The sequence below is a fragment of the Silene latifolia genome, chromosome 10 (assembly GCF_048544455.1).
Source record: "Silene latifolia isolate original U9 population chromosome 10, ASM4854445v1, whole genome shotgun sequence".
NCBI classification, from domain to species: Eukaryota; Viridiplantae; Streptophyta; class Magnoliopsida; order Caryophyllales; family Caryophyllaceae; genus Silene; species Silene latifolia.
This window is the reverse complement of record NC_133535.1, coordinates 145,166,929-145,311,107: the sequence shown is the minus strand read 5'-3', so window position 1 is coordinate 145,311,107 and position 144,179 is coordinate 145,166,929. Positions and strand designations below refer to the sequence as shown.

The following is a 144,179-nucleotide window of genomic DNA, read 5'->3' as shown; positions in this document are numbered from 1 at the left end:
CGGGTTAAATAATCCCGCATAACATCAAAACCACTTGATCGAGTAACTTTATATCACTCGATCGAGTAAAATTAAGCTCAAACCACTCGATCGAGTAGAAAATATACTCGATCGATTAAATCCTAAAATGCAACTACTCTATCGAGTAGAAAAAGGACTCGATCGAACATAATTGTACTCGATCGAGTACTTTCCAGCGCACAATTTCCTGCTTCGCGCACTGAACTTTAAACGGCTGCCATTTCTTCGTTGCTTGGGAAAACAGGGCGATTCTGGTGGCGTTGGAAAGCTAAGAGGACAAACTTTCATCTTCAATTGGAATCACCTGAATATATGTTGTAGAACTCGAGATATGGCTCTCCAAAGTAGGCACTAACAATTTGAAGTTCTTCCTTTGCTCGCCTAGCTATCTTTCTTCTTTGCGCATCTCAAAATAGCTACATTCCCGCTCCAAATTTACTCTTCCTCCAAATGCATGCTAAACGGACGGTAAAAGGCTCGATTTCACTACTTTCTGGTTCATTCCTGCAAATAAGACAAAACAAACCAAAGTAGCATATTCGAGGCATTTCGTAGCATAAAACTACGATAATAGCATAGAAATACGTGCATAAAAAGGCCTAAAAAGACTATAAAATGCACGTATCAAATCTCCCCAAACCAAACATTTACTCGTCCTCGAGTAAACTAAATGCAAACTAATGGAACGGAAAAGATAACTCAGAGCTAGGTATAACTTGTCTACTTGAACCAATTTAATGCAAAATAAAATCAACAGTTACAGCTACAATGGTCATTACGTAAACGAATTATAAGATGTCCATAGATAAAGCTGACCTATCGACCCTGCAAGACCAACAAAATCGGACTCTCACATGGTCACTCTTCTCTCATGAAGCAAAGGGTGAATATGTATGTAAGAGTGAAAGAGAATACAGTCACTCACCTAGACTGCGACCTACATAACATGCATGCAACAAAAATGATAGACGATTCAAGTACTATACATACATTCCAACCAACAATGTCAGTCACAGCCGAGGGCTTACAAATAGTATGGGAAAGTGAGGTTCAGGTGAGAAAAGGCAAAACAAATTATGGAAATGTGAAGGTAAAACGTCAAGCTAGTTCCTAAACAAGGCCATATAAGACCATCCGAATCTCAACTGACTGAAAAATCAAACACAAGTGCCCTTCTCTGACACACAACTCACCATCCAAAATACACTATCTCCTCAAAAAATGTAAAATAAAACGGAGGAGTGAGACCGTCACAAGATAAAAGTAAGCACATACGGTCTCCAAATACAACCAGACAACAAAATTCTCAATTCTTCTTCCCCTGGTTCACTGTATACGTGATTTCCTTTTCATTTTCAATTTTTTTTCTTTTTTTTTTTGATTTCCTTTTTTCTTTATTCACTTTTTTTTTCTTTTTCAGTTCCTTTTTTTTTTTCATTCTCATTATCCTTTCCTTCATCCTTCACCAACTCCAACAATATACACACGGGCCAAACTGCAGACGGAAAAAGCATACCACAAAAAGACATACTAGACTAGCTTGACTAGGTAGGCTCAGTTTTGGATGTAGCTAATGGGTCAAAAAGGCTAAATTTGGCTTAAGTGGAGCTAAATGGGTGAAAAATGTAAGAAAGGGGATTTGTAAGCACCTTCATGCATGTGACACCGACCACAAACCCGAATGTACGCAAGTGACAAGCAATCAAATTTCATAAAAGTGCAAAAGTGATAAACATGCTATGCAAGGAGTACTACTCTCAATTCCTATGTAAATCGGTCATGGATGTCACCAGTTATTAGGCTCTAAAACTCAGAATTTATGGAGTAGTTTGCCAATTTATCAGGTCAAGTCTAAACAGTCAGCTAAATTTGAACAAAAACTCGTAGATATGCGCAAGACTCAGCTAATAACTGTCAACGAAAGTGCAAGGCTCAAGTAAAAAGACAAGTTAAAATGCAATTTCACCACGGAAATCTACCGTTCCGACTCAACCTATATGCAAAAATAAACGTGAATTTTTTTGATTTTCGTTTTTTTTTAGAGAACAATGCATATGAAAATTAAACGTGATAACAGGAATGCAATAAAAACAACATGCAGACACAGATATGGATGCATAACCTCCCCAAACCAGACCGTACAATGCCCTCATTGTACAAAAACATGGAAAGGAAATGCAAACTAAAAGAGAAAGAGTGTAAATGCGGAAGAACTTACAAGATTACGCGAAAAAGGGACCTCCCCAAACCAGCCAACAACGTGGGAGGTCACTAACAGCTGTAGAACATCGTCACAGGAAGCGAATCAAAGCAAGAAAACTCGATCGAGAAGACCGATTATTAAACAAAATAAAAACTGAAATGTTTGAAAAACAACTAAAAATAAAATCTTCGGGTTGCCTCCCGGGTAGCGCTAGTTTCAGACAGGTCCCAGCTCGACCTTCTTTTCTTCCAGCTGCTCCAATCAGTCACAATCAAAATAGCTCAAAGCTCTTAGCATGAGATCATACATCTGCGCATGTGCTACACAAGAGCATAAGTAGCACCATAATATAAAAATAAAATAGAAAATTGAAATATGCGACCGTTTAAGCCTAACAAATTTCCTATGACAGCTCCTAAATTTGTCAATAAAATAGAGGAGCGTAGGAGCAATTAATAATCTAGGGTTTCGTTTCAAATTAACGATTTTACGACGACAAGTACGATGAAAAACTATTAAATTACTTGTCCAGCTAGGAGGGGGTATAGCATTAAAACACAAAGCAGGAGTTAAATGAGATAATGTACTATGTAAACAAACAATAATAGAATTATCGTCAACTACCTCGGGTTGGTTGCTCTCAATGTCGGAATCATTGACAAAAGAATATATTACCTCATCCGTGTTAGGAGCAATCACTGACTCAGCTGCCTCCTCTGTGGAAACCGTCCCGTAAATCGCAGCCTCAAGCGCATCTAACTCGGCTTTGAAAAAGGGGGACTCACCATAACCGTTGTCATCATCAAAATCGTCATCTAGAACAAACCCACATGACGAATCATTGCTCTCGCTGGCCAAACTACTCGATCGAGCAGAATTATTACTCGATCGGCAACTTTCCTCTTGATAATCACTCGATCGAGCACTTGGAACAGCTCGATCGAGTACTCCCTCTAAACTGTTGTTCGATCGAGTGGAATAAAGTGCTCGATCGAACGATTCTTCAGGTATTTCACTCGATCGACTAAGATATGTCACTCGATCGAGTGATTCATGTTGTACAGTGCTGAAATCCACGTGTAAGGCATCATTATCTGATAGAACTTCGTAATCCGAGTCATCAGAAACAGCTAACTGAGCTATTTGAGACTCGAGCTTATCAAATCGCGCACAAGTGTGTCTATCACCTTCTTGCACTTGGAGTGCAAACGCCTTCATCAAAGATTTCAGCTCCGTAATCTCTTCTTTCTGTTTATCAGGAGGAGGAGCTTGTTGTTGCGACGGCCAGACAAACGGAGGATTCTGATATCCTCGTTGATAGGGTAGATGTGGCGGCGCAATTACAACTGTTTGACTGGCTAGTCTATGCTGCTTGAACGCATAAGCCTCGTCATTATCAGCTGGGCAAACAGCTGCATTGTGCCCAGCAGCACCACATCTCCCACAGTAAATCACCTGTTACGCCATATAATGGAACATAGGTGACAGATCAAAGGTACTCAGCCTTCCCTTTGACGATATTTTACCTAGAACTGTCTAGGTAGGACCTGTAGGGCCTATCAAAACAACACTAGAAAAAAGATGAGAACTGCCTCAAGAAATAAATCCCTTGAGGCTAAAGACAGACAAAAATAAACAAGTAAATAAAATAGTTGCCTCCCCGGCAACGGCGCCAAAATTTGATACGGTCGTTTCTGTACCAAAAATAAATACCTAAGTACAACTAACAGAAGTCAGCGGTAAGTAGGGTCGATCTCCACAGGGAGGCGGTCACTATCCACTTGTCTATTCGGTCCGTCTAGGGTCACGATTGGGGGTTTTGATTTGTTTGAACTAAACTAAACAAGATTTAAGGCAAGAGAGAAGGAATAAGAGAAATTAACAGGAGAAAGAGGGAACTAGGATGTCGGGTCATCAATGAACATCAGTTAATTGCAGCTAAGGTCACAGATTAGTCTATGTGTCGGTCTAAGGGGCAACGAATATCTCCTTTCGGTCTCAATTCGCCCTAAAATGCTATTAGCTTAACTTTCGCCCTCACTAAAGCATCCCATTGTTCACTGCGAGTCTCACCCCTTCCAACCTTTCGGTCTAGGTCAAGGCTTACCAAAATTAAAAGGCTAATTGCATCGATTCAACTAGCAGGATACAATTATAGCAGTAATTAACAACATAGACTAAAACAACAACGACAAATCTGTAAACTAATTAGCAATTAACAACAGTCCATTGAATCACCTAATCCTAGCAGAGAAATTAGCTAGACATAAATAATAAGAGATCAAGAATAAGGGAAAGAAGATTAACAAACATTAAATAAGAAGAATAAAAAGGAATAGAAAGTTACAAAGTAAGGATTCGGAAAAGGGAAGAAAAGCAATAACCAAAGTAACAGTAGGAGAAAGTAACGTATGATAGTGTATATGATGATAAGAGATCCCCCTTAACCTAATTATGAAAGCTTAAATAGGAAAACAAAAGTCTATCCCGAAATTAAGCCCAACACGGGTTAAATAATCCCGCATAACATCAAAACCACTCGATCGAGTAACTTTATATCACTCGACCGAGTAAAATTAAGCTCAAACCACTTGATCGAGTAGAAAATCTACTCGATCGATTAAATCCTAAAATGCAACTACTCGATCGAGTAGAAAAAGGACTCGATCGAACATAATTGTACTCGATCGAGTACTTTCCAGCGCACAATTTCCTGCTTCGCGCACTGAACTTCAAACGGCTGCCATTTCTTCGTTACTTGGGCAAACAGGGCGATTCCGGTGGCGTTGGAAAGCTAAGAGGACAAAATTTCATCTTCAGTTGGAATCACCTGAATATATGTTGTAGAACTCGAGATATGGCTCTCCAAAATAGGCACTAGCAATTTGAAGTTCTTCCTTTGCTCGCCTAGCTATCTTTCTTTTTTGCGCATCTCAAAATAGCTACATTCCCGCTCCAAATTCACTCTTCTTCCAAATGCATGCTAAACGGACGGTAAAAGGCTCGATTTCACTACTTTCTGGTTCATTCCTGCAAATAAGACAAAACAAACCAAAGTAGCATATTCAGGGCATTTCGTAGCATAAAACTACGATAATAGCATAGAAATACGTGCATAAAAAGGCCTAAAAAGACTATATACAATGCACGTATCAACTCTATACCTTCATTTCTCCATCATTTTTCCTCCATTTTCCCTCTAACTCCCTCAAATCTCCATCTATCTTCAATCTAACTTCACCAAACCCCTCTAATCCTCACAATGGCGGGAAGGAGAACAAGAGCCGATGTTGCAAGGAACCAAGCCGAGTTGATTGCACGAGCCGCCAACGACACTAACCCCGATCCAGATTTTCCGACGGTGGAATTTGCCACCCAAACTCAAAAGGGTAAGTTTATTCTATTCAAAAATCGTCCCCTAACTCCCACTAAGTTTCTACATCATCCGTCCTTATCGGCCCTCGGGTTAGCTAGGGAAACGGAAGCTCTCTTTACCGGGGTAGGAATGAGGGGAATGTACACAATGCATGAATATACTTACCCCTGACTCACTTGGGAATTCTTGAGTAGTTTACGGATTATCAAGCATCGACAAACAAATTTGGTGGCTACCCTTAGTTTCCGTCTTATAAACCGGGACCACACAATTTCATTGGGCCAGTTGGCTAATATGTTTGGGTTATAAAATGCCGCATCACATAACCCACCCGCTACTTTTCATTATTCCCGAGTTTGGAAGGTAATTTCCGGTTTAGAGGATAAGGTCGGGGTAAAAAGGGCCGCAATTAGTTGCCACAATCCCGTCATTCGGGTGTGGCATCGATTTATGGGATGCACTATTCTTGCGGTGGATGAGCCGTGGGTGTTTAGGACCAATGAACTTGAAATTTTGGGGTCCTACTTGTTTACAAAACCCACCACCTTCAAAATTAATGTGGCTCACCACCTTGCCATTCATTTATCAAAAATTGCCAATTCTCCGGGGCAAAAAGTCCCAATTCATGTGGGTGGCATCATCACCCGTATTGCTCGAAATTTGGACCGTCCGGTAGACCTTTCTACCATGAATTGAATACCTGGGGAGACCTATTTGACCAAACGCTACTTGGCCAACAACCTTGAGTGGCTTAAGGTCAACCCCGTTGACGACCGCGAGTATTGGCAAATCAACTACAAGAATTCTATCCCGCTTCCCAGTGTCACCGCCGTTAAAATTGAGAAAGACAAGGAAGAATACCTACTCCTGATTGAAGCGGAGGTATCCACCGACCAACCTCATACTTATGTTCCACGTGTGTATTCACGAGATCGTAGAGTGGACACTCCTTCCTCCCTTCAATACACCATGCCACAAACTCACCAACCCCCACCATGGCAATTTCAACCCGGTGAGGGGTCCTCCTCGAGCCAACCTTCCTACCCTCCCTTACCACCTTCCCTTACTGAGTGGATAGAGAGGATGGACATTGCCAGGGCAAAGGCCGCGAGTGAGAGGGATGTATTGGGGCAGAAATTGGATCGCATATATTATGATCAATCCACCGGTTCCTACCCGATCTATGATGACTTTTGTAGACGGGACTACGTCCCCTTTGATGCCCCACACCCTTCCTACTTTACTTGGCCCGACGGGAACTACCCTAAGGACGAGACGATGGTTCACGGAGGCCTTAACCTCCAACCGGACTACTTCTCCGCTCCCATTTTCCCCCTAGGCCCGAGTATCAACCGGAGGGGCGTGACGCCCATTGGGTGGGGGGCATACGCCCTTATTTTATGAGTGACGTGGGTGCTTTGGGGTCCGATGGCGCATTTATGGGAGATGCTTCTACGGGAGGTGATGGCGGTGTGATGATGATGACCGGGGACTTCACGGGAGTTCTCATGGGCGGCGGTAGTGGAGGTGACCTTACCTTCAACCCCGATGACTTGATTCAAGGCTCCGAGTATGGTACCGGAGAGAATGATGATGATGAAGATGATGATGAAATGGACTCCTAGTCCCGAGGGGCCGAGTTGGTGGCCCAACCTCCTCCCTAATCAATCCAAAATGACAAGTATGATCTCTCCCTTAATCTAAATTTTCTCATTCATGTTTAATTTCTCGCATGCATTTAGTTAGAAATTCACATAGTTGTTGCATTCATCTAGGATTGCATTAGCTTTCAAATTTGTAATATATTGTCACATTTAGACATTGCATTCATTTAGTATACCTTGCATTGTAATTTAAATATTGCGTATAGAATAGTCCATGCATTGCATTCTTATTTTTAAAATCACAAAAAAATTGAAAAAATGACAAAAATCAACAAAAACATGTTCTATTATTTCTCTAAATTCCCTCCCATGTCTATAAATAAGTGTGGGGAGGGCCTAAAAAAAAACCAAAAAACATGCATTTCCATTTTTAATTTCCTCCACACATTTATTTCCATTTGGAACTCATGTAAATAAATAAGTGTGGGGAGAAAATTCATATATTGAAAAACACCAAAAATATGTCCTTTTAATTTTCAAAAACAAAAATACCAAAAATATGTTATTTTTATTTTCAAAAAATCAAAAATGCAAAAATATGTTCTTTTCTTTTTCTTATTCACTCCCTATGCTTTTGTCCATTGAGGACAATGTACATCTCAAGTGTGGGGAGGGAAATATCCACTCTTGTGAATATTTGTTTATATTTGTAAATACTTGTAAATTTGATAAAAACTCAAAAAATGCCTAAAAATTGAAAAAATTTCAAAATAATCACAAAAACATTGCATTGTATATATATGTTGTTTGTTGGCTAACCTTTGGCATAGGCATCAACCACTTGAGACAAAAAGGAGACTAGAAGACCGCTTGGTATACACGTTCCTATCTCTTTCTCCTTTTCCATTCTCTCTCTTTTTATATTGTTGTACAATATGGAGGAGGACGGGTTTTTGTGCCTTGGATGTTCCTTTGGGGAACTGTTGGATTATTGGTGATTGATGTGCTGTTTGGTTTAGTTGACTTGTTGCATGTTTATATCCTTGTTATGTTCAATTCTCGCATGCATATGTTCTTGTATATACATGTTTTTCAATTTGAAGTCTTGCATCCGTTTGTAAATAAGTGTTTTGCATGAACATGGTCTAGGAAGGGAACCAAGTACCCCCATTATGAGCTATGTGTCCAATTGTGCCTTTCCCCTCCCCGTGACTCGCACCCGTGACCTCTTAGTTAGCCGAGGGAGGCGGGCTTGACCAATGAGTTTAGACCGATCTTGTGAGACCTAGGGCCGTAGACTAGACCTTAGGCTCGACTTAGCTACTCAAAAGAAAAAGTGGAGCCTCCTAGGGTCGGTACATTCATACCCCGCCCTCATCTAGGTTTGAGAGTAGGTCTCCTCGCGAGGCGTGTCACATCAAGACGCATAAGTGTGTCATTTCGTCCTTAGATTGTGAAATTGCATTATATTTTTGAGCACATGATATGAAGCAAAAATCCGTTTACATATGAACCTCACATAGCCAAATAGCCTTGTTTTTTCCCCTCCATTATCTCCCTTTTTTATTCACCCCTTTGAGCTTTAGCCTTTCCATTTGGCAACCCACCAAAATAGCTACATTCCATAACCACCCTTCCTTAATCAAGAATTGATCGGTTTTGTAGTTGTGTTGTAGGAGGTGATTTGGGTCATGATGGTGGATAGTATACATGTCCACTCGGGTCAGAAGCTTGGTGTTTTCGGCATTGTAAATAAATAAGAGGTTTTGAAAAAGAAATGAAAAAAAAAAAAAATAGAAAAGTGAAAAAAGTCATGAAAAAACCAAAAAAAAAAATGACTCATGCGTGTTGTATATAAGTTGTTAAGAAAAGAAAAAGGCAAGCAACACCCCTCCTCATCATTAAACGGGGTAGAAAAAGCCGCTGCTAAATAAAGGGGCAATTTGATGTTTTTCCAAAATGAGTCGGGTTTACACAGTTTTTGCATGGCTTGGGAAACCGAGCCTTTGTTACGGTGTAGACGTTACCATTTGTTAAAATAAGAGGAGTACTTTTGAGTTTTTCCAATTTGAGTTGGGTTTATGCAATTTTTGCATAGTTTTGGTGATCCATGCTATGTTAGAGCATAGACGTGTCTCATGTGTTGCAATAATAAATGGGTTACGATGTGTCGGCAATTCTTGATTTGAACTCCACATATCCAAATGGTGCTTGCACCAATCCCGTTTCGACCTACTCCCTAGCCCCATTACAACCCTTGTTTCATATTGTGTGCATTTTACCATTGTTTCCATTTCATTGGACGTAGGATGGTCTTACACATTAGATTGCGGGCACGTTTTCGCTAGTCGAGTTAGGAGAGTGATTTCGGTTTATTTATCACAAAAATCACCATATTCTTTCAATGAGTGACGAGTGAAAACCGTGAGGATGTCGTTGCCTAGGTCCCCTTGGTCATGGGTTTTTGGGTTGAATCTCGTGTCGGTTTAGTAATTCTCGGGGGACTTGCCTACTTCCCCTTACCCCGCTCTTGAATTTGTTTCTTGAGCATGGGTCACACTAGGGTTGCTTGAGCCATGCTTAGGGGGTTGGCACCTCCGTTGGAACTTCTGAGACGGTACTCCCGACAAAGACCGTGTTTTGTTGTTTGAAAAATCTGGCCACTTAGATGAGGAAAGTGGACCATTTTGTTAGATACATTCTATTGTTTGATTACGTGCTTTCATGATAGATGCATCACAATTTTGTAGCAAGACCCAACTTGACATGCAATAGGGCACTCTTCCCTCATGGGTGTCGAATTGTGAGTTGAAGGGGCGTTGAGTGCGCTAATACTCATTCGGCTATTATTTTAGAATAATTGAGTGATGCTTATATTGTGCACGCACTCTCAATGGTAACTATGGTTGTCTCTTGTGCATTGCCTTTGGACTTACTCGAGGACGAGTAAGGCTTTAGTGTGGGGAGGTTTGATATGTGATTATCTTACACCTTTTTACTTCCCATTCCCAATGCGTTTCAACCTCCTTAGCAAGGTTTTAGCTCCCTTTCGCTCATCTTTTGCCCTTTTCTTCCATGTACCGCTATATTACGGTTCCCCGTGATATTTTGCATGGAATTAGCCTTGAAAAAGGGAAGACGGAATGAAACCCGAGTGAAAGGCTAACCCGTGTTAGCTTGAGAAGAAAAAGAGGTGAAGAATGCTGAGAAGAGTGTTCTGCCGGCAGACCGGCAGCCGGTCTGGCCACCGGCAGAACACACTCCCCACAATGCCAAGAAAATGGAGGAAAAATGCGGAAGGCTGTGTTCTGTCGGTAGGCCGGTAGCCGGTCCACCGGTAAAACACAGCAGCTAGAGTTGAATTGGAATTAGAGGAGAAAAAGAAGTTTGGCCTCGCTACCGGTAGGAGAACCGGTAGCCGGTCCACCGGTAGAACACAACATTATGAAGGATTTGAAGACTTTGAAGACTGTGTTCTGCCGGCAGGCCGGCAGCCGGTCCACCGGTAGAACACACTTGCCAGGTATTTTCCAAACTTCAAGTTTATTTGACCTTGCTGCCGGTAGGCGCACCGGCAGCCGGTCCACCTGCAGAACGCAACATCTGACGGATTTTGGGCTTTTCTCCTCTTTTCTTCTTAATCTTATGAAAGACTATAAATACCCCCTCCTTTAACGATTTGTACACACAACCCTAGACCTAAATTAATTTCCTCTTCCAAGTTTGAATCTTGTTAATTACATTGCTAATCTTTCCTTAATTAGAACAAGTTCTTCAATTATTTAGTAGTAGAAATTGGGTTGTAAGAAGATTGAAGGTTCCTCCTTCCTTATTGTTCAATCCAAATTCCTTTCTTGCTATTGAGTTGGTATTATTTCTCTTCCTAATTTCATTAGTTTACATTTGCTTTTCTATTAAGTTTTGTTTGATTTTTTATGTTTAATTTCCATCCTTGTTGTTTGATTGTTGTTATTTTCACTCTTGTTCATCTTTCCTTTGTTCATCCTTGTTATTTACACCCAAAGATTGAGTCTTTGATCTCCTTGTGTTAAAGATTGAGTCTTTGAGTTGCTTTTGTTAAAGATTGTGTCTTTTATTTTAATCATCCTCATTATTAGTTTAAATTATCTTTCTTCATAATTGTTGTTGGATTGTTGCATGTTTAGAATTAGAATTTATCCCCCCATTATGTTTATGCTTAAAGCCTCCATCTTTATTGTTTCTCTTGCCTTTAGAAATATGATTAGTGAGTAGTCTTCCACTAGGACTCGGTTTGACCCGGTATGGGTAATTTCACTAATTAATTCTCATTTAGGCTAATTTGTTGGAGGAAATCGGTGAGGGTAGCTTAGAGGAATGGATTGTTTATGGATTGGGTTTGGGTAGTGTCAATTTGTGACCCTTGTCCACCAACGAGAGTTGGTTAGGTTGGAAATTGGGTACCCGGAACTTGACCCTATTGCTAACCTCGGTTGAGACCGAAAGGGAGAACCGGATGAGGGTACCTCTAAGTTAGCGTTTGAAATCGACCCTCGAAAGAGGGAGTGGGATGACCCGGAGTTTGATGGGGGCTTAATGACCTTAGCTAATGCTAGACTACCTTGAGAATTACATGTGTTTTCGGGTTGTTGGGCTTTAGACTTGGGATACCGACTTTCGAACCCGAGAGGGGGGTTAGTTGGGGTAGTTAGTGTCCTATTGCGAACCCGAGAGGGAGGTTCTAGGCGATTTAGAGCCATCTCTCCCTTACCTTTCTACTCCTTAAGATTAGCCGAGGGAATTAGCATGTGGAATTACGTATATTCGTGGGAGAACCGAGTTCTAGCCTTTCCTATTATTTAATCAACTCATAATCCTTTTTAGCTTGTTCTTTGCTTGTTTCTTTGTCTAGTTTATTAGCCTTTCAATTTGCTAGTTTAGTGCTAGATCGTTACCATCTCTCAATTTTAGTTTGACTTAGCTAAGCTCGTGAATTAGAACGATTAGTAGTGTACCTACTCCTTGTAGGATCGACCTCTAAAGTGTGCAACGACAAATCGTGCACTTGCGAGGTATAGCTTGATACCATCAGAAATCATGAGTATTTATACTTGACAAAGTCGGTATCTGGATCAAATTTTGTGATATATAAGATAGATTTTGTGATTAAAATATGGAAAGAGATTGAATTCGAGATGGAGTTTCCATCTCGTTCGTCGTTGGTTGTGTTTCCAGTAGTTTATTTGTTTCTTGTCTCCTGCATCTTTGTTATTGGCTTTTGATTCTCTAGCGTTGCTCATATGTTTTCCGTATTATCCAATTGTCAAGTTGCCCATCTCCCACTTGGGCTTTATTCTGCCCACGTACTTTATTTATATTCGATCCATAAATTGCACAAGAGCTCCGGATTTCCTCGGGTGTTGTTATCTTGTATACCAAAACACACTAAGTGAGCCCATTTACATTTAAAATAATAATAACAGTAATTAAATCTGAAACTAACAAATATATAATAATTTTAGCTAAAATAATGCGAAAGACGACACTACCAATATACGGATATGGGATAAAAACATATATAATTATGGGCTCATCAAATTCCCCCACACTTAGCTTATTGTCGCCCTCGACAATGACAAAACAAGAGCTATGAACAATCATCCACCTCGAATATTTTAGACTTAACCAAACAAGTTTATCGACGACAAACTAAAATATTTTTTAGAAATCATATTGTCCAAGTTAGTGAGTCAATGGAAAAGATTTGTAGTTAGATTAGAAAGTAACATATTCCAAATTTTCCCTCTACTTCAAACTATACAGTCAACTAATTAGCCAACATAAGTATTTTAAACCGCTTCTAAATTATAATGATAAATAAATGCAATTGCAATACACTCGGTCCAACTATCTTCGTGCGCATGTGCAAGTGTATTGACTCGTAGAGGAATGGCTCAGCAATTTAAGGTCCTAGGGAAAGGGGATTTACTTTCTATACATTGTACGAGGATCGTTCTCCCGAGCATTCAAGTGTATCCGTCATACCTCAATTAACTTACCACCATCCACAACTACATCATATTGTCCACGTTTTTTCTTTCATTCATCTTTTTTCTCATTTTTTCATGTTTTCTTCCTTCTGTTTTGACTTTTTTTTCTCTTTTTTTTTTTTCAATTTTTTCTCAATTTTTTTTCTTTCTTTTGAATCTCCACCATGTAGTAAACTAGGGGTCGAACACAAGGAGACGGGAATTGCGTTATGAAATGCTATGAATAGAATTCTATCAAGGTCGATTACGATTGGTTTGTTTGATTGGTTTGAATACTTATAAGTAAAATGATGCAAACTATATATTATAAAAGAGTCCTAGAGAACTCTCGTTATAAAAGATGTTCATGTTAAACTCGGAATAAATAACATTGTTAATTGTTTACGTCTTATGATAACCACCTCGCGGCCTTATTGTCAACCATAGGTCGGGTCCTAGAGAACTCTCGTTATGACTAGGTCGTCCTACTAACACATGCTTAGTCTAATTCGATTCCGTGCCTCTCAACTTATAGAATGAATTAACAAACTTAATCAATGATTATGGTCACTAAACAATGATTAATCAAAACATTTCAAACATATGATAGAGACAATTAAACAATATTATGTCATCCTGATTTAACATTTACAAATATTAATCATGCATGGCTTTCCTATTCCCCAGACAAATGAAACTACTCACTCGTGATGGAGATAAAAAACTAATATTGTATGAAATAATAAACATGATAATAAGAATATAACTAAATGAAATATTATATATTATGAATAAACTAAATATTTAAAACACATGAAATAAGTGAATTTGCTAAGATAGGTAATGTAAATAGAAATGCTAATAATAAACTAGTGATGATAACAACTTGATAATAATATGAAATAACAAACTAATATGAAATGCTAATAATAACTAAAATGTAAATTATAAAACAACGATAATGGAAAATACAAAGACGAAATAAACTAAAATCGAAATTACCGAATAAAGAACTTGGAACTTGAGCAATGAGAACACAATATGAAACCCAAATAAACTTGAAAGGAAAGATTGTATTACTTAGAACCAAATGCTTAACTTGAATTGTTCAACAAATGAAATGCTTGACAAAATGTAAACTAATGAAAACTAGAGAGAATTTGTGCTTAAGGCTATATGAAAGGTGTAAGAGAGTGTAAAAAGATATCCTACAATGACGGATTAAGGCCCCTATTTATAGTGAAATAGAGGCATAACGTAAAGTCCATAGAACAAACTAGCCCCGATCGGGGCCTGGCCACCCCGATCGGGGTCGTGGATATCCGGCTATTTTTCCTTATTCTTGATTAATTGCTCCAAGGAATCCAATGTATGCATCTTAAGTCATCTTTAATACTCCGGTTAAATGTGATATTAGCACCCAAAGAGCATCCTAAGCTTGCTCTAATTGACTTGGTTTTTGGACTTCCTTTTGGGCTTGACTTTCATTTCTTCACTTATTCATCAACCCAAGCTCCATGCTTCTTACTCGGGTTTGGAAATTACCAAAATACCCTTCCGCGGTCATGCTTAGTCTTGTTAGCCTCGTGAACTCGTGCGCTTGCTAATTTGACGGGAAAAGCTACTAAAAGTTTAATTTCCTACCAAACACAATGAAAACAAGCAAACACAACTAGAACACGGAATTAGCTCACATAATCACTAAAATTAGTGCAAGACACATCATTCCTGCTTACACTCCGTCAATTCTCCCTTTAATTGATGCACCCTTGGTGCATTTCCGGCAGAATAGCGATCTTTCAACTCCTCCCATACTTCTAAAACGGTCGATTCAAATGCAATTCTCGGATGTAATTTTGGGTCAATTACATTCCACAACTATGCCTTTAACATGGCGTTACACTGCCGCCAAACTACTGCCTCAACATCTTCTCCGTCAACATCTGATGGTCTTTTAACCTTCCTTCAACAAAGACCAACTTATTCTTTGCGTCCAAACCATTCTTGACTGCGGCGGCCCATAAATCGTAATTGTTGCCATTGAAAATAATTTGTGCAAGTGATAAGTTAGGATTATCAGATGGGTGAAGATAAAGGGGGAACTTGGGGGAATGTTTTTGGGTTTCTTGCTTTTGTCGTCGTCTCGTGGCATTGTATTTCCTGTTTTGATTGTTATTTTTTTTTTTTTTTTTTGTGAAACGTAGCTCACGATACCATGAAGAAACGTGAGAGACAGAAGAATATGTTGAAGATTAATTTTCTGATGTCTTCCAAGAATTACAAGCAAGGTATATATACACATATTACTTCCTCTGGTCTATAATTTTCTTCCCGTTTCTCTAATATGTGAGGAGTATTATAATGAAATGAGAAGAAAACAGCAAGCCGGAGGGAGTACAATCTAAACGTATCTTCTAATAATCAGGCAACTAATCTTGACAAATAAGGCTAACGATATATACAATATATTGCCTACTTACAATACACGATTCACCATATTATACTGAATAATATCGAATATGTGATGATACTATCAATATAATTTCCATATGATCTTAATTACTGTTGATCGAGGTGTTGGAGATCGCTTGAAACGCAGAGAGAGATAGCAAGAAGAATAAAACAATAATATCAAGGGCTAAGCACATTTATCTAGTTGTCAAAAATGGTGTAGAGCTAATCAAACTCCTCGGGTTAAATTAATCACAATTGCTAGCATCCGGCATCCGCATTCTACTTAACATTCAAATCTCTTTTCTCTACAAGAAAGCCAGTAAATATGCTGCGAGACAGGCAAGATCGGTACCGTTTCTCAGGAGTATTTTTTATTGTTATATGTTGAAATGAGGAATGGCATGTTGTTTTGCATTACTTTAGTGTATGCTCATGTTAGGAGTGTATTTTGTGGGTTCATGTTATTATAAAGATTACTAATACTAAGTAAAAGATAAATTGGTCTTTTTTGTTAGAAAAGAAGATCTATACAGAGTAATTTTTATCTCTCGTAAAGTCGTAATGTTGATCTTGTAATCCATTGTATTTGCATATATCTAATGGAAGTCAACAAATGATCAAAACGATTGATTCTAACCACGGCACAAATTCAAAGATATCGTAATTGATCTCTAGTAATGGTGTATTTCTCATGCAAACTACTTGGCCATTAACTCATTTATAAAGTTAAGTAGTCAATCATTTGCAAGTTTTTTTGCAGCTAAATGCATACGTCAAAAAAGTTTGAGGAGTTTTTTGTTTGAGATTATTGATGATCCAAATTAATAATCCAAATGTAAACATAAATTTAGAGGATCTTGATTGCAGTGATAATTACAGATGAATACTTACGTGGAGTAGTCATTAGATCTGATAAGGAGATTCCTTGAAATCAACAAGAAGATAAAAAAAACTCCAATCTTTTGCCTTCTCCTGCCTTCCTTATTCTCTAATTCTCTTCTTGTGTGTTTCTCTTAATGAATATGAATTAGGTTAAAACCACAAACAGTGTAGAAATTTTTTTTTATTATATAGGTGGCAGGAGGGGCATAATTAGATAAGTGGGCCTAATATGTTAATGGCTTGTAAACATTAACCGTAATCCACTTAGTCTATTACTCCGACTAAAAACCCGAAACATCATATTAGCTATTATCTATTAGAGTGACTGACGTCAGTAATTGGGTCCACATAATAGAGAATTAATATGATAATTCTTACACCAAATAGATATTCTCACTTCTTAATTTTTTGTGATACAGTATTTCCACAGCTGTTGAAATTGACAATCACAATTAACAAATAATGGTTTTCCCCCATATTTGTGCAATATACAGAATACCACAAAAACGCAGTTGGAACAATATTTGAAGTGTAACATTTGCTGACTAAAGACGTCAAATGAGACGGAAACCCCCGGAGATGTACTTGGTCATATGCTTGAAAGTCTAGGATTATTGATAAGAAAGACATGAGTTTAATAAGTCGTTGGGTGATGTTGTTATGGGCAATTTAGAATGAGAGGAACGAAATCTTTCATGGAGTAGCCTCAGCTAGAACTCCGGCTGAAATTGTCGACTACGCTACCAGGTGTCACACATTTTTCTTGGAGTGCGCAACCAAGAACTTTGGGACGAGGTGCGAGGAAGGATAAAACGGAAGCTAATACTCGTGCTTGGGCGGGTCCTCTTGAAGGGTCTTGGAAAATTAGTGTAGATGCTGCGATTTTTGAAGGAATTGAGAGCGAGTTAGGCATAGTTATTTGCGCTCATGAAGGGAGTGTTGGTCGAGCTGTTGTCCAGCAAGTCCGATACCAATGGAGTGTTGAGATAGCTGAAGTGGAAGTAGTAGCTTTGGTGTTAGCAATGACGCATCAGATGGGAGCTCGATCGGTCATACTTGAGTCTGACTCCCTGAATATCATATCTATTCTTAAATCCAAGAAAATTCCTTTAAGCTACTTAGGTAATGTCGTTAAATAGGCTTTGGAGTTGAGTAGTAAGTTCGATTGTATTTTCTTTAATTTTGTTAGAAGAAGCGGTAACAAGGCTGCTCATCATGGTATGACCCACTACATGTTCGTTAGTTTCTCAACCCGGGTTTGGGTGGATATGTGCCTTGATGCAATTGTTGATGTAGTTGCTTCCGACTTTGTTTCAGATTACACAAATAAAAAATAAATTCCTTTCTTCCTTAAAAAAAATGTCTAGGAGTATTAACTAATTGCACTTTAACAAGATGACTAAGTGCCTACCAATAACTTACAAATATACTCCCTCTCTTCTTAGTTATAAAGAACTACATTTCCGAGCTCACAATATAATTAACTAATGCGAAGAAACTATAGAACTCTAATAGTTGGAATTTACGACCCTTGAAATTAAGAACAAGAAAAACTTTTTTGATGATCAACATAAACAAACCATCACAAGTGACGCATATGTACCAACCATAAAAAAAACCCGTGAATTTCACGAAGTAGAACTAGTTATAAATGAAGAGGAAGAGAAGTAAACTCCCTGTAGAGTTAATTTAATTTAATTTAATTTAATTTATTTTCTTTTTTTTTAAGAAAAAAATGTTTAGTGTAGATGGTAAATGTCATGTTGGATTACAAATAAGTATAGGAAGTGACGTGACTTTTTCTTAATGTTAGGTGGCATTTAGTTGATGTCTACGTGTCATTTTCTTAAATTCTCCTTTAATAAGATTGTATAGATAGATAGATTAGAAAAATAAAACATCTTTGTTAAAAATGTGGAAAATCATAAAAAATAGAAAACAACTAGTTATTTTTATTTCTTATTTTTTATAAAGACGATAAATATGTAACATAATACAAAGAGAAGTGAAATTCGGACCTACAATCATCGAATATTGTTAAATAAAATTTTATACTAACTGGTTTTAAATTATCGAGTCAAGTTAATTGATATTGACTAATACTCCATACGGTAGCCATGATTGGTGAGGGATTATTATTTTGAGTTTCCAGCCATAGTCACTAAACATTGCTGACCAGCCGATGATTCCTTTCTGGATGTCATCTTTTATTCTATTCACTTGTTTATTACAGAGTAATTAGTTATTAACGTGCTATACTTTTAAAATACTACTCCATAAATATACAATTACAGTTCCAGGCCATAAACTAGTCAAACACTCCAACTATTTATCAAACATGCATTTTTATAAACTTGATTGTAGTATATATATAGTAGTCAACTAGCCAATTTAATTAACTACTCTAACTAACTCTACTGTTAAGTGTTAACTATAGTTAGGCCATAACTAACTCAGCCTAACTATACCTTAATTAACAAACTACTCCATATTAAGTTTAGGGGTATCTAATTCTGTCGAGTTAAAAGGTCTAAAAGAAAGGAGACTAACTTGATCAAGTTCAATGACTATTATTATTCCATCTTTCAAGAAACTCCGTGTTTCAGTTTTAGTTAGTTCCGCTTGTAATTTTAGCTCGGTTAGTTGGATTTCTAGTAGTTTAAGGGTATCTAATTCCCCTATGTTTGTATTGTAATTTTTTTTTTTTAATGTAATCAAATACTATGTATCTCGCTCCTTTTTATAGGTTTTGACTTTAGACCTAGTTTTTCTTCAAAAGAGGCCAAATAATGGGAAGGGAGATTCAAATATGCAACCTATTCCCCACGGTACATATATCTTGATTATTAGGCAAAAAACTTTCAATAGGTTTAATTAGGCCATATTGAGTAAATATTACACGATAAATCGAGGTTTGAGTAGTAGTAAGCCCGGTCAAGTCAACTACGATTATTAATGTAATTAATAATATGGATTCAATGATTATCAATCTACAATCTTGGGATCGGGAATATGAAATACTTTTTTTTTTAAACACGGGGAGACTCGTAGTCGCTAAATTTGATATGCAGGTATAAGTAATAGCATGCAAACCACATATACCAATATGAAACGTTAATGCATGATATTATTCATATGCATGTGATTATCCTTACTCTATTCACTTGCTTATTAGTGTGACACCCCCAAAGAAGCTATTAATATTCATACAAGTACATTCCCAAACCATAAACTAATCACACACTCAATCTATAAAGTCAAGTATTCAACCTTGTAATTAACATCAAACAAAACAAACACATTAAAAAAAAACAAGGTCACCCACAAACAATCAATCTTAACAATGGCACTACATTTTAATCAAGCATTCATGCTAAGAAAACCAACAATGGCATCAAGTGAAGAAGTTAGGAACAAACAAGTAGTGTTGAAGAAGTACGTTGTCGGGTTTCCGAAAGAGTCCGATATGGAATTTCGAAATTCCAAAATTAGCCTCAAACTTCCTAATGATTCAAATGAAAGTAGCATTCTTCTTAAGAATCTCTACTTGTCTTGTGACCCGTACATGAGAAATCGCATGTCCGAGCCTGATCGTCCCTCTTATATTGAATCATTTACCCCTGGAGCGGTATATATTTATTACTCCGTATATTTTTCGTATGTTATACATACTTGTTCATATTATTTAGTTAAGGAACTCGATCATACGTACTTAATTATTTTAGAGCTAACGGATAAATAATCGGAATTATTGTTGAATACTTGCAGACAATTACGGGTTATGGAGTGTCGAAAGTTGTGGAATCGGTTAATCCAAATTACAAGAAGGGTGACTTGATATGGGGACTTACGGGATGGGAAGAGTACTCTCTAATCACCTCAAAGCAGGACACAGAAACGTTTATCAAAATTGAGGATACAGATGTTCCACTTTCCTACTATACTGGAATTCTTGGTAAACTTCTTTATTTTTTAATTATCTCGGGATATAATAAGTAATCTGTATTATCCGAGTGGTGACATGTAACAAATGATATGTAGCCATGTAGGGTTTAATGGCCTTTTATATCGGAACTTGTTAGAGGTGGCAATCAGTTAATCGGGTCGTATCAAGGTTTGGTCATAGCGGGTCAACATACCCTTTCTAGTCTAGTCGGGTTTGATTAAAGTTGTATGGGGTTGTGTCATTTCAAGTCAACTGGTGTGATGGGTTGGATTTGAGGTTGGGTTCGGTCATTATTGTACCTAGTTACTTTACCGCATAACTTTTTTTTTTAACCAATAAGTTTAGTTTTTGACCATTAGTTGATTTAGTTACTTTATTATTAAGTTACGTATCAAGCTAACACTTAATAGATTATACCAACAGGTGTATTATAACTGATGGTTTAAAATCCGAGCTCTATACTAAAATTTTCGAGTTTTGTTTTAAAGAATTTGAGCGATGTTGTAAAGTTTCTGAACTCACACATTTAACCATAAAAAAACAAACTTTTAAAAGATCAGAAAAGTTAGACATAAGCTCGGATAAATGTATAGTGGTTGTACAATGCTCATTATACAACTAGAGGCATAGTAGTATTTGTGTCAAGCTAAACACAAAAAGTCGCTTTTATTTGGATCAATATTAAACTAAATAATTGTCCGATCATCAATTTTAACGGATCAATATCGGAGTTGGTTCATATCGAATCATGCTGGGTTCGGGTTATTGATCATCAAATCGTATTGGGTTTCCGGGTCACAAACGGGTCGGGCCGGGTTGGTATTGGGTTGCTACATTGTTGTAGGGGTGAGCAAGTTTAGGTCCGGACCGGCAAAATAGACAGGACCAGACCATTTGGTTTGGACCGAATCCGGATTGAATTCTTTTAGGACCGATCCCGATCCTTATTTTTTGAAGTTTCTGTTTTTGGTCCGGTCCAACACCGGTTATTTTAGGTCCGAACCGATCCGGATGGACCAAAATATATGGTCCATGGTTCAACTTAATTAATAGTTCAAATACCTATTTTATAACAATTATTTAAATTAATCAATAGTTCAAATACCTATTTTATATGATTTCGGGAATTTTAAATTCAACAATCACATACTGATCCTTATATATCAAACTTTTCAGTCCATTTCGGTCAAAAACCGGACTGAACTGAAAAATTCGGATTTGGCCAGGTTCAGTACCGAAACTTTTAGGTCCGGTCTTCGCTCCACTAAATTTATTTTTTCGGTTTTTGATTCGATCCGGCATTGGACCGATGTTGCCATTTTTGTAGGCATGCATGGTTTGACTGCCTATGCTGGGTTGTATGAGATTGGGCTGCCCAAAAAGGGAGAGCGTGTGTTTGTATCGGCACAAATTCTTATTGAAGACATGACATATCCGTCACAAGCTGAAGACGGATACCATTTTACCTCACAATGTACCCACTTTTTCTCTCTCTGCAACACTATTCGTGTGGTCCCCTTTCTCCACTAACCCATTTTGTTACCATTTTATCTCACAAAATATCCGTCACAAATGGTAACCCGTCACAAGGGAGACCAATTGTTGTATCGGCTGCATCCGGGGCAGTCGGTCAACTTGTTGGACAATTTGCTAAACAGGCTGGTTGCTATGTTGTGGGAAGCGCAGGTACCCAAGAAAAGGTACGCTACTTTACATTTCTCATCTTTCACTCTATGGTAGTATGGTATGGTTTGACTTCTCATAAGAAATTTGAGATGGTTTTGGCCATGTTTGGTAAATAGCGGATTATTTTCAGTATAAGTAAATTGTAACGGCAGATTATAAATGATAGATTTTAACAGAAGGTTTGACTAGTATATTATAATCGGAATTACTTTTTCACACACGGATTTTACTCTTTCACATACATTTTGTCATTAGTTTTCCATTTAGTGCCCCTCTAATCTCAAACATAGCCAAATTAACCTTTTCTTCAATCTTTTTTCCTAAAAAATGAAATCTAATTACTCAGAAACATTAATAATGGATCTTAATCCCATACAAGCTTTCATCAATTCTGAATTGTTCAACTATCTAAACCTTAAAATACCTTTTTCTTAAGTAACAAAATTTGAAAGCAAAATTATTTAGAGTGCCACGATGAAGACGGCAAGGAGATGTAAAGATTATTGATATTGTTGTTGAATAATCTGAAAAATTCAAGTATGTTTGAGAAATACAAGCCTTATTATGTGCGACAAATGAATGGCGGCTGACAAATGAGAAACAAATGCTAACATATGTTTTACGATTTCATCAATAATCCTCATTGAAATACGGTCTCAGGTCTGAACGGGTTTTTCCGGGTTTGAACGGTGCCCTGGTGGTCTGGTGGGTTGGCAGGAGCAAGGGAGGGGATGTCAGTGGGTGGGTACGGCGGAGGAGTGAGAGGACTGTGGAGGGAGGGGGAGGGTGGTTGTTGATGGTTGGGTGGGTGAGTCGTATTGGGTTTTTTGGGAGAAAAAAATGACAAGGATAAAATCGTAAAAATCGTATGTGAAAGAGTAAAATTCGTATGTGAAAAAGCACGTTCCATTATAATTAGCAAAATTAATTTGAGTGTTTGGTACCTGACAGATTGCGATTAGTAGATTGTTAGTTTTCTTTGTAAAAAATTTCCTAGTTTAGAATGTGCTAACCAATATGCTGGGGTAAGTAGCATATTGTAAAACAGCATATTGACCAAATATGTTGTTTCAATATGTTGTTTACCAAACACTAAAATTAGCATATTGACTGGTCAAATATGCTAAAACTCTTGAATATGCTAAAACTTGGCCAATATGCCATTTACCAAACCCATATTGACCCAAATTGACTTCTATCCATTAGTATGTCTTCGGTTTTTCGGAGAAGGTTATCTTAACTGTCGACAGGTGATACTTTTGGTCAACACCAAATAATAATACAATTCAACTTACTTTTATTTATACATAAACAACGTAGTAATTTGAAGACCGTAGTTTCTCTATTTATGTTTATTCTTCCCATTTAACATTTTGAAAGTTAAAATTTTATAACTTTGATCATGAATAAACTATAAAAATATATTCTCTCCGTCCTAGTAATTTGTTTACTTTTTATATTTTTTTTTTGAGAGTATTTTAATCAAAGGAAAACAAATAATTGAGACGTAAAAATAACATTTTATAACATGATATTTACATAGTTTACATTTGTTATAAACATTACATATGCCAAAACTATTTTCAACCAAGACTAATAGCTCCGTAATATATAACTGAATTAAATGATGCAAAGTGTTGTTTAGAAAATTGTCCATAAAGTAAATAGATGAACAATGTTAAATGAAGGGAGAAATTAAAAAAAACAATAGTAGTTGTAGTTGTTCGTCATTGTCTAAGAAAACAAAGTCAAGATCGGTCATTTAATTTTTATTTCGGGTTATAATTAGACAAGGTTGATCAATTGAAAAAAAAATGGATTCCCAAAAATGAACATAAGAGACCTTAAATAAAGGAATTGAAGAGTTTAAGTCAATTGGTAAGCGTTTAAATTGTTAATTGAAAATCGGATTTTCATTTCGGCTCACAATTGCCCTAGGTTGATCTATTGAAAAACAAATTTGGATTTGACGAGGCTTTCAATTACAAAGAAGAGGAAGATTTGGATGCGACATTAAGAAGGTGAGATTTTGTGTATCTTGCTCGCAACATTGGTGCTTATCATTGCTCTTTTTGGTTGAATATTACATATTGGCTCCTCAATCTACACAATAAAACCATTTGACACGGTATATAACGTTTTGAAAAGGTTCAGTGTAAGTATGTCATTTGTCTCGCATAGAAGTGTAATTGCCGATTCCAGCTCGAGCTTGGATGAGCTCGGTTTATCTTATATCCTTTTCATTTTCTCAATTGATATAAAAATAAAATAAAATACTACCTTAAAAGAAGATATAAAAATAATACTAAAATATATTCTTTATTCTTTGTACGTATATCATTTGAGTATAATAATTCTCACAATATTCAATCAATGGTGTGAATCAAGATAATGAGAGTAACACATATTATATATAAACACCACAATAAATATATTTTTAAATAAATGTGATTAAGAAAATATTAAAATTATGAGTAATAAGAGAAAAAAAATTAAAATTTAGGTCAAACAAGCTTCTGTTTCAAGTTATGTTAAGCTCGGGATTTGTATGGATTTGGTGAAGCTTGGGTTCAACAATGGTTAACCAAGCTTTGACTTAATCGTTTTCTTGAGCTCGATGAGCCAACTTAGATCATGTACAACCTTAGTCCGGCTTAGATCATAGTAATATTATTGAGAACTTATTTTCATGTGTTTGAACTCTTTTTTTCCCGGTTCTAGCAACTTGATTAGATTTGGTTGTGTAGGTATTTCCCTGAGGGTATTGACATTTATTTTGAGAATGTTGGAGGGAAGATGCTTGATTCTGTTTTGGTGAATATGAGAGATCACGGCCGCATTCCTCTGTGCGGATTGATCTCACTATATAATCTCGTCGAGGGTGAGGGTGTCCACAATCTATTTCAAGTGGTTACGAAACGGATTCGCATGGAAGGATTCTTGGTTTTCGATAACTTTCATCTTTATGAGAAGTACATGGAAATGATCTTGCCACACATTAAGGAGGGCAAAATTACTTATGTGGAAGACATTGTGGAAGGTTTAGAAAGTGCACCAGCTGCTTTGATTGGTCTTTTTTCTGGGAATAATGTTGGAAAAAAACTTGTTCTTGTTTCTCGTGAGTGACTTCTTAGGAAGTTTGTACTCTCCTGTCTCCATCATTTATGTGTTTTAACTAAAATACTTCTCACAAAAAATAAAAAAAGGCAAACAAATAATTGGGATAGAGAGAATAATCTTTGCACCGCATTTTCTTTTCTTATTTTTGTTTGTTTGGATTGCTGAATACTTTAAAATTCTTGTATGATAAAATTTAATGCTTTTGAATATGTTTTGAATACATTTTCATGTCTATGTATACCTCTTTTTAAAATTTCCTAAGAGACGGTCTTATGATACAATTATCATGAAATCATTGTACAATTCAAAGTAAAAGAGGTATCACAAGTAATAAAATAGCTACTAATCATAGATAAAATATAAAATGAAAATAGACACGAAACTAAACAACCTCTTTATGGACCATCAACTATAAAATGGTAACATAAAAATACATAAAAGAATACAAAAAATACGGAGTAATCTCATAATAACTTAGTGAAAAAAACTTCATTGATCACATTTTCTATCAAAGTCAAAGGTGATGTAACTTGTCAAAAAAAAAAAAAGGTGATGTAAAGAATATCATGGATCAGACCATGATATTTGGGCCACATTATCTTTGGATTAAAGTAGGGTTGAGCAAAAAAATCCGAACCGCTTTTAAAAACCGAAACCGAACCGTAAACCGTTTTAAGGAGCCCGAAAAAGCGGGTTTTTTTCGGTTCCGGTGCCCGAACCGAATTTTTAAGTGGAAAAGCGGTCCGGGTCCGGGTTGGGAAAATTCAAAGCGGAGACCGGTTTTTGAACCGGTTTAATTCCTTGAACATACATCAACTAAACAACCAATGTCATTCCTCAACCCTTATTTCCTCTCTGCCGCCTCTCATAACTCCTTTACTCTCCCAACAACAAAACAAAGTGAAGCTCTAGATCTACCATATTTCTTCAAGCTTTCATGTAGTCAGATTTGTATATTTGATTCTTTATATACCTTTATTCATTTATATTGTTTTATATATTTGATTCTTTATATACCTTTTACCTTTCATGTAGTCAGATTTGTATATCTGATTCTTTCATGTATTTATAAATTACTTTTTTATCACGTTTTTTCAATTTTTTGTCTTTTTATTGCATTTAGTTTGTTTTTAGTTGATGTGCATAGTTCATTTGGACTTGGTTTGTTTTTTTTAATTTCAACTTTTCATCTTTTTTATTGAATTTAAAATATAATTCGTTTTTAGCAATTCCTCATTATGCTCATTATAAAAGTGTCAGTACTTAGCTACTTGCAACTTCCAAAGACGAGATTTCGATTTTGGTTGTCCTCGCGTTTGAAGATGCATGAAGTCCTAAAAAATTTGCAGGGAAACAAACAGTGTGGAGAACACATTCAAGATTCTGAGTTTTTAGTATTTTTGAAACAGGAAAACAAAATGGAAAATAACCTTTGAAAACCGGGTTCAGAAAACCGGTTCGGTTAACCGGTTTTCATAACCGGTTTAAAAAATACTAAAAAACCGGGTCGGTTTCGGTTTGAAAAAATCAAGGTTTTTAAAATCGGGTACCGAACCGGTTTGTAAAACCGGATCGGGTACCCGGTTTTGCTCAACCCTAGATTAAAGGATGCCCATGCCCAGGAAAAACCGTGTTGGGTCATGTAGACTAAAGGACTTGGGGTTTGAACTTTCTACTTTCTAGATAAGACTATTATATTAGTTTAAAAATGGTTCTATAGAACAATTTGTGTTAATTGAGTGACGCTGACTTGGGTCATAACTAGATCAGACAAAAGCAACCCGACCTGATTGATCAAATTGAAAAGACTCATTCGAGATTTGAAATTGACCCGAATTACATTATCAGAATGTCACCCGAATCCTGAATTGACTCGATCCGACCCGACCGAAACCTGACCCGAACTTTCTTGACACATAACTGACCCGATCTGATCCGAAACCACCAAACCCGAAAATGAGCCGATAAAACATAACTCTATTGAACTGAAAAGACTTGAAATGACTTTTTCTCTCTTACTCATTTACCCGAAAATGATCCGCCCAAAACAACCCGACCCGCTTGACACGAAACAAACCCGACTAACAAACTCGAAACAGACCCGAAACGACTCTATCTGACCCGAATTAACCCGAAATCAATGAGAGACACGAATAGACCCGGCCCAACCCGACCTGGCCCTATCCAACCCTGACCTAATTGACCCGTTTACCAGGTCTAGACTCACAATTCACAGGTCTCATGTTTTCTTTCCTTCCTTTATTTCTACAAAGAAGATAGGTGTCACGACAATATACATGTAAAGACGATATAATTTAATAAGTAGAATGAGGATACGAAATTACAACTTAATGATTTGTACATAATAAAATAATGCATTATTGAATAACAGCAATACGTTGGATCAAGATTTGAATTATTAATCAGGTTAATTGTTACTCCTTTTTATTTATTTATTTCATTTTAGGTGTTTTAGACAACTATTTACCTTTTTATTTCGGGTTAACTTTTATGAACAATATGTTAATTCATACTCAATTTGGTCCACTTATCAATTATCATCCAATAATTAAATCCGCCACACCAAAAAATAAATAACCGCTAAAAGGGAGTATTCATAAATCATACAGCCAGTCTTGCTTGTGATGGGCTAATCACAAAAAGGGAGAGGGGACAAGGTGGGGCATCCCGTATCCCCATGTGTTTCCCACTCACCTCTCAATGAGAATTTTGTGAGAGAAAACGGTATTCGTCACAAGCTTGTGACGGATATCGTTCGTCTTCAATGAGATTTTGTGTAAATCATAAGTGATCCGTGAATATGATATAATACCTAATTTATATTATCCGACTTGTTTAATCATTGGATTGATCATATCAATTAGTCTTGCTGAAGACGGATCGGAGCAAGTGACGGGTAATGTCACTCACAAAATGGATAGGGGGACAAGGTGGGGGCACCCCCATGTGCTTCCCTCTCTCCTCTATTTGGATCATTTGTGAGAGGAAATGATATCCGTCACTCCAAAATAACGGATACGTACCGTCTTCAATGAGATTTTGGGTTGACCATATAATGCATTGTGAGAATTTGTGTTTGTAATAATGGACTAATTAATGGTGACTTGACAGGAATAACCAATCAAGCACTAGTGCTGAGCCTGACCAACAAATATTTCCTTTAATTATGTCACGTATTACACGTTGCTTACAATACTCCCTTCCATCCAGATCATAGGTTACGCTTGACTTTTTTGGGTACTATTCATGATTTTAGAGAATACTGTATTTGGTATTATTAGTAATGTATAAGAGAAAACATAGTCATGCGAGATCTTGTTTGATTCATCGTTATGAATGCTATAAGAATATCAAGTTTTATAATTTTTAATAATGTGTAAGAGTGTAACTAAAGATATTCACATTGCAAAACACGTTTCGACAAGCGTAATAAAGTCAAATGTAACCTTTATAGGGAATATTATTAGAAGCCGGCAATAGAAAAAAAGATGGATAGCATTCGTCTCTTCGAAAAAGCTATATTCAACAGTATATAATTAGGTCCCTTGCCATAAGCAATTAAGCATAGAACATTATAAACATACTTTGACCAAAACACCCTAACAATCTCAACAATCATACACATCAAAGCAACAATGGCTGCAGAACAACAAGTGAGGAACAAGCAAGTAGTGTTGAAGAACCACGTTGTCGGGTTTCCGAAAGAATCCGATTTGGAGATTAAAGATTCCACAATTAGCCTCAAACTTCCTGAAGATGCCAACGATTCTAGCATTCTTCTTAAGAATCTCTACTTGTCTTGTGACCCCTACATGAGAAGTCGTATGAGTACGCATGATCCTGCCGCTTATGCCGCGGCTTTTGCCCCTGGATCGGTAATTTATTCCCTTTTTTTTTACGATCATTTATCAAAATAAAATTAGGAGCTAGAGCAGTCCAGAACAAACAGAGCAATAACAATAGAAGAACTTTATATAAAATTTTGTTGCTGATTTTGTGCGATGAATGAATTTTGGCAGCCAATTACAGGTTATGGAGTGTCCGAAGTTGTGGAATCGAGTCATCCGAAGTTCAAGACAGGCGACCTAGTATGGGGATTTACGGGTTGGGAAGAGTACTCTCTTCTAACATCACCACATCAATCACAAGGTTTATTTAAAATCCAACATACTGACGTTCCTCTGTCTTACTACACCGGGATTCTTGGTATGTTTCTACTCACAGGAGTATTTATTAGGAGCGTTTATAGATGATATGCTTTTATATCCCGTGCTTATGTCGTTCTGTAGGCATGACTGGTATGACAGCCTATGCGGGTTTTTATGAGGTTGGGTCCCCTAAAGAGGGAGAAAATGTATATGTCTCTGCTGCATCCGGGGCAGTTGGCCAGCTTGTTGGACAATTTGCGAAATTAGCTGGTTGTTATGTCGTTGGAAGCGCAGGTAGCAAAGAGAAGGTATGTAAGACCCTCGTTAAGAAGTTTCCAACAGCACGAGTTAACCCAAATTCTGGTTCTTATTTCCGTTTGCAACTTGACATTATTAGGTTGATCTATTGACAAATAAATTTGGATATGACGCGGCCTTCAACTACAAGGAAGAGAAAGATTTGGACGCCGCATTAAAAAGGTGAGTTTCTTGTCGCGTAGAAGTTGGTTGGTGTGAGTGGTAATGACTCTCATCTTTTAAACAAGTGGTCAGGAGTATGATTACTTACTCCTGGTCAACACCCAAAAAATAAAAAAAATAAAAAAAATAATAATTCAGAGCATATCCCCAAAATTGTTTTATGTTAAGGCAATTGATTAGATGTGTTTTTGCATAGGTATTTTCCTGAAGGAATCGACATTTACTACGAGAATGTTGGAGGAAAGATGCTTGATGCTGTTCTACTTAATATGAGGCTGAATGGTCGTATTCCAGCATGTGGAATGATATCACAATATAATCTAACGGAGTCTGATGGTATCCGCAATCTATCCAGCGTGGTCACTAAAGGACTTCGTATGCAAGGTTTTATCGTTACCCATTACTATCATCTATATGAAAAGTTCCTAGACTTGATAATACCACACATCAAGGATGGGAAGATTTCATATGTGGAAGACGTTGCTCAAGGTTTAGAAAGTGCTCCCTCGGCTTTGATTGGTCTTTTCTCTGGCAAAAATGTCGGCAAACAAGTTATCGCTGTTGCTCACAAGTAACTTTGTCGAAGTGTGATCAATGTTTTAATTTCTGTTTTTCTTCAGTTGTATTTATTTAGATAAAACTGTAAATCTGTGATGCATTGAAGCGTGTGTTGATGAATAAATTTCGTCTGTTATTTTTGTCTTTTTCATTCGATGATCCAACTCTTTTTGCGTGTTCATCATATGTGAGAGCCTTTTATACGATGGGCAAGTGTGGTCACCCAATCGCTCCAGACACGGCTGATTTGTATTGAATGACTAGAGGCGCAGATCGCAGTCTTGAAGACAAGGCTGTTGTTGTGCTGGGTAGAGACCGACCGCTCAATGCTCTTGGCCCCTTTATATAGAAATTTCTATATAAAGACGATAAAATTTACCAAGTAGAATGAGAATTCGAAATTACAACTTAATGTTGCATTTGTACATTATAAAATAATGCCTTATTGAATAACATCACACGTTGGATCAAGATTTGAATTATCTGATGCCTTGTTTGGTAAACAACGGATTAATATTAGCAGAAGCAAATTTAGAAAGCAGATTTGACTAGCATAATGATTTAGCGGGTTTGACTAGCAGATTTATTTAGCAGAATTGTTTTAGAGGTGTTTGGTAATTGACAGTTTTAGATTAGTGTTATGAAATAATACATACTTCTGTCTCTCTTTTCTTCTCTCTACTTTCCCTCTATAATTATCTATTGTCTTTATTTCACAACACGTTATCAGCACGAATCTAACCGACTGAGTAGGAGAAATCAATTACATGCGTAAGTATCCGAACTCATAATCATACATGTCTTTCGTCAAATATATACACGTCTTTCGTCAAATATTGATCATTGAGGTATGTTTATTGAACTCGGTTTGGAAATCAATTTAATTGTGTACGTTTCCTAACCATTGTTAAATTCTCGCATCCAAACATACATTAATTTGGTAATCACTTTCCTTTTGTCGTTTGTTGTTGATAATCATTGTTTATTATAGCCGCTTGATTTGTGTTCCACCTTTTCAGTATAAATGAATTCTCTTATTTTGCTTTAGCCTCTTATGTTATTCTGTCATGCAATTTGTCTTTCTTGGCTAGATGACCATCATTATATTCGTATAATCACGAGTGATAAATAGCACGAAACACTCATTAATTTAAAAAAAAAAAGAATTGATAGAAGGAAAGTGGGGGAAGACATAATCATTAAGATGGTCATACAACAAAGATAATAGCTCGTGTTTATCATAGTTAATCATACCAGGTAAATTTTTCTAGTACAATTTTCTTCCATATACGTATAAGTACTTAACACGTCTATGAGTATATGAATCGCTGTTCAATTTAAAGCGATCTTTATAAAAGGCAAATTTAATTGCGAATTGATTCTTGTTCACCTGTAGTTGAACAATATAATGAGATATGAAATTTGATCCACTCTTTGAAGTGAATGTGACATCTCATAAAGACTCTGTCTTTAGCAGAGATCGAGAATATGGCGTTATGACAAGCCTAATATTGCGGCCTTAATTGAGCTTAATGGTGTGGCCTTATTGAGCCATATTCGTTCATCAAAAGAAATTTCTCTTAAAAGTCATGTGAGACTCATATATGCTCGAAATTTCGATAAGAGAAAGAAGGAAAAAATATTTACGGTTAAAAATTTGACATTCACACTATGGCCTGAAGTTCATAGTGTTTGCGAGATAATGAAACTATGACCTAAAGTCCATAGAGTTTACAAATACTGAAATTATGACCGATTTAACCGACTGAGCATAGGGAAATAATTTATTAATCTGTTATTAAGAATTTGAAACTATGTACAAAGTAGTATATTATATTAATTCTTGACTATTGCACGTTGATGAATGATTTAACCATTACACGTACCAATGTTGATTTCTTTGTTTACAAATAACCATGTTTCCAGTAGGCATCATCTTCTCTTATAAACAAATCTAAGATCTACATTCATGCGCCTTTGTATTAATTAGTTATTAATGGTTATGTGGATGTACGTATTTCAACGTTTATTGTTTTGTGGTTTAAGTCGGAGTTTCAAACTTTTAATTAATTCATTTGTTTATGTTTTCATGGTTATGTCTTGCTTAGTTTTAAGTTTTGAATACGTAAATTTAATTAGTTTTACCTTAATTTTTATTTTTGAATTATGAGTGACGATTATCATGTTTTCATATTACAAACTTAATGGCTATAAATACTTTTGTGGGTCAACCACTGTAATCATGAAATAAATCTGAGTTTATATTAATTTTAAAATATCCAAATCTCCAAATACTTTCGGAAAAACTTATATGCTCACTAAAGTTATAGTACTCTTGTAATATTATCTTGTATAATTATTAAAAATTATATTGAATCTTGCGAAACGTGGATTTATAATTATTGATCTTTTGATATATTTATGTTTTCTATAGTAACATTGATGAGTCTTGCCAATGTCACATCATTTATCTGGCCGGATTCTTAAAAAGTTTACATGAAATAATTCAGATGTGACATAGTAAAGCCATCCGGGTTTTTACTATACCCGTTTTGATAAACCTGAAGTTTATCCCAAGGAAAATATAAGTGCTGAAACTCTCGTGTAAATTTATTAAAGGCAAGACATTACACGAAGACTGAGTATATTTAATATTGGAGATCACAGTTTGATTATTATATGGAATTGTTAGTCTCCGAAAAGGGCATTGTAATTCAGCACATTTAAAATCCAATTGCATTATATTGTTACTCCCCAAAAGATTTTGTTAATGTACAAAAATGCCCATATAAATTCTTATCGGTGATATGAGAAATTACGGTCTAAGGTGGTTATGGTTTTTACCACCTTAAGGGGAGAATGACAAGGAAAAGCTGGTAAAAACAAACAAGTATATTATCCCCAACTGGACCTAAAGTTCAGTAGTTTGTTTTCAATATGAAATACATCAAGTAGAGGTTCATGAAATTATAAATGATGGCATTCATTTGGTTATGAAGATGTATTATGATACCACTTTTATCACCTTATCAAAATGTGATATGTTACATTAAAATTTATGATTTAATTATAGACAGTTTAGCCCTATATGTGGTATAGTGAGCTATGCATTAGTCATAAAAAAATATATGTAATGAAAAATTAGATTCTTGCCAAATTGAACAGTAAAGCACACGTGAAATATAGTGTGAGAGTCATATCGGTTCACATATTTCTAGTAATAAGAAAATGACAAGTTTGGGCAGTTGGTACTCCTATGGAGTAAAGAAATTGGGATGTCCCGGAAGTGACATAGATATCTGAATGATAATAAATGGCCTATATAGAAAAGGAATTGCACCAAATATATTCAGATATCACTGATTCTGTAACACCCCCATACTCCAAGTGCCTTACCAGGACCACTCAGGTATAAGGATACTACCATCTCGGTTGCCCGAGGTACTGAATATCATAAGACAATAAAGAAACGTACTTTTAAAGTAATTATAGATTAAGTGATTACATGTTCAAACCAAAACTAATAAAAGGAATTACAAGGTTCTCATACGGTCTACAGCTAAAACTATCAAAGCTACTAGACTTCGTCTGACACAGCGGAAGACTTCTAACTGCCACGTGATGACTCATCCCAGCTATCCCATACGCGTCATATCACACCGCTCAATAATCGCTCACCACCCCGAATGGATCACCACAGTTTTTAAAACATTTAAACGGGGTCAAGTACTAATCACACAATTCAATATATATCAACAATAAGATAAACAGACACAATTTGAATCACACACACACACACACACACACCACCAACTCCCATCGTCTCAATCGATCGTCCTTTGGACCACCCGCCGATGGGGGACCGCAGCCGTTCCCACCTAAGCCCCGCTCATCGTACGAGCGATAACTCTGTCCCATTAATGTGCACATCCCCTTTCGTGGCGGGTTCCACGAAGGGCGAAACTAGGGCGTGAGATCACTCCCGCAAGTGACCCCACTCAGCCGAGAACGCATCTCGAGAACCATCAACAAACACAACCACAATCACAAACACAATTACAATTACAATCATCATATCAATCACTAACTACAGCACATCACCAATATCCCATTATGGGACTAATACTGAGTAGGAAATCATACCTGGATAGCACAACACGCAGACGGTATCTACAGCTGTCTCAAAACGCCTCTTCTATGAACTCTCCTCCTACCATACAACACATAGATACTACTATTCAATTACTATTCATAAAAATCCCCAATTCCTAAATTGGGGTTTCACTAATCTTAACAAAACATTATATAAATTACATTAAAAGCTTACCCTCGACGCAAGGAATCCAACGACACAAACTACGATGCAAACCGACCGTCGAACTCCGGAATTGTCAAGAACGCGATTAGGAAGAAGACAAGTTGTTTTCTCTCTTAAACAGGTTTTAGGTTTTGTAAAAAGTGATTTAGAACAAAGACGAATTGGTTTAAATACCTTAATCGCGTAATTAACAAAACCCGAGAAAACTCCCCCGTAAAACCGGACACTCGATCGAGTACCCAAGGTACTCGATCGAGTACCCCCCTACTCGATCGAGTACCCCAGCTACTCGATCGAGTACCCAACAGGTCAGAAACTATTTTATTTCGCAACTTGCCCTTACTCGACAGAGTAAGGGCTACTCGATAGAGTACCCCAAGACTTATAAATACGGAGTATTACGGTCTTCCCTCCTTAAAAGGAACTTCGTCCCCGAAGTTCAACCCATACATAAAAACAACCATACCGACTCGACCAAGACACAACAACTTAGCTAAGGACTCGAGAACTCGACCGAACATAGAACATGAACTCTTAACCCCTATTCTACCAGCTATGTTTACTTCCACAACATGACTCACTATATCGTATCTACCACATATATATCTTTCACGACACCAACTCCATACATAACCAACTACCATCCTCTAATGCTGCTAGCTCCATAATATCATCAACTATCAAATCCAATACCAAGACACTCATAGACATCAAACGGAATGTTACATTCCACCACCCTTAAAAGGAACTTCGTCCTCGAAGTTTACTCACACTCATAACATCATCCTCCAACTGTTAACATTATATAAAATATTCCCCCACTCTGAAGCATCACACTACTACGAGCACGGCCATGGCCCTTTTATAAGTATTGTCCACAAAACAAATCCCTCCTTTACGCTACGCTAACACTCTACTTCCAATTATATTACCGCATGCACCACCATGAAACTCTCTTTTATTGCATCCTACTCCTCTTAAGACAAACGTTACGTCCTCGTAACTCGCTAATACTAAACCCTTAGCTATATTATCTCATTATCCTCATCACCACCCTATGTCAAAGATAACTGCCTATAACCTCATTTCCATAATCACTCCTATTTCTCAAGGCTCTCTTACTTCAACAGTTCTCATACTTCAAATCAATCGCACACCCCTAACCTATACCATAAGGCTCGTAGCAAAATCACCATACTAACTCTCCATTATCACCGCAAACCAAAGATACCTCGCTATGTAAAGCACTTATCTTCCGAAGCATAACTCACGATCCGCACTCGTTACGTACACGCACACTAGATCCTCAAGTTCTTTCTTTCATTACCGCAAAATTCATACACCACTTAACATGACACTAATTTCCCCAACACCCCACACTCACTGTCTCAACAACAGATTATGAACTACCTGCCGCTTTCAGCTCATTACAACACATGATCCACGAATCATTTCCCATTACCATGTCTACCGATGTCTCATCTGAAAACAAGATCAACATTACCGTAACAACCTCTCACAACCGCGTCCCATCAACAGATTATCACTATCCCATGACAACGACGAAACATATACAACTCTATTTCACATCATACTCTACCTCATTCCCAACTTAACCTAGTAACGAAAACATAAATAAGCAAGACAACTGTCTATCAAAGACAAACCGAAACTCGTAGAGAGCAACATCAAACAAAACAACAATCCATGTATAATCGGTATGTACTTTCGAAACTCGAATCATAATCACCCCGCCTACTCCACCACAACCGGTGACGGCATCACAACGCCGCCACCAACAGCCACACCGTAGTGCGAAAATACCCGCATCACAACACTAAATATCGAGTCCGGATCACCACCCGAGGCACCACAACCACATCGATAGACATCACAACTACATACGATTCCATAAATACTGCCTCGGAAATAACCTTTCGGACAAGGAAACTTACTCCAATCCACTTTACTCTATCACAACGCAACATATTATATGAAATAACAGATAAGCATCTCATGAACATCATCTCTACCATTTCACGGAATACACGTGTGTTATTAATACACATAAAATTATAACTAGCCATGTCAAATTAATCAAATTATTACCTTTTTGGATATCATTCAATTAAACTACCGTGTCCAACATATATATATTGAGAACATTCATAAAATAGCTTTATAATTATCACACCGTACCACTTCTTGTGAGGTCAGAACCTCACACAAACATTTACACATATCATAGACCCGTAATCACAACCAACTAGTCAATCCTGACCACGTAAGTTACCACTCAACAAAGGTTACCTGCTGTCCGAGCTTAACTCGCATGCCCCTCATCACATTCTTCCATTCGCATCACCAGCACCTTCTGCCATACATAACCATACAGCTAACACTCATTATGAGAAACCACCTCCTAAGACTATGTCTTATACTTCCTGAAACCATACTTTTATCAATTCGGTCTTTACAAAATCGGCCTCTTTAGAATTGCCACTTTTCTAATATACACTTTTCCTTAACCACTAGTCAAAGACCATAACACTACCTTTGTCCAGGACATCAAACCTCTTCACTCATCTCTAAATATCATGATTTCTTTTCTATCTTTGGTTAACATCCCAAACAACGAACATCGAATCCATGAACAAAATTATCTCAACATTCTTCCCAATATTTTCCTTAATTGAATCATCATCCATTTCTCCACCAAAATCTCATATCATGCGGATATTCTTCTAACTTCTTACTTTCCTTAATTCCTCGAAACTCATTATCAATCATGTTGTCTTGAAACTCCTATATAACCTTGACTAACATCTTCGTGATACTATCACACATTTCGATGATTCCTTACCTTTACATCACATAACTCCGGTGAACATTTTCCTCATCTTACTTTTATCCTTCTTTTCTCTTTACACTCAATAATACCAATTTAATAGCTCAACTCCTTATTACTTCTATCTAACCCTTTTGTGCACCAATTACCTTCTCATCGCTCCAAAACTCAAATCCCATTATTTTATATCGATATCATCTCCCTCTTTCTTACCACAAATATTCTCTTATTATGTCATCAATCACCCTTGCCACTAATACATCCATAGAATCAACGTTCTTGTTCAACAATTGCATCTCCTTCTTACATCTCTAGAAATCAAAATTCCTTTCATACCGCCAATTACCCAAGGAACTCACACAGTAGTTTCATCTTTTAATAAACCTCCCAAACTCACTCACACTGTCTATAAATACACCTCGCGACATGTCTCCACAAAGTTCACTATATATTACTCTTCTCAACCCCTTTAAACGAACTTTCACTACCTAAATCCATAACCCACACGACTCCTAACCATTTCCCTCCTTAACTCTTTACACATCTCAAGCTGCCACTATCCACATTCTTACTTTCAATCTTTTCATTCTCACGTTCATTATACTCACATCATCCCTTGTCTATATTCACTTATTTCTACATTACTCAACACACAATCATATCACTCATCCCGTCTCGCAAAACGTGCGCCTTGCCTCAATAAACTATACCAATCTTCCTTTTCTTTTTCCACCATCTATCATAATCACTCATAATTCATGTCCTCCCCACCGAACTCATACTCATCATAGTGCCACTCTTTACAACATAAGATTGGGTAACTTACGCTTCAGGACCAACACATACGTAAAACAATGCATAAAGAAGTAATACAACACCTTTGAATTAAACGTAATATGCAACGAATGTCAAAAGACAAACATACGACCCGAAATACGCATATGACCTGTACAGACCCCACTCGATCGAGTACCAGAACCTACTCGATCGAGTTGAGGCTACTCGATCGAGTGCCCAACATGCTCGATCGAGTGCCCCGACTCCAGAACCCAAATAGACCTTCTGATCTCTGACTTACTCGACCGAGTAGCCCGGCTACTCGATCGAGTGACCCCATACTCGATCGAGTGCCCGAGGTACTCGATCGAGTGCCCAGAAACACGATTCTGGTCAAAATAACGACAAGTACCCACTCGATCGAATCAAACCCACTCGATCGAGTCATGCAGACTCGTGAATACTACCCGCATGTTATCTCCCATACCCTAACGTACTATGCATTCATTATTATTTCAACATTATGATTACAACTACGCATTCAAATCTGCGCGACTCCTCATACAATCAACAAAATAATCTACTTCGTGTTATTAAGTGCCACGTTTATAAATGACCATCATGCTTTTCATCCAATTCGTTATACAAAACACATATCATTGAACCTCTATTCTTCATGTTACTACTTACCAAAAGTCAAACATTACCACCTATCATGCTCATATAACATTCAACTTTCAATCATGTATTACTCGCATGTTTTAAATTTTCATATCTTTTCATAACACAAACCACACCCATACACTACAAATCCTATTTCCATGTTGCTAATACAACAACATTACAAATCCACTTCATCACACATCATCATATACGAACTACATTCTTTTTCTACCATATCATTCATCATTCTCATATACTTTTTCAACGATTCCAACCAACATGTCAACCAACTATCATGCAACATACTTTCAACAAACCATATACAACACAATTAACATACACGTCACACATATACCCACGGACTCCACGTTCCCATACCATGTGATCGGCTTAAGTATCATGGGGCCAAGATTTTGAAGTGAGGGCGCCTACTCACCCAAAACCTAGCATCAGGTGGGGCTCCCATTACACATACACCAGGTTCATTTTATTAGACTCCCTATGTTCATTATGTTCATTTGTTACGAGTTCCAAGATCGTCGCTCGATACCATTTGTAACACCCCCATACTCCAAGTGCCTTACCAGGACCACTCAGGTATAAGGATACTACCATCTCGGTTGCCCGAGGTACTGAATATCATAAGACAATAAAGAAACGTACTTTTAAAGTAATTATAGATTAAGTGATTACATGTTCAAACCAAAACTAATAAAAGGAATTACAAGGTTCTCATACGGTCTACAACTAAAACTATCAAAGCTACTAGACTTCGTCGACACGGCGGAAGACTTCTAAGCGCCACGTGATGACTCATCCGGCCTATCCCATACGCGTCATATCACACTGCTCAATAATCGCTCACCACCCCGAATGGATCACCACAGTTTTTAAAACATTTAAACGGGGTCAGTACTAATCACACAATTCAATACATATATCAACAATAAGATAAACAGACCAGTTTGAATGTCACACACACACACACACACACCACCAACTCCCATCGTCTCAATATCGACCGTCCACTTTGGACCAGCCCCCCGATGGGGGACCGCAGCCGTTCCCACCTAAGCCCCGCTCATCGTACGAGCGATAACCCTGTCCCATTAATGTGCACATCCCCTTTCGTGGCGGGTTCCACGAAGGGCGAAACTAGGGCGTGAGATCACTCCCGCAAGTGACCCCACTCAGCCGAGAACGCATCTCGAGAACCATCAACAAACACAACCACAATCACAAACACAATTACAATTACAATCATCATATCAATCACTAACTACAGCACATCACCAATATCCCATTATGGGACTAATACTGAGTAGGAAATCCTACCCGGATAGCACAACACGAGACGGTATCTACAAATTTTGTCTCAAAACGCCTCTTCTATGAACTCTCCTCCTACCATACAACACATAGATACTACTATTCAATTACTATTCATAAAAACCCCAAATTCCTAAATTAGGGTTTCACTAATCTTAACAAAACATTATATAAATTACATTAAAAGCTTACCCTCGACGCAAGGAATCCAACGACACAAACTACGATGCAAACCGACCGTCCGAACTCGGAATTGTCAAGAACGCGATTAGGAAGAAGACAAGTTGCTTTCTCTCTTAAACAGGTTTTAGGTTTTGTAAAAAGTGATTTAGAACAAAGACGAATTGGTTTAAATACCTTAATCGCGTAATTAACAAAACCCGAGAAAACTCCCCCGTAAAACCGGACACTCGATCGAGTACCCAAGGTACTCGATCGAGTACCCCCCTACTCGATCGAGTACCCCAGCTACTCGATCGAGTACCCAACAGGTCAGAAACTATTTTATTTCGCAACTTGCCCTTACTCGACAGAGTAAGGGCTACTCGATAGAGTACCCCAAGACTTATAAATACGGAGTATTACTGAATTGGGGGTTTCACTAATCTTAACAAAACATTATATAAATTACATTAAAAGCTTACCCTCGACGCAAGGAATCCAACGACACAAACTACGATGCAAACCGACCGTCTGAACTCCGGGAATTGTCAAGAACGCGATTAGGAAGAAGACAAGTTGCTTTCTCTCTTAAACAGGTTTTAGGTTTTGTAAAAAGTGATTTAGAACAAAGACGAATTGGTTTAAATACCTTAATCGCGTAATTAACAAAACCCGAGAAAACTCCCCCGTAAAACCGGACACTCGATCGAGTACCCAAGGTACTCGATCGAGTACCCCCCTACTCGATCGAGTACCCCAGCTACTCGATCGAGTACCCAACAGGTCAGAAACTATTTTATTTCGCAACTTGCCCTTACTCGACAGAGTAAGGGCTACTCGATAGAGTACCCCAAGACTTATAAATACGGAGTATTACAGTCTTCCCTCCTTAAAAGGAACTTCGTCCCCGAAGTTCAACCCATACATAAAAACAACCATACTGACTCGACCAAGACACAACAACTTAGCTAAGGACTCGAGAACTCGACCGAACATAGAACATGAACTCTTAACCCCCATTCTACCAGCTATGTTTACTTCCACAACATGACTCACTATATCGTATCTACCACATATATATCTTTCACGACACCAACTCCATACATAACCAACTACCATCCTCTAATGCTGCTAGCTCCATAATATCATCAACTATCAAATCCAATACCAAGACACTCATAGACATCAAACGGAATGTTACAGATTCAGTACTGATAATATCACGAGATGTTGAAATTATATATCGATATATTTAAAAAACCGATATGCATTTGCACGCGGAATTTAATGGACCAGATAATGGGGATCTTATAAATAAGTCCAATTTTATTGTTGACACATAATCAATGATTATGAATGAGCTCATGGACATGAAGTCCATCCATTGACTTGAAGTTAATTGCAATTATGAATATTGGAAAAGAAACTGTACAGTTTGCATTATCGAGTCATTATCATGTGTATTTAGAGATTAAGTTCATTTGCATATTAATTAGTTTTATTTTATACTATAAGTTATTGCATTGTTTTGGAATGTTGTTTAGAATTAGTTACATATCATATGCATGCACATGATTAATTATATTGTTATATTTTGATAAATATTTTAAAAGGAGAACTCTTATCTTATGAGATACTCCAACGAGGATTACTCCTTATAGGAGCTTTTTATAAACGATTATCAAATGATAATGTTTGATTAATTGAGTTTTGGGAACTCATGATTATATATGAACCTCTATGACATGATTGAAAAGTTCGTGATTATTTCCAAAATGGAATACTTAAACTCCTGTAGAGTTTACTTGATGTCTCAACCTGAAGTTTGAGTATATTGGAATTTAGATTTGAATGAGTTTCTTGCTAATTAAACACGTGAAATGAGTTTATGGTCCAGAAGTACCATGACGATTAGAATAATGTAGTGAAAATCTACAATGAAAATGTCAATCCATACATATATGGTTTAGCAAACAAAATGGCTCAAAGGTATTGGATGATTATTCAATAATTATCGGATCGATTCTCCCTAAGACAAGGAATTAAGGAATGATGACTACACTCTTTTTCCCTTCGACTAGATTTTTTATCCCAATGGATTTTTCCTAGCAAGGTTTTTAATGAGTTAGCACAATAAGCTCATTGATACGCTATGATTATTAAGACGAGTTATTCTTGACTTATAATATTATGTCATCAATCGAGAAATTCTCTATCACTATTGTGGAAGTATTATTTGAAATAAAGGTCAAAGAGTCATCACAAATGACTACACCCAGATTGTGAGTTCTAGTGAAATATGAAGAAAGAAATTATCAAGGATTTGAAGATATCAAGTTTATTAACTACAATGGGTTTTATTCAATTATCGAGACGAGAAGTTACGTTAAAGCATGATTCATTTCAAGATACATCAAGTTATGTAATCATTAGGGGGAGTAAACACGCGTTGTACTCTTTTTCCTTATCCATGTTTTTGTCCCACTGGGTTTTCCATGAAAAAGTTTTAACGAGCCAACTATTATTATGCGTGTTTGAAGATTAGTGTACTCTTTTCTTTCGCTAGTGTTTTTCCCAAGGGGTTTTCTAGTGAGGTTTTTAACGAGACATCTTCTTCAGTAATGGACATCCAAGGGGGAGTGTTATGAAATATTATTATGTAATATTATATGGATGTCCATATGTTAGGATATTCTAGCGATATTATACTATGGAAACTCTACCCTATTGTATGTGTATATATAAACTCCCTCATAATGCAATAATACATAGTTCTGTCTCTCTTTTCTTCTCTCTACTTTCCCTCTATAATTATCTCTTGTCTTTATTTAACAACAATTAGCAGATTGTTTAGATGATTAGAGGGGAAAGTAGTAATTAGACCCCTTTACTTTAGTCAATTGTGAAATCTAACCCTTAACTTTTAATTGGAGTAATTAACCCCCTTAACTTTTGCAAAATGTGAAATTAAACCCTTCTTTAATTTTCTGGCCAATATCTCACCGGAATTTCATTTTATCATCCTTGGTTATATGGAGAAACAAATTTTATAAGAATCGTCAATTCATCATGATTCATAAATTGTACGGTTCAATCAATTCCATTTTTGCGAATTAAACAGAAGGATTATTATCTACTATTGAATACATACATATTCTATCATCATTCTCAATCAAATATTTACAGATTTGTTATCCTAGAAGAATAATTGCAGGTTTTCTATATGAGGGGAATAATGCATTACCATCTTATTCTGTTATGGCTAATCAATACTATATATTAACAATTAGTCTTGCTGAAGACGGGTCGGAGCAAGTGACGGATAATGTCACTCACAAAACGGATAGGGGGACAAGGTGGAGACACCCCCATGTGCTTCCTTCTCTCCTCTATTTGGGTCATTTGTGAGGGAAAATGGTATCCGTCACTCCAAAGTGACGGATACGTGCCGTCACAAATGAGATTTTGTGATATATTAATTCCAGAAACCAAGGGACTTCAATGTAATTAAAGAAATTTATACAAATTAAATATACTATATAGTTTTAAATCGATAGCACCATGTGATGGACCTGATAAAGGGACCTCAATGTAAATATTATATAGTTTTGGTTAAAAGTATAATATAAACATGTCTTGATGAAGAATATTTATGGAAACTACATTAAATTAAAGTAATTAAATTTAGAAAACACAATAATATAGTGATTTTCCTTAAAATTAACATGCCTCACTTATGGAATTAATTAGTATCATCATAGAATTATAAATTAAGTTAAATGTAGTAAAAGTAATAGTAGCAGCAACGAGATTAATAAAATTAAATTAACGGTATTAATGTGGGAGTAGTGACAATTATAATAATGACAGTGGGAGTAGTGAATGTAACAACGAATGTAGTGAAAGTAACAGTGGTAACAATGAGAAAAAGTATGAACAATTAAATAACCAATCGACTCAAGGAAATATTTTATTTATTTAAATATAGGCCGGATAAAATTAACGGGAATAATGAATTTAACAAAAAAATAGAGGAATTAGTAAAAGAAACAATAGTAACCACGGGAGTAGTAAACGTAATGATATTAACAAAAAAATGTCGTGAAAGTAATAATATTAAATATTAATAGCGGGATAGTGAACGTGTCTCATAATTTGAAAATAAATTTTACATTTCATTATAATTACAAGATATGTCATAGAAAAATATATTACTAATAGTAAACGTGTGAGTTAGACAGCTCCAACATAGTTTATTTCATTGAAAATAAAATTTAACGGTAAATAGAGGTAGCCCGGGCGAAGCCGGGCACCAAACCTAGTAATATATAACATAGAATGAAACACAAGTTCATATCCATACATTTGCATTAACCTGCTCCGAATAAATTGTTGCCTCCAAGAGATTTAACAAATAAAAGGGTATTTTGTGTATAGATGAATCTATAAATCCACGGAAAAAATACATATTATGAAAGACTACATCCATTGTTATCAGAATCCCGATTCAATTCTAAAATTTCACGATTTTACGATTCCACAATGGAGGATGATAGAATTTTAATGAAATTCCGGTGAGGTATTGGCCGGAAAATTAAAGAAGGGTTTAATTTCACATTTTGGAAAAGATAAGGGGTCAATTACTCCAATTAAAAGTCAAGGGGTTAGATTTCACAATTTACTAAAGTAAAGGGGTCTAATTACCACTTTCCCGGATGATTAGATCCTTTGTAAAATGATAAGTAAGGATATAAATAAATTATTTATTACATATATAAGAGGAAGGTTAGTATTTCTTAAAGGGATAAATAAGACAATTTTTTTTCTTTCTAATCCGCTAACCCAATATGCTGGTAGGAGCAGCATATTGCAAAATAGCATATTGGACCCCAATAGGCCAATATGCTATTTCAATATGGCATTAACCAAACGCTTTAAATAGCATATTCGTAAGTCAAACATGCTAAACCTTTCCAATATGCTGAAATTTGGCCAATATGTCATTTACCAAACATAGCCCATGTTAATTGTTACTCCTCCCATTTTAATATTTGTTTATCTATTTCATTTTAGGTGTTTTAGGCAATTATTTATCTTTTTATTTCCGGATGACTTTTATGAACAATTTGATACTTCATTCTCAATTTGGTATACTTGTCATCCAATAATTGACTTCTCCTCTTTTCCTAGTCTTTACTAGAGCTGGCAAAAGCTGACCCGATCCGACCCGCCCGAAACCCGACCCGATACAGCCCGAAAACTGGGTGAACCGAAACCGAACTGAACCGACCCAACGCGACCCGATAACCGATAACGCCCTTATTTTTTCCAACCCGAACCCGACCCGACCCGACCCGACCCGACCCGACCCGACCCGACCCATGACCCGATATTGATTCAATCAAATAGATGACCCGATAATGAATTAGCTTAATAATGGTGTAAATAATACAAAATTGACATTAATCTTAATTATTTTCAATTAAAAACTTCAATTAATACACAACACGTTGTTTAAACATAAAATTACCTATCTAAAACTAAAAACATATGAGAAATTATATGTTGATAACCTGACCCGATACTGACTCGTTAACGACCCGACCCGCCTTGCCACCCGCTGATGACCCGACCCGAAGATGACCCGACATGAACTGCAACCGACCCGAACCGATTCTGACCCGACACAACCCGAACCCGATATGACCCGACTCGCTTTGACCCGACCTGTAACCGACCCGAGTGACCCGATTGCCACCTCTAGTCTTTACCGCCATACCAAAAAATAAATAAATAATACTCCCTCTCATCCAAACCAAATGTTACATTTGACTTTTTGGCACTATTCATGATTGTAGAGAATCTTTGGTATTATTATTAATGTATAAGAGAAAACATAGTCATGCGAGATCTTGTTTAATTCATCGTCACGAATGCTATAAGAATATTAAGTTTTTATAATTTTCAATAATGTGTAACTAAAGATATTTATGTTGCAAAATGCGCATCGACAAGCGTAATAAAGTCAAATGTAACATTTGTTTGGATGGGTGGGAGTAGTTACTAAGAGAGAATCCATAAATCATAAGTGATCCGTGAATACGATATCATAAATTATTATCCGACTTCTTTAATCATTGAATTGACCATATAATGCATTTTTTTTTTTTTTTTTTTTTTTTTTTTTTTTTTTTTGGCAGCAGTAAAGAAAGAGTTTTACATTATAGTGGTACGGTTCAGTAAACCATACCTATAAACTACAACATAAAACACCATAGATCTACTAATAACATAAACTAAAGGTTGGTAACAATTGCATCGGTAAACAACATCGTGTTGATGGCGTACGACGGAAGTCGGAACACGCTCTTCAAACTCACAATCCACCCCATTCTCTAATGGATGAGCAACGCTCGTCAAAGGAAAACACCCATCTTTGCTTGTCTTGATTGATGTAGCTTCAGAGAAATACCTGCAACAAGACCCGAAAAAGGGTCTCGGAGATTCATCTCCTTGGCTGTGAAAGTCTTCCTTAGAAAACCAACGAGCATCCACAAACTCATTTTTACTCGTCTTAAACAAAACAGCTTCAGAGAAATACCTACAACAAGACCCAAGAATGCGTCTCGGAGATTCATCTCCTTGGCTGTGATACACCGTATCTGGACTCCAACAAGCTCCTATACCCAACGAGAGAAAACAAAGTGCACTTACGCCCCAAGGACGTAGAAAGAAAAGACGGAAAGCAGACCACAAAAATCTGACTCCAGAGGAGAGAAAACTCCTACACTTTGTAACACAAACCCCGTTGACCAGGACCCCATAGCCAGGTAAATCGAGTAAATAGGTGGGAACAAAAGGAGGAAACCACTTGAAATTCCCCCTAATCAAAACCTTCTCTGCCGACCGCAGAGAGTTATGCTCAACACATACCCAATGCAAAGTACCAGTCGTCCTAATTAACCCGTGGATAAGAGGACAGGACACCCCAAACCACCAGGAATTTATTAAATAATAAAGCAGAAAATACACAAACCACAAATTAGACATGAGTTAAAGATGGAATCCACCGCATCCGACCCGCACCAACGACACAGCCAACACCCGACTCCACTTCACCATACCCCACACATCTTAATCGAAAAAATCCCCAACCACAACCTCAGACACAAAAACAATTGACGGAAACGACGGAGCACCACCGACCTTGACCGATGAAACGGAACAAGCCGAAACCAAGACCCAACAACAACAACACCCGACACCAAACAATACTCCCCAGGACCATCGGCCAGCATGCAACTAGATCAACCTTACAAGACACATAAACAGACAACAACCGGACTCGGACTCGGACATGGACCCAAACAGGAGGACGGGAAAGGGAAGACCTGACCGACCCAAAACCGCGACCACAGAAACCTAGCAAACAGAGCTAAGCTCATACACACCAACAAAACACAAGGAAGATTTCTACCAGGGGTGGGGGGAGGGGCGAGGGAAGGGGAGACACCCCTAGGTTGCATGCGAAGCTTTCAATGACAGGACAGAGCATTGAAAGAGCGGAAAAGACAGGAAAACAAACCAGGCCACCGAAACGATCATCGGCCGGTCAAAACCAAGCTCCGAACGCCGTCAATAGTCGAGGTCAATCGGAGGACAGAGGAGCGATGCGATGAATCGCCGGAGATAGGCCTTTGGATGACCTCATCTCCGGCGATTGGGAAGGGGAGACGGGAATGGCAGTGCGTGGGCGGAGGATGCGGCGGAGCAGATTAGGGGATTTTGGGGTTTTTTTGGGATTTTTTTGGGAAAGTTAGAGAGAGAGAGAGTAGACGACTCCATATAATGCATTACTATTTGTATTTGTAATGGACTAATGGTGACTTGACAGCCAAAACCAATCAAGCAATAGTGCTGACCAGTAAATGTTTTCTTTAATTATGTCATCTATTACACGCTGTTCTACTTGGTTGCTTTACTAACGTGTTTCCTCGAAAAAGCTATATTCATATTTAAGTAGGTGCCTTACCATAAGCATACAACATTGTAATTTTTGTAAACACCCTAACAATCTCAACAATTATTCATTTAATCATTTTAATCATACACATAAAAAAGCAAAGCAACAATAATGGCTGCAGAACAACAAGTGAAGAACAAGCAAGTAGTGTTGAAGAACCACGTTGTCGGGTTTCCGAAAGAATCCGATTTGGAGATTCAGGATTCCACAATTAGCCTCAAACTTCCTGAAGATTCGAATGACTCCAGCATCATCCTTAAGAATCTGTACTTGTCATGTGACCCTTACATGAGAAGTCGTATGAGCACGCATGATCGTCCTACTTATATCGCGTCTTTTTCCCCTGGATCGGTAATTTATTCGCTTTTTTTTACGATCATTTATCAAAATAAAATTAGGAGCTAGAGCAGTCCAGAACAAACAGAGCAATAACAATAGAAGAACTTTATATAAAATTTTGTTGCTGATTTTGTGCGATGAATGAATTTTGGCAGCCAATTACAGGTTATGGAGTGTCCGAAGTTGTGGAATCGAGTCATCCGAAGTTCAAGACAGGCGACCTAGTATGGGGATTTACGGGTTGGGAAGAGTACTCTCTTCTAACATCACCACATCAATCACAAGGTTTATTTAAAATCCAACATACTGACGTTCCTCTGTCTTACTACACCGGGATTCTTGGTATGTTACATGGCTCCTGTTTTAAAATCAAACATACTAATCGCCTTTTGATGATATGCTTTTATATATCGTACTTATGTCGTTCTGTAGGCATGACTGGTATGACAGCCTATGCGGGTTTTTATGAGGTTGGCTCGCCTAAGAAGGGAGAAAATGTATATGTCTCTGCTGCATCCGGGGCAGTTGGCCAGCTTGTTGGACAATTTGCAAAATTAGCTGGTTGTTATGTTGTTGGAAGCGCTGGTAGCAAAGAGAAGGTATGTAAGACCCTCGTTAAGACGTTCCCAACAGCATAATAATTACATTAATACGAGACCTTTTGGATGTTAGAGTATAAAACCGATCTTGGAACTCCAACCATCAGCTTAAGCTTTTGGAGTTTTGGTTGAGATGGTTTTTTGACATGGTATCAGAGCCAGTGTGACCTTTGGTCACGGGTTCGAATCCCACCCCCCTCAATTCTAAAGTGGAATTAGAACTCGGTATGGGGAGACATTCGTGTGAGGGGCATGTTAGTAAAATGTAGGCGGTATGACTATAAGACGAACAATAAACAAATAAACTTGCATAAATTGAAGAGAAAGATGTCGTGGCGTGATAGAATCATTGCCCACGGCCTCTTAGCAACCAACTTCCCAGGGTTACAAGACTTCCGAGTCTAAGGTGTACGACAAAGACCCAGATTGAAGGAGTAGATTTAGAGGAGTAGATGTGAGATTGTGGTATTTATAGGAGAAGGAGTAGATTTAGAGGAGTAGATGTGAGAATATGTTGTGTGTCAAGATGTTGAAATCAGTGATAGAAGACTGAGATCCAAAAGAGCCCTTTTACTACTACACATATTACTCTAGCTTTTTCTACCAATGTGGGATAAAAAGAGCTTCTTTTGAAGCAACATTTCCACATAAAACCGATCTTAGGACTTTAACCAACGAAAAACAGTATGAGTTAACCCAAATTCTGGTTCTTATTTCCGTTTGCAACTTGACATTATTAGGTTGATCTATTGACAAATAAATTTGGATATGACGCGGCCTTCAACTACAAGGAAGAGAAAGATTTAGACGCGGCATTAAAAAGGTGAGTTTCTTATCGCGAAGAAGTTTACTCACTTCTTATAATTCAGAGCTTATGCCCAAAATTGTTCTATGTTTAGGTAATTGATTAGATGTGTTGTGTATAGGTATTTTCCTGAGGGAATCGACATTTACTTCGAGAATGTTGGAGGAAAGATGCTTGATGCGGTTCTACTTAATATGAGACTGAATGGTCGTATTCCAGTATGTGGATTGATCTCACAATATAATCTGACGGAGTCTGAGGGTATCCACAATCTATCCAGCGTGGTCACTAAAGGACTTCGTATGCAAGGTTTTATCGTTACCCATTACTATCATCTATATGAAAAGTACCTAGACTTGATAATACCACACATCAAGGAAGGGACGATTTCATATGTTGAAGACGTTGCTCAAGGTTTAGAAAGTGCTCCTTCGGCTTTGATTGGTCTTTTCTCTGGCAAAAATGTCGGCAAACAAGTTATCGCTGTTGCTCACAAGTAACTTTGTGGAATTGATCAATGTTTTAATTTCTGTTTTTCTTCAGTTTTATTTAGATTGAAGCCGCGCCTTTAAACTGTGACTCTGTGATGCATTGCAGTGTGTGTTGAATAAATTTCGTCTGTTATTTTTGTCTTTTTCATTCAATGATCCGACTCTTTTTGCGTGTTCATCATATGTGAGAGCCTTTTATACGACAGGAGTATTTTAATCAAATATAAATAATCTGAGAAAGTAATAAATTTTACACTATAACAATTTCAAAGTTCATCAACAAATCCGAACAAAAAGAATAACATTAACAACAGCAGAATTCACTAAGTCGTCTCTAAGAAGTCACTCACGAGCAACTACAAGAAGTTGCTTTCCAATGTTTTTGCCGGAGAAAAGACCGATTAAAGCCGCAGGTGCGTTTTCTAAACCTTCAACAATGTCTTCCACATATGAAATCGTACCCTCCTTAATGTGTGGTAAGATCATTTCCATGTACTTTCCGTAAAGATGAGGATAATAGTCGAAAACCAGAAATCCTTCCATACGGATACGTTTTGAAACCAGGTGAAATAGATTGTGGACACCCTCCGGCTCAATGAGATTATACTGTGAGATTAATCCACAGACAGGAATACGGCCATGGAGTCTCATATTTGGCAATACAGCATCAAGCATCTTTCCTCCCACATTCTCGAAATAAATGTCAATACCCTCAGGGAAATACCTATACAAATCAAATCATTGAATCTAATTAAATTGAATAGAATACGAAAATGATAATATTCATTTATAGACATAAATTAAACAAGATATTCTCACCTTTTTAATGTTGCGTCCAAATCTTCCTCTTCTTTGTAGTTGAAGGCCTCGTCAAATCCAAATTTGTTTTTTAATAGATCAACCTATTGTCCAGTTGTCAGCCGGGATGAGAAACAAATGACTAAATTTGAAAATCGACTTAGGAGAATCATATGGAGTAACGAATTTCAGAAGTAACGTACCTTCTCTTGGCTACCAGCGCTTCCAACCACGTAACAGCCAGCCCATTTGGCAAATTGTCCTACAAGTTGCCCAACTGCCCCGGATGCAGCCGAGACAAACACATGATCCCCCTTTTTAGGCAATCCAACCTCATACAACCCCGCATAGGCTGTCAAACCAGGCAAGCCTACATAACGACATATGACAGAATGTAAACTATTTGCTTTATATTTTTACAAGGCAAAGAGACAAATACAACATCTGTCATCGCGCATATGTACATTATGAAAGCCGGTCTAAAATCTTAGATATAGGTAAGACGGTCTTACATAAGTCATGACGTCTTGGTATTTGAATCTGTTTTAAATGTTTTTTTTGTGTAAAACTGCCTTTCCAAAGACTAATTATAACGAAATAAAGAAGATTACCAAGAATGCCAGTGTAGTAGGAAAGTGGAACGTCTATATCCTCGATTTTGAAAAACATTTGTGCCTCTTCTGGGGACGTGATAAGAGTATACTCTTCCCATCCGGTAAGTCCCCATACCAAGTCACCCGTCTTGTAATTAGAATGACTTGATTCCACAACTTTTGACACTCCATAACCTGTAATAGGCTGCACAATATTCAACAATCACTATTGTTAAACAAATTCATTATACTATGTAGGTAGCGAAACTGCGAAAGGAAATGAAGACAATATAAAGTAGTCTAAAAAGGTAATTACTATCGTCTTAAAGAAAAACACGTAAAATAAGGAAAATAAATCGAGAAATGGACAAGATAAAAGATTAAGAAGAATATACCGATCCAGGGATGAAAGAATCAACATAAGTAGGACGCTCAAATTGTTTTGGTTTTTAGACAACATAAGAAATGGACAACCTGGTACGCTCTCGATATAATCTACGCGAGAACTATCGAAATGACAATATAAAGTAGTCTAAAAAGGTAATTACTATCGAAATGAAGACAATATTGTATGAAATATGTCTGAATTTATAGCAACAACTTTTTTGGTTTTTTTTTGGCCCGTTTTTTTTTTCGAGTTTACACATTGATAAAAGAGTCAAAGACGTGTTCTTTTATACGTGTGATATACATTTTTTCTTTTCTTTGTTTATGAGTTCACAAGGTGAGAGACGGTCTCGTGTCCTGTATTAATGAGAGATAATCAATAAATAAACTAAAAACTACGTTCTCTGTTATTTGTTGTCCTTTCTATTTTAAGAATGAACTTAATTAACAATTTAATCATTCACACATAATTTGTTCCACTTTTCATTGTAGTTGGTTGATTGGCTCCCTCCACTTTTCTTGTTCTTTGTGCCAAAATCAAAGAAAAACAATTGATCGAGAAGGAGGGAGTCATTAAAGAAAAAAGATAAAAATTAAATAAAAATAACTACATATTAAGAGAAGGCCTCTCGCTAATATTAATAAAGACCGTCTCTCCTAAAAATTTGTAATATCCTAAAATGGATCTTCCGTATATATATATCGACACTATATAGATAACGCAATGTCAACGCTAGTGTAAACGTACCTCGACCGTATCTCAACTCATGCTATAGAATTACGCAATGTCATATACTCAGATGTGGACGTGGTCCTAGTCTCAAACTACTCTCACCAACACATGCATGTAAGTAAGAGGTGATACGAGTTGGGTCGAGCACGAACTTTGCCTCATTTGCCTTGTATTCAAGAAGAAAAAAATTTGAAGTTAAGCTAATCTCAAGCTCACCTAAATTTGAAAAATTATATTTATTAGAGAGAATTATCAATTACACCCACGCATAATCCACTTTTTTACATTTACTCTCACGTCAATTTTTTTTTTTAAATTACACCCAAATTATTTGCTCAGGTTACATTTTGCACCCAATACCATTTTCAGGCCAATTTTCCATCAAAATTCAATTTTTTTGTTTAAAATATTAAATTTATGACAATTTTACCCTTGTTCTTTTATTAAATACTTTGTTTGACTTGTTTCCCCTCTTTTCCATCTCTTTCATTCTCTTCTCTACTCCGTCTGAAATTCCCCAACCAGCGTCAACAAACCAGGCTATGTCCCACTACTCCCACTCACAGCCCCAACCGCAGCATTTTAATCCATGAATAAAGAGTTTTATCCATATCTGCTAACTTGCGTACAACATCCAAATGTTAGATACACAAATACAGTAGGCAAATACATAGCCGTTGATTAATTTTTCTTCAGTGATTAGTTGTATCTACCGCTAACTTCATTGCGTGCTTCCCGAACCATCATGATTAATTGTTCTTTAGTGAATAGTTTAATTAGGTTTTCATCTGGTTCTTCATCTTCTTCAATTGCTTGATTATTATGACGGATATTGAGGGAAATATTTGGGGAAAATTGAGGAAAACTTAGGGAGAAATTAGGTTGAGAAGAGGAAATAGGGGAAGTAACTCAAAGTCACAAAATCAGACTAATAGACTCGGGGGCAAATTTGTCATTTCATATTTTTTTTCGCCGGAAAATGGGGTTGGGTGCAATTTATAACCTGAGCTATTAATTTGGGTGTAATTAAAAAAAAAATTGACGTGAGAGTAAATGTAAAATAGCGGATTAAGCGTCGATGAAGTTTGCGAGCTTAAATTTAAACATGAGTTTAGCTCAAGTCTATATATACTTGTTATATATTTTTTTTAATATTTTCAATAACAAGATTTAAAGATTATATATATAAAAAAAAGGAATTAGTGAAACCATACCACTTCATTTCCCTGTTTTTTTCGTTGCTTAAATCATGAAGTATTAAAAAAGTCATGTATATGTGAAAAAAAAATACGATCTAAGTATTAAAAAAGTCTTATACCCTCACCTCAAATACTTTTTTACATAAAGAGAACAAGAATCCAAATATCGAAATTTTTCACATGATGTTCGAAGACACTTATTTTTGCTTTGCAATAATTTGAACAAATAAAATTAAAGACTACAGAAATGTTCTAACGAATATTTACATGCATCAAGAGGTTACTCTCGAGCAACTTGGACAAGCTGCTTTCCAACATTTTTGCCATAGAAAAGACCAATCAAAGCAGGTGGTGTATTTTCTAAGCCTTCGGCAATGTCTTCCAAATATGAAATCTTTGCTTCCTTGATAAGTGGTAAGAACATGTCCAAGAACTTTTGGTAACGATGAGGATAGTAATCGGAAACAAGAAATCCTTCCATAATGCGTTTTGAAACAACGTGAAATAGATTGTGAATACCCTCCGTTTCAACGAGATTATATTGTGAGATCATCCCACACGCTAGAATGCGGCCATGGAGTCTCATATTTGGCAAAATAGCATCAAGCATTTTCCCACCAACATTCTCGAAATATATATCAATGCCCTCGGGGAAATACCTAGAAAATCAAATATATATCAATCGGTCCTTTTTACTTTATCACTTTTGTCTATATGTGTCGTCTTTTAGCCTGGTTGGGTTGCATGTGTGACGGTGGTCCTGGGAGGTGTCGTTTGGTGATACGGGTGTCATTTTCGGTCTTGCATCCCTTTGCGTGTGTCTTTTCCTATGTCTGATTATCCTTTTTCTTGGTCTTGGTCGACTTTGTAGGGTGTTGGTTTGTTTGGGTTTGGTTTGGGCTTTGACAGTTGGTCTTTTTCGGTTCAATTTGTTGTTGGGTGCATTTTTTGCAGCTGTTGTTTTCTACTTTTCTGGTTATAGTTTTGTTGGAAGGCGGCTCCCATCCCTTCTCTGTTCTTCTTGAACTTAAATTGGTCATCTGTGTTAATCAGTATGAAGATGGCGGGTTTGGTTGTGTCGATATGGGGTAGCTTGTGGTTTTGGGTGTGTCTGTTGCGGTGGTCTCCTCCAAATTTAATGTCGTTGTTTAGCTTTATTTTCGTCATGTTTTTACAAATAATCTTCCTTTATGGGAGACTCTCTAATAGGCTTAGTTATGTTCTATGGACTAATGGCCTTTCTATGGTGTCTTTGGTAGTAATTGGTGTATGGTTGGCCGGGGGGACCTTCTTGGTCTTTTTTATCACTTTACTTGCTTCCTTGGGTTGTTGGTCTTTGGACTGTTTGAGTCGCTCACCACGGTGTAGGGGATTCTTCCCCACTGAAGACAAGCTGCTTCAACTTGTTCTTCCTCCTTTCTTTCTACGTTCTTGTGGCGTAAGTGCACCTGGCTCGTCTCGTTGGCTTATGGAAGTTGACAGTATTGCTGATGATTTGGCCGAAGTTATTCGTGGCCTTCCTACCTCATCTTACCAGCTTTGCACCGATCGTCTCTTTTGTCATGAGACGGTTTTAGTTTTATTAGATGTATCGTTAAATTTTCTTTTTCTCTTAGCTACTGTTGAATGTAATATTATAAGGATGGCTGATGCTATAGTTACGTCTATGGCCTAAGCGATCTTTTTCACTCTGACAAAAAAAAAAAAAAAATTAATACCATTATGATTATAATTAATCCAATATCGAATTACTCCGTTTTTAATTTAAAACTAGTTTTTATACCCGTGCAATGCACGGGTTAGAATTAGATTTCTCACGTCTGTATTTATCAATTATTTTTCTTTATAACTAATATAGATATTTTCCAATATTACAGAAAAATTAGTGTTAATCTAATAATGACGGCTTTGTAGGTAATATTCAAAATTTAGTCGTATGCGGTTGTACTTTGTAGAACTTATAACCTTTTTATACCCAACGTTTTAGGAATTGTATAGTCCATATATCATATTGGAAAATTATATTTTAAGCCTATCATTTATTGATGAGACCGTATTTCTCTATATAAATTAGATATTGTTCCTGGTGTAATTCCAGAGCGAGTATTGTTACCACCCGTGGCTTGTAGAATGATGTCTTGAGTTGGATTCCTCGTCCCTATCGTTCCTCCCGGCCTCTCCTGCAACACTGAACGAACTGAGGGCTTGGCTTTGTGCCAAGCGTACTCACTCCGACGCTCAAGTCAGTAAACTTAGAGGGATAAGTTGTTGTTATTTGGCTAAGAATGTATTGTAGAGAGATAAGGAAGATATTACCAGATGAATAGTGATTCTTAGGTTCATTTATGGATCCTTTCCTCAATGAAGGTTGAGGAGTATTTATAGGCTTTCACCTTTTGTCACGTAGTGGCCAAGTGGCCAAGTGGCTAGCAGGTGGAAAGACCGTTCTACTCTCGGCCGATGGACCTATGGCAGGCCGGCCGAGGGTCTTGGATATGAGTACGTGGATATGTGTCCCGACCGGGTGGTGGTTGCGTGCCGAGACCCAGTGTGACAGCCGATGGGTTGCATCGGCTAGACTGTCTAAGTCGTTGACTTTGCTGTGGATATCCTTGACCTTGCTCAATATGTTGACTTTGGTCAGCGGTGCAGAATATGCCCCATCAATTTGCCCCCAGCGTAGTCTATGCCGTGGTATGGGCTCCGATGTATGCCGAGCGTATATTCTGCGGAAGTAATTTCTGAAACTTTTTCTGTATCGGCTTCTTCTATCTCGGCCTGGTTCTTATTAGGCCGTACCATATATATCCCCCCTCCGCATGGATGTGTAAAGGGCATCCGATGTGGAAGAGAAAGTGACGCTGGCCGAGACCAGGGTTGAGAGTGTCGGTTGTTTTTGATTGCCCCCAGGCCGGTGCTCCCTAGCATGGTTGATCACGTGGCCGGCGGAGAGCAGATACCTAGGAATTTGTTGAGGAAGATGAATAGGCAGAGATATGAAGGGGCGTGTTGAAGACGCTTGGTCACTGTTGCATTGATTGACGTTTGACTGTTGCGACGATTGACTTTCCATGGTTGCATGTCTGACACGTGTTTGTTTGATTTTTGGCGCTTCATGGGCTGTTCTCTGATTGGTCCTTCTTCATGGGCTTTTCCCTATAAATATGACAGTTATTCCGTGAAATTGGCCACCAAATTCACACTCCAAAATTTTCTTCTCTCTAAACTTTCAAGGGTTTCTTTGTCTTCTAATTTTCAGAGTTGTTACTCCGGCGAGTGTTTTTCTTCAAGGTAAACAAGCAAATTTCCTCACTTCTTATTTTTGTTAAATAATCACTGCTATCATGTCTTCTGCTGACGCTGGGACTAACGCTTCTGCGCCGGGGGGTTCCCCGTCGCGTCTTGATGGGGAGGGGATAGTAGATGCCATCCCGATAAGGTTTGGGGGTCCTAGGTCTCCCTCTCCCGAAGTTGATCCTCAAATTTTGGAGGAATGGGAGGATGACGATGATGTTGATGATGACGCAGACGATTTTGGTGATGGTGCTGAAAGGGCTCGTCCTAATGAGGGGAGGCGGTACGTTATGGATCACGGCGACGCCTGTAAGGTCCGCCTTGACCGTGCTTGGACCCATAAGTTCGCCAGCTGTTCCGGCGAGAAATTTTTCGAGGGCCATTTTTCCTTTGGCAGGGGATACAAAATTGTTATCCCTGAGGAGGATCAGGCCGTCTGTTGCCCTCCACCGGGCTACACCGGCGTATACATGCGGCACTTGGAGTACGGGCTCCGGTTCCCGCTGAATGAGTACGTTATGGCCATCATTAGGGCCATGAACGTTGTTGTTGCCCAACTGCATCCGTTGGCTATTAGGACCATAGTCGGCTTTGTCTGGCTTTGTCTCTTCAAGGGAGAGGCCCCAACGGTGAATTTATTCCGCCGGCTTCATCATCTCCGGCCATCAATCTCTGGCCGCGTCGGATGGTATAGTGTGCAAACGGAGCAAGGTTATGTCTCTGTTGACAAACTTACTTCTTGCAAGGACTGGAAAGATCGGTGGGTGTATGTTAAGGTGCCGGATGACTATCCGCTGCCCCGCTCCTTTCAGCACCAAGTTAATTTGCGGTGTGAGACTAAGGCGGAGCACGACGGATGGGTCACCGGAAAAAGCTCAAGATGGATTCGGCAAGGTCCCTCTTAAGGAGGATGAGAAGCTGGCGATGAGGCTCTTTGAGGCGGACAAGAGTGGGGTGCCGAAAAGATGGATTTCCCCAACGCAGATCATCCTCCAGGATGAGCCGCTCTGCCATGTCGGTCTCATACCGGCCCTAGCACAGGGTGAGTGGGGTCGGTGTGAGGCCCATCACCGCTCTCAATGTTTCTGTTTCTCGAACTTCGATTTATTTCTTCTACTTAACTCTTGCTTTGTTTCCTTTCAGACCACTTTTTGGACCGGACTGCTCGAGGATATCCTCCGGAGAATGGGGCCGCACAAAGATAAAACTGTTGCTAACTTGCATCCCAAGGCTCTAACCCATGACCGCAGGACGTCGCCGAATGATCTCATGGATCAGCAGCTGAAGAGCTTGAATGTGGTGGAGGCCCAGGCGTAGGTTGTTAGCAACGTGCCGCGCCACACGCGAAAAACAAAGTCTTCGGCGGCGATGGCGTCGACCTCAGTTCCACCTCCCATTCCCCCTGTTCAGAAGGCAACGGTGGAGATCGTTGATATCACCAATGGGGAGGACTCTGATGAGGAGGGGTCTCCCCTTGTCCGTAAGAGAAAGGGGACAGCCCCTACCGCTGTTGTTGCTTCTGCTGCTGGCGAGGAAACGCGTTCTCCGGCCAAGAAGGCCAAGCATGGTACTGATCTATTCTGTGGCTCAGATTTAGCCGGTTCATTAGGCGCTGCTGATGACGGGCTCTCTGGCATGTCCACGCATGTTGACACTGATGCTTTCGTTAAATTTTGCAGATCAGCCGCTGCCGGCCGTCGCTCTTAATGAGCAGCAAGTGGAGGAGAAACCCGCGCAGGCTGGTGATCATAACGTCACCACCGACTCTTCATCCCAGAAGGCTTCCCCCTCCCGGCTGCAAGCTGGTGATCGAAACGTCACCACTGACTCTTCATCCCAGAAGGCTTCCCCCTCCCGGCTGCAAGCTGGTGATCGAAACGTCACCACTGACCCTTCATCCCAGAAGGCTTCCCCCTCCCAGCTTGCAGCGGAAAGCGCGAGGTTGATCGAGGAGCTGGCGAGATGGAACGAGCTGACCGGTGCTCGTATTATAGAGCAGGAGAAGGCCGTGGCTCAGTCCGCTCTTGAGCTTAATGCCACTAAGAAGGTGGCCGCGAAGGCGAGGCTGGATCTCCTCAATGAGCAGAGGCTTAGGGGGGATGCTGAGAGAGCGCTCTTGGCTGAGAGAAAACTTAGGGAGGACGCTGAAAAGGAGGTCCTTGCTGAGAAAGGCAAGGCCGAGGCTGCTGCGGCCGAAGTTGCAACGCTGCTGGAGAAGTGTGACCTTGTTCAGAGGCACGCCGACCTTTATCTCCAGCAGAGGAATGAATTTAGGGGCAAATTTCAGATCCAGGGGAAGGTGATTCGGAGCAAGGAGGCCATTATTAGACAAAAGGAGGAGGACATTGAGATGCTCCAAACCGTCATGCTCCCTAACATGTGCACCGAATTCCGGGATCTGGCCGAAGAAGCTGCCAGGGAAGTGATCGAGGAGCTCTTCCCTCTTGCTGGTTCCTTTCCGTGGGGCAAATTTGACGAGTTGTTTGACGATAAGCTCGAAGCTAAAGAGAAAGCCGTGGAGGAGAAGGCCAAGGAGGCGGTGAGGGTGAAGATAGAGAAAGAGGCGGCCGCGGAGAGTGCAGCCCTTGCTGAGAAGGCTAAGGCGGCCAAGGAAGAAGCCGAGAGGGCAAGGGCGGCTGAGACTGCCGAGGCTAAGGCTGAGGTTGCTGAAGCTGAGGCTGCTAAGAACGCCGCTGGGTTGCCCATCGAAGAAGATGCTGCTACCGCTGCTGATGGCAAGCAGCAACAGGCATAGGGAGACGGGCGGTCGTCACCAGGATCATCCGGCGTCTCGGATAGCTTCAGCTGTTCGGGGGCTAATTATTAAGCCTTCCCTCCCTGCCATTTTTAGCGCTTCAAATGATACCTGTAATCTTTTGTTTTTCTTTTCCTTGTTTTGTTAGTAAAACTCTTGGTAGGTTGTGTTTAGGCTTATCCCTATAGGGACGGCCGTCGTCTGTATTCTCCTCACTTGTAACTTATCATTTTTAATAAGAGTTCGTTTCTTTTGTCTTCGGCTTGGCCGAGGTCTTTACCTCACTTTGAGTTTCCTTGCGCTAATAGTTGAGCGTATCAACTGTACTTAGCGTCTTCACTTTGCCTCTGGCTTGGCCGAGGTCTTTTTCTTCTTCGTCTGAGTTGCCTTTTTGTTTCCGCCTCGGCCTGGCCGAGGCAGTCTAGAGTCCGCATCCCAACTGTGTTTAAACGCTTTTAAGGCGTTTTGATCGTTTCTACGAGTATCAACTGGGCTGGCCGTAACTGCCGCGGCGTCTGCTTCCTGGGGGTGATTGCCGCTCTTGTCGGTGTGACAGTGTGAGCCAGCGTCCGCTTATTGATAATGACGGCCGCTCTTGTCGATGTGACAGTGTGAGCTGGCGTCTTATTTCTTGATGACGGCCGTGGCGTCTACCACTTGGAGTGACTGCGACGGCGTCAAACCTCTTGGGGTGACTGCCGTGGCGTCTACTACTTGGGGTGACCGCGACGGAGCTCTTCTTTATGGAGACTACCGCTCTTGTCGGTGTGAGTGTGAGTGGCGCCTATTTCTTGATGACGGCCGTGGCGTCTACCACTTGGAGTGACTGCGACGGCGTCAAACCTCTTGGGGGGCTCGCCGTGGCGTCTACTACTTGGGGTGACTGCGACGGTGCCCGCTTCTTTATGGAGACTACCGCTCTTGTCGGTGTGACAGTGTGAGCTGGCGCCTATTTCTTGATGACGGCCGTGGCGTCTACCACTTGGAGTGACTGCGACGGCGTCAAACCTCTTGGGGTGACTGTCGTGGCATCTACTACTTGGGGTGACTGCGACGGAGCCTGCTTCTTTATGGAGGCTACCGCTCTTGTCGGTGTGACAGTGTGAGCTGGCGCCTATTTCTTGATGACGGCCGTGGCGTCTACCACTTGGAGTGACTGCGACGGCGTCAAACCTCTTGGGGTGACTGCCGTGGCGTCTACTACTTGGGGTGACTGCGACGGAGCTCGCTTCTTTATGGAGGCTACCGCTCTTGTCGGTGTGACAAAGTGTGAGCGGCGCCTTCTTCCGTTAATGACTCATGGGGAAAAATGGACACTTTGATGGAAGACTTGGACAATTTTTCATTAGGTATAAACATGCGTTGGGGTGCCCCTGACTATCTTGGACACCTCCGCCGCTATACAAAGTTTTCCCGAGATCACCAGCGTCCTAATGACTCATCAAAGGCACACCTTCCCAGTCAGCCGCTAGTTGCATCCATGAGGTCGCCCTCCTCTTGTAAGGATGGACTTTTTCCTTTCTCCGACTTCTTTGCCACTTTGACGGATTGCATGTTGCATCCTCTGGCAGCTATCTGGACGTTGACCACCTCGTCCTTCTCGTCCTTGGAGACGAGCTTATGCGCTTCCCCCCGGTCCGAGACATACATCAGTGTTAGGGCCCGGATGGATATCACTGCATCGGCCTCGCTCAGAGTGACTCGGCCTATAAGAACGTTGTAGGCGGACGAACCGTCAATGACCACGAACTCAGCTAGGACATTCTTAGCCGCGTTCCCTTCGCCGAACCTCATCGGTAGTCTGATTGATTGAGTGGTACCAGGCCGGCCCCAGAGAAGCTGTACAGTGGATTGGTGCAGGGGCTTAAGTCCTTGACTTTCAGACCGAGGCTGAGGAAGCACTCCCTGAACATGATGTTCGTGTAGGCGCCTGTGTCAATCAGGCACCTCTTGACCAGGTGGTTGGATATGTCCAAATTGACTACAAGCGGGTCGCTGTGAGGAGCGATGACTCCTTCGTAGTCCTTCCTTCCAATAGTCATGTCGGGGATGTTGGAAGCGGGGATCATTTGTGTTGGGCACAAAGTTGATGGCCCGATATAGCTCGTTCAGGTGCCGTTTGTGCCCATGAGCGGACCCTCCGTTCTCGTTGCCCCCGATGACAACATGGATCACTCCTATCCGTTCGAAGACGGATTTCTTATCTGAACTGCTGGCGTCAGTCTTTTGGCCTTTGGCAACGTACTTGCCGAGGCTCCCCTTCCGGATCAGTTCTTCAATGGCATTCTTCAGATGCCGGCAGTTGTCAGTAAGGTGACCGGTGTGGCCGTGGTACTCACAGTACTGGCTCGTGTTACCGTCTCCCTTCGGCTTGAGGGGCCTTTCCCACTTCTGGCCTTCGTGCTTGCTCAGGGCGAAGACCTCGGCGGCCGATACGACGAGGGGGGTTTTATCATTATACCGCCCGCGTACGATCCCGAACTCCACCCGCGCCCGTCGAGTCCCGTTTCCTCGCCAGATTTATCGACCGTGACTGTTATTGTCACGGCGTCTTTCACCGCACCGTGACCGATCATTGCCACGGCGTCCTTCATCCGGGTTGTCCTCCCGGCGCTCTTTTTTCGAGGGTTTGGCCTCGCTAGGGCCTACCCAGGTTTTGTGATAGTCCTCCACTTTAATGGCTCGATCGCCCAATTGTCCGGCGGCGTCGAAGGTCGCCGCCGCATTTGATGAGCTCGTTTTTTAGGTCTCCCCTTGGGAGGCCTTTCATCAGCGCGAAGGCTGCCAGTTCGCTGTTCAGCTCACGAATTTGCTGAACCTTGGCGTCGAACCTCTTCACATAACTTCGGAGAGACTCGCCTCCCTCCTGTCTGATAGTCAGGAGGTCCGATGTCTCCACGGCCCTCCTCTTGTTGCAGGAATACTGGGCTAGGAACGCGTCCTTTAGGTCGGCGTAACAAAGATACCGACCCGTCGGGTAGCCCCTTGTACCAACTCGTGCCATCCCATGCAAAGTGTCGTTGGGAAGATTCGGCACCAAACCTCATCAGGTTGTTCCCATACCGACATGTGAGACTCGTAAGCCTCGACGTGGTCGGTCGGGTCACCTTCCCCTTTGTATGCTATAGGTGGTAACTTCAGCTTAGTCGGCACCGGGGTATCTAGGACGTAGGCGCCGAGGGGGCGTGTCGACCACATGTCGGACGACACGCGGCGATCGGCTCCTCGCATTCCTAGTCCGGCTTCTCTCCTCGTAGCGAGAAGGACTTCTCCTCCGACTCGGTGAATCGGGCTTCTTCTCCAACTCGACGAGTTGGGCTTCTTTCGCTCCTCGGGGTGTGCCTCGTTCGTGCCGGGCGGCGACGCAGTCTTCTCACGAGTGCGAGAAGGACTTAGGTCTACCACGACCACTTTGGGCTCCCCGGTGTCTTGACAGGTCAGCCTTCTCCTAATGCTCCGTTCAAGTTTCTTGGGGTCACGTTTTGGGCCCTGGCCTCCTGGACGGTTTCCGCCGCTCTTGTCGGCGTGACAGTGTGAGCAGACGTACTCCCAAGTAGGTCCAGGAGCATCTTCAGTTTTGCTGCGTCAACCATATGCCCCATGATGGTGACCTGGTCGGCAGGCAGCGGAGTGTCTGGTATTATTGGCATCCCGTACTCCGGTTGAATCACTTGACCGGCGGAGGGTTGCACAACTCCAGATTTGTGGACGGTATCATCTTGGTAGAATTCGGTTTCGTCAGTCACGAATGCCTCTTGTTGTTTCGACATCTTCTTGGCTTTTTAGAGTGGGTTTTTTGTGTGTATTTTTGTTTGGGAATGAATGTGACTAGCTTCTAGTGTCTTTTCCCACAGACAGCGCCAATTGTTCCGGGTGTAATTCCAGAGCGAGTATTGTTACCACCCGTGGCTTGTAGAATGATGTCTTGAGTTGGATTCCTCGTCCCTATCGTTCCTCCCGGCCTCTCCGCAACACCGAACGAGGCGAGGGCTTGGCTTTGTGCCAAGCGTACTCACTCCGACGCTCAAGTCAGTAAACTTAGAGGGATAAGTTGTTGTTACTTGGCTAAGAATGTATTGTAGAGAGATAAGGAAGATATTACCAGATGAATAGTGATTCTTAGGTTCATTTATGGATCCTTTCCTCAATGAAGGTTGAGGAGTATTTATAGGCTTTCACCTTTTGTCACGTAGTGGCCAAGTGGCCAAGTGGCTAGCAGGTGGAAAGACCGTTTTACCCTCGGCCGATGGACCTATGGCAGGCCGGCCGAGGGTCTTGGATATGAGTACGTGGATATGTGTCCCGGTGGTGGTTGCCAGCCGAGACCCCAGGTGACAGGCCGATGGGTTGCATCGGCTAGACTGTCTAAGTCGTTGACTTTGCTGTGGATATCCTTGACCTTGCTCAATATGTTGACTTTGGTCAGCGGTGCAGAATATGCCCCATCAGATATATTAGAGAATAAACAAATTCATTCGAATAAGAATGATAATTGTAAGATTAACTAATTTTAAATAGATGTACTAATTAATAAATTACCATGAGGTGCACTAATTAATAAATTACCATGAAGTGCACTTTATAGACTTGGACCAATTTTGTGAGTGACTTAGCGAAAGAAAAAATGAGTTTTTTTTATTTATCTAGCCATTTTCCTACTTAAGAATTATATAAATATATATTGACAATAATAACGATGCAAAATAATTATATATTATTAGGTATAGAGCTATTATTTATATTACCAAATTTATTTATTATATCGAGGTTATACTTCAGTTGATTAGTCCAATCTTCAAAGTAAATTTATGCTCATATATAATTTGTACTTGATTTACACATTTTTTATGAAAATAATTTTTTCCATAGTATCAATTGTCGGAAGTTTTAGTTATATTGAATAAACTAACATTTGTCGCTAAAACATAAACTAAACATAAATGTACAACTAAATATCTTGACAAATCATTATACAAACAAAAAAACACTATAGGTAAATGTAATCATAGTCGCTATTACATAAACAATTATATGAATTTATAGCCAAAAATAAAGTTAGCGTAAAAAATGGTTGATATGCACGATTAATCAATTATATTATTAGTATCAAAAGTCAAGTCTTATATGTAGTTCCGTTTGTTATTTATACCACGATCATTGAACATGATTTTGCTTTCCAAATGTCATTTGAAAATGAAATCATAAACGAAATTAATAGAGATTCAATTTTTAAAAATATTGTGTACAATTCAAAAAAATCATATTCATATGAGGAAAAAGGTTTAATAGAAATCATTATGTACCGAAAAAAACTATTATTTACCAATATTATCTTCCATCTTGCTCAGGATTAAAAACCCCTTCTCGTTCTAAATTTGTGTAGTTCCTCCATTACTAATTCACCTGCCAAATAATTTATATTTAAGTCAATAACCTTTTTAAATCATTTTTCTGAAATATCCGTAAAAAAAAAAATCTACACTAATAAACTACCAAAGATGAAAATTTGCAACGAAATCAAATAAATAGGAGTATTAGAAAATAAAATTAGTGACCACTTTTGTATATGTGAATATTATTACCATTTAACACTATTTATACATAATTTTTTTCACTTATGATTAAGGAGTAAATTAGTTTCTTTTGGAATTCCTTAATAGCTTTAATGTTGAAGATAAAATATTGGAATATTAAAAGTTACAATTTACGGGGATAAATTCTAAATATTACTATTGAGAGAAAAAAAGGTCAAAAGTATGCTAGAACCTATTAAATTCACCAATTAACTTCCCCCCTTTAATATCCCCTTTAATATTTTTTAGATGACTTGTAAAATATAATAATAAATTTTTATTTTTTATTTTTTAGCTAGATATTTTGTAAATAATTTATCTTGGCACGTGGCGATTAAAAATCACTAAGTTAGCCTTTTAATTATATTTTATATGTGTACTATTTACACAATATATTTTTCCACTTATGATTAAGGAATAAATTAGTTATTTATAATATTCATAAGAACTTTAATGTCGAAAATAAGATATTGGATAAATTCTAAAAATTATTATTGAGAGAAGAAAGGTTAAAAGTGTATTAGAAGCTATTAACTTCGTCTGTTAATCTTCCCCTTTAATATTTTTGTAGATAACTTGTGAGATATAATAATATGTTTTTATTTTTTAGATAAATACTTTATGAGTAGCCTATCTTGGCATGTGATGCCAAAAAAATGCTCAAGTTAGTCTTTAAATTATATTGTATATATAGATGTATATAATAATTTAATGAAATTGAAGAAGTTTATAACAAAAAAATTGCATTTATGAACGTTAAAAATTAGAGTGATGTGATTTTTATTTGTAATTCAACATATTATAATAATAAACACTGGAATTTTAAATTTAGTATGTATTTTGATTTGTTAACTGTTTAATTTTTAAAAAAATTAAAAGATCGAACTTTATTCTTTATCATGCTATTTAAAAGTACACATTTAATGTTTGTAAATTTTTTAATTTTTTGTTTTTTCTTTTCTAAATTATGGTGATGAAGTGACTTGCTAGAATTGTGTCAAAAGTGAATTTGTGTAGTTTGGTGGTTTTGGATTGTCTTTTTATATTATTTATAGATTAAATAAATAATTTAAATGTATAGAAAGTAAATTGATTCCTAATCCTATGTGGAATTAAATTAATTGCTAGTGACATGTGGAATAAAATTAATTGCTTTTGCCTAGCCTTTTAATTATATAGTATAGATGTCATCTCTAAAGAGAGCGAACTAAAAAGGCATTTTAGATATTAACGAGTCAGTGACAATATTAACTGCGCTAGTTCACATACATACAACAAAAAAGCTTTTATTCTAACAAGACAAAATGAAGCATAATTTACACATAATTATTTTTTCAAATTTTGAACCAATAAAATTAAGAATTATTTCATAACAATAATCCATCCTATTGATGGTCTGCAATAATCACATCATCCTATCAATAATCCCAATTAAATCCAACCTAAACACCATACATTCTAGCTAATAACGAATCATCTGATATTTTGTGATGTTTATGTGTATCAAATAAATCAAGTTCTTGATTCATCACTTGAAAATATTACCCATAAACTTCACATATACCAACTAGATTGTCCAAAAACTATCAAATATTCCAACATAAACTTCAAAACATATCAGTTGGTTCGTTATTAGAAGATATGATGCTTAGATTGGATTTAGTTAGTATTATTGATAAGATGGAGTGATTATTGCAGACCACTAATAGGATGGATTATTGTTATGAAATAACCCTAAAATTAATAATCACTCTTAGAGATAATAAAGAGAATCCGACCTTCTTAGGGTTGCATCCAAGTCTTCTTGTTCTTTGTAGTTGAAAGCCTCATCAAATCCAAATTTGTTTTTCAATAGATCAACCTATTGTCCAATTATGACCCGAAACGAGAACCAAGAGAACAATTTTAATTAGCAAATTACATGCATGACCATTAACCAATCGACTCACAAAAAGTTAACAACTACTGTATTTATACAGGTTCAAGCCACACTAACGTTGTCACAGTATTTCTAGACTATAAAAGCACGCTATTTTAAAAATCTGTGGTTGGTCTGAATTTTTAACTCATGTGGGCCATTAGTTCACATATATTTATCAATAAGTCTTGTCTCACACGGTCTGAAATAAGACGGACCAAATATCACCATTTTTTTAATAGAATGTAACCATTTAATAACAATAGGTTATAACTAAAGTTGTCACTTTTTACCCTGAAAAGAATGGTAACATTTTATCAGAAAATAATAACATTTTATCGTAAAATGGCTATATTTTGTCCGTCTTATTTCAGACGAGAAATAACCCGTCTCAAATAAGAATTTGCGCTTATACAAAGATGAGAAAGTTTCGTATGTACCTTCATTTTGCTACCCGCACTTCCAACCACATAGCAACCACTCAACTTCGCAAATTGTCCAACCAACTGCCCACCGCCCCGGACGCTGCAGAGACAAACACACGCTCTCCCGCTTTAGGCAACGACCCAAGCTCATGTAACCCAACATAGATTGTTAAACCAGGCATTCCTCAAAACGGTATAAGACACCATATGCTGTTAAACCCGATTCCTATTTTGTAAACAGTGTTAGTGATAGAGTCAAATAATGTCGGCTTAATTAGGTAATTTTAGTTGAATAAATGTGTTGTGAAGCCGATTTTGAGTGATAATCGTTATATTTCCCGGCCAATTCACTTTGGTTGTAACTTGGGTCAATTGAACTTGTTTTTGGCATTTGCATCTCAAGGGTAGTTCAAGTGTTTCATGATGATAAGTTGAGATGAAGAAACCATTATGTAGAAACCGAATTAGAAGTCAAACCCGAGCCACGGTCAACCAAGGCGAAGAAGGAGAGCAAAGGGTAAGCCAAAGGAATAAGTGCAAAGTCAAGAGAAGCAAGCAAAAGGAAGAACTGAAGCCTTGACATGCACAAACAATAGCCAAAATGAAGAATTGACAACTCGGTTTCACAAAGGTCAACTTCAAACGAGTATATCTCGAGTTCTAGACCTTGTATCTATGCTAGGCCAATGGGAAGTGAAAGATTGTGATCTTAGCTTTCCAACGGTAGGTCACACGCCTTATTTGTCCAAGAAACGAAGGAGATATGGCTCTCACAAAAACGGGCTGCAATGTGCAGGCTGCGCTTTGTACTGTTTCAAGTCTCGTGATTCTCTAATTTGAAGACCCAATTTTGCCTTAACCTAAAGCCAAGAGCTAAGGGTATAAATACCCACATTATGAGATCTTAGAGACAAGCTCCTTACCATCTTAGATCTAAAATATCTTGTGCTTCGTTTTTAATCTTGTAATAATTAGAACTTAATCATCTCATTTCCCTTTTCATTTTAATTTTTCTACAAAAATTGGGTTGTAAGATGACTATGGTTGGCTAAGCTTCTTCTTACTTGGTGTAATTTCATTCAAAGTGTCCACCTTTGATATTGTAAGGCCTTTAATCTCTCTTAATTTATCTAATACTCTTTCCTTGTGCTTACTTTCTTATGTTAAGTAAATGAATGTGTGGTTTGATCAACCTTGCATATTGTTTAATTGATTAGTGCAAATTCTAGAGAAATGGTTTAATCTATCTAGGATTGTTTGAAGCAAATTTGTTGTTTGTTGATTGGTTTAAAGGATTCATATAACAAATAGGAAACTTTATATCTTTGTCTCATTTGTATGGTTTAATCTTATGAGAAATTAATCATAGCTTTATCTTTTGGTTAAATCTTAATGCTCATGCTTAGTCTCTTTTCATGGTTTAATGACTTGTTGTCTAAGCTGGAGTGGTGTATGTAGATGGTTTAATTTACATGTATCAACCATCTTGAGATGATAGTATTGGGTGGATAATTATTAAGAGAGTAAAAAGGGTCAAGCTTTGCTAATTGTTGGTTACTAAGAAGAAGTTACACCAAGTTCTCTTTAATATTTAATTTTCTTGCATACCAAGTGTTTGTCATATTGCCTTGTTAGAAAAGATTGCAACTTTCTTTTACATTCATGTTACAAATCAACTCAACTCCTCTTTTGTCCTATGTTCATCTATTTTTTGCCATTGTTAATAATCATTGTGTGTTTATAAAGTCAATTAGTGAGTCTTAATTAGTAGTTAGAGTCTTAATTAGTGTTCAATAGTTTAAAAGTCGAGTCTTAGTTCAACATCCTTCTCTTGGGTTCGACCCTTACTTGCACTATATTACTTTGTCAATTAGGGTAGTCTAGAGTTTAGTTTGGCTTATAGATTGTTAATTTGGTAGTTTAGTTCTAGTATTTACGACAACCGGTATTATCCTATCAGTTACCCCTATATATAAGAGCATCCACAACAACAAAAACTTTTTGTTGTTTTTTGTGGGTCCTCAACGATCCACTTCATCTTTATCATAAGATGATTTTTTTCCCAAAAACTTCCCACAACAACAATTAGTTTAAGGTGATCTTTTAACCCTCCCCTCAACAACAAAATTACATTAAAATAAATAAAAAAAGAATAAAATATTCACCGACACTTACAACTCTCATCGTCAAACTCACCATATATGAATGAGAGTGACAAAAAAATCATCTTTTCATAGAATATTTTTGTTGTTGTGTTGTGATGAGTGCAAAAATATCATGTTTATGAAGAGATATTTTTATTGTTGTGGATGGTCTAATGTCTTTTTGCTACAAGGGAGTCACCCTACAATATCACGTAGCTAGAATTCTCGCTCGCTAGTAGATAAAAGTGATTACCGAGAATTCCTGTATAGTACGAAAGAGGAACGTCTTTATCCTCGATTTTGAAGAGCATTTGTGCCTCCTGCTGTGAGGTTATAAGAGTGTATTCTTCCCACCCAATAAATCCCCAAACTACTTCTTGTAATTTGGATGATTGGATTCTACAACTTTGGACACTCCTTGACTCGTAATGGGCTGCAAATAATCAACAATCAAGATTATGAGACAAGTACACCATTTTATGTCACAACAAATATAACATTTTTCATCTTTTACTTGTTCTCTAAATATCATGATTATATATCAAATGCATTTTAAAGTAAAAGTGTTGTTATAGCAAATGTAAAAAAGTTAAAAAGAAAAACGTAAGGAATAAACAACAGATTCACGCAATCACGCAGTTCACTATCGATGTGATAGCTACTTATAGATATGATAGGTACGTCCAATGGCAGGAGGCAGAGATATAGTATTAATACTCAGGAGTGAGGATTATAAATTTTGGATTTAGAATACAAAAGTTATGAAGTGCATAACTACTAGGGTAAGTTAGAGAATGTATATATAGGAAACTGCCTTAAACCTAATCAGAATTATGAGAAACCCATAAGCGGAACCCTAGCTCATCATACAGAATATTAACGAGACCTCATTGTGCTTATAGTTCGAAATGGCAACTAATAGGTTTAAGGTGTTGTTCAACAAGTGTTATCACAAGTAATATATAATTAAAACAAGTATGAATCATACTTAAACATAAAATGGATACATTTATTATGAAAATGAATACGAAATGAAAGGGTCAATTGGGACATGAAAATAATAAAAGATCGCGATAAACACATACTCCATCCTAGTCGCTCTTTTCTTTCTCCTTCCATTTTGCACAAGAAATAAGGAAATGAGTTTGAACCACACAAAACACTCTACCCCACATACTAATGAATTTGGACCACGCAAACATTTCCAAAAAAGGAAAGAGAGAAGAAAATCCGACTATCGTGAAAAAGGAAAGAGGGAAGACATGAGCGACTTGGAGGGAGTATAAGAGTACAGAAGAATGGTCTCTTATTAAGAGAGCGTCTCTTTAAAGTCTTTGTGTTGATTTTATTTATTGTAATTTATAGTAATTAGTCCTTTTACTTGTTAAGTTATCGATAAAAGTGAAATTTGACTCACTAATTAGAGTAATAGCAAGAGTGGTTCTTATTTTTGGGGTTAACAATAAGAACCCAAAATAAAAAGTTCATCTAGTATAACTACAAGTTGGTTCTTAATTTTAAGAATTAAGTTCTAAAATAAGAACTTGGTTTGTTCATACATGAGAATTTGGAGACCAATAAACATGACTTTGAAAATTGTGAATACTAATTACTTATTTACTATTTTCCATTTAAGAACTTTATAAAAATGTCATCTATTGTGGATAAAAGTTCTTAAACATTGGAATTAATGAAATGTGACATGGCAAAAGAGAAATTTTATATAAAGTTCTTCTATTGTTATTACTCTTATATTGTTTCAACCAAAGTCTCACTAAAACATTTATTTGTTATTCATTTATATTCCCTTCGTCTCAATCATTTGTTTACCTATTTTGTTTAGAGTATTTCATTCATTTGTTTACATTTCTATATTAGGAAGGTTTTTTATGAGTAACTTGATCATTCAATTAAGCAAGAGTCCACTTGTCATCCATTAACTACAATCGATAAATGGTTCCTTCGTCCTTCGTCAAAACCAAAGGTAAATATATAATCGAGACATAGGGCGTATTATTTAGTGTGTACTACTCAACAATAGACCTAGGAAAATAAACATAAACTCAAAAAATCGATTGAAAATATCTGATTTGGTAATCGATCAAACACTCGATAATCGATATGAGTAGCACCAATAGTACTCGATATCCGATTCAATCCGAATCGAATAGAAATTTATCTGACTTCAATATAACCAAATGATACCCAAAGTTGAACAAATCTGAACTAGACTTGACAAAATTGACCCCACTCGAATGACCCGACCCGACGCTCGAACTCAAGACCCGAGCATAACCAGAACCGAATTGACCCGAGCCAATATAACCCGACCAGAATGTTTATTATATTGTTGCCCACTGATTGTTATCCATAAATAACTTGATAATAGTTAATCTGAACACGAAATGACCAACCAGACCCATTGCTTGCAAACCCGAAATTGCCCTATCCCGAACTAACCTGGCCCGAACGCGACCCAATTGACCCGTTTGGCAGGTCTAATCTGAACTGATAGTAACTTAACCATTGACCTGATTTTAAAATACTTATTTCTCATAAAAGTACTCTAATTTATGAGTTTTTTTATTGATTCTTTATTTATTAGTGGTACACTAAATTATTACATCCAAATTAAAATGTATACGGAATATTCAGGGTCGGCCCTGGGGCCATGCAAGCGGTGCGGCCGCACAGGGCCCCCAACTTGAAGGGGCCCCAATCGTAAGAAATATCCGCGTTAGTTAATAATTAATTTAGCGCGTATTTTTAGCATAGTAATTAGCTTGACTCAGTTGTAAGATTAATGGCATATATTGCCAATGATCTTGTGTTCGATTCCCACTTCAAGTTTATTTTTGTTAAATTTTTAAACAACGTGTTGTTCAATTTTCACAAAAATAAGGTCATGGGGAATCGAACTCGGGTTGCATCTCTTCTTTTATCATCAAACCCGGGTTGAAGAATGGAAAAGAAATTTATTTATGTACTATATTGCTTCTAGAATTGAGAAATAAACTAGCCATATAAAAATTACTCAAAATAGTTAACATACGTTTTTTCAATTATTCTTTTAATAAAAATGATAGCGGAGCCCCTCTATAAGATTTCGCACAGGGCCCTCAAAGCAACCGGGACGGCCCTGGGAATATTGAAACATGTTTTTACCCTGAGCTCAAGAAAACTAAGACCCCAAACTTACATGAACTGATATTGGACCGATTCGAACTGTACCAGATTTAAAATATCACAAACCGATTAAAGTGGCTAATTATAATGGACCCGACTGACCGAAATCGAATTAAAACCAAAATAATTAACGTCAACTCGATTAAAACTGAACTAATTAAATCTGATCCAAAACTAAAGTGAATAATCTGTTTCTCTGGTCTACTTGATAATACGGAGTACGTACTTGTTATATTTTACCAACTTTTATAGTACATTTTGGGATCAATTCATTAAAACACCCTTTAATATTGCACTTTTTAAAATTTAATACCTTATCAACTTTTTTTAAAAAATAAAAAACCTTAATGTAAATTTCGTTTACATGGTAACTTAATGGATTCAAGCTAAAAAAAAAAAGGTAAAATACCCAGTTTACCCTTGACTTTATAAACACTCTTAGGTGAAATACCCAGTTTATCCTTAGCTTTATAAACACTCTTACACACACAACTCACACAACAATCATTCCTCTTAGGGCATTAGCAATAGAGTTTTGTCAAAGAGGTTTGTCTACTATTTGAGAGGTTCATAGACAAACCTCCCTATTGTTGAACAAAGGTTTATGGGTTTATGGATGAAAAAGGTTACAATTTTGTATACATGCTTGTGTTTTTGGTTGTAAATGATAATGGACCCCATGTAGTATACTTTTATGAGGTTTGTCTATATTTAAGAGGTTTGTTTATTGTTGTATTGAGGTTTGTTGTTAGAGAGGTTTGTGTGTTGAGTGATGTGGCATTAGACAAACCTCACTTGGGTTTGTTTATTGCTAATGCCCTTAGTAAAAACACCCTGGCCTACCTACCACTTTTCTCCCAAATTTATGAACCCTAATTATATATTAACACCAACATTTAAAATTACCAAAAATTAAATTTAAAATTGAAACGAAATAGATAGAAAATAAAATAGTAGAATGAAGGAAACATTATTACCTTAAGGAGAAGAAGATATAAAGGAATAGGCTTGTAGTTGAAATGGTGAGAGATTGGGGATAGAATGTAGTTATAAGAGGCTTGTAGTTTATAAGAGGGAAGGGAAGAGGCTGAACATAAGGGAACAATGGGGATAAAATATGGAGTTTGGGGAAAATTTAAAAAATGGTCGGAATATTCCAATTTTTTTGCCTGAATCCAATTAAGGTACCAAAATGAAAACGTAGTGCACATTAAGGTATTAAGTTTTTAAAAAAAAATTGATAAGGTATTAAATTTTAAAAAGTGCAATATTAAAGGGTGTTTTTATCAATTGATCCTACATTTTATTACACTTTAAAGGTAATTTTACATGATAGTCTATATGAAATTTGTAAAATTTTATGTAATTCTCATCCCCCTATAACTAAAAGAATAAGAAATCTTATGTTTTTTCCCGCTCAATTGTCTTCACCTTCTTAAAGGGCCTAATTTTTCAACGTATCAAATCAGCCCATATACTTATTGTAATAATGGCCCAAATTTCAAATCTGCCCAACTGATATTTTTCCTTCCAAATGAACTCTTCATACGTTACATACAAATCTTTCAAATCCTTAATAAAATCAAATTTAAAATCAAAATATTGGCTCAATCTTTGCCATAAATAAAATATTTGGCAAGAAAGATTCCACAACTTTATCCCATATTTAATAAAATATTTTGCATTCAATTAACTTCCTATTTATTAACGCATTCACACTCCAATCTTCATAAAAAAAACCTGAAAATAAATTAAAAAATATATTAATGTAAAATAAGAAATTAAATTATATATAATTTTCATATTGTGAATATATGCTACGTGATATTATAATTATTTTGTGATATTATAATTATCTCAATTAATAATATATGCACGTGATATATTGATTTATGAATATCCTATAATATATATACTTATTTATTATGACTATATGCTACGTGATATTATATAGTATGATAATATATATCCTATATATACTACGAGATTATACTTATATTTTGTTTTTAACTCAATGATCATATCCCTTATTAGTAGTGACCCTATATAGAGTACGTTTTTGAATAATAATCGGTTTTCATTATATGTAATAATAAAAAAAGGCTTGCACAAAAATAATTTAATCTAAAAGTCTTTTAAATAATACACTTTTTTTTTTCTAAATATGTCACGAACATTATAACGTACATTAGAACTTATAATAAGTACAACTCATTTATACAAATATCTTAAATGGCCACTATATAAAAAAAACTCACAAATATCATTCTTTAGCTCTCAAATACCGTGCTTTAGCACGGGATCTCAACTAGTATGATATAAAAATTGCAATAAACTGGTCAAAAAATTATTCTAAAATTCTTATGTCATTTATGTACTTTTACTTAATATTCTTGAAAAAGACAAATGCGTATTATCAACAACATAAAGCCGTTTGTTTCATAGAAAATTATATTCCGATCCCTTTTTTTCTTTTTATTTGTCGTTTTAGAACAAATTAAAAATTGGTTTTTATTTGTTGTTTTAGATTTTTTTCATCCCCCTATAACTAAAAGAATAAGAAATCTTATGTTTTTTCCCGCTCAATTGTCTTCACCTTCTTAAAGGGCCTAATTTTTCAACGTATCAAATCAGCCCATATACTTATTCTAATAATGGCCCAAATTTCAAATCTGCCCAACTGATATTTTTTCTTCCAAATGAACTCTTCATACGTTACATACAAATCTTTCGAATCCATAATAAAATCAAATTTAAAATCAAAATATTGGATCAATATTTGCCATAAATAAAATATTTAGCAAGAAAGATTCCACAACTTTATCCCATATTTAATAAAATATTTTGCATTCAATTAACTTCCTATTTATTAACGCATTCACACTCCAATCTTCATAAAAAAAAACCTGAAAATAAATTAAAAAATATATTAATGTAAAATAAGAAATTAAATTATATATAATTTTCATATTGTGAATATATGCTACGTGATATTATAATTATCCTGTGATATTATAATTATCTCAATTAATAATATATGCACGTGATATATTGATTTATGAATATCCTATAATATATATACTTATTTATTATGACTATATGCTACGTGATATTATATAGTATGATAATATATATCCTATATATACTACGAGATTATACTTATATTTTGTTTTTAACTCAATGATCATATCCCTTATTAGTAGTGACCCTATATAGAGTACGTTTTTGAATAATAATCGGTTTTCATTATATGTAATAATAAAAAAAGGCTTGCACAAAAATAATTTAATCTAAAAGTCTTTTAAATAATACACTTTTTTTTTCTAAATATGTCACGAACATTATAACGTACATTAGAACTTATAATAAGTACAACTCATTTATACAAATATCTTAAATGGCCACTATATAAAAAAAACTCACAAATATCATTCTTTAGCTCTCAAATACCGTGCTTTAGCACGGGATCTCAACTAGTATGATATAAAAATTGCAATAAACTGGTCAAAAAATTATTCTAAAATTCTTATGTCATTTATGTACTTTTACTTAATATTCTTGAAAAAGACAAATGCGTATTATCAACAACATAAAGCCGTTTGTTTCATAGAAAATTATATTCCGATCCCTTTTTTTCTTTTTATTTGTCGTTTTAGAACAAATTAAAAATTGGTTTTTATTTGTTGTTTTAGATTTTTTTTTCATTTAATACATCTTCTGTGCAATTTTCAAGGCTAGTAGATATTATAAAGAATGTATTTGATTTATAATATGTCAGTATAAATTACATGTATATATAGGTACATAGAAGAATAAAATATCCTAAAGACTAGGAGATAAACTAGGTAACAACTACACAATAATAGGAACAAATAAAACAGAAAAGATATGTACAATTGTTTCCTAAACAATCAAGATATGCAAGATAACAATAGAAGATTGTGTCTGACTTTTTTGAGGAAGGAATATCTTCAATATTCCCGTTCAAGATGGACGGTCGTGGACGAAGGCCAATCTTGGATGTTAATTCAAGAAAGAGCGGTTTATGTAGTGGCTTTGTGAGTGTATCTGCCAATTGATCACTGCCATTAATGTGTTGCACGCAGATATGACCAAGACGAACTTGCTCTTTAACAAAATGAAACGATAGTGCTAAATGCTTCATCCTCGAGTGAAATACAGGATTTGCAGAATAATGAGTGGCAGATAAGTTGTCATAATAAATAGCTGGGGGCTAAGGGACACGAACATCGAGCTCCTGTAAAAGGGAAATAAGCCATAAAAGTTCGGAGGTCGTGGCAGCCATGAAGGAAATGTAGATTCATATACATACTAACATACTCTTATATGTCAAAATTAATTTGTCATAAAATTAAATGTGGATTTTATGCATGCAAACAATATAATAAAAGAGAAGAAATCATATCCTTACATTGAAATTTCGGTTCAAATGGGCACAAAAGAAATCTCCTTTTCTTTTGTTCTTGAGCTTTCCAAATGGAAGAACAAGGATTCAAGTGTAGAATCCCTCCCAAAAGCATATACCCAAGGAATACATCTTAATAAACCAATACTATTTAGATCTAGTAATAATAATGGTTTTACAATAAAATTGATACAATATAAATTGTATTTTCACTCTTGAAATTTCGGTCAAGAGGTGGTGTTTTTGTGAGATTTTATTTCTCTAGAATTATCATAAATTGTAGAGAGTTTTCAAGGATTTTCTTACACTAGGAAAAATAAGATGGGAGGAATGAATGATGTAAAAGAGAAGAGCTTTCCTCTCTTTCTTGTTGGTGGCCGAAAAAGGGGCATTGGGTAGTATGCCCAATGCCTTTTGTTTTTGCTCTTCACAAGAGACTAGGGCACGGGGTAGCCGATGAAACCCTTATCAATATAACTCGGTGGATTAACTCTTTAATCGATTCTACTTTTAGAACTCTCGGTCGATAAAATTACTCTAATATTTATCTATAGCCCAAAACACATCAACAAGGGCACGGGGTAGCCGATGAAACCCTTATCAATTACTTTTGTTGAGTTCAATCCAAATTTCGAATAAATGTGTCCATTATCCAAACCCACATTAACTTAGGTACGGTGTAGCCGATGAAACCCTCATCAACATGAATTCGGTGGATTAACATTTATCACCCACTTCCCCTACGTAACAAGGTTTGTACCCCGGGGTAGCCGAGTGCACTCCCTCGCGAAATAGGTTTTCATGGTTTCTATTATTTAGTAAGGCTATGTCTCAATTGTTTATTTTAGCGAGAGGTCATGTCAATTTATTATCTATCACGTTTTAAGTGAACTAAAGCGGTGAACTACGATAATTATAATTGACACGGTCGATAAACTCGATAAAATGATAATGCATGTTTAGTTATGGCGATTTAGCAATGCATGTGACATAAAATAAAATGCAAGCATAAAGATAAATAAATCCTAGTATGACCTTTCCTAAAATAGAAAACTATTTATCTATTACATATTCGGAAACCAACTCCATTGGTCCCTTGAACTTCGGTTTGTGGCACGCATCTCGAGGTAACACCGTCTTTATGTATCGCCATTCTTGAAGAAATCCGTCTTTGGGAACTCCGGAATGAATAAAATTACATAATAAATTACATAATTTCCTATTATACATTTGTAACTAAAATAAAATAAATCTATTAAATTACAAAACGGTGAAACGAGATCACAATAAAAATACAACCGAATCGATATTCCCATACATTTCGGGAAATACCAATTAAAATCTAAGGCCATACTAAGTAAAATTACATAATTCAAAAATTACATAAATTAAAATTATGACAATCATAAAAAAAATGCAGCATTATAATATGTATGAACATGCTCAATTTTATGCTAAATCGCCTTTTAATTAGCCAATATCGTATATTACTCGGTTTTTACGGATTTGCGTGATTTCAACATTTTATAATCACAAAAATACATAAACTCATATTTATGCATAAGTTAATTACCCTAACCTCTTAGGACTCAAAACTTAGTCTTCACTAATAATTTGACCATAATTAACTTTTATTTACAAATTTGTTCATAAATGGACCAAAATTACAAAATAAGCTATTAAACTTCAAATAAATCACAAAATTTCAAATAAATTCAAAATCCAAAATTTAAACTCATGAACATTCTGGAAAAATTCCATGACACTCATAATGTTCAAAAACCTTAGGTTAAAAATTTCGAAAATTTACCGGAAAAACAATGTTGCGGTTTATCGATTTTTAATAAAATAATCATAAAAACATGGAAAAATTATTTTCATTAACTTTTCAATTTTATATCTGAAAAAGATAATAAAATGCAACATTAGACGTTTTTCCTAAGTCATAGATTATGTTTTATTAATTTTCCACTAATAATGTCACTATTTATGCTATTTTTCTTCAAAAATCCATAAATCATGCAAAAAGACTTCTTTATAGCCAATTATTTTACACACATCTTGTAAAATTGCATGTGACAACATATTAATTTTCTATGACCAGATTCGAAATTTAACTCATATTAACCTATTTTTCACCTAAATCCGAATTTAATAATGAAAAATTCATTTTTCGAGCATAACAAGTCCAAAAATTATGAAAATTTACAGGTTATCTCAAAATAATATATGTAACAACATATCCAAAAACCAACTTAAAATTCGAAGTATAGCTAATTTTAGACCAAAAATGACATTTTTACTCATAAAATCATATTTAAATGCCATTATTGTAAAATATGAACAATAAAATCCGTAAAATTAACCAAAAAATCCTAAAACATTTTAGGACCAAAAATATTAACATGCATGGATTAATTTCGTGATATATCATAATAACACAAATTTTACAAGTTTTATTCGTTATTCTTATAACTCGGAAAAACTTTTAACCGATTTGCATGCAAACAACCGTGGCTCTTGATACCGATTGAAGGAAATGTAGATTCATATACATACTAACATACTCTTATATGTCAAAATTAATTTGTCTAAAATTAAATGTGGATTTTATGCATGCAAACAATATAATAAAAGAGAAGAAATCATATCCTTACATTGAAATTTCGGTTCAAATGGGCACAAAAGAAATCTCCTTTTCTTTTGTTCTTGAGCTTTCCAAATGGAAGAACAAGGATTCAAGTGTAGAATCCCTCCCAAAAGCATATACCCAAGGAATACATCTTAATAAACCAATACTATTTAGATCTAGTAATAATAATGGTTTTACAATAAAATTGATACAATATAAATTGTATTTTCACTCTTGAAATTTCGGTCAAGAGGTGGTGTTTTTGTGAGATTTTATTTCTCTAGAATTATCATAAATTGTAGAGAGTTTTCAAGGATTTTCTTACACTAGGAAAAATAAGATGGGAGGAATGAATGATGTAAAAGAGAAGAGCTTTCCTCTCTTTCTTGTTGGTGGCCGAAAAAGGGGCATTGGGTAGTATGCCCAATGCCTTTTGTTTTTGCTCTTCACAAGAGACTAGGCATGCAAGCCTACTACCTAGTGTCATGATTGTGTTTTTATTTAAAAATAAATAACACAATATTTACTAAACACACACCCATATTTCGGTTTTAAGTATAAAATGGAGAATCCATTTTATTTTGTCATTTGTCAAATTTGTCACATGTAACATGTTACATGACATGTTACGATGCAATGTATTTTTATCATATTAAAAATCAACATACTCATAAAATATGTCATTTACAAAATCGACTAGTAATTCGTAATTACTTGTACCAAATATTTCACCAATTTATAAATCGTATTTATAATAATTCATTCAAATTTAATTGTTTCTTTAAACAATAATTTCATCCGAGTAATGATACAATTCGATTACTCGGACCGTATCTCATTTAATTACATTTCAATTTGATACGTAAATTATACTCACAAAATCATCCGTCAATTTTAAGCAATTTAATTAACTCGATCGGTATACGATTAATTAAATAATCAATTAAGAGTATTTCCCTATAGGTATGACCTAAGGGGATCAATAGATCACCACCGTCGCACGACAATAATGTCAAACTCTAGTCACCAATCATTACCGATATGTGTGGACCAGTTGACTTGTAAAATATTACATCCCACATGTATTCTTAAAATGAGATTTAATAATGATATTTAAATCATGTGATCGCACTATTGTTGAGGACACATTTCCCAACAATCTCCCACTTGTCCTCGACAAGTGTGCGTCACCAATTCTCTTGTCCTATTACTATCTCCCACTCAATGCAAGGTGTCTTTCGGTCGTACTTGCAAGTGATCATATCGAGAGTGGTTTCCTCGATCTGGAGAATAACCGATTGACCGGATTTATCTATCATAGATACCTTCCGAGCGTGGCCACGCATTTCGAGTTCATTACTCCTCGAGTGGCCCTGAGATATTGTTTTAAACCCCGACAAGGGGATGGACAATTCCTATCGCACTCATTCCCTTCGACTAGCCACAGCCATCATAACCCAAAATATGCCCATTTGACCCCATTTACGAAGATCGTAGTAACACAAATCAAAGTTAATCTGAAACTGTGCCATCTTAGGTGAATAGTCTTTAGTCAAAAGAATCGACTCATTTGAATACTATAGTATCTCTCGCCACGACCAGGCTATATAAATTTGCCAGAACTCTATAAGCGGTCATTAGGCCCGACAAAATGTTCCTAACAATCTGCCTATGTGATCGACTAGTCATCTCACATGACTCTATGGCACTTGAACTTGCCATCAATCGCATCACACTCTAGTCACTTCGAGACGTCACCTCATACAAGTGACTATGGGCGAATACTATGTTAATCTGTGTTCACTTTAACGGGGTTCAATTGTCTCTACAACCCGTTTGGATGTAACAAAGTATAATAACAGAGTTTTAAAGTAAAACTCGAACGACAAATGCGATTATCACATATGAATAGTCAATGCCTGATTACTATTTCATGTTCTATAATCTAATTTGATCTTGTACGTAGTTGTTCATTTCAATTCAATTGAAATGACATGACTCATCATGTTTAGCCTTTGAGAAGGCTTTGGTTAGTAGGTTTTATCAATTTCTTGTACCTTACTCAACCTTACTACATACTCGTTTTCCTTTGTAATGTATACATTTCCATCACAAAACTTTCTGAGTATGTGTCGAGATCCAATCAAGACATAGGTCCTCTAGCCTAAGAATAGCTCCCACTGTTTTCACAGTGTGCGAGACTCATCCTCTTGCACATCTCATGATTGCAAATGTACTCAATTTCCGTTATAAATATCTCTCATTGTTCTTTATTGCCTAGAACGATTCTAGAAAATCTACTTCTTAATTAACATAGCCGCAATGGTATCTTAACCATCCTAATGTGTTTTGATTATGGTTTTGTCGGAAACCATGCGCAATCTCAATTGTCAATTGTCACTTGTGTAACATCCTTACACAAAATTGCATCATAAACACTTTGCTTTACTTCCTTAATGCTTCTGCAAGCACTTAAGGGTAATCTTTACATACTAGGTAAAGATTACTTAAATTCGATTTTGAAAACAATTCATCATACTCAAAGTATATGAAGTGTTATACATCATTACTCATTTAATTGATCCGGCAGCGGAAACAAATGGAATCAATCAAGTACGTTCAATTTAATTTAACTAGTCATGAATCTTATCAACATAAGACTTCTTACTGACGCTAATATCATGTGGATTTATCTTCATAAATCCGGATATTCCAGATGTATTATAATACTCCAAAAGTCTCAAATCATTCCTAATGATCAATATGTCATCCACATATCGGACTAATTAAAATTTCCGTAACTCCCACTAAACTTCATGTATAAACACAACTTCTCGACTTATCGAGAAATGTTTTATCACATGATCAAAATGTTGATTCTAACTCATTGATGTCCTACTTAAGACCCTCTCTTAAGTTTCACATTATCTTAGGATTGCAAAAATCTACTAAACTCAAGACATGTATTGAATACATTCCTTCTATTGAAGAAGTGGGTTTTAGATTCACTCGCTATGTATTTCATAACCTCATAATGAAACACAATCCCTAAGAAGATCCAAATAGACTTAAGCATTTTAATTAGTGCAAGACCCTTTGTCACTAATCAACCAATCTTGCTTTGAAATATCTCTTTATTAGTGCAAAACCCTTTGTCACTAATCAAGCCTTTTATTTTGGATTTTCATGGCTCTAAGCCTTGTATTGAGTTGTGACTTAAACACTCTTATGTAAGTCATATATTCATTATTTTCTAGAAGTAATCAATTTGAATCAAACGATTTCTCTTGTAATTTATAAGCTCTTTGCTTTCTTAAAAGTAGCATGAATCATTTTCAACAAGTGACGAACTTTAACCTCCTAGGTTTTAAAGAAACAATGTCTTACACAAAACATCTCATGTAGCCAAGAAAGACCAGTTTCTTGCGACATAACATCTTTGTGGCTCTTTGAATAATTTCTCCCACTCTGTCTTCTAGAAATAAACTTGTATTTTAGAAAGACTGACTTCATGAGCCGCAAACCCGTCGTATTTCGTGATAATTGAAAGGGAAAAAATGAGCATTTGTTTCTTGTGATAACTTACAAATATGGCACATTACCATTTCATATCTCATATGATTTAGTGGAAAATAAATTAGACAAAATGATAAATTCCCCAAAAGGATCAAGTAACTCAAAGTAACTTGATTGAAGTCCAAACCATATCGAATAGTGTTTGAATTCACATCCAACCACACATTATTCCATAATGCGTGTTAAGAGAGATTAATTTGTGATACTATATCACATTTCCTTTGGCTTATGTCAAAGTCTTGACTTTGATAATCCCATCACGACTAAATCGTGATTCCTTGAACTCTTTAAACTTCTTCAAAGATTTCTCTATTTACCTTATTAAGTGAACACATTAGCCTCAACTTAAATCGTTGGTAAAAGAAAATGATCAACCTATTATGGATCAATGATTTACAACCTCGATCTCCTTTTCAACCAAAAGGCACGAGACATCTTGCTTTGAATACAAGATACGCATATACCATTAACAATCTAATGGTTTCAAGAGTACTCGATAACTCTTTGCGTTTATCATTCCAAAATTTAGGGTTTAATCTTGGGTTACCAATTTGAGTCTTACATCATCTTCATGATATATCATTCTAGTTTGGTTTAGAATATAATCACCTTGATGATGGGCTAGCCATACATCAAATCATGGTGTAAAGTGTCACAAAGGTGAAAATCTCTTTTGTATCTTAACAAGTTTATATTCTTATTTAGAGTTTATGCACTTAATAGTCATAATTAAGTACAACTTTAAATCCAAAAACTAGATTGAGTACACAATTACTCTATCTCTCGACATTATTGTTGCTTGTCGTCATATTCTAATCATCCTATGTATCAAGTACAATGATGAAAACCTCCATTGGTTTCTAATATTGACGAAGTAGTACTAGCAAAATTTTATGTTTAATCAAATAAACATTTTAAAGAAGAAGGTCCCATTAGATGTCCCACAACTAACTTGATAATTCTTCAATAATTTGGGGTTGTTTCCTTTCTCGTGTCCAACATTTAAGACAATGGAAACTTCATCGGTCGGGATTGATAGGTTTAGTATCGTCATTCTCAACAACTTTACCTTTAACGTTACCTAGTATCAATTCCATTATAATCTTTACTTCTTGAACCTCGTCTTCATCTTACCGGTTTAAGAGAATGCTCCCACTCATTTCAATGAGTCTTTGCTTTGAGAAGCAAAATTGAATTCATGAAGATTACTCTTCATTTGTTCGTTTTAGTCTTAAAACTTTCATTGAAGTGGTTGCGTTATTTTGGTCAATTACGAATTCTGACAAAACTAATTACCAAAATAATTTATCGCTTCAAAGTACTTAATTCACTTAAGTATATGAAAAATAATCCATTGTAAGTAGATGTGTTAGTCAAGAATCAAAAACCTGTTTGATAATGAATAACTTTAATCTATACTCTTTACAAGAGATCCTTAGCAATGGTTCATACGAGGTCTTTAGAAGAAAATTCATATTTTGTCTTTAGTTACGATGTTTTAATGGAGATTTGAATCAAAATCGAAATGATATCGTATATGAATTGTGGTAAAGAAATAGAACAATATGATAACGGAATAGTGGAAAACAAAACATTCATCGTTATATTAATACTTGTAAACAAGTATAGCATTTACATAGTGACCTCTACCCAACTATGATAAATGATTCCAAGATCCAAATTCATATTAACTTGGGCACGGGGTAGCCGATGAAACCCTTATCAATATAACTCGGTGGATTAACTCTTTAATCGATTCTACTTTTAGAACTCTCGGTCGATAAAATTACTCTAATATTTATCTATAGCCCAAAACACATCAACAAGGGCACGGGGTAGCCGATGAAACCCTTATCAATTACTTTTGTTGAGTTCAATCCAAATTTCGAATAAATGTGTCCATTATCCAAACCCACATTAACTTAGGTACGGTGTAGCCGATGAAACCCTCATCAACATGAATTCGGTGGATTAACATTTATCACCCACTTCCCCTACGTAACAAGGTTTGTACCCCGGGGTAGCCGAGTGCACTCCCTCGCGAAATAGGTTTTCATGGTTTCTATTATTTAGTAAGGCTATGTCTCAATTGTTTATTTTAGCGAGAGGTCATGTCAATTTATTATCTATCACGTTTTAAGTGAACTAAAGCGGTGAACTACGATAATTATAATTGACACGGTCGATAAACTCGATAAAATGATAATGCATGTTTAGTTATGGCGATTTAGCAATGCATGTGACATAAAATAAAATGCAAGCATAAAGATAAATAAATCCTAGTATGACCTTTCCTAAAATAGAAAACTATTTATCTATTACATATTCGGAAACCAACTCCATTGGTCCCTTGAACTTCGGTTGTGGCACGCATCTCGAAGTAACACCGTCTTTATGTATCGCCATTCTTGAAGAAATCCGTCTTTGGGAACTCCGGAATGAATAAAATTACATAATAAATTACATAATTTCCTATTATACATTTGTAACTAAAATAAAATAAATCTATTAAATTACAAAACGGTGAAACGAGATCACAATAAAAATACAACCGAATCGATATTCCCATACATTTCGGGAAATACCAATTAAAATCTAAGGCCATACTAAGTAAAATTACATAATTCAAAAATTACATAAATTAAAATTATGACAATCATAAAGAAAATGCAGCATTATAATATGTATGAACATGCTCAATTTTATGCTAAATCGCCTTTTAATTAGCCAATATCGTATATTACTCGGTTTTTACGGATTTGCGTGATTTCAACATTTTATAATCACAAAAATACATAAACTCATATTTATGCATAAGTTAATTACCCTAACCTCTTAGGACTCAAAACTTAGTCTTCACTAATAATTTGACCATAATTAACTTTTATTTACAAATTTGTTGATAAATGGACCAAAATTACAAAATAAGCTATTAAACTTCAAATAAATCACAAAATTTCAAATAAATTCAAAATCCAAAATTTAAACTCATGAACATTCTGGAAAAATTCCATGACACTCATAATGTTCAAAAACCTTAGGTTAAAAATTTCGAAAATTTACCGGAAAAACAATGTTGCGGTTTATCGATTTTTAATAAAATAATCATAAAAACATGGAAAAATTATTTTCATTAACTTTTCAATTTTATATCTGAAAAAGATAATAAAATGCAACATTAGACGTTTTTCCTAAGTCATAGATTATGTTTTATTAATTTTCCACTAATAATGTCACTATTTATGCTATTTTTCTTCAAAAATCCATAAATCATGCAAAAAGACTTCTTTATAGCCAATTATTTTACACACATCTTGTAAAATTGCATGTGACAACATATTAATTTTCTATGACCAGATTCGAAATTTAACTCATATTAACCTATTTTTCACCTAAATCCGAATTTAATAATGAAAAATTCATTTTTCGAGCATAACAAGTCCAAAAATTATGAAAATTTACAGGTTATCTCAAAATAATATATGTAACAACATATCCAAAAACCAACTTAAAATTCGAAGTATAGCTAATTTTAGACCAAAAATGACATTTTTACTCATAAAATCATATTTAAATGCCATTATTGTAAAATATGAACAATAAAATCCGTAAAATTAACCAAAAAATCCTAAAACATTTTAGGACCAAAAATATTAACATGCATGGATTAATTTCGTGATATATCATAATAACACAAATTTTACAAGTTTTATTCGTTATTCTTATAACTCGGAAAAACTTTTAACCGATTTGCATGCAAACAACCGTGGCTCTTGATACCGATTGAAGGAAATGTAGATTCATATACATACTAACATACTCTTATATGTCAAAATTAATTTGTCTAAAATTAAATGTGGATTTTATGCATGCAAACAATATAATAAAAGAGAAGAAATCATATCCTTACATTGAAATTTCGGTTCAAATGGGCACAAAAGAAATCTCCTTTTCTTTTGTTCTTGAGCTTTCCAAATGGAAGAACAAGGATTCAAGTGTAGAATCCCTCCCAAAAGCATATACCCAAGGAATACATCTTAATAAACCAATACTATTTAGATCTAGTAATAATAATGGTTTTACAATAAAATTGATACAATATAAATTGTATTTTCACTCTTGAAATTTCGGTCAAGAGGTGGTGTTTTTGTGAGATTTTATTTCTCTAGAATTATCATAAATTGTAGAGAGTTTTCAAGGATTTTCTTACACTAGGAAAAATAAGATGGGAGGAATGAATGATGTAAAAGAGAAGAGCTTTCCTCTCTTTCTTGTTGGTGGCCGAAAAAGGGGCATTGGGTAGTATGCCCAATGCCTTTTGTTTTTGCTCTTCACAAGAGACTAGGCATGCAAGCCTACTACCTAGTGTCATGATTGTGTTTTTATTTAAAAATAAATAACACAATATTTACTAAACACACACCCATATTTCGGTTTTAAGTATAAAATGGAGAATCCATTTTATTTTGTCATTTGTCAAATTTGTCACATGTAACATGTTACATGACATGTTACGATGCAATGTATTTTTATCATATTAAAAATCAACATACTCATAAAATATGTCATTTACAAAATCGACTAGTAATTCGTAATTACTTGTACCAAATATTTCACCAATTTATAAATCGTATTTATAATAATTCATTCAAATTTAATTGTTTCTTTAAACAATAATTTCATCCGAGTAATGATACAATTCGATTACTCAGACCGTATCTCATTTAATTACATTTCAATTTGATACGTAAATTATACTCACAAAATCATCCGTCAATTTTAAGCAATTTAATTAACTCGTATCGGTATACGATTAATTAAATAATCAATTAAGAGTATTTCCCTATAGGTATGACCTAAGGGGATCAACTGATCACCACCGTCGCACGACAGTAATGTCAAACTCTAGTCAGCCAATCATTACCGATATGTGTGGACCAGTTGACTTGTAAAATATTACATCCCACATGTATTCTTAAAATGAGATTTAATAATGATATTTAAATCATGTGATCGCACTATTGTTGAGGACACATTTCCCAACAAGCCACGGCTCTGAATTCAGCTTTAGTGGACGAGAGCTAAAGGGCACGTTGCTTGCGGGAGGACCAACTGATAGGATTAGAGCCAAGATAAACTAGATAACCGGAGGTAGAGACATAGTCCGATGTATCACCACCCCAGTCCGCATCGCAGTAGGCATGATGACGAAGGGGTGTGGATTTAGTGAGGTGGACGCCAAGATGGAGGGTACCACGAAGATAGCGAAGTAACCTCTTTAGAGCAGTCCAATTAAGGGTGGTCGGGTGGGTTAAGAATTGGGCAAGTTTATTGACAGAATAGGCAATGTTAGGTCGTGTAAGAGAAAGGTATTGTAGATTTCCAATGATAGCTTGATAGTTGGTCTTATCGTGAATTGGTTGAGCCGGTTGTAGAGGCAGGATTACAATCCTGGTAGTTAAATTTATGTAGTAAATCAGAGAGATATTTGGTTTGGTTTAGACTTCATCTAGTCGTGATTGGAGTGACTTCAATACTAAGGAAGAAGGAGAGGGGGCCTAAGTCTTTGAGTGAAAATTTGGTAGCAATGTGGTTTATAAAGGATTGGATGTGGGTTTGGTTGGGTCCGGTGACAATTATATCGTCAACGTAAACTAGAACGAGAAGTTTAATGTGGGCCGTGTTATAAATGAAGAGAGATGGGTCGGATACGGAGTTTTTGAATCCATAACGAATTAAATAAGATTTGAGTTCGGTGTACCATGCTCTCGGAGCTTGTTTAAGGCCGTAAAGAGCTTTGTTTAATTTACAGACATGATCGGGTTTTCCTGTGTCAATGAAACCTGATGGTTGGGTCATAAACACGGTATCATTGAGGTTACCTTGGAGAAATGGATTGTTGACATCAATTTGGCGGAGATGCCAACCCTGCGTAACGACAAAGGTTAGGACAAGACGTATTTAATCACGGGACTGAAGGTTTCCTAGTAATCAATACCTGGTCTTTGATGGAATCCTTTGGCAACTAACCTAGCTTTATGTTGTTTGAGGCTCCCATCCGGGTTGTACTTGACGCGGTATACCCATTTACATCCAATAATGTTGTGGGCGTGAGAACGAGGGACGAGTGTCCAAGTTTGGTTTCGAATAAGGGTTTGGTATTCATCGATCATGGCAACTCGCCAACGGAGATAGATGAGGGCTTGTTTGGTTGTGGTGGGCGTGGTATAAGTTATAGGAGAGACGACTGTTTTGGCATATCGTGGATTGGGTTTAACAATATTATGAGAGAAACGGGTTTCAACACGTCATGGAGGGGGAGGTGGAGGTGGTGGGGTTGGTGGAGATGGTGAGGGAAACGAGGCAGGAGTAGTGGGAGTCGTGGTTGAGGAGGAATTTGGTGGAAGAGGAGTAGGCGAAGGAGTTTGTTGGCGAGGGGAGGTGGGTGGTGGGGATGGCAAGGGAGTGGGTTGTCTAGGAGAGGTGGGTGTCGGGTTCGGGTCAGGGGGCGTGGGTGTTGTTTGTGGGATGGTGAGGTCGAGAATGGGAAGAGAAAGAGTGCACCATTGACCGGGAGTGGGAGGAGTCGATTGGGTTGTGTTGGTGAGGGTAAGATAGGGGAAGTCGGATTCAACGAAACGAACATGGCGAGATGTAAATAATTTGCACGAAGATGAGTCGTAACAAATATAGGCAATTTGGGTGGTCGAATAGCCCACAAAAATACATGGTTTGGTTCGATGCTCCAGTTTGTGAGCGGTATAGGGTCGAAGTCACGGGAAGCAAAAGTAGCCAAAAGAACGGAGTTTGTGGTAGTTGGGTGGTTTGTGGTGAAGAATTTCATAGGGTGATTTATTTTGGAGAGTTGATGTAGGTAATCGATTAATAAGATAAGTTGTAGTGGAGAAGGCATATGGCCAGAAGGTGGTTGGAAGATGGATTTGAGTGAGGAGAGCGAGTCCGGTTTCGACAACGTGTCTATGACGCCGCTCTGCAAACCCATTATGTTCGGGTGTTTGTGGAGGCGAGGTTAAGTGAGTGATACCGTTATTTAGAAGAGCAGGAGTTAATTTCTTATACTCACCGCCATTGTCGAAATAAAATTGCATATGGGTTTATTAAAGTATTTTTTGACAATTGATTTAAATTGATGAAAAGTAACGAATGTATCAGATTTGTTTTTAATAGGGTAAAGCCAAAAATAGTGACTAAAATGATCTACAAAAATAATGTAGTACTTGAATTTGTCGTGAGAAAGAACAGGGGCGGTCCAGACATCCGAATAGATGATGTCGAGGGGTGCAGTCGATGTGAGAGTCGAGACAGAAAAAGGTAATTTTTGACATTTTTTTTATTAAGCATGGGGTACAATGAGTGAAATTTGAAATACGGAAATTAAATTGAGAATTCAGTAATTTAAGGGTTGCATTTGAGGGGTTGTCGAGACGGTGGTGCCAAGAGCTTGAGGTTGCGGAATAGGCGTGGATTGGAGGTGATGGGTGCCATTCGTAGGTTCCTTCACGGAAGTGTCCCTGGAGAAGTGTTGCTCCCGTCGAGATGGCCTTAAAACAAAAAGAGGTAGGTGAGAAGCACCACTATCAATTAGGTAGGAAGAGGAGGGGTTGGAGAAGGCAGTGGGCGTGTGAGCATAAGCACAGTTCTGTCACGGTGGTGGAGGAGGAAATGCAACATTAGGATAGTCTCGCTTAAAATCGGGACAATCGCTAATAACATGACCCTTGCTTCGACAATATTGGCAACGACCTAAGAAGGGTTTTGGAGCTTGGTTTGTGGTCTGGTTTTGGAGAGGATAGCGAGGCTGGGGTTGGGTTTGGTATTGAGGCCGGGGCTGGTAGGGTTGTGGTTGGTAGCGCGACGTGGAGGTTGTGTAGGGACGGGTAGAGGCAGCATGAGCCGAGGGGGTGAAGGGGGTGGTAGGGGTTTGTTTGTTTACAATGAGTTCATGGTTGATAAGTTTTTCATGTAAATCTTTGAAAAGTGATGGGTACGTCACGAGCACGAACGGCATCAATGACGGGTTAGTATAGTTTTTCGTCGAGGCCATCAAGGATTTGGCTTATGACGTCCTCATTGTCGACTGGTTTTCCTAATTGGGCAAGGTTGGCGGCGCAAGTTTTGATGGCGAGCATATAATCTGTGATGGATTTGTCGCCAAGGGTGATATGTTTGAGACGGTCTTTTAATTGGAGAATGTGGCCATAGGAGGGGTTGGAATAGGTTGTGGCAAGGAGGTTCCAAGCCTCATGAGATGTGGTACAATCAAGGATTAATGGTGCAACGGTCTTATGGAGCGTGCCAGCGAGCGCACCAAGAATAAGTTGGTCTTGTTTAAACCACGTGTTGTAGGCAGGGTTCGGTATTGGGTCAGGGTTGGGTTTGGTGGTGGTGGCGGCGAGTGTGGTTGTTTTTGGTGGAGGGTTTGACGATCCATCAAGGAAACAGAAAAGACCGAAACCTTGAAGGAGACGGGTGATCTGAAAACGCCAATAGCGATAGGTTGTCGGGGTGAGTTTGGTACAAGTGGGAAAGGAGATGGAGAGTAATGGTTTGGTGGGTTCGTCGGCATTGGGGATAAGGGTATTGGATGGGTTTGCCATGGGTGATCGAACGCCGAGTACAACAAGGATGAGAAGAGAGGTTAGGATCGATATAGGGAATGATACCATATCTTGGATGGGTTATTGAAGATATTGCTTCCTCAAAATAGTCGGACACAATCTTCTATTGTTATCTTGGATATCTTGGTTGTTTAGGAAACAATTGTACATATCTTTTCTGTTTATTTGTTCCTATTATTATGTAGTTGTTACCTAGTTTATCTCCTAGTCTTTAGGATATTTTATTCTTCTATGTACCTATATATACATGTAATTCATATGACATATTATCAATCAAATATATTCTTTATAGATATTTGATAGGCGAAAAATAACAGGTTTTTTTATTTTCAAAAATAATTTAATATACATAACTGGTAAAAAACAATTTGCAATTATTTCATAATTTATGTGTACCATTCTAAAAAGACAAATAAAAAAATAGAGGAAGGACAAAGTCACAAAGTAATTGGATATGAAATACCGATCCAGGAGTGAAGGATTCAATATAAGAAGGACGATCATGGGTAGACATACGACTTCTCATGTACGGGTCACATGACAAGTAGAGATTCTTAAGAAGAATACTACTTCTACTAGTATCATCATTGTCGTCTTTTGGAAGTTTAAGGGTAATCTTGGCTTCCCGAATCTCCATGTCGGACTCTTTCGGAAACCCGACGACGTAGTTCTTCAACACTACTTGCTTGTTCCTCACTTCTGCCATTGTTTTTATTTTCAAAGGGTAAATGTGTGTGAATAATATTAGTGTTGCTTGGATAATAATGTACTCCGTAGATGTTTTGAAATGATAATGGCATGGGGTCTGCTTTTTCATGCATGTCTCTTTCTTAGCACAAATCGGGTCCCGTACGTAACATATTTTTGGGATAAATATTACACAAGTACGATGAAGATGACATTTGTGAACACAATTTTTATAAGACTTAAAAGATGATGTAGCTAAGAAGGATTCGAGTTTATGTGTGGATGGAGGTACTTACTACTAGACCGGTAAAATGGGTCAAATCCGAATGACCGGACCCGGAAAAGCGGGATTCGAGATCTGAAAGTGACCTGAACTTGTTTGATCCGAATATGACCCGAAATCCGAATTGGCCTGACTCGATTCAGACCTGACCCGAACTTTGATTGACCCGACCCAAAAAAACCCGACTTATAATTGACCCGGTCCAAAATGATTCGAAATGACCCAAAATGATCCGAATCGACAAGTACTAAGTCATCCCCCTTATTACTAAGAGAATAAAAGATTCTCTTAATTTTCCACTTTTTCCGCCTAAGCAATATCTCTCCCAGTTGGGCCCTTTTTTAGATTATAAACTACGTATAAATAATGAGCTAGAAATTAATGATCCCACTTCCACTAACCCAGTTTTTTAGACAATACAAGTAACATTTTTTAGTAGGGAAACAATCTCTTATTGATTTTATAAACCTTTTCAAAATTGTGATTGGATATCTATAATGGAAACTTATCAAACTAATTTCTCCGGGATTCTCCCCAAAGCAATTTACCCATCCTTTGTAATTGAGGCAAGTCTTCACTTATGTGATCTTCTAATTTGCTCTCCAAGTCTTCAATTAATCCGAATATAAAAAAGGTTTTTGTAAGACCCTATTTTATATCATATCCAAAATTATGACATTTGTAAATTCCTAAATTTCATGCGCCATAAAATAAAATAATCCTACCATATTCTATTATCCATAGTGTATAATTATTTAAATTCGTTTTAAATTGTATCACTTTTGGTGTAGATCGGAGGGAGTAATATGGAAAACTAACTTTTTCATTAGTGTTTATCAACCGCTTGTATAAAAATCTAGACTTATACCGTCACCTCAAATACTTTTACATTAAAGAGGAGTCCAAATATCGAAATTTTTCAGAACAAGTTCGAAAATGTTATAGAATAAGAATTAGAGAATGAAGTGTAGAGAGAAAACAAGCAAATAGATTGAGAGAGGGAAGAGGGTTGGATATTATTCATCTTTTATGGGGTATATATAGTACATAGATAGAGGGTGACTTACAACCTAGTTATACATATATATGGACTATACTGGATAGAAGCCAAATGGACATCCATACTAATTAATGTTTCATAACACTCTACCTTGGATGTACATTACTGAAGAACACGCCTCGTTAAAATCTTAATAGAAAAACCCTGTGGGAAAAACACTAGTAAGGAAAAAGAGTACAATATTCTTCTAACATACAAACAAATAAGATGCCTAGTTAAAACCTTTCTATGGAAAACCCAGTGGGACAAAACCATAGGTAAGGAAAAAGAGTACAACGAGTGCACACTCCCCTGATGGTTACATCATTTGTAAAACGTCAATGCAACTCATGATGTGACGAAGTTCTCGATCTTTGAAATAGTTATCATCGTACTTGATCAACTTAATAGATGCCTTCAATTTAACAAGAATATTTATTATAGAATTGATGATCGCTTCAAATTTCATAATATGACGATAGTCATTCATAACGATTTTGCAGCTTTACTAGCTCCAAATGATCTTGTCACTTTTGTAGATTGAAATCACCTGAACTTTTCTTTGCAAAACATATTATAACAATCTTTCATATGATAAGTGACTAATTTCTAAACTATATGAAGGAAAAATGTAATGATGTGATAGGAAACTAATTCAAAGATGATATACTTAGTCTTTGTATGCACATGATGATGATGATGATGATGATGATGATGATGATGACTCGATAATGCAAACTATACAGTATTATTTTCAATATCCATGATTTGGATGGATTTCAGGTTTATGAGTTCGTTAATAGCCATATATATATATATGTCGACTGTCAAATGGACTTATAAAGTCTTAATTCCATTGGAAATTGAATATGGCGCGCAAATGTGTATCCGTTTCATATGGATATACTTTTATGATCATATACTAGAATTTCTAGAATCGGTATTTTACATATATTACACTGTATGTGTAATTTAATATGATAAAAATTCTTTTGTTTTACCAACTTTTCACTTACTTTATTCCCCCTAAGGTGGTAAAAACTATATTCAAGATAGATTGCAATCATTTATATAACCACCTTAGAATTTGATTTCTCATATCATATACTAATGAGATTCATTAGTGGGCATTATCGTAAGATTTTATAAGATATATGGGAAGTATGTAGTGTATAATGCAATTGACTATCAATTTGCCGAATAAAAAGCCCAATTAGGAAGATCAACTTGTTCACATAATAATAATCAAATTGTGAATTTTAATAGCACAAAGTACTCATATTTGTGTTATGTGCTTTCAAACCATTGAAGATAATATCAATTTGTACAATTGAATTTGCAAGGTCTTTTCAATCTCGAGTACTGTTGTGGAACACCAATGTTTAGATCTTCAAATATGAAATCATACTCAAATTTAGTGTAGTTTCCTGTTGTAATACAGAGTAATATTTATATTCTATACATAAGAGTTTCAACACATTATAAGCTTTATGTTTATAATAAATGGGTATAGTAAAAACCCAAATGAACTCAATGTTACATCAAAGTTCTTTAAGCACGTGTTGATCATATATGACATTCCATGTCAACTTTTGATAGTAGTTCGCAAGCAATTTATTATAATCCTTCATATTTGGGGTTGAATATGCCTTAATATGTGCAATTGTGCACTACTGAGTTGCCAAACTAAAGTTGGATGCTAACTTATGTTTAGCTATTATATAGCATGTGCTCAAAATAATTTATCGTCATCTCGCCAAATAAATGAATTGTTACATGACACATTTAGGTTTTAGGTAAATTGGCAAGAATTAATATCCCTTTGGGAAATACGACGAATAATAAATAATTAAGTCATAAGAAATTAAAAAATATGATTTCCCGTTGAGGAATGAAAAAAATATGGTTTGATGTAAGGTTGTTTTGATAGAAGTTCATCCCACATTATTATACTAATAAAAGACTATTTCACATTAATGTGATGGGATATTGTATCCCTTATAATGACACGAGACTCCTTGACATAGATTGATAAAAGACCGTCTTAAATTATAATGACTGATAAGAGATTGTCTCATGTTAAATAGATACGAGATGTTTCACATGAAATAGATAGGAGCTCGTCTCAAAACTCTCAATTAAATAAATATGAGATCGTCTTGAATTAAATAGATATAAGATCGTAAATTATGATGGCAGGAGACCGCCCCACATTAAATAGATAGGAGACAGTCTCACATGACCGAAGATTATGTCAGATAGGAGAATGTCTCATATTATATTGATAGAACATCTTGAATTAAAATGACTCGTTTCATGTTAAATAGATATGAGTTCGTCTCAATTAAATAGATATGAGACAATCTCACTTGAATAGATATGAGACCGTTTCACATTATAAAGAAAGGAAACTATACCATCCAAATAACTTTCAGATTCCAACCGTTGAAGAAAAATATTTCTGTCTAATAATATCAAGGGCTACAAAAAGATTTTACAAGATTCCACGTACATAAGTTTGGTCATATAATGTACCATAAACAAATCTAATTACTATGTGGAAAAAATAGGAAATCATATCACAATTCTCGCATAATATACCATATACAAAGACTAGGTGGAAAAATTGAACTTGAACATCAGACAATGAAATCAAGAGTATTGTTGATGTCTATATGCTTATTGCTATGTGTTCGAGCCTTTATACGGATTAGGAATATAAATCTTAAATTCGATTTTCATCAAAGTGGTTATAATTAACAAATGGATGAGCCATGAGCGATTAAAAATGATCTTTGGCTAGAGATTCACCTGATTAAAACTGGCCTCTTACAAAATAGGTAAAGTTTTATAAAAATGTAATGCAAATAAAACATTACGATTAACTACTTACCTCATTGTGTTATGTGCTTGGGGACAATGTAAATTGAAGAAATATACTGTATGGAGCATGAATAAACACCTACTAATACAAAAACAAGAAGTAAACATGTTTAGAAAATTGTTACCGAGTTTTTGATGTAGCATTACCTTTTCTTGGCGTTTAAGAGTTTAGTGGAGGCATTGATATTGATTATACATTTACGGAGTAATTGTATATCAACTTTTTTTTTAATTTAATTGTTGCTAAATTTGGTAGATTTCGTGCTGATAACGTGTTATACGATAAGAATTATAGAAGGAAGTGTAGAGAGAAAACAAGCAAATAGATTGAGAGAGAGAAGAGGGTTGGATATTATTCATCTCATATGGGGTATATATAGTACATAGATGAAGGGTGAATTACAACCTAGTTACATATATATGGCCTATACTGGATAGAAGCCCAATAGAAATCCATACTAATTAATGTTTCATAACAGAAACACTTATTTAAATTTTGCAATAATTTGAACAAATAAAGTTAAGCACAAATTCTCTTTTGTAACAGGCATATCCGTCGCAAGCTTACGACTAATCAAGTACTATCCATGTGGGATAGATAAGATAAAAGTAGAGTGCCTAGGGATCGGAGTATCAAACTGCTTTATCTTATCTATCCATATGAGTAATATTTGACCTGTCGCAAGCTTGTGACGAATATACTATAGAAATGCTCTAAAGAGTATTTCCATGTACCAAGAAGTTACTCTCGAGCAACTTGAACAAGTTGTTTTCCAACGTTTTTGCCATAGAAAAGACCAATCAAAGCAACTGGTGCATTTTCTAAGCCTTCGGCAATGTCTTCCAAATATGAAATCTTTCCTTCCTTGATAAGTGGTAAGATCATGTCCAGGAACATTTGGTAACGATGAGGATAGTAATCGAAAGTAAGAAATCCTTCCATATGGATGCGTTTTGAAACAACGTGAAACAAATTGTGAATACCCTCCGGTTCAACGAGATTATATTGTGAGATCATCCCACACACTGGAATGCGGCCATGGAGTCTCATATTTGGCAAAACAGCATCAAGCATTTTCCCTCCAACATTCTCGAAATATATATCAATGCCCTCGGGGAAATACCTAGAAAATCAAATATATTCAAGTTTCTAGAAACCAATTAATACTATTCTGATTATAATTAATCCAATACCGCATCACTCAGTTTTTAATTTAAAATATCATCTCTAAAGAGAATTTAAAAGGCATTTTAGATATTAATGAGTCAATGACATTATCAACTATGCTAGTTCACATACATATAACAAAATTTTGAAATTCTTAGAGATAATAAAGAGAATGTCACCTTCTTAGGGTTGCATCCAAGTCTTCTTGTTCTTTGTAATTGAAAGCCTCGTCAAATCCAAATTTGTTTTTCAATAAATCAACCTATTCTTCATTTATGATCAGAAATGAGAACCAAATGAACAATTTTAATTAGCAAATTACATACATGACCATTAACCAATCGACTCACAAAAATAAACAACTATTGATACGTTCAAGCCACACTGTCGCTGTCACATTATTTTTATATACTATAAAAGCACACTCTTTTAAAGAGCTGTGATTGGTCTGAATTTTAAACTCATGTACTCCGTAAGTCATTAGTTCACATATACAAAGATGAGAAAGTTTCGTATGCACCTTCATTTTGCTACCAGCACTTCCAACCACATAGCAACCACTCAGCTTCGCAAATTGTCCAACCAACTGCCCAACCGCCCCGGACGCTGCTGAGACAAACACACGTTCTCCCTCTTTAGGCAACCCAAGCTCATATAACCCAACATAGGCTGTCAAACCCTGCATTCCTGCAAAACGGCATAACACACCATACGCTGTTAAACCGGATTCCCATTTTGTAAACGGTGTTACCCCCATATATAATGTGTTTTTGCTACAAGGGAGTCACCCTACGATACCACGTAGCTAGAATTCTCGCTCGCTAGTAGATAAAAACGATTACCGAGAATTCCTGCATAGTACGAAAGAGGAATGTCTTTATCGTCGATTTTGAAGAGCATTTGTGCCTCCTGCTGTGAGGTTATAAGAGTGTATTCTTCCCATCCAATAAATCCCCATACTAAGTCACCCGTCTTGTAATTTGGATGATTGGATTCCACAACTTTGGACACTCCTAGGCTCGTAATGGGCTGCAAATAATCAACAATCAAGATTACGAGACAAGTACACCATTTTTTGTTATAATAGCCAACAAAGAGCCGTTGGACACTGCTCAATCCAAGGCATAAATCAACACAAAATATCGCTGCAAATTTTCCCTTGTTAATATTGCAAATATTTAGCTTCCATAAATACTATATTCTTTTCGGTATATATAGTGTTAATCAATGTAATTACAAACACAATTTTGGATGAATATAATTCTATTATGAAACCAATCTCATTATCTTATTCAATCTTGTTATTCTACCAATTATAATATGGTATCAGTGTTTTAGGTTTATTTGTTTCACCAATCTCACGCGTCTTTTTCCTTTCTCCTTTGCCTCTCCTCTGCTTCTTCATTTTTTTTCCAGAAAATGACGAATTCAGAGGTCTCACAAGTCGTTAATTCCGCACAAACATCTACTTACTCAATGATTCATGTTGAACATACAGGGCACATCATCACCCCTGTAGTTTTCAACGGAACAAATTATGACGAAAGGGCTAGATCTTTTCACCTTACTCTTATGGCTAAGGGAAAACTTGAGTATATTGACGAAACCGTCATAAAACCTTCTTCTACATCCACAACTTTTAAACAATGGCAGGTCACTAATGCCCTTGTAACTAGATATGTCAATTTCACCCGCATCCATCAAAATCCGATCCACCCGATCCTAAAAGATGGATGAAAACCCGACTTAAATGGATGATGGATGGATGACGGATGAAATGGATGATGGATGACGGATGGGTTGGATGAAGAAATTCCACCCGCTATCCACCCGACATCCATCCATCACCCGATTTTATTACTTTTTATTTAATTTTTTTACATATAACACATTATTAAGATATAAAATATTTAAATTTTCATATTTATCTACTCTCAATATAGATATTTTGTGAACTTACCAACTACAAAGTTAAACTAAGTAATTATCTAACTTCATTTTTGTAGAGAAAAAAAATCATTATTTTTTTTAAACTTGAAATATAAATATACACAACACCCATTTATCACCCGATCCAACCGTTTCATCCACGGATGATGGATGGATGGATGACGGATGATATGTTTCATGGATGACGGACGGGTTGGATGAAATTTTAAAAGAACGGATGGATGACGGATAAGGCTTCACCCGACCCGAACCCGATCCATTGACATCCCTACTTGTAACCATGTGGATTTTTAACACAATCGAACCCTCCTTGAAGAAACAAATTTCTCTTCGTCCGGAGGCCAAACTCGTCTGGAATGATATCAAAAATCGGTTTTGTCAAGCCAATGAGGCTCGAGTATACCAATTGCAGGCCGACCTTCTCGCATGTCGGCAAGGGCCGACGGAATCGTTGATAAATTACTATGACCGGATGACCGCAATTTGGGATGCACTTACAGATCAGGACCCGCTTTCCACATGCTCTTGCTCTCCTTGTGCGTGTCATTGGCTGCTTCTCATGAACAACAGACGGGAAAAGAAGCGAGTTCGTGATTTCTTAATGATTCTTAATGATCGCTTTGCTACTACTCGATCTCAAATCCTTGGTATATCTCCTCTCCCATCTTTAGATTTAATTTATAATCGCCTTTTACAGGATGAAGGCATTCGCAATATATCATCTGTTAAAACTGATAACACACCCAACGCTATGGCATTTGTAGCTCGTGTCTCACATGGGCCACGACCTCCCGGGGGGAACGGGGAACGCTCGGACAAACGTAATCCCAATGAACCCTCCAAGTACTACTACTGCATTGCCGGTAAGAAATTAGGCCATAGTTTAAAATTTTGCTATCAGGTTACCGGGAAATATCCCGAATGGTCGGGTGATCGTCCCTGTCTTCGCATCTATATAGACCCAAATGCAACAGATCTTAGCTCAGCCGTGTTTGTCCCGGACCCTCGGAGTAAGGGGCAGGAAGAACGCTCTCATAATCAGACTCCTAGACCTCCTCCTAAGATAAACATGGCGTCTGGACAACCCTCATCTGCAAAATGCTTCCTAACTCTTGAGGTGTTAAATTGTTGAGTGCAAGCTTTTTAAAGAGAGCAAGAGGAGGACGAGTTAGGAAGCATTTTGCAGCCTCACAAAGCCGACCCTGCCACTGATCGCCTCAACGGTAATGCCTCTAATTTACCTTGGATTATTGATACAGGGGCATCCCATCATATGTCGGGTTGCCTTTCGCATTTTTCAAATCTTAAAACTATTAATCCGTTATCTGTTGGTTTACCCAACGGAGATATTACCATCGCAACTCAAAGCGGCGATATACATTTATCGTCTCGTCTTGTTTTACGAGACGTCTTATACGCTGCCAATTTAAATTGTAATCTTCTATCCATTTCTAGTTTATTAATGGATACAACTCTAACTATTCAATTTTCCCATAATTTATGTCTTATTTAGGACCGTACCTCGAATACAGTGATTGGTGCGGGTGAATAACGCGAGGGGCTCTACCATTTAAAAGGTGTCAGACACGCTAAAATTCACACCTATTTAGCTGAGACGAGCGACTCTTTTGAGCTTTGGCACCAAAGGTTGGGACCCCCCTCCTCAAATATCTCTTGTTTTTTTTTACCATTTCTTAATAAAGCTTCTAAAACTTGTGGTCATTTTCATAGCAAAACTTGTGATATCTGTTTACGCGGTAAGAAAACTCGTGCGCCGTTTTCTTTAAGCTCGAATTGAGTCACTACATCTTTTGATCTTATACATTGTGATCTCTGGGGGGCCATATTCCGAGAATGCCTCTTGCGGTTCCAAATTTTTCCTTACAATAGTCGATGATTTTTCCCGTTCCACATGGGTTTATCTTTTACGTAACAAAAGTGATACAAAACAAACTTTGTTAAATTTCTTTAAAATGATAGAAAGATAATTTGAAAAGAAAATTAAAATTTTACGTACAGATAATGGGACAGAATTTCGTCCTCTTATTTCGTTTTTTAAGGAAAACGGCATTTTATTTTAAACTTCGATGGTTGACACTCCTCAACAAAACGGGCGAGTCGAACGCAAACATCGACACATTTTAAATGTCGCGCGAGCCCTTCTTTTTCAAGCAGGCTTACCACTCTATTTTTGGGGTGAATGTGTCTTAAATGCCGTTTACCTAATAAATCGCACACCGTCAATTAACTATATTAAATGGAAAAAACCCCATATGAAACACTTTTCTCTCAACCTCCTCCTTTCGAAAATATAAGGATTTTTTGGGTGCCTCGCTTACGCTAAAACTCTAAATCTCTCTCACGATAAATTTGCGTCTCGAAGTCGTAAATGTGTTTTTATTGGTTACCCATTTGGAAAGAAAGGATGGAAACTTTATGATTTGGATACCGGTAATTTCTTTGAGTCTAAGGACGCTGTTTTCATCGAAACTGAATTTCCGTATCAAAATCTTAATCTCAATGAATTAGACAACGACCCTACCTCATGCTGTTTTGATACCTTATCCCCTGTTTCCGACCCATTAATTGTTCAAACAACTTCTCCATCTACCAACTTGTCCTCACCATCGAACACCGCTTCCGCAACCGAACGCCACACCACGGCCACCCCATCTCCTTCGACACAATCTGACAACACCCAACCCACGGACACTTCTCCTACTTCTTCCAACTCGCCATCTCCACCACCAAAATCTACTTCCATGCATGGGCCGTGGGCATCGCACCAAAATACCCAACTCCAACTTAAAGGACTTCATATTATCCAAACCTCGCCCCTCGGTTAATTCACTCACAGCTCAATCCACGTCTTCAGGTACCGTCTACCCAATTTCTCATTATTTGAATTATGCAAAAATTTCCCCTAACCATCACATTTTTATATCGGACGTGACCAAACACCACGAGCCCAATTTTTCTAAAGAAGCCGTGGAGGTATCAGAATGGTGTGAGGCTATGAAACACAAAATTGAGGCTCTCGAAAAGAACCACACTTGGACTCTCCAAACTCTACCGCCGAACAAAAAGGCCATCGGATCAAAATAGATTTACAAAATTAAATACAATGCCGACGGGTCTATTGAACGCTATAAAGCTCGTTTGGTGGTTATGGATAATCGACAAATTGAGGGAGTTGATTACAATAAAACTTTCGCTCCTACTATCAAAATGGTCACCGTCCGTACTTTGCTCGCAATTGCTGCCGCCAAGCGTTGGGTTATTCCTCAAATGGACGTTAATAACGTCTTTCTCCATGGCGACTTACATGAGGAAGTTTATATGGAACCCCCACCCGGTTTTCATCCGTCTAATGATAGCAAGGTATGTCGTTTACGCAAGTCTCTCTATGAGCTAAAACAAGCCCATTGATGTTGGTATGCCAAGTTAGCTTCGACTCTTATCAAATACGGTTTCTAACAATGCCCGTTCGATCACTCATTATTTTTAATCTCTAAAGCCGGGACCGAAATACATGTCCTCGTCTACGTTGATGACTTAGTCATTTGCGGGGATGATCCGAAGTTTATTGCACAATTCAAGGAATATTTAAGCTACTGTTTTTTTTATGAAGGATCTCGGCCAACTCAAGTACTTTCTCGACCTCGAGATTGCCCATCATTCTTCTGGCATCTTTATTTCACAACGCAAGTACGCTCTCAACAGCTTAACAGAAACCGGTCTCCTCGGTACCAAACCGGCAACAATTCCCATGGAACAAAATCATCGCCTCGCCCTTTCTAAAGTCGAATTGATGCCTGACCCGCAGCCATACCGCCAAATTGTGGGTCGTCTCATATATCTAACAATTACTCGACCCGAGTTAACTTATTCGGTACACACCCTTGCCCAGTTTATGCATGCTCCGACGATAGAACACTGGAATGCTGCTCTAACAGTTGTTCGGTATTTAAAGATTTCTCCGGAACAAGGGATACTTCTTCAGTCTCACAGTGACTTAAGACTCAACGCCTATTATGACTCGGACTACGCTACTTGTCCCAATAGCCGTCGATCGCTTTCCGCATACCTCGTCTTCTTAGGATCTTCACTGATATCTTGGAAAACCAAGAAACAAGCTACGATCTCGCGTTCCTCTTCCGAGGCCGAATACCGAGCTATTGCCTCTACTATTTGTGAATTGAAGTGGTTAAAAGGCTTACTGCAAACTCTCGGAATACATCACAAACAGCCCATTCAGCTTCAATGTGACAATAAGTCGGCTCTCCACATTGCCAAAAATCTGGTCTTCCACGAACGTACGAAGCACATTGAAGTCGATTGTCATTTCATCCGCGATGAAATTCTAAAAGGAGTTATCGCTCTAAGCTACATACACACAAAAGCTCAATTCGCGGACATTTTCACTAAGGCTCTCGGACACGCTTCATTTGATGATTTACTATCCAAGCTGGGTGTCTCAACCCTCCACACTCCAGCTTGCGGGGGGTAATAGCCAACAAAGAGTCGTTGCAAGAAGGCTCCAAAGAGTCGTTGGACACAACTCAATCCAAGGCATAAATCAACACAAAATATCGCTGCAAATCTTCCCTTGTTAATATTGCTGATGGGGCATATTCTGCACCGCTGACCAAGTCAACATATCGAGCAAGGTCAAGGGTATCCATAGCAAAGTCAACGACTTAGACAGCCTAGCCGACACAATCCATCGGCCTGTCACCTGGGTCTCGGCCAGACAACTAGCCAGCCGGGACGCATATCCGCGTACTCATATCCAAGACCCTCGGCTAGCCTCCTCAGGTCCATCGGCCGAGGGTAAAACGGTCTTTCCACCTAATGAGCCACTTGGCCACTTGGCCACTACGTGACAAAAGGTGAATGCCTATAAATACTCCTCAACCTTCATTGAGGAAAGGATCCACAAATTGACCTAATAACCACTATTCATCTGGTAATATCTTCCTTATCTCTCTACGATACACTCTTAGCCAAGTAACAACGACTTACCTCTCTAAGTTTACTGACTTGAGCGTCGGAGTGAGTACGCTCGGCCAAAGCCGAGCCCTCAGTTTGTTCATCGTTTCAGGAGACCGCAGGAAGGATTCTAGCAAGGACATCATTCTACTAGCTACGAGTGGTATCAAACATCTGCTCCGGATTTACACCCGGAACAATTGGCGCCGTCTGTGGGAAAAAAATAGACACTAAAAGCTAGTCACATTCATTCCCAAAACAACAAAAACAAAAACACAAGAAAAACCCACCCCAAAAGCTAAGATGTCAAAGCAACAAGTAGTCGTGACCGACGAAACCGAGCTACACCAAGATGATACATTTCACCATTCTGGAGTAGTGCAAACCTCCACCGGCGGAATAATCCAACCGGAATTCGGAATGCCGACATTACGGACACCGCCGCCCATCAACCAGGTCACCATCATGGGACGGGTGGTTGACATAGCGAAACCGAAGACACTCCTAGACCTGATTGGGAGTACACCAGCTCACACAGGTACGCCAACACAAGCGGCAGAAGCCGTCCAGGAGAACAGGGCCCAGAGCGTGACTCCAAGAAACTTGAACGGAGCACTGGAAGAAGACAAACAGCAACATCCAATCTACTTTGTCAGCCACACACTGTTGCCAGCCGAAAGGAATTACCCGCTGATTGAAAAAGCGGCTTTCGCCGTCGTCATTGCCGCAAGAAAGTTAAAACCCTACTTCGATGCCCATCCCGTGACGGTCCTAACCGACCAGCCATTAGAGAAAGCACTGGAAAAATTCGAACAATCAAGCGGACTCGTCAAGTGGGCGGTGGAGCTATCCGGCCGGCATTGAATACAAACCAAGGCCTTCGATAAAGGGGCAAGCACTTGCAGATTTCCTGGCCGAGTGCACATATCAAGAGGAGATACACCCTGGTGTATGGGAGGTATTCACCGACGGGTCCTCCACAACCAACAACAAGCAGCGCCAAGCATCCTTATCATCAGCCCAAACGGGGACGAGTTTGAGTACGCTTTGAAGTTCACCTTCCCGGCCTCAAACAACGAATCCGAATACGGCGATAATAACGGGGGTGGAACTAGCCAGGGTCACGGAGCGGTAACACATTGTGTTAAAGACAGACTCACTATTGGTTACCAACCAAATCAGAGGAGAGTTCGAGGCGCGAGACGATGGGATGGTAAGATACCTGGAAAGGGTAAAAGCCGACACAGCAAAATTGAAGTTCTTCAAAATTCAGTGCATCCCCAGGTCCGAGAACAACCGGGCCGACGCTCTCTCCAAACTTGCCAGCTCAACCATCAAGAACATCAGCCGAACCGTGCTGGTAGATATCAGGAATACGAAGAGTATCATCGAGGACGTCGGCATGATGGGCAACGTAGAAACCGAGACAACGTGGATGACTCCGATAATGAAATACAAGCTCACAAGTGAGTTCTTGGGATAACCGCAATCTCTCGGCTAAGCTCAAAAGGATTGCCGCTGTGTACTTGGTATTCGAAGGGGAATCGTACGGAAGGTCCGTAATAAGACCACTCTTGAAATGTGTCGGTCCAACCGACGCAGAGCTAATACTGACAGAGATTCATGAGGGCATTTGCGGACACCACATGGGGGCAAGAACGCTAGCCCACAAAGCTCTCCGAGCCGGCTACTTCTGGCCCACCATGCTTCAGGACTCCAGAACGAAGACCAAGAAATGCGCAAACGCGCGGATGCACGCCCCGTAACACACGCTCCTTCCCGAGACTCGCAACCGGTGCTTAGCCCCTCCCTTTTGCACAATGGGGGATGGACATGCTAGGGCCATTTCCAACGGCCTCCGGAGGAAGGAAGTTCTTGATCGTCGCCGTTGATTACTTCACCAAATGGGTTGAAGCCGTAGCGGTACCGGCGAAGACCACGCGCCGTCGAAAGGTAATGGGAAAATGTTATAACCCGTTTCGGATTGCCCCAAGTCATGGTGTTCGACCACGGCCGAGAATTTTGGAGTGACTCGATAATGAATCGGTTAGAAGAGCTTGGCATCAAGTACGCATACTCCTCCGTCTCGCCACCCACGAGCAACGGACAAAGTGAGGCGACCAATAAAACGATCCTCACGGTTTGAAGAAGACAGTGGAAGACCTTAAAGGAAGGTGGGCCGACGAACTACCCGGCGTCCTATGGTCCCTACGAACCACGGAGAAAGAAGCAACGGGGTACTCCCCTTTCCACTTAGTCTATGGATCCGGCGAGTCCTACCAACCGAGGCGACGGTGCCAACATTCGAACGGCTACCTTTAACCTTGTCGAAAATGAGGAAGGCCTTAAAGCCTCCCTAGATCCGGTCGAAGAAAGCCGGGATACAAAGACGCCTCAATTTGGCAAGATACCAAAATCGTATGAGAAGAGCCTACAACCGAAGAGTCCACAAAAGGGACTTAAAAGTAGGAGACCTAGTCCTAAGAAAGTCGGCCGCCACCAACAAAGGAAATATTCACGAAACCGACGGCCAATCGGGAGGGTCCCTACAAGGTGGTTGAAGAAATGAGGCCGGTACATACCGGTGACGAGATATGGAGGGTGTGCCTTTGATGAGCCATTGGAACACCGACAACTTGAGAAAGTACTTTGTGTAGCGGCGGAGGTGTCAAAACCCAATGTGGACACCCCAACGCGTGATCTCAAATAAAGAAACAACCAAGTTTTTCCATCCAACTGCTTGTCCCCTCCGTAGTTTGCCACCCAAATAGAAGAATTGCCGCCGAGCCATAACCCCGTTACCTTGGCAATTGGCCGAGAGCGACGGGGACACAATGACCAAGACGCTAGAAGAATTGCGCCGAGCCATAACCCCGTTACCTTGGCATTGGCCGAGAGCGACGGGGACACAATGACCAGTACGCTAGAAGAATTGCCGCCGAGCCATAACCCCGTTACCTTGGCAATTGGCCGAGAGCGACGGGGACACAATGACCGGACGCTAGAAGAATTCCGCCGAGCCATAACCCCGTTACCTTGGCATTGGCCGAGAGCGACGGGGACACAATGACCAGAGACGCTAGAAGAATTCTTCGCCGAGCCATAACCCCGTTACCTTGGCATTGGCCGAGAGCGACGGGGACACAATGACCGGACGCTAGAAGAATTGCCGCCGAGCCATAACCCCGTTACCTTGGCAATTGGCCGAGAGCGACGGGGACACAATGACCAGACGCTAGAAGAATTCTTCGCCGAGCCATAACCCCGTTACCTTGGCATTGGCCGAGAGCGACGGGGACACAATGACCGTGACGCTAGAAGAATTGCTGCGAGCCATAACCCCGTTACCTTGGCAATTGGCCGAGAGCGACGGGGACACAATGACCGGGACGCTAGAAGAATTGCTGCCGAGCCATAACCCCGTTACCTTGGCAATTGGCCGAGAGCGACGGGGACACAATGACCGGACGCTAGAAGAATTTCGCCGAGCCATAACCCCGTTACCTTGGCAATTGGCCGAGAGCGACGGGGACACAATGACCGTTACGCTAGAAGAATCTGCGCCGAGCCATAACCCCGTTACCTTGGCATTGGCCGAGAGCGACGGGGACACAATGACCGGACGCTAGAAGAATTCGCGAGCCATAACCCCGTTACCTTGGCAATTGGCCGAGAGCGACGGGGACACAATGACCGGTACGCTAGAAGAATTGCTGCCGAGCCATAACCCCGTTACCTTGGCAATTGGCCGAGAGCGACGGGGACACAATGACCGGTACGCTAGAAGAATTGCTGCCGAGCCAGAGGCCGAAAGGATAAACTTTGTTAAAAAAAAAAAAAAAAAAAAAAAAAAAAAAAAAAAAAAAAAAAAAAAGTTAAGAGAAGAATACGGACGACGCCAGTAGTCCCCATAAGGGCAAGCCTAAACACAACCTACCAAGAAAGTTGTTTTGTTTACAAACAAGGAAAAAGAAAAGCAAAAGATTACAAGCATATCAATTGAAGCGCCAAAAGATGGCAGGGAGGAAAGGCTCAATAGTTGGCCCCCGAACAGCTAAGGCTATCCGAGACGCCGGGTGAGTCTGGTGACGACCGCCCGTCTCCCTATGCCTCATGCTGCCCTCCATCAGAGGTAGCAGCGTCTACGGTGACCGGCCCAAAGGAGGGCCCGACATTCTCAGTCTCCTTCTCGGCCTCCTTTGCCTCACAGGCCGCCTTAGCCGACGCTATCTGAGCCGCCTTCGCCAGCTCCTCCTTCTCAGCAGCCGCTGTTTCCGCAGCCTCAGCCATCTCATCGAGGAGCTGGTCATACTTATCCCACGGGAAGCCATCAGGGATAGAGCCTGCCTCCACGAGCTTTCTTATTGCCTCCTTCGCCGCCTCCTCGGCCCGGTCCCGGAGTGGGCGCACATTTTAGGGAGGAGATCACCTTGAAGCATGTCAATATCCTTCTCCTTTTGAGCAAGGATAGCCCTGTGTGTCCCCGAGCACCTCCGCCCGCTTCCGAGCAGATCCTCCCACTCATCCCTCTTGGCAACCACAACGTCGTAGGTTTCCTTATACCTATCCCGCTCCGCCATCATCTTGGCCGTGGCACCATCGGCCTCCTCAACTTTGGCCCTCTCGGCCTTGGCAGACCTCTCAACCTCCTCCACACGCTTCTCGGCAAAGACCGAGATCGCGCTTAGCCTTCCCGGCTTCCCCTTTCGCAGCAGAGATATCAAGCTTGAGCTTTGCAATCAGTGGCCCAGATTGCTCCGCGGCTTTTTCCTGCTCCATGATGAGGGAGGCGGCTAGACGGCTCCATTTCCCCAAACTCTTGTATATTCTCTCACCCTCCGCCACGAGTTCGGAGGGAGTAGCCTTCTGGGGTGTGGAGTCAACGGTGACATTCCTGTCACCCGCCTTCTCAGTCGCCTTCTCAGGCTGCTTCCCTGCTTGACGTTCAGTGAGAACGCCGGCTGCCGATGATGGATCTACAAAAAATTTACACAGAGCATCCATGTCACCGTGCATGGACACATCAGACAGTCTGTCATCAGGAACGTCCAATGAACCGGCTAAATCCGAACTGCAGGTTAGATCCGTACCAGTTTGGACCCTCTTTTTTGGAGGGCTGTTGGTGGCAGGTTTCTCCCCGGCAGCGGTGGAGGCAGACGGTGGGTCTTTCCTTTTCTTCGGAGAAGGGACCTTAGCAACGGTCGCCTCCTCCTCGGTAATGTTGATCACCTCCACATGATCCTTTTGGACCACCGGGGTAGAAGAGGGAGTTGGCGTTGATACCGCCGCCGATTTGGACGCTGCCTTCTTCGATCTCTTCGGCACGCCCCCAAGAACCCGTGACCTGGCCGTCTCCCGATCTAACCCCCTCGTCTGTTTCTCCATGATTTCGTTGGGAGCTAGCCTGCGATCTTTCGAATCAGCCGTAGGATGCCGGGTAACAACCTTCCCGTCTTTATCAAGCCCTAGCCTCTTCAAGACCTTCTCAGACAGATCCCGCCCAAACCGATCTGCAAGAAATCAAAACAAGGGTTACATAAAGGAAAGAAAACAAAGCTCTGAAGAAAGAGGCACAACAAGCAAAGGTGGGCCTCACACCGACCCCACTCACCCCACCGAGGGCCAGATGAGGCCGACGCGGCATAGCAGCTCATCCTCGAAGAATAACCGAGCCTGGGGCAGCCAACCCTCCTCAAAGATCAAATAGCCGCATTGCCCGCTCCTCATCCGAGGTAAGAGGGACGAATGAAGCGTCCATCTTAACCTTGCTACCCTGGGTGACGTGTCTCTCGTACTCCTCCCGGGTCTCACACCGTAAGTAAACGGGGTTCTGGAAAGACCGAGGCAATGGGTAGTCCTCAAGACTCGGACGTACACCCATCGCCCCCGCCGGTCCTTGCAAGAGGTAAGCTTGTTCACGGTGACATAGCCTGGTTCCGTCGTACGCTTTGTACCACCCCACTTTGCCGATTTTTGACGGCCGAAGGCTATGGAGGCGACGAAACAAGTTAAGCGATGGAACCTCCCCGAAACAGACAGTCCATACAAAGCCGACTATCGTCCTCATGCCCAACGGATGCGGTTGGGCCACGGCGACGTTCATAGCTTTGACAATGGCCATGACGTGTTCATTCAAAGGGAACCGGAGCCCAAACTCCAGATGCCTAATATGTACGCCGATATGACCTTGGGGAGGACAAAGCAGACCGCCTTTGACCCTCCTTAGGGATAACAATTTTATACCCCTCACCGAAGAAGAAATGATCTCCGAAAAGAGTCTCTCCGGAGTCGCTTGCGAATTTATTTGTAAACACACGGTCGAGGCCGAGGTCGTGCAAGCCTCGCCATGATCCGAGATGGTCGTCCTTCCACCACCAACAGGAGCCCTCTCATCACCGTCATCATTAACAACATCAACATCATCCTCATCCTCCAACTCCTCCACGAGGGGCAAATCGGCCCTACGGGAGAAGGGGACCTAGGGGCCCAGTGTCTTAACGGGACGGCATCTAGTATCCCCTCCTCCTCAAAACGCGGCGAGGAACCCCGGCGTGAAGCACGGGTCCCAAAGATCGGCAGAAGACATGTTCACAACAAATTACTAACGAAATAAAAGAAAATTTGTTTGTTTACCTCAGAGAAAAACACTCACGGATCGAAGATCGAGAATTTGAAGAAAAGAAAGCCCCCGAAAGTTTAGAGATGAAGATTTTGGGAGAAAATTTTCGAAAATTTGAGGAAATGAAAGTAATGGCCAAAATCACGGAATAACCGCCCTATTTATAGGGAAAAGCCCATGAAGAAGGACCAATCAGGGCATGACCCATGAAGCGTCAACCAACCGGCGAGCAAACACGTGTCGGACATGCAACCATGGAATGTCAATCGTTGCAACGATTGAATGTCAATCAATACTACGATTACAAGCGTATTCAACACGCCCATTCACATCTCTCCGCCTGTTCATCTCCCTCAGAAAATTCCTAAGTTCCCGCTCTCCGCCGGCCACACGATCGACCAAGCCATGAAGCACGGCCGGGGCAATCGAAATAACCAAGCACTCACACCCTGGTCTCGCCAAGCATCATCATTCTTTCCCACATCGGATACCCTTTACGCATCCATATGGAGGGGGGATATAGTAGGCCTACGAATGATCAAGCCGATGCATCAGAAGAAGCCGACGCAAAAATTTTTGCAAAATACTTGCGCAGAATATACGCTCAACATACATCGGAGCCCATGCCACGGCATAGACTACGCTGGGGGCAAATTGATGGGGCATATTCCCGCACCGCACGACCAAGTCAACATATCGAGCAAGGTCAAGGGTATCCATAGCAAAGTCAACGACTTAGACGACCCTAGCCGACACAATCCATCTACTGTCACACGGGTCTCGGCAGACAACTAGCTAGCAGTAGGGACGCATATCCGCGTACTCATATCCAAGACCCTCGGCTAGCCTCCTCAGGTCCATCGGCCGAGGGTAAAACGGTCTTTCCACCTAATGAGCCACTTGGCCACTTGGCCACTACGTGACAAAAGGTGAATGCCTATAAATACTCCTCAACCTTCATTGAGGAAAGGATCCACAAATTGACCTAATAACCACTATTCATCTGGTAATATCTTCCTTATCTCTCTACGATACACTCTTAGCCAAGTAACAACGACTTACCTCTCTAAGTTTACTGACTTGAGCGTCGGAGTGAGTACGCTCGGCCAAAGCCGAGCCCTCAGTTTGTTCATCGTTTCAGGAGACCGCAGGAAGGATTCTAGCAAGGACATCATTCTACTAGCTACGAGTGGTATCAAACATCTGCTCCGGATTTACACCCGGAACAATTGCCAATATTTAGCTTCTGTAAATACGTTATTCTTTTCGGTATATATAGTGTTAGTCAATGTAATTACAAACACAATTTTGGATGAATATAATTCTATTATGAAACCAATCTCATTATCTTATTCAATCTTATTATTCTACCAATTATAATATGTCACAACAAATACCATTTTCAACTTTTACTTGTTTTCTCTCTCTCTCTCTCTCTCTCTCTCTCTCTCTCTCTCTCTCTCTCTCTCTCTCTCTCTCTCTCTCTCTCTCTCTATATATATATATATATATATATATATATATATATATATATATATATATATATATATATATATATATGTATATATCAATGGAGGACAATTTCAATAAATGTTACCATGACCATATCAACTTTAACGTACGAACCGTACGAACTAGCCCAGTTATACAACTTTTTTTTTTTCAGATACATTTTATTCTCTTAATAGATACACTTTTTACTCAGATACATTTTATAACATAAATAGATACACTTTTTTCACACTAGAATCTAGATGCACTTTTTGTGGATACATTTTATATTTTTTGCGGATATACTCATCATCAAACCTAGATACACACCTTATCAAACCCAGATACACATGTCATTAAAGTCGGATACGCATTTCTAGATACACTAGTTAGTACCTCTGAATACACATGATATTGATATGGGATACATATGTATCTCGTACTAATACGAAGTGTATCTCGCATCAATACCATGTGTATCTGAGTGGTATTTCTGTATCCACTTCCACGTCGTCAGCACAGCAAAGCGCCCCACCACCACCACCATCATCGCCACCGCCACCGCCACCATTGCACTGATCCGACTAACACCACCATCCCACAAAAAACATTGCCCCCACCACCACCGCCACCACAACCCCCAACACCACCGACGTCATCGGAGATCAACATAAATCAACCAGCGACATCTCCGAGCATACCATATATCGCCGACGAGCCAATCACCACAACCAAAAGACCATCAGCAGCCCGCCATCGACTAATACCACACAACCACAACCCCCGCTCACTTCCACGACCACCACCAAACATAGCCACCCTGCTGCACCACCTGAAATCGACAAGCTCACCACGCACATCCACCACGTAAGATCGACCCCAACAAATCAATCCGTTTGACACACCGAAACCACGACATACCACATCTCAATATCTCGAAAACAGCGCACGATTGTGGGACATCGAACCCCACCAGATGAACCTATTCGACACATCGGAGCGCCACTTACCACTTGATCCATCACCCATTAGCGCCAGCGCCAAATTTTATTCATTAAATTTTGTTTTTAATTGTTAGATCTATTCAAATTAACAAGAAATTTCAAAAAAATAATTATGGAAATGCATTTGTAGTGAGATTTCGAATTAAACTATGATAACACTCTCCGAAAAAGTAGTTGTCGGTGCCAACGTAGTTATCGATTGGCGATTGGCGGTGGAAAAAGCAGAAAATGGTGTTTTTCGACATTTTAAACGGTTTAATTTTAAAAATGGTGTTTTGGGAAGTGGAAAAGCAAGGTTGTCGGCAAAGGAATGAACGGCGCCGGAGCAGAAACGACGTCGGAGCAGAAAATGGTGTTTTGGGAAGATGGAGGGAAAGTAGGTAGGAAGAGGACAGTGAAGGGTTAAGGGATAGGGTTGTGTAGAAATGTCTGTTTGTATACCCTTTATTTTGTTTTGTTTGTCTCTTATTATGGTAGTTCGTACGGTTCACACCGTAATTCAGTTCGTACGGGATCCCGATTCTATATATATATATGGAGGACAATTTCAATAAATGTTACCATGACCATATCTTCCTGATACTCGGAATTCCTTCGAGAGACGGACTTATAATAATTTTTTTGTAAAACTATTTTGCAATTTAAAGTAAAAGTGTTGTTATAGCAAATGCAAGAAAGATAAAAGAAAAACATAAGGAATTAACACCAGATTAACGCGGATCACAATCGTTGTGTTAGTTACGTGGAGTTACAAATTTTGGATTAAGAATACAAAAGTTATGATGTGCATTACTGGTAGGGTGAGTTAAAGTTTTAAAGAGTGCGTGTATATATAAAAACTGCTTTAAACTTAATCAGAATTATGAGAAATCCATAAGTAGAACCCTAATCCATAAAGAATATTAACAAGATCTTGTGCTTATAGTTCGAAATGGCAACTAACAGATTTAAAGCAGTATTCAACCAGTGTTATCACAAGTAATATATAAATTGAAACAGTACGAATCATAGTTAATCATAATATGAGTACACTTATTATGAAAATGAGTACGAAATAAAAGATTAATTGGGACACAAACAATAATAAAAGTCACAAAAAGCGTTTCTCTAAAGTTTTTGTTTCTACCAATGTCTCACTAAAACATTTATTTGTAACTCGTTATACTTCTTTCAGGCCGGTCATTTGTTTACTTATTCTATTTTAGAGTGTTTTATACATTTGTTTACATTTCTATATTTGCAATATTTTTGATGAGTAATTTGATCCTTCAATTGCTCTAATGTCCACTTGTGATCCATTAATTACAATCACAAATGGTTCATTCCTCCTTTCTTAGTCTTTGTACAAAAACTAAAGGTAACTATATGCTCCGGAAGGAGGGAGTATAATTTAGTGAGCACTCAACAATAAAACTAACAAAATAAACCTGAACCCGAAAAATTGATCAAAAATATCATATTTGATAACCGATCGAACACCTGATATGAATAACACGAATAGTACCGATATCTAATTAAATCTGAATTGAACGGAAATTGATTTGATTTCAAAATAACTGACCTGAATACATCTGAACTAGATCTGAGAAAATTAATCCGACCCATACCCGACCCGAATAACCCAAAAAGGCCCGAGCTTGACCCGAATCTAAACTGACCCAACCCGAATGTTTATTCTTGCACACTGATGATTATTATCCATAAATAACTTGATAGTAATTAATCTGAATCTGAAATTACACAGTCAACCCGACATGTCCCGAACTCTTGCAAAACCGAAATTGACCGACCCCACCTGACCCGACCGAAACCGACCCAGTTGACCCGTTTATCAGGTCTAATCTAAACCGATAGTAACTGAAATGATTGACCTGGTTTAAAAATACTTATTTTGTCATAAAAACACTTTTATTTTATGAGTTTTTTCATTGCGTTTTTATTTATTAATGAAACACCGAATTATTATCTCCAAATTTAAATGTATACGGAATATTAAGACACTTTGTTTTTTACCTTGATCTCAAGAAAATTAAGACTCGAAAGTCACTTGAACTGACATTTACTCGATCCAAATCGTACCCGACTAGAAATAACACAAACCGATTAATGTGGCTTACTAAAATGGCACCGACCGAAAGCAGACTAAAACTGAATTAAAGTAAACCCGATAAAAACTGAACAGATTAAAATATTATTCAAAATTGAAGTGAATAACGCGTTTGCTAGGTCTACTGAACAATATGTAGTGCTTGTTATATTTTACCAACTTCTATAAATTTTATTACACATTTCAAGATAATTTTACATGATAGTCTATATGAAATTTGTAAAATTTTATGAAATTCTCGTATAATATTAAAATTGCATTGAAACTGGTTAAAACAAATATTCTAAAATTCTTAGTTATTTTTTTTGACGCGAAAATTCTTAGTTATTTATGTACTTTTTACTTAATATTTTTGATAAAGTCAAATGAATATTATCAACAACATAAAGCCGTGTGCTTTATAAAAAATTATATTCCCTTTTCTTTTTATTCGTCGTTTTAGAACAAACTAAAAATTTGTTTTTATTTGTCGTTTTTAAGGTATTTTGGACCCTTAAATTTTACTCGGTTTTTAAATCTTTATTCTCAATTTAAATTTTAAGTTTTTATAAAAGAAATCCTGACTTTGATTTTTAAAACATATTTCCTCCGTTCTCATATGATCTACCCATTTTATTAAAATACTACACTCATATATTCAACAAATGGGTAGATCATATAAAAACGGAGGAAGTATAAGTTTACCTTGACTTTTGTATTATGTTTCACTCTTCCTTTTGTTTTTTATTTTTCCTTTGCTTTTATATGTTCGTATTTTGAGGTGTGCGTTTACCCATGGATAGTTTTAAAGGATGATTCATGTCAGCCGACCCAAATCATTTTGGGATTAAGGCTCTGATGATGTTGTTGTTTTTATTTGTCATTTTAATTTTTTTCATTTAATACATCTTTTGTGCATTTTTCATGACTAGTAGCTACTACTAGCTATTTGACACAAAATCTCACTTTAGACGAACACTATCCGTCTATAGTTGTAGACGAGTTAAATATGTCACAACTTTCTAAATACAACAAACAATAAGTGAGATGATGGATATTGTCTTATTATGAAAGTGATGCATATTTAACCGTCTATATCTTTATACAGTTATATCCGTTTACAATGAGACTAATTGGTAATGGTTTTCAAAAAAACATTTAATATACATAACTAGTAAAAATCAATTTGCAATGATTTCATAATTTATGTGTGTCATTCTAAAATGACAAATAAAAAAAATAGAGGGAGGATAAAGTAATTGGATATGAAATACCGATCCAGGAGTGAAGGATTCAATATAAGAAGAACGATCATGGGTGGACATACGACTTCTCATATAGGGGTCACATGACAAGTAGAGATTCTTAAGAAGAATACTAGTATCATCATTGTCCTCTTTTGGAAGTTTAAGGGTAATCTTGGCATCCCGAATCTCCATGTCGGACTCTTTCGGAAACCCGACGACGTAGTTCTTCAAAACTACTTGTTTGTTCCTCACTTCCGCCATTGTTTTTTTTTTCCCCATGGGCAAGTGTGAATAATTGTGTAGCTTGGATAATAATGTACTCCGTAGATATTTTGAAATGAAATGTGTGATTAATATAGAGTAGGAGTAGAGACAATAGTACATAATGGTATGGGGTCAACTTTTTCATATTTTGTGACGAATAGTTGAATACTACACAGTACGATGAAGACGACATTTGTGAACACAATTTTTCTAAGACTTAAACGATGATGTAGCTAAAGAGGATTGGAGTTCATGTATGGATGATATGGACATACTTACTACTCAAAGTGCTCCCTCTGTCCCGATCAATTATTGTCTTCATTTTTTTAACATTATTCATAACGGAAAAGAATACTTGAAATAATTTTCTATGCATAACACAGAATATAGTCATGATGGATCTTGTTTGATTTGTCTTAATGTGTACGTTAATAATATCAATTTTTTTTTGTTTTCACACTTAGGTAAGTAAAGATATTTACGAAATATGCAAAAGGCAAATGACAACAATTGACTGGGACATAGGGGACTAAAAGAGAGATTTATTTGGTGTTATGCATTGAAAAGATATGCCTATGTGGGATGAATAAGATAAAGTTCACGAGTTTAATTGTAAAATTTTCGAGTTTCTTCAAATAAATACTCCATATTTATTAGCTCTATATATTACAATATAACTCAAAAACAATACATATAATTTAATTGTTGTTTTTATTTTCAAAGGGTAAATAAGGCCTCGTTTGGTTCATACGAGAATTAAAATGATGTGTTAGTTTGCAATTCACCCGATTTAATTGCCTACATTAGAATTCACCCGAATTGCGGTTTTATGTTTGGTTGTCATGCTGGAGTTTCTATTTCCTAGGAGTTTCTAATGACCTTGGGGGTCTAGGTAGTTTAATTCTCTCATTATAGGTGCTGTTTGGCCTAGTTTATGTGAAATAACTTTTACTTTCTAGAATGAGTTTTTTCATAAACTACTTTTTGAAAAAGTTGTGGTTGTTTGGCCTAACTTTTGCAAAAGTTGTGGTTTTTTTTTTTTTTTTTTTTTTTTTTTTTTTTTTTTTTTTTTTTATAGTTTCCATAATCCTAAGAGTTTTAGGGAGAAGTAGAAGCAGAAGCATCAATTTGGTGCTTCTGTTTCTAGTAGCTTTTTATTAACTTCTAACTTTTCAAAAGTAACATTTTATCTCCTAAATTATAGTGTTTGGCCATGCTTTTACTTTTACAATTAGAAAAGCACTTAGAAATCTTGGCCAAACACCCCCTATGTAGGAGTTGAAAATTTCTAGGAGTTTCAAACTCTTTCATTTTACAAAAAATGGGGTAATCAAATAACATGCAAAAAGCACAAATTCATGGGATTTTAGAAATTCCATGAGTTGAGTGAGTAATCAAGCGAACCCTAAGTGTGAATAATAATAGTGTGGGTAGATCTGGCAAAATCAACCCGGCCCAAATAGGCTGGCTTGAAACCCGAAATCGACCTAAACTGCCGCACCCGAATGATACTCGAAGCCCTAATTCACCCGATTCGAAAATGACCCAAGCTTTCGCATGGACCGTAATTAACAGACCCGACCCAAAATTACCCGATCTGAAACCACCCAACCCGAAAATGACCCGAAAAAATGTAACTTTAATTGACCCCAAAAGACTTGAAATGTCTTTTTTTCTCTTAATCACTGACTCGAAAATGACCTGTCCCGAAACAACCCGACCCGTTTGACCTGAAAATGACCCGACAAACATACCAGAAATAACCCGGAAACCCGAAAGGACCCGACCCGACCCAAATTAATCCAATAATGTGACAAACCCAAGCTAACCCGACTCAAATTAGCCCGACCCGAACCAACCCATTGACCCGTTTTACCAGGTCTAAGTGTGGGTAGCTTGGATAATAATGTAAATGTTTGAAATGAAATGTGTGGAGAAATGATAATTCTCTCTATTTTGAGAGTCCCTCTAAAATAGAGTTCCCTTTGGTTTAAGTCATCTTAGCTGCGTCCCTCTTCCTTGCCTAACCTTATCCCAAACACCACCATTTCAACTCACTTTCTGCATATTTCCACCAGCTTTGATGTGTTGGCTTTCATGCAAAGCCTCTCAATGACACCTCGCCCTACCTTTTGTCCCCTCACCGCCTTTATAACCACTGTACACCACCACCACAAACCCTAATCCATCAAAAACCCTTATTACCTTCTTCAATTACCCTGTTTTTACTCCCTATTTTTCTCATTTCCTGCACTTAATCCAAACTATGGCTTCTTCTTCATCATCCACTCTTTGTCGAGCGGGTGTGAGCCTTAAACTACCCTTATATCTTTGTGCGGACCTTACTGGGGTTGATTATAGTAAAGCTCTTATAGCCAAAATCCTTGATCAGCGCTATCTTGATATTCCTAGGCTTTATGATCTTATTTCAAAACACTGGAGTCTTAATGGTCCCATTTCTATTCGGGCCATGGAACCTTACTATATCTTCGAATTTTCTTCAAACATTGATCTCACTTATTTCCGCCAAAGGCAAACTGTCAACATCGAAGGTAGCTTATTTGTTTTCCGACAACTTACTCTTCCATATTGTCCCTCTTTGGATTTGAGTAAAACACCTTCCAATACCTTTAATGAACACTTCTGTAGCGGTGTTCTCCTTTCTCATGTAGGGGATATACGCGAAGAGGAGTCTTATCCTTCTTTAATCCCACCTCGTAATTTTGTGCGGGTTAAAGTTTGGGTTGATCTCTCAAAGCCGCTTATTCCTGGCTGTTATTTGGCCTTTAATGACAGAGAACACCAATGGATTAACTTCTCTTACGAGGGTGTGTTCCGCTTTTGTAAGACGTGTGGACAAGTGGGGCATCGAGTGTCATTTTGCCCCTCTGGTAAGGTAAAGGGAACTCGAGGTATTCAAGCTATGTTGGAACAGCTCTCTGCTCGGGGCCTTATGGTCTTACACGGTCCTCCGGGGTCACCCTTTTACAGTCCGGAGATTCTGGGCCTCCCTCCTCGTCTCAAATATTTAAATTCTGAGATAAACACTCTTTCTACCGATGACTCTGTTATCTTGGACTCCGGTGGTGCCTCACCGGTTTTCTCATTCTCATCGTCCACCTCGGATGATGATCTTGATGGGAATGGATTTGACCCTCCACCAGACTGTAGAGTACAGGAAGACCAATCACGTGAAGTTTTACTTGAAAATTTTTCTCTCGTCAGAGGTTCTGTTATTCTAGGTCCATCAACCTTTGATGTTGGTGAACCATCTCGTGCTAGAGATCCTTCACCGACATTTCGAATGGTAGTGCCTGATAATGAGGATGATGAGTTTGCTACATCACTTGATCTTGGACTTGCTGAACCTTCAACACCACTACATACAGTGGATGTTGGATGTCTTTTTCGCTCCCCTGCTATTTTTCCTAACCATAGTTTACCTGCTATGGACTCTCTTGGGAGGACGGTGAAGTTTGTTTTTAAACACAAGGTAGGAGTTGGTTTTAATTACTACAGTCGCACTCATTTTAAGCGCACTAATAGAACGAGTTTCTCTGATTTGGCTGTCGACTCTGTTTTTGAACCAACTCCGGTGGAGTTACTGCTGGGTGCTTCAACTTTTGCGCCTTTTCAATATAGGCAGCCTGATCCTATACATTCTTCCTATGCTCCTGGCTTGAGCAACAAACGCTCACTTTTACCTTTTGAGTTTTCTCTTCTGGACTTTCCTCTATCTAAACGACCTCGGCTGCAACAAGCTGGTTCAATAAATTTGATGGACGGACCATTTCTAACGCTTGTCTTATCTTTTTGTTCCAGAGATGAAGTTGTTGTTCCTGACTTAGGTCTGGTGGCGGACCTTAATTCGCCACTCGTTTACCAATGAAGATCTTTTGCTGGAATTGTAGGGGGCTAGGTTCGACGGATGATCCTACAATTCCTTTTCTACATCGAAGTGTCCAACAATATCATCCGTCCATTTTGTTTTTGCAAGAAACAATGACTACCTCAGTCTCAGCTTCAAATAAAACTTCCCATATAGGTTTGCCACACTGCTGCGGTGTTGATTCAACGGGACGTAGTGGCGGCCTTCTTTTGCATTGGGACTCTTCTATAGACTTATCTACCTTAAGCCTAGATCCTCACTTTATTTTGTGTAAAATAACTATCCCTAAGGATCCTTGTACAAATCATGTAACATATGTTTTATTTATATATGGTGAAGCCCGGTTTGAATATCGACAAGCTCTATGGAATCAGCTCACTTTGAAGCTTTTGGGACTCTCTCCTTTGTTGATAATTGGTGATATAAATCAGGTTGAATTGTTTTCTGACAAGTTTGGAGGAACAAGTTTTATCCGTGGTCAGCGTGAATTTACGGTATGGAAAATTCAGAATGGTCTCATGAACGTCCATTTTTCTGGTCCCCGTTTTACTTGGATGAATAATCAGTACAACGGTAAAATTATTTTGGAACGCCTCGACCGTGCTTATGCCAATAAAGAATGGTTTAATCTCTTTCCTTCCACTTCAATTACCAATCTTCCTATTCTTGTCTCCGACCATGCGCCCATCTTACTTTCTCTGTTACCGAGTTCAAAACCTCGCAAACGACCATACCGCATTGACAATTGGTGTTTAACTTATCCAGAAGTTCGACAACTCGTTTCCAATATATGGGACACGCCTTTCTTTGGATCATCCATGTATATTTTGTCTCGAAAATTGGCCTCTGTTCGTCATGCTATCCTGCAATGGGTTATTCATCATCGTATCTCTCATGGAATTAATTAGTCGGAAATTGAAGCTGATTTGGACCTCACTGCTGCTCAGATTGTTGATGAACCTTCAGCTTATTCTTTCCAGCAACTTTGCTCCTCTCGATTACACGTACTGCGTAATCAACGACAATGCTGGGTTCAACGATCAAAAATCAGGTCCGAAGTCTTGGATGGCTTTCCTACACGGTTTCTCTATAGTAGGGTAAAGCAACGCGCCACAAAGCATCGCATTCTGGCCCTTCGCACTTCTGATGGTGTTTCGTTGGAAACATCGGACTCTATTACGTCTGAAATTATCAATTATTTCAAAAAATTGTTGTGTCCTGAAACGGTCTTTGTTCCTGCCACTCCTGCGTCATTTGACCATCCGTGTTTAGCTGGACTGGAGTTACCCACGCTTGGCTCCGTTGAATGTTCCCTTTTACAAGTACCTTTCTCGGAACATGAAATTTTGAATGCTCTACGTGGAATGGATGACTCAAAATCGCCTGGTCCAGATGGTATTACTCCCAAATTTTTCCGTACATTTTGGCCACAAATTGGACATCTTGTTTCTTCGGCGGTCCTTAGATTTCTTAATTCAGGCGTCATGCTCAAGGAGTGGAATAACACCATCATTGTCCTCATACCAAAAACTGATAATCCATAATTGGTTTCACAATATCGTCCAATTAGTCTCTGCAATGTCATCTACCGTCTGGCTTCCATGTGTATGGCTAATCGGCTCAAATTGGTAATTCCAGCTATTATTTCAGAATCCCAGCAAGCATTTGTGCCTGATCGTCTCATGTCTGATGGTTGCCTTATTGCTCATGAAATAATGCACTACATGAACAAGACTAAGAAAGGCACGAATTGTTACTCCGTGATTAAGCTGGACATGCATAAGGCTTTTGATCGCGTTTCACGGCACTTCCTCTTGTCGGTTTTGGAACGTTTTGGCTTCCCGACGACTTGGCGCAATCTCATATGGGAATGTATCTCCACCGTCCGTTATCGTATCATGATAAATGGTGAACCATCACCTTCTTTTAATCCGTCTTGTAGATTACGCCAAGGTGATCCGATATCCCCTTACCTGTTTATTATGTGTATGGAAATCCTGTCTCGTCAACTTCAGCAGGCTGAATCCCAACACTGCATATTTGGCCTAAAAATCTCGCGGTATGCTCCGCCTATCTCACATCTTTTTTTATGTTGATGATGCTTTCATCTGCTGCAAGGCAACACCTGCTTCCTTTGAGGCTATCCGAGATATTTTCCAGGGTTTTGAGGAAGTTTCTGGTCAAATGATTAATCTGCAAAAAACTTTTATTAAATTTAGCCCCAATTCTCCGGAAGATTTCAAAACTCATATGACCTCCATTTTGCGGATGAAAGCAAGTGATTCCTTTGGTACTTACTTAGGGGTTCCGGTTGATTTACCAAAGTGTAAGAAAACTGCTTTTATTGATATACTTGACAAGATTACAATGCGGATCTCGGCTTTGTCTTCACTTCACCTATCTCAAGCAAGCAAATTTTTTATCATCAACTCCATATTGCTCGGTTCTTTGGTTCATATTCTGGCGCCTGTCCCTTTACCAATTTCCATTTTAAAAAAATTGGATTCATTAATTGCGGCTTTTTGGTGGAGTAAACATTCTTCACACCGTTCTATTCACTGGCTGTCCCAACAACATTTGCACAATCCAAGAGATAAGGGAGGGCTTAGTATTAAATTCGTCACCATCCTTGGACAAGCTTATCTTATGAAGAATTTTTGGCGCATCCATCACAAGCCGGAAGGTTTACTTGCAAAGTACCTCAAACCAAAGTATAAGCGTGATCTTCCTGTTCCTAAGCAGAAGTCCAATGTTTCACAGCCTTCGTTTGTATGGCAAGGTATTTGTCGGGTTGCTTCTTCTTTCACTGACACTATGGCTTGGAAAGTTGGCAATGGTAACTCAATTAATCTTCTATCTAGTCACTGGATACAAGGTCATCCCCCAAGATTGCGTCACGACCAGGGCCATACCATATCTATGCTCTCTGATTTTGTTACTGACAATTGCTCCTGGAAACTGCAAAATATTTTTCGAGTTTTTGACACACCCACAGCTAAAACTATTTGCGCTATGGAACTGCCTATTATTGCAAATGACGACTTTCTCTATTAGAAGTATACTGAGGATGGCTGTTATGATCTCCAATCAGGATACGCATATCTTTTAGCTAAAGGTATGACACGGAACCCGACACTAAGCTCGTTTCCTTGGAGGTTAGTTTGGCGTTTCCCTTTTTCTAGCAAATTCCCTCTTTTTATATGGAGGCTTGCCCATCACATCCTCCCGACGAAGACGGTTCTAGCACACAGGGGACTTCAAATTGACGCTTTATGCTCTTTATGTCGATCTGCTTTGGAATCTCCAGAACATTTATTCCGATCCTGTGACATCATTCAACATGTCTGGAGCTCTTCTTTGCTTGGTGTACATTCTATGGCCAACCCAAGTGTTTCTTTCAACCGATGGCTAGCTGATCATATTACATACCTTCATCGGTTTTCTTCAAAAGGTTTTAGCTCCTTACTCTATTTCTTTTGCATCCTCCGCTCAATCTGGCTTACCCGAAACTCTATCGTTTTCAAGAACACTGTGTTTGTGCCGGATCGGATCCTTCACCTAGCAGATGCGTTTCACCATTCACATATGCGTCTGCCCATTCTACGCCATGCTGAAGCTCAGTCCCTGCCACTTCCCATGTCGGCAGGTAATCACCAGTCAACGACAAAATCTTCTCTTTCTTACCATCTTTACGTTTGCAGGAATTATGCCCAGAATGGATACACTGCTACTGTCAATACGGACACTTGTTTGCCTGACCAGTACTACATCCGGGCATCTACTCCTCTTGTTGCCTATTCTCAAGCTTTGCTCCATCTTATGTTACGACAAGAGGTTGTTTCATCCGATGCAGTTACCTTTGTGGTGACTTCTCAAAAATTATGTTCAGTTCTGGCCTCTCAAAAGCCAGTCCCAATAGTTGTGCGCAACTCATTAGGTGAAATTCGTAAATTACTTCGTGTACACCGTAAATGGTCTGTTAGCCTTGCTACTGGTTAGTTTACGTCTGCTTTGCTTGTATATGTAATAACACTACTTGTATTTCGTTTCTTATTTTATACCAGCAGTTTACGATTGTCGAAAAAAAAAAATGAAATGTGTGATTAATATAGAGGAGTAGTAGAGAGAATAGTACATACGCAATGGTATGGGTCACCTTTTTCATATGTTGTGTGATAAATACTACACAAGTACGATGAAGATAACATTTGTGAACCGTGATACGCTCGTATCTCATCAGTTTATGTTTGGATGGAGGTACTTGACTTTTTCTACTTAGGTACTTACTATATTAAATCAATTAGTCTCTCTTGTGACGGGTTACCATTTGTGACGGATATTTTGTGAGATAAAATGGTAACAAAATGGGTTAGTGGAGAAAGGGGACCACATGAATAGTGTTGCAGAGAGAGAAAAAGTGGGTACATTGTGAGGTAAAATGGTATCCGTCTTCACCTTGTGACGGATATATCATGTCTTCAATGAGAATTTGTGATATTAAATAGGGCAGACACAATTTTTCTTTAAGACTTAAAAGATGATGTAGCTAGCTAGATTGGGTATCGACTATTGACTATCGACTGTACACCATTCAAAGGGGAGATTTATTTCGCGTCAATATATTCTTTCATCAGTTGTACTACTACTAGATTACTAATTAGACCTGACAAACAGGTTAATTGAATCGGGTTCAAGTTGCGTTAATTTGAGTTCGGGTTGCTCGAGCTTACAAGAATTCGGGTTGAGTCATTTCGAGTTCAGCTCATTTTTGGGTGGGTTGTTTTCAAGTTATTTGGGAAGTTTCAGATAATAAACATTCGTGTTGGCTTGAATAAGTTCGGGTCAATTCGGCTGCGGGCTGAGTTCGGGTCAGGTCATTCGGGTCGGCCAGTTTTGCCAGGTCTAACTACTACTAATGGTATAATTTTTGAGGTTTCATATAAAGTTTACGAGTTTAATTGTAAAATTTGTTAGTTTTTTTTGGTCAAGTTTCAGGTTTCTTCAAATAAGTATTTACCTCAAAATATTACTATGTACCGAATAGCTTAAAGACAATACATATAAATTCAGTTATACTTTAATTTGGACATCAAAAAATTATTATTTAAATTAGCTCAAAAATTTTAAAGTTGAGTATAATACGCAAGCTCAATTAAAATTAATATGGTTGTACAAAATTATTATACATATAGATGTTTAATCCTTTTTGTGTTGATTTTCGATTTTCAGTTAAACTATACCATTTTGTTGCCCTCTTTTATAAAGATTTAGATGTATTATTAGAAAAACTGAAGAAGGGCAATAAAAATAGAAGAATAATTATCCTAGTTTTAACTTTTGTTTTAGTGTTTGTTTTTGTGGTAAATTAGGTGAATATGCTCATTTTACTCGAGTTATGGGGCATACTTGTTAAACGGGTTGGGCCGGGTATGTCGGGTCAGAATACAGTTCAAGTTAAAGACAAGTCGAATCAAATATTAGAGTTATTATATGAGTCACAGGTCGGGTAAGGTCAGAATACAGGTCAAATACTACTGTTAATAATTTTTAAATAATATTTCAAATATAATATATAAATATTAATATTTAATAATATTCGTGTCTTATTTATTTTATAGTCACATTCAAAATAAATTTATCTTTGACCATTTAGGTCGAGCGGGTAGAATCGTAAATTAACGCCCACGTCATTTTGGGTTCAGTTCGGTCGGATCACGGGTCAATATTTTGAGGTCTTATGCTCTAATCCCTAAAAAAATGGTTCGTATTAAGGTCAGGTCAGATTTTGACAGGTCCCTGTATATTAATTATTAAGGAGACCAATGTTGTACTAGTGTAGATCCCCGTGCTACATCACGGTATTTTTTAGTTTTGTTTTACAAAGAGACATTCTCATTAAATTAATTGTATAAATTAACTGTATATTTAATGTTATAATGTACTAATATAATCTTAGTAAGAGGTGGAAAAACAAAGTTTACTACCATCAAAAGACATTTTAAGTTAAGTTATTTTTGTCTTAAACCATTTTAACTTTACTATAAAAATTAATTCTATAATGCTATATCATTGCATGAAACTAATTTATGACATTAAATTACAATTAAGTGATGTAAAATGTAAAATATAATTAAAACGCGTATAAACCTTATAACAAAAACAGGTAAATACATTATAGCACACACTTAAAAAGATGATTTACGAATAATTAGACTAATATTTTTTTTATTTTTAATTAAAAAAATACATAAAAATGGCTATGTCCTTTAAAATATACACCATATTTAGAGTGTAACTGATGCGGATAATATAAGAAACAGATTTACTTAATTTTAGGGTGTAAGTTATGTCAAAATAATTATGTTAAATATTGCATAAGAAGCAGATTTGCGTAATTTTAGAGTGAAACTGATGAAGAATAATATCTATGGAAATGGAAATAACTGCATAATAAATTATGGATTTTAATGAAAAAGTCATAAATATGAATTTTAATTAAAAAGATTAGAGTTTAATTATAAGAATATATTAATTGAAAAGATAATAATGTAATGAATTTTTTTTTTACTTGTTACCTTATTTAGCAAGATGCGTTTTGGAGGGAAAACTAAGAGAATTTTTATTCTCTTAGTAGTAGGGGATTGTAGCCCTTTTTTCCATGAAGACCAAATATGTACGGAGTACTATTTATGTTGATTGTTGACTACTGAATGTTTATGTTGATCTTGTCAGTCCTTTTCAGAGTGCTTTTGTCCCTAATAGAAGCATTGCAGATAATATTGTCATTGCCCAAGAAATTCTTCACGTCATAAATCATAGGAGTTATGGCAAGATGGGTATGATGGCTCAAAAGGCTGATATGAGTAAAGCCTATGATAGGTTAAACTGGAATTTCATAAGAGGGGTGCTCTCCTACTTAAATTTACCGGGCTCTATGGTTCAGCTTATTATGAGTACTATTGAATCTGTTTCTTACGAAATTCTGATGAATGGTGCTCCTATGGATAGAGTTGAGCCCGGGTGTGGGATTAGGCAAGGTGATCCTTTATCCCCTTATATTTTCGCGCTTTGCACGGAAGTCCTATCTCAAATGATTCTCTATGCCCAAGATAGCTATCTCATTAAGGGTATCAAAATTTGCAAGCACGGGCCGGAAATCTCCCATTTATTGTTTGCGGATGATTCACTCTTCTTTATCCGTGGTGACTATGAGAATTTGGATTTTCTTATGAATATTATCGATGAATACTGTGCTGCATCTGGGCAATGTCTTAATAAAGATAAGTCATCTATTCTTTTTAGTCCAAATTGCTCACTTATGACGGTTAAGAAGTGTTTGACTGAGTTTAAATTTGCTCCTAAGTATGATCTTAGCAATTATTTTCGCCTACCTACGAGTATTGGGTCTTCTAAAAGGGATTTATTTAAATTTCTGGTTGACAAGACTAAGCGAAGGCTATCCTCCTGGAATAACATTCTTTTCTCTTCGGCTGGTAAATTGACTCTTATTCGTTTTGTTCTGTCTTCACTATCTTTTTTCTCTCTATCGGTATTTCGTATACCGGTAAGTGTAACATCAAAACTTCAGTCTTTGATGGTGCATTTTTGGTGGAGTAGAACTAGAAATAATAAGTCTATTCATTGGTGTAGTAAAGATTTCTTTAGTAGGCCTGTGGGAGAAGGGGGCCTTGGACTTCGTAATATTGGTTGCTTTAACCAAGCTCTTCTTGCCAAATATGCTTGGAGAATATTATGTGTTCCGGGAAGCCTTATCAGTAAAGTTATTGGTCCCAAGCTTGGTGTTCAAGATGATATTTTATTCCAGACCCGTTGGAAGGCTCCCCAAGCGTCGTCTTGGGCTCTTAAAAGCCTTGTTTGGGGATCCGATCTTATCTACAATAATATTGCTTGGACTATTGGATCTTCTTCTCGTCTTAATGCTTGGAAGAGCAAATGGATAGAGGGTGATAGTCTTCATGATCTTTGTGGGGAGCTTTGTGATGCTCCTATTGATCCTGCGTTATTTGTTGGTGACCTTCATGATAGTCATAGGAGATGGGATATCTCTTCTCTTGGTTTTGATCCGGGTGAGGGAGTTACAAAGAAAATCCTCGCAACTTATATCCCGTGTCAACCCTCGGATGACTCCTTCTATTGGAAATTCTCTAAACATGGTGCTTTCACTGTCAAGTCGGGATACTATGTCGCTGTTATAGCCTTAACCAATGGACCTTCCTCGACTGCTGATCTTTCTAGAATGTCTGCAACAATTGTGGCTTTTTGCAGATCTAACCTCTGGAAGTTGCCTATCTCTAACAAACTAAAGATGTTCTTATGGAATTTTATAGCTAATGCCTTTCCAGTGGGTTCTGAATTCCTTAGACGAAAAATGAAGTGGCGCTTCTCCTGTACTCTTTGTGATAGCTCATCTCCTTGTGTGGAATCTATTTCTCACCTGTTTAGAGATTGTAGCTTTGCAAAGGCTCTATGGTTTGGCTGCCCTTTAGGTCTTAAAATCACGGGAGGAGTGGACATTGATGCTAGGGTTTGGGTCATTAACTGGGTTACTTATTTCCTAAGTGGCCCAGATCCTAACTCCCTCATTTTCCCCCTAATCACTACCCTATAGAGAATTTGGTGTTGCAGGAATGATATGGTCTTCAAGAATCGTCGCCCTTGGCCTATGAGTGCTCTTCTCTCTATTCTTGGTGACATTCAGTGTATGAAGGAGGTTGTGTGCAGTAAGGATGCTAGCCTCCTTCGAGCGTCCTTGCTGGACTCCTCCCCTGATTTTGGGTTAGCTAAGAGGATTAGAAACCCCTTCCCCTATTGGATTGTTGGTGGACCTGGGTGCGGAAATGTTTGTACCATCAAGTGTGATGCTGCTTGGAAGGATGATAGAAGTGCTGGCATGGGGTGATGTTTATTGGATGGTAATGGGATCTTAAGGAATACTGCTCACGCTCGTTCCTTTGCCTCTTCTGCCCTGCATGCCGAAGGACATGCAGCTATCATGGTGCTTAAATGGGCCTTGGACGAGGGGTACCTTCATGCTAGACTTGGAAGGATGATAGAAGTGCTGGCATGGGGTGGTGTTTATTGGATGGTAATGGGATCTTAAGGAATACTGCTCACGCTCGTTCCTTTGCCTCTTCTGCCCTGCATGCCGAAGGACATGCAGCTATCATGGCGCTTAAATGGGCCTTGGACGAGGGGTACCTTCATGCTAGACTTGTTACGGATTGTCTTAACTTGGTTTTGCAGGCTGCGAGAGCGGAGCAGCCAATTGCATCTATCAACTGTATTATCCATGATATTAAGTCTATTGCGTCTCATTTTCATTGTTGCTCTCTTAGTTTATGTCCTAGGGGAGTGAATAGGATAGCTCATAATCTTGCTCAGGGAGCTCTTGTGTAAGCTATACTATTTGTTGCTGTAAAAAAAAAAATGTTTATGTTGCAAAAAAGTGTGAAATGAAGGGGTTTTGTTGAACACAAATTCTCATTTGTGACGGAGGTATCCGTCACAAGCTTGTGACGGGTACCGTTTCCTCTCATAAAATGCCCATTGAGAAGTGAGTGGGAAGCACATGAGGGGTGCCCCACCTTGTCCCCTCTCCCCTTTTGTGAGAGGTCACAAGCTTGTGACGGGATTAGCCCGTCACAAGCAAGACTAGCCGGTTGTTGAACAAGTATTAATGATAATGAGAAAAATGGATAAAATGAAGACGATAATTCCTTTCAAGAATTAACTAGCTTTATAAAGTCTTTTTTTTAGTAGCACTAAAAGTAGTAGCTAACCAAGTGGTGTTAGTCCAGTGGTAACCGGGTTAAACCTTAAAGCTTGCAGAAATGCAGGAGTTGAGAGGTCCCAGGTTTGACTATCAGTTGGGGCGATGATCACTTAACCACTACAGCCCCCGAATGGGGTGGCTTACATGGTCCATGTGGTGGTGCGGGAATGCAGGGGCATGGGGAATTCAACCCCATCGTCATAAAAAAAAAAAAAAATAGTAAGCTTACACCCAGAAAGTCTGGCTCATAAGGCCATACTTATTACTCCCTCTAATTTTCTATTATCTTCCCTATTTCCGTTTTTTGCTAAGTTACATTTATTTTTTATTAATTTCCCTCTCTCCTAAAAAATCAACAACTCTCATTACTTTATCGATTCTTTATTCATTTTTTATTCTTTAATATTTTCTCCCCTATAAATTTCACAACTTACGTTACTTTATTTTACTTTATCCCTTCTTTTTTTTCTTTTCTTATTTTTTGGGCCCAAAAGAAAGGAGAAGATAATAGGAGATTGGAGGGAGTACATAATTACACAAGACACTAATAAAACATAATAACACCCTAGATATTATGAGATAACGTCGTATGGAATTTTCAATGCGTTGGTGGAGTACTGGCTACGAGCATCATTTTCCTCTTCGTCAAGGTTGATAACTCCCAAGGAACGGATATCAAATTAAGCTGACGAGCGACATGAACGGGAAGCACTTACGCCATAAAGTCGTAGAAAAAAAGGGTGGAAGAGAGACCAAAAGACATACCTTCAATGGAGAAAAATCTCCTAGATCCCGGTGATCGAAACCGCCGCCCAATGGACCAAAATTCAAATGAGCGCAACGAGAAATGAACAGAAGCAATAAACACCCTTTAATAACCATTCTCCTGACCAAAATCACCATAGGACAGAAATCCAGGGAGAAGTCAACACATAGACAACATCAAACCATAAGGCAATACTTAAACTTCGATATAAGAAGATTATTTGGAAAAACATAAAAGACAATAAACAGGAATCAAACGACATAAGATTAAGATGGAAACCACCACGTTCATACCAACCGACACCATCGCCAAACCCAACACGAACTTACCAAAATAACTTCTGAACCGATTAAGACCAGCCAAACCCGTAAGACCACTGACTTCCAAGAAACATGACCAACCCACAAGACCTTAGAGGACGACCCTTAGGACAACTGACAACCAGACAAATCAATGACCAAACGAAGAACCTGCAAAAATCACAATCTCCAAACAAACCCAAGAGAATCGTAAAGACAACGGAAAGATTCAGGAGGTGTTTGGTTCACCAATTCTAGGTATAAGGTATGGGTTTGGAATGAGCTAAACCCATACCTTGTGTTTGTTTCATGTTTTTTGTATTTTGATACCCATACCTTAAACCCATGAGGTATGGGTTTTTCATACCCAAGGGGGGAGGTGGGTATGAGAATGATACCTTCGGGTATCAAATACAAAAAAATATCCATATTTTTTAAATATTCATAAAATTATATTATTTCTAAGACTTTTTTCTGGAAAAAATACAAACAATGATTTTTTTCCAAAATTTTTAATATATTTAAGAACAAAAATATTATGATACTTAAAAAAAAAAGAAACATACATAAAATAAAAAGTATATAAAAGTTTTAACTAATTAATACATGAAATAAAGTTGAAAATTAATATATATTTTACCAATAAAATAAACATACAAAATAATTTGATTCCTCATTCCGGAATTCAACCAAACACAAGGTATGAGGAATGGAGTTCCAAACTCATACCACCCTGGTTTGATTCCTGATTCCATACTGATATCTTTATGCGAACCAAACGACCCCTCACATGCAATCACTACTACAAATTCAGGCAACCGCAACGACCCTTTAACAACGCTTATTCACGAAAATCACCATAAGACGTTGTAGAATGGATGGCGCGAATTTTACTAAACTTAATTACAACGGTTATGTGTTGTTAACCGTTGTTATTGGTTTTAACAACGGGTCAAACTTCCACAACCGTTGTTAATATAAAAACTAATAACAACAGTTTACTCTGTAATACATTATAACCATTGTTAATAATTTGGCGCAAAATTAGTGAAAAGTAATTACAACGGTTATATTAAAACCCGTTGTTAATACTTTTTAACAACGGTTTTCTAAGGAACCGTTGTTAATATATTATCTAATGACAACGGTTATATGTGTAATAACCGTTGTCAATACTTTCAAGCAAATACCACAATGTATACCACACAAACACAGATCAGCTATAGCCACAAACACAAACACAAACACAAACATAAACACACAACCACACTCTTTCTCATCGTCTCTTTCTCATCGTCGCTTTATCATCTCCGTCACTGTTGTTGTCATCGTCTCTTTCTTTCTCTAATTATCAGGTAAATATCTATCGCTTTATGGTTTTAGGTATTGTCATCTACGTCATTATTGTTCTTTCTCTAACACTACTACAGATACAGGCTATAACAACGGGTAAAAACCGTTGTAAAAACAAAAAGCGGACGTTGTTAAAGCGGCCGTTGTAAAATGTTTTTACAACGGTTAGGTTATTTACTAAAACCGTTGTGGAAATTATTCACAAAGGTTAAAAGCCGTTGTTGTTGCGAGTAAGTCGTTGTGGAAAGTTTGTCAAAATTTTGGTGGGAATAATATAACAACGGTTATCATATAAAAAACCGTTGTTGTATCTTTCTCACCAAAATTGTGACGACTTTTAACAACGGGTATACGGCACATAACCGTTGTTGAAATTGTTAGTAACAACGGTTATTCATTTAAAACCTGTTGCTGAATATTATACGCGGGTATTTGTTAAAGGTATTTACAACGGTTCTTATTTTAAAACCTGTTGTTGAATATTATGCGCGGGTATTTGTGAATGGTATTTACAATAGTTTTTATTTTAGTAACCGTTTTTATTACATTTTCCTAGTTTTTTTAAAAATTAAATTTGTTTCATGCCATTCAAAATCCCGCATATATCAAAAGAAAGATATATCAAAGACCAAAGATAAATCACGGTGGGTTCATCAGAACTCAATAGATTCAATTCAATCACAACAGCAGCATCATATATACTTACAGTTTGATCACTTTACATGAACTAAGATTCTAGCTCTATCTACAAAGATCATTCCCTAACTTCAACAACAAATTTACTAAGCTGATCTAAGCTCTGAGTATCATGCATTTAGCCTTCATTGCTATGTTCTAAGACGTATTTGCCCAACATGTCCCTTACCTCGTCTATTTGGTTCCATTTGTACTGCTGAAGTTCTTGTGGTGCGCTGATTACATACTGCAAAAAAAACAAAGACAAGACATTATTGTAACAACATACATCATTCAGCATAGCAACATCTTGGTATAGCAGCAAGCAAGACAACATCAGCTCTAATTTAAAAAAAGTAATAAACACATTATGAAATTATTAACCTTTTCTGGAATAAGGATATATCTTCGCATGATAACCTCCAACATGAACCGACAAACGTAGTATCCACATTGTATGCTATCTGGCTAGCGAGGGACCTATTATTACATAAAAAACGAAGAGAGGAGAAGGCCCACATCAGAATCTTGCACTTTAGGTATTGTATTTGCGCACGTATTATTATTAAAAACAGATTTTTGCACTTAAGGTATTGTATTTGAGCACGTACCCCTGTTATCGTAATAAAAGTAGGGCCATCATCAGAATCTTTCGTGGGTTGATCCTCGTTAGCTCTTTTCTTCTCAAAGGCCCTTTTTTTATTAAAAAAAAAAAAGAGGCAGAAGCTCATATTTTTGGAACAAAAATGAGCTTTTTGCTATAAATAAAAATTAAAACTTAATGTTATTATAAATAAATCAGTATTATAAACTTACTTAATAATCAAGCCCTTAAAGGTCTCGCTTGGTTCTCTATGCAAATAGTCCAACCAAAAAACTTTCTTCTTGCTCGCCATTATGGTTGCTAGCACCCAATGACTCCTATATCAAGAGACATCATCAGTATTAATAAGTACATATATTAGTTATGAAAATGTAATTGTAGGGAGAAACGTAATATTAATTTGTTTATTACCCGATTTCATTGTAAGGGGCAAAAACCAGCTTCTTGGTTGTCGCCAATTGCTGAGCAATATAATCTACCCGATCTTCGAACGAAAAAATCGTGATATGCATAGATAAAACATAGGGGCACAGGAATCCGTATAGATCACCTGGAATCTTGTTCTCGGGAATCACTCTCAATTTCAATATCCTACATTATTACGGTATTAATTCCGGTATTTAAAACACTATCTAGTAGTCAGAATATTAGAATATAAAATAATTTATTAAGAAACTTACTTCATCCAAACAAATAGGTGTTGGACATCAATCTCGTCTAGGCCAGCCCAAATGGCTAGCAGCTTCCATGACAGAATTGCTTCGCGCTCAACCCCTAAAATATCCTCCTCGAGCGGAATAATTGTCAATTGCTCGTTTGTTATGCGATGGGTAGCCTCCGAAGACAGTTTCCTCATCATCACCGTTCTTACTTTTAGCATGAAATCCTTCCCAGAATATTGTGTGCAGTTTATACTCCTAACATCTTTCAATGCGGGGAAATAATGCCTCACTGATTTTGTGCTACTACCACTAGCCTATACATGTAGATAATTAAAATAATAAAAAATCCAAAGGTAACATATCCTAGCTAGCTAGTTGGAGTACTAAAAATAAAAGAGTACTTAACTAAATACCTCATCAACCTGCTCTTTCAATGATGAGGCAGTAGTAGCAGGTATGACTGGGGACTTAGGCTTATCCGTCTTTTTTGTCCCCTACACAAAATTTCCTTGCTTTTTAGAAATACAGAAAAAATATAAATAAAGGGAGGTTTTTAAAAAAATGGAGAAGTTAATTAAATACCTCATTAAGTTGTTGTTTCGACGAGGTAGTTGGCATGTCTGGGGACTTAGGCTTATCCACCTTAGCCGGCTTTTTTGTTCCCTACAAAAAATTTCCATGCTTTTTAGAAATACAGAAAAAATATAAATAAAGGGAGGTTTTTAAAAAAAATGGAGAAGTTAATTAAATACCTCATCAAGTTGTTGTCTCGACGAGGTAGTTGGCATGTCTGGGGACTTAGGCTTATCCGCCTTAGCCGGCTTTTTTGTTCCCTACAAAAAAAATAACATATAAATTTAACATATAAAAACATTTAAAATATAAAAATTTAACATATAAAGGTATTATTTCTAACCCCAACTGCTTTCGGTTGAGGCAGAGACGAACGAGCCAGGAAGATGTGAGATTCAGGCCATTGGACGAAACTTCCAACCGCATCTGCCAGAATGGTAATGTCGTCACGAACTGGGACGAGCAGTTGAAATTTTTCACGGCCTTCAAAGACTTGAGTTATCTCCACTTTTATATGATTCGGCAAACGTTTTTCGCCATGAACCAATAAAGTTTCCGCTGATTTGGTGGGCACTTCTACGAGAGCCCGGCCAACAGGCACAATTGGTTTCTCGGATTTAGGGTCAGCAAGAATAACTACCCTCCTGTTTACGGCCTGAAGAATACACATACATTATATATTATATCCTAAAATTTAATAGAATTCATATAAATTTAACTAATTAAAGACTTCATGCATACCTTTTAAAAAGCGTGAACCGACTTGAAGGGGATGTATATTTCTTTGTTTTCCATCAGCCGTCTTCTCAAGTTGCATCCCCTGATTATTGTCAGCTGTGGCGGATAACTCAAGTTGCATGTCCTTTTCAGACTCATTTACCTAATAAAATTAACCAATGGCATGATGTCAGAAATTATAGCATTAGAGCTGGCAGGGAACACACCCCCTGATCTTACCAAAAAAAAAAAGAAAAGAAAAATAAGGAAGTCATATATTTACCTTATCGGCTTTAGTTGTTACAACTTCAGAAGCATTTGTACGGCTGAATCTCTTGTGACGGGTTGATTACATACTGCGGAAAAAACAAAGACAAGACATTATTGTAACAATGCAACATCAAATACTGCATAGCAACATCATGGTATAGCAGCAAGCAAGACAACATCAGCTCTAATTTAAAAAAAGTAATAAACACATTATGAAATTATTAACCTTTTCTGGAATAAGGATATATCTTCGCATGATAACCTCCAACATGAACCGACAAACGTAGTATCCACATTGTATGCTATCTGGCTAGCGAGGGACCTATTATTACATAAAAAACGAAGAGAGGAGAAGGCCCACATCAGAATCTTGCACTTTAGGTATTGTATTTGCGCACGTATTATTATTAAAAACAGATTTTTGCACTTAAGGTATTGTATTTGAGCACGTACCCCTGTTATCGTAATAAAAGTAGGGCCATCATCAGAATCTTTCGTGGGTTGATCCTCGTTAGCTCTTTTCTTCTCAAAGGCCCTTTTTTTATTAAAAAAAAAAAAGAGGCAGAAGCTCCTATTTTTGGAACAAAAATGAGCTTTTTGCTATAAATAAAAATTAAAACTTAATGTTATTATAAATAAATCAGTATTATAAACTTACTTAATAATCAAGCCCTTAAAGGTCTCGCTTGGTTCTCTATGCAAATAGTCCAACCAAAAAACTTTCTTCTTGCTCGCCATTATGGCTGCTAGCACCCAATGACTCCTATATCAAGAGACATCATCAGTATTAATAAGTACATATATTAGTTATGAAAATGTAAATGTAGGGAGAAACGTAATATTAATTTGTTTATTACCCGATTTCATTGTAAGGGGCAAAAACCAGCTTCTTGGTTGTCGCCAATTGCTGAGCAATATAATCTACCCGATCTTCGAACGAAAAAATCGTGATATGCATAGATAAAACATAGGGGCACAGGAAACCGTATAGATCACCTGGAATCTTGTTCTCGGGAATCACTCTCAATTTCAATATCCTACATTATTACGGTATTAATTCCGGTATTTAAAACACTATCTAGTAGTCAGAATATTAGAATATAAAATAATTTATTAAGAAACTTACTTCATCCAAACAAATAGGTGTTGGACATCAATCTCGTCTAGGCCAGCCCAAATGGCTAGCAGCTTCCATGACAGAATTGCTTCGCGCTCAACCCCTAAAATATCCTCCTCGAGCGGAATAATTGTCAATTGCTCGTTTGTTATGCGATGGGTAGCCTCCGAAGACAGTTTCCTCATCATCACCGTTCTTACTTTTAGCATGAAATCCTTCCCAGAATATTGTGTGGAGTTTATACTCCTAACATCTTTCAATGCGGGGAAATAATGCCTCTCTGATTTTGTGCTACTACCACTAGCCTATACATGTAGATAATTAAAATAATAAAAAAATCCAAAGGTAACATATCCTAGCTAGCTAGTTGGAGTACTAAAAATAAAAGAGTACTTAACTAAATACCTCATCAACCTGCTCTTTCAATGATGAGGCAGTAGTAGCAGGTATGATTTGGGGACTTAGGCTTATCCGTCTTTTTGTCCCCTACACAAAATTTCCATGCTTTTTAGAAATACGTAAAAAATATAAATAAAGGGAGGTTTTTAAAAAATGGAGAAGTTAATTAAATACCTCATTAAGTTGTTGTTTCGACGAGGTAGTTGGCATGTCTGGGGACTTAGGCTTATCCACCTTAGCCGGCTTTTTTGTTCCCTACAAAAAATTTCCATGCTTTTTAGAAATACAGAAAAAATATAAATAAAGGGAGGTTTTTAAAAAAATGGAGAAGTTAATTAAATACCTCATCAAGTTGTTGTCTCGACGAGGTAGTTGGCATGTCTGGGGACTTAGGCTTATCCGCCTTAGCCGGCTTTTTTGTTCCCTACAAAAAAAAATAACATATAAATTTAACATATAAAAACATTTAACATATAAAAATTTAACATATAAAGGTATTTTTTCTAACCCCAACTGCTTTCGGTTGAGGCAGAGACGAACGAGCCAGGAAGATGTGAGATTCAGGCCATTGGACGAAACTTCCAACCGCATCTGCCAGAATGGTAATGTCGTCACGAACTGGGACGAGCAGTTGAAATTTTTCACGGCCTTCAAAGACTTGAGTTATCTCCACTTTTCTATGATTCGGCAAACGTTTTTCGCCATGAACCAATAAAGTTTCCGCTGATTTGGTGGGCACTTCTACGAGAGCCCGGCCAACAGGCACAATTGGTTTCTCGGATTTAGGGTCAGCAAGAATAACTACCCTCCTGTTTACGGCCTGAAAAATACACCTACATTATATATTATATCCTAAAATTTAATAGAATTCATATAAATTTAACTAATTAAAGACTTCATGCATACCTTGCCGAAAACTGTGAACTGACTTGAAGGGGATGTATGCTGCTGTTTTCCATCAGCCGTCTTCTCAAGTTGCATCCCCTGATTATTGTCAGATGTGGCGGATAACTCAAGTTGCATGTCCTTTTCAGAATCATTTACCTAATAAAATGAACCAATGGCACGATGTCAGAAATTATAGCATTAGAGCTGGCAGGGAACACACCCCCTGATCTTACCCAAAAAAAAAGAAAAGAAAAATAAGGAAGTCATATATTTACCTTATCGGCTTTAGTTGTTACAACTTCAGAAGCATTAGGTACCTGATCTTTCTGAATCTCGTTGACTGATACTTCCTTCTCATGTATTGCCAAGGTAGTAGTGTTCTCGGTCTCTTGACCAATCTGTTGTACCTTACCCCCTTTAATGATATCTTCCATCATCTTCAATTCTTCTTCGGAAGGCTTGCCTCCTGAATTCATCTTTAGTATTACGGATGCCAATAACTGAACCTGCGTGCCAAGAATGTAATGCTTCAGCAATTTGTTTAAAATAATAACATGTGAACTTAAATGAAAATAATAGAATAAATGGTACCATGTCAGTCTTCTCAGCCTTAGTTTTCCTTTTCTTCTTTTTTGGGGCAGTTGTCCCATAATATTTCGTGACTCCAACCTGTAACGGGACGCCCCTCAATCGACCTGGATGTTCGGGTCAGCCGATCGCTCTAGCAAGAACGTCATCACGACCATTGGGAGTGAATTTCCCTTCTTCTACCTCCTTCAATACCTTGTCCTATAATATATTAAATAAACTTCAAATTATATTTGTGACTAAAATAATAAATTTAGTAATGAACTCGTATTAATAAAATAATGCTTACTATGTTGGCCAACACTTCCTGATCATATTTGTCACACGACCAAGATCCTTTAGGCGTGTGCCCTACTTTATTAGTTACATGCCGATCCAAGTCGGTCACTCCCTTTGCCACCTACACATTAACATGGTAACAGTTATACATGTAAATGTGTATCAAGTCCAAGTGTGATAAAAAAATCAAATAAACAGGGGAATGCATGCTACTCACGAGGTTGTCTTCTATCAATCTGTAACCGCCTCGAGAACCATACCATTTCCCCTTCTTGCATGATATATTAGCACGATTTCTTCTGCTAATGGCCGTCAAATTATATAAAAGCGCAAGTAGATGAGATAATAAAAAGATTATAAAGAACTCATTAATTAAAAAAATGATAGGTAAATCGTTAAAAAGCGAGGATATTTAACCTGAAACTTCTCATTAGTTCGAATCGCTTTGAAAACATCCCATTGTTCCTGACTGATGGTGGGACACTTGTATTCCGGTGGGCTCTTACGCATCTCCCCCGTTGCCTTGTCCACATACAACCAATCCCTAGCAACGTCACACTTCCACTTCCTTAAGACAAACCCTGCCTTCTGCATTAAATACTTATCATGGCATTCGGCAATATCAAAGGTTTCCTTTATACGAGCCAAGTATAACTCCGCCAATTTTGGATTCAAATTCCTAATTTCATCTAAATGGATAGGCAGAAACTGTCTTGTGCAACATCCAATCCTAGTGGATAAATGCCCCACATTTGGACCAGTAGGGAAACCCTTCGAGTTCCATTTTATTTTAAGCGGCTGTTTAGCCGCTATAGCTGCAAGGGTTGCAGGGCACTTCGTAGCACCCCTCTCACCAGGCTTATTATCATCCCCAGGCTTATTATTCTTTTGACTTCTTTTCCGTTTTTCACCCATAATAATCCTAAAACCCAAATATGAATGAAATAGTAAATGAACAACTTAACAACGTCATGCAGAGTATTATCTAAAACCTTAAAGAGGAATGAAAATTTAAAACAACAGTTTGAGCTTCTAAAATCCTAAACCCTAATAAGAGGAATGAAGTAGATGATGCGGGATGATAAAGATAACAAAAAAGACGAAAAACAAACAGATAAAAAACAAAAAAGATGATCGTCTTAAAACCCTAATGACGAAACACAAAAGTGAACATACATGATGATGATGATGATGATAAAGAGAACAAGCAGGATGATAAGGGAAGGCAACAGAATTTGGGCGTCGGAAACTGGGCGACGGCCGGCAACGAGAATGTAGAAAGCGGGGGAGAGAGAATAATAAACTCAGGATACCAACGGTTGAACTGATGTTGTGTGTGTTTGTGTGGTATGATGTATGTGTTTGTAAATTAGTTTTTTATTAAGACAAACTATTGACAACGGGTCCTTAAAACAAAACTGTTGTGATATATGTTAATAACAACGGGTCAATAAAAGTCAACCGTTTTCATAACTTTATTACAATGGTTAAAATATACCCGTTGTAATATATTTTCACCCAATTTGCGCCAAAATAAAATATGTCTAAAAAAGCAATGACAACGGGTTGAAGTACTACACCCGTTGTTGAAAATAATAACAACGGGTAGTGTCACTATAACCGTTGTTGATAGTAATAACAACGGGTAATTTCAATATAACCTTTGTTATTGTTTAATATTTTTTTTTAAAAAAAAAGTTACTGTAATTCCATTACAGTCCAAACCTGTAACAATACATACTGTAACAGCAGAAGCACTATATACTGCAACATTATTCAGCAATTTCAACAACAACATCCACATCTAATAATAAGAACAAGAAAATAAGACAACACCAACATGCATGCATACTGCATATCTACAGGATTTACCATGCCATGCAAATTTGAGAATCTTTAACAATGACCATTGCTTCTATTGGCTTTTTAAAGCTACCAAAAGCTAAAGACAACACATCTCAAACTTGCTATAAATTCAGAAAAGAGGCATCCCATTAGCTCTCCACAACTCACAAATAAACCATCAAATTACTGGTCTGAAAATGACTCAAAATGTTGGTCGTCCATATCACTGTGTCCTGATGAATACCCCAAGCCACATAGATATAGACAATGGAAAATTTGCTGCCAAAAGCTTTAATCCTTTGAGGAATAAGCTTATTGAGCTGGGATACTCGGTCAGCAAAGTTAAGCCACAATGGGGGCCATGGGGATTCAAAGGGAGTCTACTCAATCAGTTTGGAACATCACCTTCACATGCAGAATCCGCATTTAAGCTTGACATGATGTTTCAACTCAGAGGCCATGGCAGGAACGACTGGAATGCTCCGAATAGATCAACACTCGAACCATACCTCTGGGTAGCCACAGACTCGAATGCCGAGCTTCTGAAGAATACCGTGGACTATGTCCAAGTGCCGTATGCGACCATCTTTGATGGGCAACAGTCGGCCAG

At 37.8% G+C, this 144,179-nt stretch overlaps 8 protein-coding genes and 1 pseudogene across 8 annotated transcripts in view; 6 read left to right on the top strand and 3 right to left on the bottom strand.

Moving 5' to 3' along the window:
• The window catches only part of LOC141608422 (uncharacterized), a 5,810-nt gene extending 2,210 nt beyond the window's left edge, over positions 1 to 3,600 (top strand). The window contains exon 2 of the mRNA XM_074427779.1: positions 3,484 to 3,600. Coding sequence (XP_074283880.1) covers positions 3,484 to 3,600 — 117 coding nt within the window. The remainder of the gene's footprint in view (positions 1 to 3,483) is intronic.
• Positions 3,601 to 21,919: 18,319 nt separating this feature from the next.
• LOC141608421 (2-alkenal reductase (NADP(+)-dependent)-like) lies at positions 21,920 to 25,306 on the top strand. Its single transcript, XM_074427778.1, has 4 exons — positions 21,920 to 21,930; positions 22,089 to 22,194; positions 24,119 to 24,201; positions 24,928 to 25,306. Exons 1-4 carry the CDS (start codon positions 21,920 to 21,922, stop codon positions 25,304 to 25,306), a joined length of 579 nt encoding a protein of 192 aa, XP_074283879.1.
• A 3,522-nt stretch (positions 25,307 to 28,828) lies between these two features.
• Positions 28,829 to 30,658, top strand: LOC141606182 (2-alkenal reductase (NADP(+)-dependent)-like). Its single transcript, XM_074425214.1, has 5 exons — positions 28,829 to 29,196; positions 29,341 to 29,527; positions 29,611 to 29,777; positions 29,867 to 29,949; positions 30,146 to 30,658. Exons 1-5 carry the CDS (start codon positions 28,957 to 28,959, stop codon positions 30,522 to 30,524), a joined length of 1,056 nt encoding a protein of 351 aa, XP_074281315.1. The 5' UTR covers positions 28,829 to 28,956; the 3' UTR covers positions 30,525 to 30,658.
• A 17,916-nt stretch (positions 30,659 to 48,574) lies between these two features.
• Positions 48,575 to 50,994, top strand: LOC141606180 (2-alkenal reductase (NADP(+)-dependent)-like). The gene is made up of 5 exons (XM_074425212.1): positions 48,575 to 48,978; positions 49,122 to 49,308; positions 49,399 to 49,565; positions 50,306 to 50,388; positions 50,492 to 50,994. Exons 1-5 carry the CDS (start codon positions 48,739 to 48,741, stop codon positions 50,868 to 50,870), a joined length of 1,056 nt encoding a protein of 351 aa, XP_074281313.1. The 5' UTR covers positions 48,575 to 48,738; the 3' UTR covers positions 50,871 to 50,994.
• A 78-nt stretch (positions 50,995 to 51,072) lies between these two features.
• Positions 51,073 to 52,736, bottom strand: LOC141606181 (2-alkenal reductase (NADP(+)-dependent)-like). Its single transcript, XM_074425213.1, has 5 exons — positions 52,648 to 52,736; positions 52,271 to 52,457; positions 51,863 to 52,029; positions 51,681 to 51,763; positions 51,073 to 51,585 (listed from the first exon to the last, which is right to left on the bottom strand). The coding sequence occupies exons 2-5, from the start codon at positions 52,326 to 52,328 to the stop codon at positions 51,204 to 51,206; spliced, it is 690 nt and encodes a 229-aa protein (XP_074281314.1). The 5' UTR covers positions 52,329 to 52,457; positions 52,648 to 52,736; the 3' UTR covers positions 51,073 to 51,203.
• Positions 52,737 to 54,667: 1,931 nt separating this feature from the next.
• LOC141606179 (2-alkenal reductase (NADP(+)-dependent)-like) lies at positions 54,668 to 94,033 on the bottom strand (annotated as a pseudogene).
• A 4,325-nt stretch (positions 94,034 to 98,358) lies between these two features.
• On the bottom strand, positions 98,359 to 118,974 carry LOC141606178 (2-alkenal reductase (NADP(+)-dependent)-like). Its single transcript, XM_074425210.1, has 5 exons — positions 118,616 to 118,974; positions 100,042 to 100,228; positions 99,720 to 99,886; positions 99,379 to 99,461; positions 98,359 to 99,155 (listed from the first exon to the last, which is right to left on the bottom strand). Exons 1-5 carry the CDS (start codon positions 118,970 to 118,972, stop codon positions 98,774 to 98,776), a joined length of 1,176 nt encoding a protein of 391 aa, XP_074281311.1. The 5' UTR covers positions 118,973 to 118,974; the 3' UTR covers positions 98,359 to 98,773.
• A 3,880-nt stretch (positions 118,975 to 122,854) lies between these two features.
• LOC141608420 (uncharacterized) lies at positions 122,855 to 124,285 on the top strand. The gene is made up of 2 exons (XM_074427777.1): positions 122,855 to 123,589; positions 123,689 to 124,285. Exons 1-2 carry the CDS (start codon positions 122,855 to 122,857, stop codon positions 124,283 to 124,285), a joined length of 1,332 nt encoding a protein of 443 aa, XP_074283878.1.
• A 63-nt stretch (positions 124,286 to 124,348) lies between these two features.
• Positions 124,349 to 125,795, top strand: LOC141608419 (uncharacterized). The gene is made up of 2 exons (XM_074427776.1): positions 124,349 to 124,537; positions 124,860 to 125,795. Exons 1-2 carry the CDS (start codon positions 124,349 to 124,351, stop codon positions 125,793 to 125,795), a joined length of 1,125 nt encoding a protein of 374 aa, XP_074283877.1.
• Positions 125,796 to 144,179: the final 18,384 nt, after the last annotated feature.

Coding starts and splice junctions, on each gene's coding strand:
- LOC141606181 (XM_074425213.1), bottom strand. CDS start 52,328: ATGTTTTTCAAAATCGAGGATATAGACGTTCCACTTTCCTACTACACT. Junction 52,030..52,270: donor CTACTACACTGGCATTCTTG/GTAATCTTCTTT, acceptor GTCGTTATGTAG/GCTTGCCTGGTTTGACAGCC. Junction 51,586..51,680: donor TTGGACGCAACATTAAAAAG/GTGAGAATATCT, acceptor TGATTTGTATAG/GTATTTCCCTGAGGGTATTG.
- LOC141608420 (XM_074427777.1), top strand. CDS start 122,855: ATGACTACCTCAGTCTCAGCTTCAAATAAAACTTCCCATATAGGTTTG. Junction 123,590..123,688: donor TGTCTCGAAAATTGGCCTCT/GTTCGTCATGCT, acceptor ACTGCTGCTCAG/ATTGTTGATGAACCTTCAGC.
- LOC141608421 (XM_074427778.1), top strand. Junction 22,195..24,118: donor GCGCAGGTACCCAAGAAAAG/GTACGCTACTTT, acceptor CAATTGCCCTAG/GTTGATCTATTGAAAAACAA. Junction 24,202..24,927: donor TTGGATGCGACATTAAGAAG/GTGAGATTTTGT, acceptor TTGGTTGTGTAG/GTATTTCCCTGAGGGTATTG.
- LOC141606182 (XM_074425214.1), top strand. CDS start 28,957: ATGGCTGCAGAACAACAAGTGAGGAACAAGCAAGTAGTGTTGAAGAAC. Junction 29,197..29,340: donor CGGCTTTTGCCCCTGGATCG/GTAATTTATTCC, acceptor GAATTTTGGCAG/CCAATTACAGGTTATGGAGT. Junction 29,950..30,145: donor TTGGACGCCGCATTAAAAAG/GTGAGTTTCTTG, acceptor GTTTTTGCATAG/GTATTTTCCTGAAGGAATCG.
- LOC141606180 (XM_074425212.1), top strand. CDS start 48,739: ATGGCTGCAGAACAACAAGTGAAGAACAAGCAAGTAGTGTTGAAGAAC. Junction 49,309..49,398: donor TTACTACACCGGGATTCTTG/GTATGTTACATG, acceptor GTCGTTCTGTAG/GCATGACTGGTATGACAGCC. Junction 50,389..50,491: donor TTAGACGCGGCATTAAAAAG/GTGAGTTTCTTA, acceptor TGTTGTGTATAG/GTATTTTCCTGAGGGAATCG.
- LOC141608419 (XM_074427776.1), top strand. CDS start 124,349: ATGGCTAATCGGCTCAAATTGGTAATTCCAGCTATTATTTCAGAATCC. Junction 124,538..124,859: donor TGCATAAGGCTTTTGATCGC/GTTTCACGGCAC, acceptor ATCTGCTGCAAG/GCAACACCTGCTTCCTTTGA.
- LOC141606178 (XM_074425210.1), bottom strand. CDS start 118,972: ATGTACTATTGTCTCTACTCCTACTCTATATTAATCACACATTTCATT. Junction 99,887..100,041: donor GTACTATGCAGGAATTCTCG/GTAATCGTTTTT, acceptor GCCGTTTTGCAG/GAATGCAGGGTTTGACAGCC. Junction 99,462..99,719: donor GTGCTGGTAGCAAAATGAAG/GTGCATACGAAA, acceptor AATGAAGAATAG/GTTGATTTATTGAAAAACAA.